The sequence below is a fragment of the Pinus tabuliformis genome, chromosome 5_2 (assembly GCF_031772625.1).
Source record: "Pinus tabuliformis cultivar Carrire ecotype Pingquan chromosome 5_2, CPIR1, whole genome shotgun sequence".
Taxonomy (NCBI): Eukaryota; Viridiplantae; Streptophyta; class Pinopsida; order Pinales; family Pinaceae; genus Pinus; species Pinus tabuliformis.
In genome coordinates, this window is record NC_142306.1 from 507,512,324 (window position 1) to 507,656,502 (window position 144,179).

At 37.9% G+C, this 144,179-nt stretch overlaps 1 long non-coding RNA gene across 1 annotated transcript; it reads right to left on the minus strand.

Moving 5' to 3' along the window:
• Positions 1 to 93,281: 93,281 nt before the first annotated feature.
• On the minus strand, positions 93,282 to 93,604 carry LOC149159914 (uncharacterized). The gene is made up of 2 exons (XR_016261171.1): positions 93,551 to 93,604; positions 93,282 to 93,455 (listed from the first exon to the last, which is right to left on the minus strand). It is a non-coding gene; the product is annotated as an uncharacterized LOC149159914 (long non-coding RNA).
• Positions 93,605 to 144,179: the final 50,575 nt, after the last annotated feature.

Genomic DNA, 144,179 nt, shown 5'->3' on the forward strand with positions numbered 1-144,179 from the left:
GATCACTTCCTTCCTCCTTCGTGTGCACAAGACAGGCCAAAAACACTGAAACCGCATGGCAAATGAGCAAGGGCCTGAAAGTGAGTATTAGCCGTTGGATAGCTCAAACAAACGGCGGAGGTTGGATCAGAGGGGCTATCAGGAGTAAAGGGGAATGGATGAATGATGGCCATTGGATCACGGCGAGAATGATCCAATGGTTGACGGGAGCAGAAGGTACGTGGGAGATAATGCGCGGGAGGAGGGTACGACGGCGGTAAGCGGTTTTATCGCACCACTCTACGGGAATGGGTGGTTTACGTATGTGATGGTGCAATGCAATCAGGATGAGACACGTGGTTGTAGGGTCCGGCAGGAAACCACTTCCCCGCGGGCTATCAAACATGCAGGTTCGCAGAGTGGGGGCTGCGTACGTTGTTAGATCACCAAGCGGAGGATCGAACGGTGGAGAATTAAAACATGTGCTTTGGTTGATATGACAGGTGAGGGCCCCGGCAACTTACGTGATTTGCGAAGGCGTGTAGTTTAAAAGGGTTAAGACCTTAGCACCGGGGTTAAAACGAAAAATAGGTTAATACTGGGGTTTTCAAAAGATTATAGAGAAAAATGGTAATAATGGGGTTAAGGGAAGGTAAGGAAAATGAAGGGGAAGGAGGAAAAGGAGGTAGAAGGAGTTATAAGGGAATAAGGCAAATGAAAGGGAAGGATAAAATAAACTGCTGCAAACCCTTTGCAACCCAAACCAGCACTGCCTGACCTAATATCATCCATCAAATGTTGCAAACTGTAACAGAGCAAACACTGGCTCCTTCTGGGGATGAGATCCTCCCTGTGAGGTCTCAAGAACCTGCAGATCAATGCCTTTCCAGCTGAAAACAAATTAACCAAAATGCGTAGTGTTCCATTGGGCATGGAGTCTACTATGACTATAAAAAACTTATAAAAACCAAATAATTACAAATTTTAAGGCCAAAAGACCTTAAACAACAACATTTTTCAGAAAACGCCCATTAACTGGGCCATCAAAAACTGCTTCTCCTCCCATACTTTCCAGTATGAAGGTGTTGTTCCCTTGAAACTGTGAAATGATAAAAGGCCCTGTCCAGAAAGCATCAAATTTCCCATGATTGCCTTTCTTTTCCTTCAATGCATCCCATTTCAGAACCAAGTCACCAATCTGAAAATTATTTATTTTTTCCTTCTTGTCAAAGCCTTCCTTAATCTTATTCTGATGTGCTGCAGCCTTTTCAACCAGTTGTTCTCGAATCTAATATAACTTTGCTAAATTAGTGTTCCTCTTTTCCATGTCTTCTTCCTCATCCTGCTTTTCTTGAAGGAATTTTGCCATAGGGAGAGTTAGTTGAATTGGAAATACAACCTCAGTGCCATATACCAGCTTGAAAGGAGAATTCCCTGTGGATTTTTTAATGGTCACTCTGTCAGCCCACAGTGCATACTTGAGCTTTGAATCCCAATTCTTTTTATTGTCTTCTAACAGCTTCTTAATTATCCTTATCATGCTTTTATTAGAGGATTCTGCCAGGCCATTTCCTTGAGGATAATATGAGGTGGAATGAAAAAGTTTAATACCCATAGAATCACACATATCCACCAGCTCTTTTGCCCTGAAGGCTGCTACATTGTCTGTGACTAATTTGTGTGGACAACCAAATCTGCTGAAGATGTTCTCTGTCAAAAACTTCATGGCCACTTTATGATTAGCCTTCCTTGTAGGGATTGCTTCAATCCACTTAGTGAAATAGTCAGTGGCTACTAATATCCACCTGCGATGGCCACTAGAATGTGGATTTATTTCTCCAATGATATCCAAACTCCATTGCTGAACAGGTCCTTTTGCATGAATTGGTTTTAGGGGCAGGGACTTCAATTGCTGATTTCCTTCAAATCTTTGGCACCTGTTACAAGATTTAACAAAAGAAAATACATCAGAAGATAAAGTGGGCCAATAGTACCCAACTCTAAGAATCTTATGGGCAGTGGTTTTCCAATAATGGTGCCCTCCACACATGCTGGAATGAAACTGCTACATAACTTCTACTGACTGTTCTTTGTCCAGACACCTCAAAAGCACTCCCGATGGATCCCTCCAGTAGAGCAAATTCTCATTGATGCAATATTTAGCTACCCTAAGCTTTATGGTTCTCGCTTGATTTTGAGTAAATCCTAAAGGGACTTCTAGATTCAGCAAGAAATTAATTATTTCAGCATACCAATCACAAGAAGCTAGATTCTCAGCCACTGACTGCTTTCTGTCTGTTTCAGCTGCTTCCTGAATCCTCTTCTTTATCTATCTGACCATTTTCTGCAATTGTGCATAAGAAATCAATATCTAAAGAGCTACAATTTTCTTCAGCCAATAGCTTGGCAAGACCTTGACCTCTTACCAGTTTAGTGGGCTTCAGCTCTATATTAAATTCTATCAGCTTTGCAATCTATTTTTCCCTTCTTCCATCAGCATCAGGTTGTGTCAAGACATCTTTTATTGCAGTAGAGGGTACATATGCAATTATCTTTGAATGCAATATATAAACTCTGAAAGCTTTCAAGGATTTAATAAGAGCATATGCCTGTTTTTCAATAATATCAACCTCAGTTCAGCATCCCTCAAGTTCTTGTTGAAAAATGGTATTGGATATTCTGAACCTTCTTCATCTGCTTGCAATAGAACTGCTGCAATGGTGTCCTCAGAGGCAAAAGAAAATATACGGAACTCCTTGCTGTAATCTGGACTTATTAATGTTGGAGCCTTCATAATGGCCTTTTTAATAGACTCAAATTATTTTTTTTCTGCATCAGTCCATCTTACTTCATACCTTTCTTCAACATGGAGGTCACATGCTTAACCAATTCTACAAAATTTGGAATAAACCTCCTAACAAAATTAATTTTTCCCAGAAAGGATTGGATATCCTTCTTTGATCTAGGGACAGACAAAGTTTGTATTGCTTTTACTCTTTTTGGGTCAATTTAGACACCTGCAGCAGACACCACATGACCTAACAACTTGCCTTCTTCTAAAGAAAATTGTGATTTTTTGGGATTGATTGAAATTCCAAACCTCCTACACTTCACAAACACTCTTTTCAAATGCTGCAAATGATTTTGATTGCTGTTGGAGTAAACTGTTATGTCATCAAGGTAGATAAGGACAAATTTGTCCTTCTCTCCTATAAATTCTATATCCATAGCTCTCCGAAAGGTTGCTCCAACATTCATCAATCCAAAAGGCATCTTAGCATACATAAAAGTACCCCAAGGAGTGGTAAATGCAGTCTTCTCTTAATCATCTGGGTGGACTGCAATCTGATTAAAGCCTGAAAAACCATCCAAGAAAGACATTACTTTGGCTCCTGAGACTTTTTACAGCAAATGCTCCATCTTTGGCAGAGGATAGTTGTCTTGTTTGGAGCATTTGTTTAAATGTCTGAAATCAACACACAATCTAATTTCTCCACTCTTTTTCCTCACCACCACTAGATTGGCTACCTATTTGGAATATCTAAGAGGCACTATAATCTTGGCAGCCAGTAATTTTTTAATTTCTTTTTCAATCAGTGGAAGAAGCATAGGATTTATTGGTCTTAGCTTCTATTTGAAAGGAACAGTGTCTTTCTCCAGAGGGATTTTATGCTGAATTATATTCTTATCATATGTTTTCAGATCACTATACTCCTAGGCAAACACATCAGCAAATTGCCTCATTAAATTGCAGTATTCAGCACTTTGATCAGCTATCAAATGAGTGGACAAATTTACATATCTAGGTTGACCTGGACTTCCTATATCATGCTTATAGACTGTAGGTTGGTCTTCTTTCTGGGCAGCCTTGTAAGGTACATCATTTTGGTCAAACAGTCTTTCTAAAGGAACTAAACCCTTAGGAATATGATTGCTAGGAAGCTGGACAATGCTATCTTTACCAATTTTATTTCTAAGCTGGGATTTGGGGTTTTCTTCCAAGGCATTATTCTCTTGGTCAATTTGCATTTTAGAAAACTCATCAATGACTTGAAGGAACCTATTTAATTCATCATCATCATTAAAAACTTTCCAATGGTGGACATTATCAGGCAAGGATTGTCTGTACCTCATTTAAACTTCATACACTAGTTTGGGAGGTATGGGAGGAATAAATAGACTAACAGACACAACAAGGGAATCAGCAAGCTGATTTTGGGCTCTAGGAATGTATGATTTACATAAATAATCAAAAGAATCTATGATTCTCCATACCTAATCTCTGTATGCTTTAAGCCTTGGGTGCTTTGCTTGAAATGTTTTATTAACTTGTTGAATGATCAAATCAGCATCTCCAAATACCTTCAGATTCTTGATTCCTCTGTCTTTTGCTACATTAAGGCCCAACAACAGTGCTTCATATTCTGCTATATTGTTTGTCACTTGAAAAACCAGCTTAAAAGACAGTTGAATGCCTTCTTGTTGTGGAGATATCAGCACCACCCCTGCTCTTGCAGTCTCCATGGAACATGCTCCATCAAAGAACATCTCCCAAACCTGACTTCCTTGCTCTTCCTTGGCCTGAACTGCTGGTTTCCTGATCTGCATTGAGGCCTTCTGAGATTCTTATATTTGGAGAATACATGATCCAAAATCAATGTCCACTGCATATATGGGATGATTTGTAGGATTCTTTTCATCACTAATGATGTATGCTAACTGTGCTTCTCTGTACAATCTCCTGCTTTCTCCTCCAAAAACTAGGACAGTGGCATAAGATAGGTCATTCTGTAATGTCCCACCTAGTCTCTTAATCCATCTTCTAGACAACAGCATGCCAAACTTGGGAGGGACATCTTCTACCACAATATCCATCATCATACTCTTCATGGGCAGTTGAGTTAAGGTAACGGCTAGATCTTTAATCAATCCAAGACATTTCACTTTCCTTGAATCAAAAGAGAATAAATCATGATAGGGTCTGGTGATGTCAAGGCCTAACTCTTCCATGACAGCTTTAGGCATCAGATTGTGGCTGGCCCCTGTGTCTAGCAAGGAATTGTGGAGGATTTTATCATGAATGGTCAAGGAGACATAAAAGGATGGAGAATTATTATCAACAGGTTCAATCATAGGACTAAGCACAATGGCAAGCTTGTCATCTTGCAAATTGACAGAGTCAGTGGAGGCTTGCGTGGTTTCTAGATCAAGGGCTTCAAGGATACGCTTTCTAAATACTTCACTCTTTACCAACTCTACCAGAGGCACAAATATTTTCAATTTTTGAACTTCTAACTCAAAGCTGAAAGAAGAAGGTAATTTATCAGAACCTTTTACCTCTTGAACTGGAGCTCTGAGGATGACTGGATTAGATGCTGGTCTTTTCTGCCTGATATTCTGTGACTCTGTTTGGACAGCAGTTCTTTGGGCAGAACTTTCTTTGACATTTTTTGCATTCGACCTCATGTTATATCTCTGATGCTGCTCAGTTTCTAGAACAACTTCTCTATCCCATTCTTGTCTGTCTTGTTCTTGTAGCAATGATTCTTCATAAGCAGCCAAAGTCAAAAATGCAGTGCTACCTTTATCTTCCATGCAATGAATTCCATCCTCATCTTCAAATTGTTCCTCGTCCATGACTACAATTTGGAAAGGAGCTTTAACCTTCTATTCTTCTTTTGATTCTTCACCCCTTTGAATAATTTGTAACTACTCATTTCCTCTTCTGAATGGATTCTGATTTCTTGGAGCAAATGTGTTCTGCTACCTTCTTTTTTCTAAATTCTGCTCAACCTTTAGCTTAGAAATTTCAGTGGCCAATGACACTATCATTTTAGTCATTTTATCTAATTTAGGCTCTGAAGATGATGCATAGGAAGTAGAAGCCTAACCTCTCTGCCTCCTCCTGTCAGCTTGAATTTTTAGCTTTTCTATAGTCATGATATTAGACTCTACTTCTAGGGCTGCATCTTGCATGTCTGCTAGAGTAGCACATCTTCTTTCTCCCAACTAAAGGTAGAAATCAGAGTCAAAAGCATTGGCATAGGTGAGTTTGGTAGAGGTAGGAGTAGGTTTTACCTTAGTTGGTATCTTACTATACATCTGATTAAATCTTTTATTAAAATCAGGCAGTGATTCCCCATTTTCCCTCTTCAGATTACCAAACTCAGTATGATAATACAGTAAGTCTTTCTTATCTCCCTAGTGCTTCAAGAATGCATCATCTAAAGCTTCAATATCTATTATAGATCTCTGGGGAAATTCTCTGAACCACTTCCTGGCCTCTCCATCAAGGCTCTGGACAAAAACTCTCATCCACACATCATTTTCACTTATATCTAAATTATCATCATAACTGTAAAAAGCTTCTAGGTGTTCTTCTGTTGTTACTCCTTCTGTACCAATGAATCTAGGCATATATTTCTGATATTCTCCCATAGGAATAGGATTTAAAGGCACAGGAAAGACTAAAGGTCCATATCTAGCAGCAACAATTCTTTCTATCTTCGTGGGTGCTTGTTGTCCTGCCATGATTGGAATATGTGGAAGAATACTAGTAGATTGAATGGTAGGAAGTAATGTGATGGATGGCAAAGATAAAGGGATGTTTTGGATTGAATGGGAACCTTTCTTTGGACTGAGATTCAAAGGGGAACCAACTGAACAAGGGGCTGAATTAATATTTGAAGGAATTTCTTTATTAAGAGTGTTGATTTCTAAATCCTTAATCTGTATATCTTCAGCTACAACTTTATCTTTCAGAGATGAATGAGATTTTTTAGGCTTACTTGATCTTGATGCCCCCTTTTGTGATGCTTTCTTCGATTTGGCAGTCCTCCCAGGGTCAGGCATTGGTTCAGCTGGTGATTTCTGAGGATTTCTTCGAGTATGTCTCACAAACTGAGCCAGAACTTCAATGTGGAGTCATCAAAGGATGGTCTTCCTCCAAAGGAGTCGCCAGATAGATGATTACAACCAAAATATGTGTTCAAACCTTGTCTATCATCAAATCTTGAAGCTGTGTCATTCTCCCAGGGAAGCTGAGCTTCAATTCTCCTCTCCCTGGCAACGGCGCCAATTAATGTTATCACCCCAAGAAACTCTCCTAGGTTGTATATCAGAGATGCTCGGGAACATTACAAACTCAAAAAGATGTTGAAAAATGGTGGATGAATGAAAGGAAATAATGCATATTCAAGACAGATAACCACTTCTACTATGCTTAACCCCAGACATGGGTGAACACCCCTAAACTACAAGGCTTTAGACTACCAATTACTCACAGTTTGAGAAACAGGTGAGGATGGAGAAGACTGATCACACCAGCAAATGCACAGGACCCTGTGATGGCTTGCTGCAACTAGTAAGGAGGTCTGCAAATATATTTCCTAATGCACAGACAGGTTGACAGCTCTCTGGCATTAAAACAATAGAAACATGCATACACATTCAATAATACATGCTAAATTCTAACATAGAGGTGGGATGCTAGGCACAGCCTGGAACAAAGAAGAAGAAGTGGAAAGTGAGCAATTAACAGCAAGAGAAGCTTGTATTAGCTGAAAATGAAAACCAGAAGCTGCAGGTGTCACAATAGTTACAGTCTCCAGAAGTTGAAGTTTACATCAAAATAACATTCATCAAACCTCAATAGATCTTGTTTTTGGGTTTATATAGAGTTTGTTTTCAAAACATCTCTGCTAACCTATGCGTGGAGGGGTCATAACTGACCACCAACCACATTTACAATAAAATATGGGTCTCTTATACAATTTGATTGTTTTAATGAATCAATTTGACATTTACTGGTACTTTGTTGTCCTTCCTGAACAGGTGAAGTATTATTTGAATGAATTTCAATAACTGCTGCGGTCATTGAACTGGTCGAGGATCGTCCTTCTCATCATTGGTCGTGCTGTCTCTTGAATGAGGTGGGTGAAGTATTAACTACAATGAGTATTTGGTGAGTGATCGCTTCCTTCCTCCTTCGAACGCACAAGACAGGTCGAAAACACCGAAACCGCATGGCAAATGAACAAGGGCCTGAGAGTGAGTATTAGCCATTAGATAGCTTAGACGGATGATAGAGATTGGATCAGAGGGGCTATTGGGAGAAAAGGGGAACAGATGAGCGATGGCTATTGGATCGTGGCGGGAATGATCCAACGGTTGATGGGAGCGGAAGGTACGCGAGAGATAATGTGCGAGAGGAGGGTATGGCAGCAGTAAGCGGTTTTATCGCACCGCTCTACGGGAATGGGCAGTTTACGTACGTGATGGTGCGATGCAATCAGGATGAGACATGTGGCTTTAGGGTCCAATGGAAACCTCTTCCCTACGGGCTATCGTACATGTAGGTTCACAGAGGGGGGGCTGCGTACGTCGTTAGATCACCAAGCGGAGGATCGAATGGTGGAGAATTAAAACATGTGCTTTGGTTGATATGATAGGTGAGGGCCCCGGTAGCTTACGTGATTGCGAAGGCACGTAGTTTAAAAGGGTTAAGACCTTAGTGTCGGGGTTAAAATGAAAAATAGGTTAATACGGGGGTTTTTAAAAGATTATAGAGAAAAATGGTAATAATGGGGTTAAGGGAGGGTAAGGAAAAAGAAAGGGAAGGAGGAAACAGAGGTAGCGAGAGTTATAAGGGAATAAGGCAAATGAAAGGGAAGGATAAAATAAACTACTACAAACCCCTTGCAACCCAAACCAGCACTGCCTGACCTACTTTCATCCATCAAATGTTGCAAACTGTAGCAGAGCAAACAGGTCCTTCTTGCTCCCTTCATTGGTTTTTCCCCTCCTCCAAGTCAAGAAGTTCACCAAAATTTTCAATGGTGAAAGGATTTTCAAGTGGTAATATCAATACATGAAATTGCATGAGAGTTAGTAGATCTCTTACCAAAAATTTGGCAGCATAAAACTTACCAAATTATAATCGATGACTTAATATTTATAGATTTTTTACATCTTCATTAAAGCTAGCTCCAAGTGTGAATGGATTGTAATCCAATTGAGAATTCCCATGCATGAAGGGGCTTTTGGGCTACCAAAGGACCATATATGAATGATCTTGGGCTCTAAACCATCCTAGTTCAATATCTACCTTAAATTTTTAAGGGATGTGGGCTCTTATTTAGCTGAAAATTGGAGAGATTTCTTGTCTTATGGATCTGCGCAACTATTGAAGGAATAATCACATGGATCACATAAAATTCTCAATATGAGTATGTGTGGATAGACCAAAACCCACTTTTGTATAATTTTTCCATTTATTTTTAGCTGTTGTTTAATTTCCATGGGTAGCCTTTATCTTATGATGCTAGTAACATTCTCAATAAACACTCATGTCATGTTGTAATTAATTTGTAGGTGATAATAGAATTACACTTTCAAAACATTGAATCTCTCTTCTTCTTGCATTTTCTTTTCTTCATCCTACAATTTTCATAATAATATCCTACTACTCTTGCTCATAGATTCTAAGTAAAGTTGTTTTTCGTGATTTTTTTGGATGTGGATGTAGAACCTATTGTATATTATTCATTAAATATTTCTTAAGATTTGTGTTTTGAGGTTTCCTTAAATATTTTATTAGCTCTATATTTAGGAATTGTCTATCTTTAGGAATTTTCATGGATAGTTCTTTGGACACACTTTTATTACACATTTCTTTGAAAAAAATTATGGGCATTTTCTTAAGTAAAATTCTAGTAAAAAACCATAAGTTGAACTAGGTTTAATTTTTCTTCACTAGAAAATAATTCCATTCATGTAAGATAAATACAAATTAGTGTCTATCTTAAAACTAAAAATAAACAAAAACATGTCATTCATTATGAAATTAATATTCAATAACCTATCCTCTATAAATAAAAATATAAAAAGATAAAATTAATTATAAATAATAGAAAATATTAATATAATTTTATTGTTGAAGAAAAAACATAATGTGAAAATGATATTTATTTCAAAACAAAATAAAATTGAGGTCTTAGTAAGAGTTTTCCATGAATACGGACAAATTTAAGAATGAAGCAAGATGAACTATATCAACAAAATAATACATTTAAGGTTATATTAATATTTTCCAATTTAAATAAGTTAGTTTTGAAAATTGATGTTATGTTTGTATAATTGAATTAAATTTATAAATTTATAAGTATATTTTTTAATTAAGAATGATAAGTTGTTTAAGTTATCAATTATTATGTCAATGGCATATAGCATTGATGATTTTGGATTAGTTTCATCTGTATGATGAAATTATTTTCTATTTGCAAAGTTAAACATTGGTTTAATCTTTTTTTGACACTAATGTCAGCCCTTGAACACCACCAGGGCTCTAGTTTTCAAGGACTGATGCAAGCTAGTTGTCCTTCTCGTAGAATATAGTAACATATTTTTTTGGTTACCCACATAATCTTACCATCAACCTTTAGCATGGTCTTTCCTAACCAACATTTTACCTTGGGGCTATGTGGCTTCCTTTGTAAATTTTGACCACTGGTAGACCATGTGAAACATAAAGGATGGACAACCAAGGTGAACTAGAATGATGTAATAGTGGAATGAATTTCAGGATTGATTCTATAGGGTAAGCTACCATTTTGACATTTCACTTGTGCAGCCTAAAAGCTACCCTAGTCTCTTCATTTTCATACTGAGTTTTTATGTCAACTGTTGTTGTCTCCCAATACTTCTGAATGTGCCTTTTGTGTAAGTTTTTTCTTACTTTAATTAGTGACTAACTGTTTTATGACACCATGGGTGGGATTTTGGAATTCTCTCAAAAATGTTTGGAAATGTTGCTACTGCAGTGATCTCTCTTGTTCTTTATTTTCTAAACTTTTCTCTTTATTTCTCTAGAATATATATAATTTAATTTATTGTAGTTGCTATGTTGGTGACAAGTATTCTCCCTTCACTCTTTTGGTTTTTACCCACTGGTACTAAGCCCTGAAACTAGGAGATAGGTGGCCTTCATCCATAACCCTTCCTTTGTGACATTTTACCCTCTCTGCTAGACTATATGTCCCCATGACACGATCTAGAAGTTAGTCAAGGAAACCCAGGTAATTTTTCTCTTTATTTTCCTTTGGCTTTATCACTACCATGATCTTCTTTTGAAAGGATATAACCACCATTAGAGAACCCATCCATAACATTCATTTTTTTATTTATTATTTTTTTTTTCCAGTTTTTTGTATTTCTAGTTTTACTCAATTGTTTATATGGCTTAGGAAATTACTTGTCAGAGTTCTTTCCCTTAGGCTCCCACCCAAATATTAACCTTGTAACCTCCTTTCAATTTATTTTTCCCATTTTTATTATTTTTAATTACCATTTTATATGAGTAACCCTCTATGATTTGGATAGGAAGGCGACTTATGCAAGAACTAGAAAATGGATGAGGGGTTGTCCATCCTATTGGTAAATTTAACCTCCCACATGATGACTAGTGGTTCAATTATGTGTTTAATTTGTGTATGGTTTATTTCCCTCAATACCCTAGTAAATTGCTGTTTATATTGCTATGATAATTTTATTAACTTCTTTTAAAGATACCTTTTTTATGGATCTAAGCAGTTAGATTTGTTTGTCTTACAGGTGGAGCGTGGCTCCTACCTCTTTTAGACCATAATAGGTACTTAATCCTAGTTTTTATATATTGGTCTTATTTTTTTTTAATAGGTAATGATCTCTTTACAGTTACCTATCGAGGTTTCATGTTATTTTTCTTGTGCAAGGTTGCTCGAATCCTTTTGGCTCTTTTTCTTTTCTATAGTCCCATATTTGTTGTAAACTCATTAACCTCGTATCGAGTAATATTTTTTCTCATAGATCAGGTCTATGTTTATAGGTGGCTCTCATGTTTTCCCTTTATCTCTTTGATCATGGACTCATTTTCTCACTATATGGGAAGACCAAAGAATACCCAATTGTAGATATAAAATTGTAAACTACTCCTTTATATGGGATATTTGTATTTTGAATGAACAATGTCCTACTAATGTCTCTAGCTCATTGAATTGACATTTTCCATATATATATATATATATATATATATATATATATATATATATATATATATATATATATATATATATATATAGATATAGATATAGATATATATATATATATATATATAGATATATATATAGATATAGATATATATATATATATCTATATCTATATCTATATCTATATCTATATCTATATCTATATCTATATCTATATCTATATATATATATATATCTATATCTATATATATCTATATATATATATATATATATATATATATATATATATATATATATATATATATATATATATATATATATAGAGAGAGAGAGAGAGAGAGAGAGAGAGATTCTATCATTTTCATAATTAGTTCATGGGGAATATTTGTTATGAGTGTTATTAATATGATTGTTTTGAATTTTATTTGACTTATTTGTAGTTATCCTTTCTATAATGAATCTATTTTCTTTTCCTTTTCCTCCATGCATAAAAAAGTCACTAATTGACTGATTCAATTATAGTTCAAGGGAAAATCTGTCATACTTAGTAAATTTAGGGATTATTATCATAGAGACAATATAGGAAGTGTTGTTAGTCATAGCAAGAGTGGACTTCTAGTTTAATTGAAGACCTAGGCGCAAAAACAAATATATTTATCCTTTTCTAAATTTATCGGTTATCATAATCCTGATGGCTAGCTAGGAATGTTTTACCAATTCTCCTAATAATAGCTTGAATACTATTTCATTCCTTCTTATATTTTGAACTAGATTTTCAATTTTACTATAACAAATATTCATATTCCTAGAATTTCTAACAACTCTCTGTAATACTACTCTATTTTACAGAGAATAAGTTACCTCTTTGCATAATTAATAAGTTAAAAATTAATAGGTTAAAAAGGGCACTCAATTCTCTTTGAACTACCATTAACATTATACCCATCATAACTCATTAGAATTATGTATTTCCATAGTTTAATTATACTTGTGTGAGACTTTTGTATTCTTAACTTACACCATAAAATTACACTTTAACTAAGGTTTTTCCACCTCCTACTTCTCATATTTTTACCAGGACTTCGTAACAACTTATGGATAAAGTGTTTAATCCTCTATAAGGCTTGCCATTGGCATAGATACTACAATAAATTAAAGTATCTCTATTCTAGAGAAACATATTGGAATGTTTTGAGAATAAAGAAAAAGAGAGTTCACTTACAATATCTTTCATTTTAACATATTATATTAATTCATTTATTTTTATTAAATTTATTATAACAATATTCACAGGGTGGTAATGTCCCCCAAAAAAGAAAGAAAGAAAGAAGAAGAAGGAACAAGTAGTGAAGTGACTTAAAAGTAAGCCCTTCCCACTCTTGAACCTGAAAAATTATATTCGAAACTTACATTCAAGTATCGAATATGTATGATTTGGGTATTGATGAGCTAAGGATGACATACAATTTCTCATTTTCAAGTATCAAATATGTATGATTTGGGTATTTCCAAGTTAAGGGTGACATGATTTTTAGGTGTTCTTTTGGTTTATTATGTTTATGGTAGTTTTCATTTCAAAATTGGGTGTTAGAGGATAAGGATAAGGCTAATAAATGATGAAGTTGATATATGACGTGTGTGGTTAGGATTGAAGACATTTGAATTCTTTTTTGTCATTCATTTCTATTTTATAAATTTTTTATATATATATATATATATATATAAACCAAGAATATATTTTGTATTAAAAGAGTTGGGCTAAATTCTTAGAGTGATTACATCATATAGAGATATTAAAATACAATGCATGTGCTTGGTATGAATCTACTTATAAAATCTTTTACTTATTCTTTTCAAACAAAATAAAACAATTTCACGATTATTCCACTAGTAGATATGCCAAAACTAGTCTAACAAATAGAAGACTTTACTCAACATATTGATTCAATTTCTTAATTCATTTGAAGGGATCTCCTCTTTGTTGATCCTAGTTTTGGATGAGTCACCAAGATTTAGAAGAAATTCCTATTAAATCAATGAAGCTTGGAGCTTTCTAGGAGTTGGAATTTCATTCTTTGTAGTATTTCCTACCTTTTGTCAATGCGGGGGAGGGACCTGAATTTTTCTTTAACACTTCTAAAATTGATGGAGAGGAGGAAGCATTACCTTCTTCAACCTTCATTGGAAATGTAGAATCATCATCTATTTTTCTCTCACATTTTCCAAACATGCCTTCTTTTTCATCCCTCAATTCCTTGTCTTGGGTTTGTTTAGGGATTGTTTGATAGATATCTTCCAATTACATTTGAGAACTTAATTATTTATCTCTTTTTTTCATGTGCACTTCTATCATTTTTATTTGTGTGGTAGCCTAATTTCTTATATGTTTTCCCATCGATTCCCTTTAAACCCTCTAATTTTTTGTCTTTATATCCAAAAATGGAATATTCCTCACAATTCCTTGTGTTTCTAGTTGAATGAGAAACCTCTTTTCTTGATCCGTCAACATATCTTTCCACCTCATTTTCTAACTTATCCTCTATTGAAACCAAATGTTCTTGTGGAATGATTATTTCTTTCGAAGACTGAAATTCTCATGGTATTTATATCTCTATTCCTCCTTTGTAGCTTGGAGTGCAGGGTCCTCTCCCATATCTGAGGTTCCTTCTAATTGAATTTGATCTACATATTCTTGCCTCCAATGAGAATTTTCATTTGTTTATTCCTAATCTATATCTCCTTCATGAAGTTCACCCTCCAAAGAGGTGAATGGGTTCACTAATCTAAGATTTTTATTAGAGTATGCTTCCATTTCCTACTGGATTAGATTCATTGGATTCTTTCTTGATAAGGCATGAGGTTCTCGAGACTTAAGGACCTGACATTTCTAAGATATTTTTCAATTCACACCATTTCTGTTGGACAGTTGGTAGTGGTTGCAAGTGTGTTGGCATTGATGTTAGTAATGATGTTGGGAGATGTGTTGGCCAGTTAGTATTGTCTAACAATTGGCAAGAGTGTTGGCATGATGTTAACTAGACCAACATGATAGTTTGTGGTAGAAGATGTTGGATTTGATGTCCCCTATCCTAACTGAGATGGTAACTGGGCTAGCATTGATTTTCTTGTGCTTGATATGTCAAACTTAGGGGGAGTCTAATCGTTGTTGCAGTCTGTGGTAGAGAAGCCATAAAAAGAGAACTATGGTGGTTGGGAGCGCCAGAATGTGGAGGTGATTCTACCTAAAAATATCAGCTCATATGCTCTTGGAATTAGAATAGTTGGTTAGTGCTCTGAAATATATTTCCAACAATATGTGGAAGTCCATAAATGGCCTCTTGGATCAAAACTTATTGGTTGTCAAAGTTAGGGTCTTAAAGTCCAAGGCAGGTTGAATTTCGGTCCCTAGATACTTTAGAACCTTAGAGAAGACGACACATGTAGGCATATAGAAACCTTATAGTATAAGGCTCGGAACATCAGAGGTAGCATATCAGAGGTCGGAGCATTCGGACCTCAGCGGTTTACTTAAAAGGAACCCTACATGGCATGGAACTATGGCAGTAGGTGAATTTTCAAAAGGCCGAAATATCGAAGGTAAGAACTTCAGAGCAAGTGGATATTGGAATATCAAAGTGGGCTTAGAATTTTGGAAGGTTGGTCATATTGAAACCTCAGAGGTTTGGAAGCTTAGGATCTTAGAATATCAGGCCCCGATTTTGGTAGATTGGATGTAAATAGGGATTTCATAACCTTTGAGTTTTGTAAGTCCTTATAATTTGAATTATTTAAAAGCATTGAGGTTGCAAGGTGTAGGGAATTAATGAATAAATTCATCTCAAAACCAATGGACCAAGGGACTATTTCTCTCTCCTCTAATAGGACACATGACAATAGGTGATTTTGTTTAAGGAGATGAAGTGGCAAACAATGTCAGCATGACGTGGATGTACTATGGGCACATGGTAGTCGGATTCAACAAAATTGGGTGGCCTAATAGGGAAAATATAGGTGACACATGTCACAACTAAGGAGATTCCATGTGGTGTAGATGAAAATAGTATGACATCATCTCGGAGGTCAGAACTTCATATGTTGGAGCTTTCGTAACCCCCTCGTAATTGCATTTGAATAAAAATTCTGATAGCAGGGGATCTGATGTCATGTTGGTACTTGGTCGTGGAGTTCAAAGAACCAAGAGAAAGGATCACGTCTAGCACTCAAGTAATATGAGAATTTTGAAGGTCAACATCTCAAAACTCCTCTGAAATTGAATTAAGAGGAAGTTCTGATACAGGGAGCTCCGAAGTGGTGGTCATTGGTTAAGGAGACTAAAGAAACCAAGGGTAGACAGTAATCAACAAAGGAATATATGCCCTCGGCATGATATAAAGGCCTTAGCACCTAAGCGTTAAGTCGCTAGTCACAGCTCCGTACACCATGGTGTAAAACATAAAGGGCCAAGCAAAAGGAGCTAAGAACTTCACGACCACGTAACATCATTTCATAAAAGTTATGAGATATGATGGCTATAATATTGAAGCACCCAAGGGCTATACCAATGATCACAGGAAGTCGTCATAGGAAATGACAAGCAATAAGGTCTAAGATCTAAGGGGCTAAAGGAATTGGCATTGTGAGATATTGTAACTTTATTTTAATAAAAGTTACGATGAATGGAGCTTCCATACAATAGTACCAAGATTTAAAGGATGAATGAGTTAGTAGATAAATAAACAAGTGTAGGAGAGTTGGTTGCAGAAGTAATGGTGATTGTAGAGATCATTTGGTCAAGACAACAAGGACCACAATTTTGTAGGGAAGAGTGTTGAGCCTTCCTTAAGCCGAGAAAGCTACCTATGATCTTCATCTAAACATCTCAAAACTTAAATGAAGAACATAGAATCCATACCGAAGTACAGTCAAGCTCTATGAATCCATGAATAAGCATGGAGAGCCTCGAGGACAAGAGATTTTTTCACAGAGAGGACAATTCTTGGTTGAAGTGTGTAGGTGAACTAAGAATTAATTCCCAGTATCGAGAAACGCTCTACTACCCATTCTCAATGGTTATTGTACTTGTGATCGCCATGTCAGACGCAATAAAAAAATGAAGAGGTCATGAAGAGTTACACTCTGGCAGTGTGGATATAAGACAGTAGAGGGAGTATCGATTAGTGTACGCCAAAGGAATAAAAGAAAGGAGCAGAGTTAGGCAAAGATGGGGAAAGAAACATTGTGTAGTGAAGAGTTGTGTGGAAAGCCTTGTGTGAGTGTACATCTTGTTGTGTGACCCCAAGTGAGCTTGTTCTACAGAGAAAGGATGTAGAGTGCCCATGCATAGAAAAGTGACCCTAAGAGTGAGTGTTACTATGAGAAAGGCTGAAGGTTCCTATGCAGAGGAAGAAGGCAGAGAAGAGTGTGATGATGTGTGTAGTGGACAGAGGGTCGAGAGAAGTATGATGTTGTGGTGGTGACCGTAGGCTATTGTGGAGTGAGCAAAGTGAGTAGAGATGGAGTTCTACATGGTCCAAGGGTTGAAGAGAAAATAGTTGATATCAAGCGTAGTGGCTACCAATGATAGTGAACATTGAGTTCCTATTTGAGTGTGGGTTGGAGCCTACATACAAGATGTGGTGCTTCCATCTCTAGTGGCTTCTTGACAAGGCTTAGGGGTTTGTTCCTACTACAATTTTGTGCTTGAATAAATCCGAGCTACAAATTGGTTCTTGCAACAAATCCGTGAAGATGGTGCTTCACATGGTGTTTCCGATAAGTTGGATAGACATTTACAATTGGAGGGAGTTGGTTCTTCCTGCTAGTGGGTGCTAGAAAACAATCAAAGGGATTTGTTTCTTCCTGTGAGTGGTGGCTCACAAAACAGATTGATGTAAGAAGGTAGCTACTCTCATTTTACATCAATAACAACAACAATCTTTGGTTTTTTTTCCCCGAAAGGGTTTCCACGTAAAACCTTGTGTCTCATGTGTATGATATTCATGGTGTGTGCTTGTATGTTGATTTCATATTGCTGCCACATGATATTTTCTATTAGTGATATGGATGGTTTCCAAGTTTAAATAAGAAAATTAAATTGGCATAAAAAGATATAAATTATCCTTGATACTAATTCACCCCACTCTTAGTGTTAACATTGTTTTCAACAATTGATATCAAAGCCTACTTCCTTCAAGAATAGCTTAATCTCTAGAAGGTAGATCAAGGGGAAACAATGGCTAACAAAACTTGTCTAAGAGTAGAGGGAGTTCCATTTTTAAATGGATCAAATTATGAGATCTAGAAGATCAGAGTGGAAGCCTACTTGATGATTGTCAATGAAGACATTTGGTTGTCTGTGATATATGGAGAGGGGAATGAGTTCAATAAAGAAGCCAAGGAAATCATCATGAAAGGGTTGTCTAAACCAGATGTTGATGAAGTGAGCCATTGTGAGTCAACAAAGGGAATTTTGGACAGTCTGTTATGTCTATATGGAAGAGAAATGTATAGATCTCAAGAGGAGGTCGAAGAACCTTTCTACTCAAGAAATGAACCACAACCTATGAAAGATACTGGTAATAAGAAGAAAAGGAAGAAAAAGGAGAAGGCATCTAAAAGGAAATATTCTCAAACAAATGAAGATATTTCTTCTTGTGAGAAAAATGTTGATCTTCACTCCAAGGATGGTGAAGTCAAATACATGGATGAGAGTCCATGTTGCATAGAAGGTAAGCTATTGCTTTGTGATAAATGTATAGACACGATTCACTTAGCCACTAGATGTTCATATTCTTCTTTTGGAGATAAATATAGTCATACATCTAGTTATTGTGAAGAAAGACCCACTTTAGTAGAAATAGAAAATGAGGGATCCTCTAAAGAAGAAGAAAGTATATCCCATGAAGAAAATAGGGGTATCACTAAAAGTGATGAAGATGGATTACCCCTTAGACCTATGGAAGACTCCATGGAAACAAAGATGGCTTTATATCTCTGTGGCGACTCTACTAGCACCTATGATACTGAAGAAAAGGATCTAGATGAAAGGATATATTTAAGAAACAAGTCGATCTCTTCTCTAAAAGAGATCAAGGAGCTACAAAAGAAAATCTAAAGAAAAAGGAGTAGTTGCATGAGTATGAGCTTGAAAATGGGAGGTTGATCAAAACAATAGTTGATCTCAATGCTCAACAAGAAGTGGCTAGCATATTGAATGAAAGGCTAGCCATTTAGCTAGATGAAAGAGAAGCTCACTGTGAGCGACTACAGACTAAACTAGTCTCATTGAGACATGAGTTAGAAAATTCTGATAATGAGTTGTCTCAATATCAGAAACTTGAGGGGATCACAAAGGCCTTGAATGAGATTCTTATTAAGAAGATATCCTCGCTCATCAAGGTTGGTTTGGGTTTCATCAATAAGGAAAAGTTGAAAGGTCAAAAGGTAAAAGTTTGAGTTTCCAACAACAAGAGAGGTTGTTAAAAGTAGCAACAACAGAAGGATAATAAGTAACAACAAGGTGAGTAGCAGAAGAAAGCCAAGCAGTAGAAAGAAATGATACTAGGAAGTGCTGGCTTGTTGGGGCCTGGCCCAAGTTCAGAGTTAATTAGCCAAACAAGTCCCTGTACTGCTGGCTCTTTCGGCAACAGTCTGTGGAGCGCGGACTGAAGTCTCACTCGAAGGACTATGGGGGGGTGCTAGAACGAGGTTTCCGCACCCTTGAGATGTTTGAGGGGTTGATTTAGTCCAACTGTGAGTATCTTCACAGAGGTCATTTTGTGTGCTTTCCTGACCTGCGAGGCCTTCGACCCCTTGTTATACTTGACTTCGTGTAGCTCTAACCAGGGGCTGTGGGGCTTTCGCACTGCTGGAGCAACGATATGCACTATTCCCCAATTCACACCGTTGATCTTACTTATCTTCTTATGACAGTTAGTTATCTTTGCGTAAACAATTACCTTTTATTATATTTACTTACTTAGCACATTTATATTAGTTTGCATAGCAACATAACAATAAACTTGCAATTCATACCCAATATACTTCAATGCATAAATAAGAAAGATACACAGAAATATGGTAAAACTTCTCTTTATTAATGCTTCCAATTGGTAATAGACTTGAGCTGCCCTACACACTCAGCTGCAGGGGTTTGCACACTCAGCTGCGGACTACTAGGCCTCTGCGCACTCAGCTGTAGAGCCTTCTCTTACTCTATGACCCAAAGACACGAATCACACTTCGACTTAATGCTTCATTGACTCCTTAGACTCATTGATCCCTCCTCCTTTCTACACTTAGAGCCTCACTCTATTTATACAATCCCATGGTCTTCGAAGCATGGGTAGATCTTTCAAACCGACATTAATTTACAAAAACGAGGGTGGACAACCCTATGACTCTATTATGACTTCGTGCTCCGCGCCCATAATTTGTGGAGTCTTTACAATGGACTTAGTCAAAACTTGGGTTGTAAGCCCCAAAACATGCCTTTGGGGGGATCCCACACCCACCAAGCCCCCAACACAAACATAGTGACTCGCCCTCGAGTCACTTTGTCGGTGTAGAGATCTTCGCGTGGAGACACCCCAACTCGCTCATATGGCTGCAAGGTTGGCAGCACACTGAGCATCTGCCTGCTGAATCTCTTGTACTCGTTGTTTCGATACCGCGGTATGGAACTGCTTTCCTGGATCTAGTCCTGTGTCCCCTGCATCTGCGCGAGCTTACCTTCAATTGTTGTTGTGACTACGAAGGCCTCATCGATCCAAGGCTGAATGCGCACCTTCAAAATTGCTTCTCTGTGTCGCGCTGCATCTAGCTTCTCTTTAAGAACTTTGGCCTGTTGCATTTGCATGAGCCTTTGAGTGAGGGCCACCATCTACGCAGTCCCTTTGACATTGTCATACTCCAGCTGTAGCTCACACACCTCTATTTCTAAGCGCTAAATGTTTGGGTCCTCCTGCAGATTTGTGAGGATGTCGAATGATTCTTCCAACATTTTGGTGCAGTCCCTTACTGCACTGCTAATCTCCTCCAACCCCGATGTAATGGCATTAACACGATGTTCCCTTACTTATGGAGGATTTGACAGATGCGCCTTCAATCGTAGCTCTGTTGCCTGAAGGTTCAGCTCTAGCTGAACCTTTGCCATTTCTTCTCGCGCCTCGCACACCCTTGTTGCTAATATCTGGATGCATGCCTCTGTTGGTGCTTCTGTTGGGATGGCCAGCTCAGGGACCATCTAGCAGGATTCTTCAAGTACCTATACCATCTGCCGGTTCTGAGACATGATCTTGTCACGCTACAAGCTCAGTTGTTCCATGTTGATCTTCTGTGCACTCAACACCTACAACGCGCGACTCTCCCTAGCCCGCAATTCTATAGTAATCCCATCCTGTAGAACATAGAGCGTCTCCTGTGGGAGCATAGCCATGTTGATCCCTATCCCCTTCAGTGTACTAACCATAGGTCGGGCTGCCTCATTTGTTGTAACCAGTGCCCCTTCTAGCAGCACTATTGTGTTGGTTGTACGAGCGCGCAACATTTCTTTGGCTGTGGCTGTCTCGATTGCGAGGCTACTCAAGAGAGTACCAGCTTGAGGAGCGCGCACCTACAACTCCTCAATCTGTGCTCAGAGGGCCCCCAACACAATCTAATTCTCTATAGCAAAGTTTTGGAGGGCCTCTATGGTGATGTTGCACACTATCTCTCCTATATCATGCAGATCACCCTCAGTAAGGGTGATCGGGTCGATCAACAGCTTTGATGCTTTCACCTTCTTATGCGGCCCCATCTGCTCACTCAGGCATTGGCACTTCAATTGTGTTGACACTCTTTTTGGGTCTGTGCCTCCATCCTCTTCCTTTGTTCCCATCTCTTTCTCCTGCTTAGGCAAAGGTAACTTCTAGCCCTCGTGCGCCTTCTCTGCCACCTCCTATGTTGCTATTGCTGCATCCTTTTTCTATTCTGCTACTATCTGCGCAGTGTCCCACACCTCTTGTGCTTTTGTTGCCATTACTTCTTGCCTTCTCTTTTCTGCCAACTGTGCCATGCGCAGTTTGGCCTCCTCCTTCTTCTTCTGCGCAATAGACTTTTCCACTGCGGTGATATCTAGGGCGCGCCATTCTAGTGGCCATATCTCTAATACATCAAAAATTACATTGTCTGTGGCTATGAAGGGTAGCTCACTCCATTTCTTGGTCAGGTCCTTGCGTGCTCTAAGATAGATGTGATGAAAGTCTACTTTAAACTCTGTGAAACTTTGTAGGCTATTGTAGACAGTGGGTGATAACTGCTACTTGTGGTTAATCCCCATTCTGATGTTCATCTCCATGAACACCCAGAACATCTTATTGTCATGGATCTGGTTTGCGTCCTTAGTGGCCCATAGTGAAGCGTACTTCGTGGCCTCTCTAATATCCTTTGCAATCATGGGGAACTCGCTGTCCTCCGAAAATTCCCTTGCCACCAGTACTATGGACAGCAAAAGCCATGCATAGTGGAACTTTTTTCCTTGTTTCTGTGCCTCGTGGCAATTCTCCAGGAACTCTTTGCCCAAGAATTTGGACCAGTTAAACTAGACCCCTTCTATGCACTGTTCAACAAGTGCCACCACCGACGTGGGTGCCTCATCTGTGTGGCACTTTTGCATGGGCTTACCTGCTAGTATCTGGGTCCCAACTTTGTCTGCTTTTTTGTTGATGATGGATATAGTGTAGCCCCTTTTCTTCTTCTCCAGTTTTTATTTCTTTTTCATGGCCTTGGCGATGGCCAAATCACTGCTCTTACCCTCTTTAAATGTTTATGGGGTCCTCTCCTTTACACAGAAGCCGGGTAATGCGATGGATTAAGTGGTTCGTGATGGGGATGGGCTCCTCTAGCCACAAACACCCACCATGCACTAGGTAGAGTAGCTGCCTGATGACGAAGATCATTACTGGGGCATGGTGGTAATGCGGCACCTAGAGTAGGTTTAATAACCCTGCCTTTTCAACTTTGCATAACCACTTGCGCAGCTCCAATTCTATAACTCCAATCATGATGTTCTGCTTCGGCTTCATGAGCTACGCAGTCTCTAGGTGAGGGAATTTCTCGTGGTCAGCGAGATCCCAATATTCAAACTTCAAGTTTGGCACCCATCCCAGGTGCGTGCCCTCAAAAATGATATCGTCTGGGAGGAATGGAGTTTGCAAAGAGCTCTTGCTCTCGTCAAGGTCCTTGGTCACTTTTTCCTTCCCCTTCCATGGGGGGACATACGCGTGCACCTTTGTTGGAGGGTGTGCAACCTCGTTTTCTTCCTCCATGATCTCGTCCTCATCTTCTTCAATTATGAGATCCTCAAGGTCTTCTTCCTCCTCATCGGTTTCCACATTAACTGCTTTCCCTTTTTCCTCCATCATTAATCTGGTGCAGAGCAAGTTTGGCAGGGACACACAGACCAGAATCATTGGTTGTTTATCCTTCTTTGGTCTTGGCGTGTGCGAAAATTTATGGATTTCCACAAAAATCCTGGTGCCTTCAGGGGCATCTTCTATGGTCAAGGCCTATGCGGCTTCTTTGGCGGTCATCTCTGCAATTTTCCTAGCTTCTTCAGACACTGCCATCTCGCTTGCCCAGAAATCTCTCAACCATTCACTCAAGTGCTCAACCAACGCTCTCCATAGGGAAAACAGGTCTCAGCTCAGAATACGCGGGGCATATGATGGCTCAATTCGCAAATGACCAAGTGTTGTTTACAGGGCAGCCCTTTGTAATTTATAGTGCCTTCTAAATTTGAATTCGACTATTCCCCCCAAATCGGATTCGTTAATGCTCCCTTGGCAGCAGATTTTCCCAAATCTTGCCCATAAAGTGCGTCTTAAATTCCTATCACCCGCTCAATTTGGTCTCAAGTCAAGCATCATATCATGAATAGTGACTACAATGGTAACTTTCCAGCCAACCCATGTGGCAGTGCAACCCCCCTTGCGTGGTCGCAGACCTTGTGACACTTTGCTCCTGCGCACAGCCCCAACATCGCGCAGCTTCAGGGTAGAGTAGTTTATATTCTCATGCCTCCTTTCAACTACCTGGAATGCTAAGACTATACTTCCCATAGCTAGTCAGGTGGTTGTGCCACCTGTATAAGGTTCCAACCGGTCATCCATCACCTTTCCTGGAATAAATTTGCCTGTTGGTTTCACTATCTGTGTCGCGCACTTCACCATCTGCGTCACACCAGCATGGGTGATCCCTTTAGTAATATACAGTCCAATCCAAGGCATCAAGCTGATCAACTCCTGATGGTAGTCCACAAATTTGTCAATGTAGTCGTGTACACCCTGATTTATCACATTGATTCTCTTATCAAGAAAATCCTTCTTTATTTCTTCCCCAAGCTTGTCGATTTCTGCTTCCACCAGAGTGCTTTTCTCCCTTAATCACACCTTTTCCTTCATGATTTCATGGAGCCTAAGATCACCCTATCAGATTTTTTCTTCAGGTCCCAAGTATTCTTCTTTGTTCAGCTGTGCTATCCCTCCCTCCAAATCTTCACTAGCCATCATATGCATCGGTGTTGCTATGTGCGAACTAAGCATATTATCCTCTATTGGGACTACAAAATTTGCTTCATATTTTAGTCCTAGAGGCGTCTACCTTGTCAATTTCTTGTACGTTGTCCTATAAGCCCATAGAACTGTTGGTACGTGAAGGTCCCAATCCCTCGACTATGCCTTATATATCTTGTTCAGTGCTTTGCACACTCCGCTAAAGGCTTCTGCGTGGACATCCTCCTACGTAGTCATTCTTTCCACACTCCATCATCCCAACTGGAGGGACCATTCGTGCAATTTCCTTGCCCACCCATGCGTATTGACCATGTTTCTGAACGCAAAGTCCATGTGCATCCATGAAGCTTTTTTAACATGGGCTTGTAACCATTTGGACAGGTGCGTGCACAGACTGTGATGTCCAGTCTTCTTGTCTATTAATCATGCCTGAGGCTTCCCAAAATGCATGCACATCATTCTCCTGCATTTGCGCCAGTCCTCAAAGCTTCCTTGGTGCGTACCCCACCACCTCATGGGCATAGCATGAAGTACCCATTTCAAAGCCTCGAAACATTGTTGTTCCGACACCTCTCTTTCAAATCTGTTCAGGAAAACATCTACCTCACTTAACCAATCATATGTAGAAAGATCCCTCACCTCTGTTGCTACGCAATGCAACGATCTCGTCATCATGTTACAGTTCAGTGTCGTTACCTCGTGTAACTGGTTCTACCATCGTTCTATTTCCTCATCTGAATTAGATGTACAGGAGCTTTCATGTTACCATGAGATTCGTCCATCTGCAGTGCGATTTACCTAGTCTTTCTCCCACGTGGTTATCTTGTAGATGCAATCCAAGTAATCGTCGCTTTCATAGTTGTGCACCGGCTCTGTGTAGCATGATCCTTCTACAAGGTCCAAAGGGACAACTACGGTAGGGATTTTTTCTCAAAGATCATCTTGCGTTTCTTTAGGTTTATCACCCCATTCATGTCAGTGGCCCAATCTATTCCTAATAGCGTAAGGTAGGGATTGTTGTCATCCACAATCTTTATCACTTCAAAGTCTGCAAGCGCGCTCACTCTTTCAATATCCACTGTGATTCCCTACAATCTCCCCATAGGTATTATCTTTTGCTGGTTTTCCATTTGCAGCTGGATAGGAGACCATTGTAGCGTAGGCCTTCCCATGCACTCCCAGGTCTACATCGACAGAACATTCACGTCTGATCCTAGATCTAGAATCACTTGGTCCATCTCGTATTCCCCAATCTGTGTGGTCAACCTCATTTCTCTTCTTGTCCTCGTCGTGTGCTTTCCAATCTTCTGCACTACGCGCAGTTCTCCTGGCACGATCCTAGCACATCTATTAATGAGTTCCTGCAATCCTTTTACAGCCTTATTGTCGCACATTAGCTTCATGCATGTTTCTAGGAACATTGTGAGAATTGGTCGATCCATTTCTAGCTCCAATCTGTCTTTGCTTCCTGGAGTGGAGGCATCATTGAAGCTCTTCTTGGCTTCCATGAAGGCTTCCTTAGCACGCTCCAAATCAAACTCTGGCTCTTTCGTCAGAGCCTTGCGAACCTAAGTACTATCTTTAGGTTGTGTGCCTTTATCATCCCTTGTTGTAATTCCACTTCGGAGCACAATATTCATGTTAGGGTCTTCCTCGCGCGGCTTAGAAATCATCATCTGTAGGTTTTGAGTCGGGGGAGGTTGGAGCACTCCATTGTTGCACAGCCTAGGTTAGTGTGGGACAATCCTCCATCTCATGGTCAAACAATGTATAATATAGACATGATGACTGCATTCGATTCTTACAATCATGGGCATAATATCCTAACCTTTCGCAATTATAACATATCAGTTGTCTGCGACCTCTTCTAGGTCCTCCTCCACCTCGGCCTCGTCCACGCCCCTAATATCCGGTTCGCGCCACTCCTTCATTCTGGTCAAAGGGCTACATTTTGGCTTGAACTTTGTAAGTGGGAGTCCTATCCATCATCAGCTCATAGCTTCTATAGCTGTGCTCATCATTTCCCACTGATCTATAGAAATTATAGAACAACTGTTGCAAATTTTATGTGTACCTTTGCAACAGATGACATTTGGCCATAATATGCTTTCTTCCTATTTGAAAAATTGCACACCACAAAGTAGGCACCACGCTAGGTCCTTCTTGTGCCTCTGGTCTTAATGTCATCAACCCTCCTCCCACGAGGTAATTTGTGAACACCGGGCAGTGGTCATTGTTATGTCCCTGACCCTTGCACTTTCTGCACCATATCTCCTCACACACCTCCGGGCGAGGTGTCCTGTCTTGTTTCAAACTCTGCATCTCAAGGCACAAGTTTTTCAACTATGCATGGATCTGCTAAACTCCCAAGTTAGGATCCTATATCAGGGTCTCATGCAGTCTCATCGTGATCTCTAAGGCCTCTACCTGAGTTGTTAACCTCTGTTGTGACAATCCATTCCTCAAATGCGGCATTAGCGATGCTACAAACCATTTGCAATGTTGTCCATATGTCAAAGTCATATTGGCTTCATGAGTTGTGCACTTAAGTCTCTGATCCAACTCCCAAGGAGTCTCTCCTGGTAGCATTGTGATCTCCTTGAACCCAATGATTGACTGTGCCTCTGACTTCGGCCTGCTAAATTCTTTGTTCAAAACAATTTGGATATCCGCAACCCCTGCATTCGGATTGTCATTAGAATACTTAATATAATAGGTCAGCACGCAATCCTACAGAGTGCTAAACAACATCACTTTCTTTATATTATCATCTGTAACACCCTGTGCTTCCCATACAGCGCTTATCATGAACCAAAACTAGTCTGGATCTTCATTTCCTATTCCCTTGAATACTAGAAACTTTATTGCGCATGCCATATCGACTTGCGGTGGTGGTGGATGTGGTATGGGTGAAGATGGGGGTGAAGGCAGTGACACTAGTGGTGGTGTGGGTGGGGGTGGTATGTGCGGAATCCTTTGCCTTATCAAATTGATCACACTTCTTAGTGAGACCTTCGCGAGCTCTTCCTCACCCCCTTGAGGAGGTGAAATCAAGCGGCTAGTTTCTACTTCTGTACTTCCTTTGTTTCTGTAAATTCTTCCACTTTGCGTAGCAACGAACATCAATGTATTCACATAATCTAATTTTCACACAGTAGCATTTTAATCCAAGTGTTCAAAGACTTAACGTACTTACCTCACAGTCCTTTGAGAAAAAATCATTCTGCCTCGCTATAGCTAGCTAAAGTATCTACCACGAACTCAGTAATGAATCCTCCTATAATCCGATCGAGCCAGTGAACAACAACATGTGTAATCTTATCCTCCAATGATTCCAATCTACACACCAATTCTAGAGTCCACACAATAAGATTATCAAGTTTCCACCTTCCTTGGCTATCTGCTAGCTTCGTGATCCACTCGTATAGCTTAGTAGGAAAAGATGTGAAGAAAATTTCATGGATTTCCGTGTATAGGTAGGATTCTAACAAATTTTCCTTTGATAGTCATGAATTCCTATTCTCCTTTGTTGCAAACTCGTGAATCTTCCTATCCAACTAGTCTTCAATTTCTTTCTTAGTCAGATTCCAGTGATATGACCTCAGACATCTTTATGCAGATTCTGGTCTTGAAAACAGAACCATTTGTTGGCTTGTTGGGGCCTGATCTAGGTTCATAGTTAATTAGCCAAACAAATCCCTGTACTGCTAGCCCTTTTGGCAGCAGTCCATGAAGCATAGACTAAAGTCTCACTCGAAGCAGTATGGGGGGGTGCTAGAACCAGGTTTCCGCACCCTTGAGATGACTGAGGGGTCTATTTAGTCCAACAATGAGTACCTTCACGTAGGTCACTTTGCATGCTTTCCTGATCTGCGAGGCCTTCATGCCCTTGTTATACTTGATGATCTGAATTGGATCCATAGAAGACTGTCAAAGAACCATGACTGTATCAGGTCAAACAAATCTCTAAAGAATTCCAAAACAGCGATCAAAAACACCCTGAACTAGTGGCAATGGCATCTAACGTGGAACGATGAAGACCTCGGTCAAAAAACACTAACTGAGGCCCATGGAGACAGCGCGGGAGGCCGAATTAGCCCCTGGGAGCCCCGGATTGGGAAACAGAGGTGATTTTTGATGCGCAATTAGCGCTTTTTTATACGCGATTAGCGTAATTGCGCATCGCTAGGTGAACAGGGCCAAAATGGAAAAGCTCGACCACTCGGTCACGTGGGGGAACTGGAGGACCGCATGCGGAAAAGGGAAAAATCACTAATCGTACAAGGTAGGACTCGCGCTCTGGAAACCGATGGTTTTGATCGGGGCACCCTTAAATGGTAATAGGTTTTGGACAAAAGCAAAGTGATTCCATACAGTGATCGACGTGTGGGAAGCGGAAGTGAGAGAAGACCACCGCTGATCGCGCGCTATTGGTCGAGCAAGTCAACTGCGTGAAACGTGTGTATGGCATTGGATCTGGAGGGCCCAGATTGGATGGCTGAGATCTCACCTCATGGAAAAAGCGGAATTGACAGGGAATTAAGCCGCGTTTTAGAGGGGATTTGAAATCCATTTTACTACCACGGTGGAGGAAGAATGCATCCACAACGTAACTGAATAAACAAACTAATGAAGCATGCTGGCACCGTTTAGAAGAAGACGAGTGGCAACTCCTTGAGTGCTGATGATGACACCGAACAGGGAACTCCAAGCGCAACTGCAGAAGGTAAATCGACAGAGGTAGAAGAGGAACTGAACAAGCATAGGGATTGAATGGCTAAAGCCATGAATAAAGGTAGTCAAATCAGTGGAGTCGAGATAGACACAAAGAGACAGAAGTCGAAAGACGAAGAAGTGGAATAGTGAACACTGAGAGGAGGACTGAACACAGAGAACAGTAAAGTAGAGTAGGGGAGATAGAGGGCCAAGCTAATCAGCAGCAACATCAAGCACCAGAGAGCTTGAAGATTCAAGCCATCCCATAGAGGATCTGTCCAGGCTAAGCACCACATTGGGCTCTTGCCATTGTAGACCAGAAGGTCACAAAGCTGGTAGGAGGAAGAAGAGTCTATGTACTCCAGTGGCTTGGGAAATCCAAGGACCACCCTACCAAGCAAAACCTGCTTCAGATGAACTCACATTGAGTCCTTGTATTGTAAATTCTCTGCCCAAAGGCACAATAAAACAAGGCCACCACTGAAGTTGGACCGGAGACATAGCCCTGGAGCATAGGGTGAACTCCTTATTAAAATTGCTTGTGTCTTTGTGTTTTCTTACTGTATTTCTCTTTTGTCTTTCCATTTTATTGTCTATGTATTGGAAATATGATTGATCGGTTGCTTCAATAACACAAAACACACACCAGCACATGAGTTTGTAATACCTTAGTTTAATAAATCTTCAAATAATGTCATTCATAGGGTGAATATTAGATCAAGTGGTATCAGAGCACGAGGTTGTAAGGTTAGACAAGCTTGTGTTGGTTTAGTTTTGAATGCTCACAAGATCAAAGCTCAAATTAGGGGAAGGAGAGTTGGTGGAAACTAATCCTGAAATTGGGAGAGTCTATTCTCGAAGGACAATGTCAGAAGAAGATTCTGTAGGGCTAGAACCTCAATTTATAGAGAGTTTCCTAGCTATAAAGTCTATGGTTGAAGAAATGTACAGAGACATTAGAGAGGAAAAGCTGGAAGATGTAATAGGCTCTAAACAAGATAAAGAAGAAGATGAGTCTCATTTCCATGACAACTCCAAAGGAAAAGGGAAAGAGGAAAACTTTCTCACACCTCATAATAGCCCTATGCATAATAAGAAAGCATCTTTGATTAAGTTAGATGTTAAATTTGATTTGCCTATAGATGATGGAGAGCTAAATGTTGAAAAGTTGGACAATTGGATTAGACAAATTGATGTGTATTGTAGGGTACAGAACATAAACTCAAACAAGAGTAAGATTCAACTGGCAAGACTATGCCTAGGAGGCACTGCCTTGGTTTGGTGGGAAGGTAGAACCCAAGCTAATATGAAAAGACATGGTAAGACCATCTCTGTTTGGAGTGACTTTGTTTCTACAATCAAAAAGTAGTTCTATCCATTGGCCTACATGCAACAAGCCATGATGAGTTGGCAAACTCTTTGGTAGTTGAAAGGGCAAAGTGTGCAAGGGTATACTCAAGAATTCCGAAAGAGAGCATTGATATTGGGTATCTCATTAGACTCACTAGAGACTCTTTTGAAGTACATTGGTGGTATACACAGCTACATGAGGTATGCCATCCTCATGTTTAATCCCACTAATATAGATGAGGTATTTGTACAAGCTACTCATCTAGAAGCTAGAGGAAAGAATGGAAATCCAGAAGTTGGGGGACCATCCCAACCCACTGTAAGAAAGAGCAAGGAGAAAAGAAAACAGAAGTGGAAGGCAAGGAAGGCTAACACTGCACAGAAAGCTAAAGCTTCATGCACTCACTGTAAAAAGTAGGGGCATGATGATGAGCATTGTTGGATTCTGCATCTAGAGCTAAGACCTAAGAAGTCTGAGCGCAAGAAGAAGAAGATAGTTGTAGCTATTCAGAAAGATTTGGGGTCAGACTCAGGAGATGAAACAACTATAGCAGCCACAAGTATAAAAGGTAAGAATTCTGAAGCATCTACTAGTAATTCTGCTCAATCTGTTATTGATTAAGAAAATGAGAGAAAAATACATGAGCTTTTCCATATTCGAGTTATTTCCAAAAATCAAAAGATTGATCTTTGTTTGACAGTGGCTCACAAGTAAATTTAATTTCTGAAGCAATTGTAAAGAAATTGGGATTAGCAACTAGACCTCACAAGAAACCATACCCATTAGGATGGTTGAATGATAAAGCACAGCTGCAAGTGACTAGACAGTGCAAACTCAAGTTTTCTTTTGGGTCAGCATTTGTAGATGAGGTTGAGTTAGACATAATTCCTTTGGATATATGTGGAATTGTTTTAGGAAGTCCTTACTTGTATGATAGAAAGGCTATTTTCTATAGAGCTAAGAACAAGTATCTACTTGTCAAAGATGGAATCGAATACTTTGTAAGAGCCCATAAGCTCAAGAATAATTACACTCTCATAAACTTAACACAAATGAAAAGAATGATTAATTCATGCAAAAAAATCTTACTGATAGTTTTAAAGGAAAAGAAACCTGATAAAACCAATGTATTTGAGGGATGTAACGCTGAACAACAAGCTGATATAGAAAAGGTTGTTTCAGAGTATAATGTCTTGTTTCTAGAACCTAAAGGTCTGCCACCCAAAAAGGGAATAGTACATGATATTATTTTGCAGCAAGATGTTCCATTGCCTAACATTGGGATGTACAGGTTGTCTACTTTAGAGAATGTTGAAATCAAGAAGTAGGTGCAGGAGTTACTTGAGAAGGGCTTCATCAGGCCTATCACATCACCATGTGGGTCACCAATCATTTTGGTGAGAAAGAAAGATGGCTCTTGGAGAATGTGCATAGATTACCAAGCACTGAATAAGATAACAATCAAGAATCGTTATCCCCTTCCTTGCATAGATGATCTTTTAGATCAATTAAAGGAAGCTATTTATTTCACCAAGCTGGATTTGCATAGTGGATACCATCAGGTCAGAGTTGTAGAGCAAGATGCATGGAAGACTGTTTTCAGAACAAAGTAGAGATTCTATGAATGGTTGGTTATGCCTTTTGGATTGACCAATGCTCCTGCTACTTTCATGAGATTAATGAATGATGTACTCTGACCTTTTCTTGATGATTTTGTTCTTGTGTATCTGGATGAAATTCTGATTTTTAGTAAAACATGGGAAGAACATTTAAAGCATGTTAAGTAGACATTGGATATTTTGAAAAGATAAAAACTTTATGTTAAACTCTCAAAATGTGAATTTGGAAAAACATCTCTTAACAACTTGGGTCATATAGTAGGGGGAGGTGAATTGAAAATAGATCCCTCTAAAGTGGCAGTCATTGTGAACTGGCCTAAACCCAGGTCTGCTACAGAAGTGAGAAGCTTCTTAGGAGCATCACAATATTGGAGGAAGTTTATTTCTAACTTCTCCTTGATTGCAGCTCCCTTACATGCTTTAACAAGATTGAATAAGGTGCTTCAATGGGGAGGCAAACATCAGAAAGCCTTCAACACCTTGAAAGAAAAAATTAGTACAACACCTGTACTAGCACTGCCTGATTTACAAAGACCATTTGAGATCCAAACTAATGCCAGTGACTATGCCATGGGAGCAGTGTTGACACAGCATGGTAACCCATATGTTATCATTCTGAGACTTTTAATCCTGTAGTAGTTAACTATCCTACATATGATAAAGAATTTTATGCATTAGTTCAGTGTGTGAAAAAGTGGAAACATTACTTAATGGGAAAAGAGACAGTAATACATACTGATCATCAACCACTTCAATATCTACACTCCCAAACTAAGCTGCAGCAATGAAGACATTACAGATGGATGGGTTTTCTACAACAGTTTCATTTAGTCCTCAGATATAAAAAAGGCATACATAACAAGGTTGCAGACATGTTATCTAGACCCATTATAAATGCATCTACCATACTTAAGCATAATTCAGTGCTACATGAAAGCTACATAGAACAATATGCTCAGGATATGGACTTTAAAGATGTATTTGAAACTTTGAGTCAAGGCAAAAGAGTAGAAGAATTGGACTATCATATAAGGGACTAACTCTTATACCATTGTGGGAAACTCTGCATTCCACAAACTGAAAGAGTAAAAATAATTAAGGAAGCACACACTTCTCTGATATCAGGTCACTTTGGGGTAAGTAAAACAGTTTCACAGCTGCAAAGATTCTGCTATTGGCCGAAAATGAATGAGACAATTTCTAGGTATGGAAGAGGGTGTGCCATGTGTGCTAAAAGCAAGCCCAACAATAGAAAACTAGGCTTGTACACTCCCTTGCTAGTTCCTTCTCACCCTTGGGAAAGTGTTTCCATGGATTTTGTTGGAGGACTGCCTAAATCTAGGAAAGGTCATGATTATCTATATGTTGTTGTGGATAGGTTCAGCAAAATGTGTATTTTGATACCTTGTAGTAAACAGATTACAGCTGAATAGAATGCAAAATTATTCTTTGAACATGTATGGGTTCATTTTGGATTACCCACTTCCATTGTATCTGATCGAGACACCCGATTTGTGGGAAGTTTTGGTCAAGTCTGTGGGAACTAATGGACACCAAACTGAAGAAAAACATGGCGTTTCAACCACAAATAGATGGCCAGACAGAAGTAGTAAATAGGACAGTGATCCAGTTACTGAGAGGATATTGTAGTAAACATCCTAAGCTTTGGGATGAACACTTGTGTTATGTGCAACATGCTTACAACAGAGCCAAACACTCTTTTACACAGAGATGTCCTTTTGAGACCTATTTTGGCTTCATACCAAGGTCTCCTTTGGATTTTGTCTTTGGTAAAGACACCATGGTTGAAGGACATAATGATGTGGACTAGGCAATTAGGTTCATTGAATAGATCCAGGAGATCCACCAGGTAGTATAGGAACAACTGGAAAGGAGATAGGCCAAGTATAATGCTAGACATGATAATTATCGGATGGAGCACAGTTTTCAAGTTGGAGACCAAGTCTGGCTGTATATCAGCAAGGATAGGATGCAAGGTGAAGGTAAAAAGCTAAAGCCTATCAGGTATGGACCTTTTAGGATACTTGAGAAGATTGGTGAAAATACTTTTCGCCTTGATTTACCAGCTTACATGCACATCTACTCAGTCGTAAATGCAGATTGTTTGAGATTATTTGAACCTTCAATGATTGAGGACCCTGAAGAGCAAAGTCAATTGCCTTCTATTGATGACCTGCTACTTCAGTATCTTAATGAGTTGCAGGAAGACACAGTTTTGGACAGGAAGGTGAGGACAACATGTAGGGGAGATGTTGAGTACCTCAGGATTGGGCTCAAAGGTTCAAAGCCGAGAAGCGTAAAGTGGATTGAGATTGGACAAGTGAAGAAACAGTATCCTCACTTAGTAGATGCTTAAAAACCAACTTTTAGTGGTCCAAAAGCTTTTTCAGTGGGAAGGCCATGATCCGAATTGGATCCATAGAAGACTGTCAAAGAACCATGACTGTATCAAGTCGAACAAATCTCTAAAGAATTCCATAACAGTGATAAAAAACACCCTGAACCAGTGGCAATGGCATCTAACGTGGAAGGACGAGGACCTCGGTCAAAGCTCACTGATCGAGGCCCATGGAGACTGTACGGGAGACTGAATTAGCCCTTGGGAGCCCCAGATCAGGAAATAGAGGTGATTTCTTATGCGCAATTAGCGCTTTTTGATGCGCGATTAGCGCCTAATCGTGCATCGCTGGGTGAACAGGGCCAAAATGGAAAATCCCAAGCACTTGGTCACGTGGGGGAAGTGGAGGACTGTGGGTGGAAAAGGGAAAGAGCGCTAATCGTACAAGGCAGGACCCACACTTTGGAAACTGGTGGTTTTGATCGGGGCACCCTTAAATGGTAAGAGGTTTTGGACGAAAGCGGAGTGATTCCATACAACGATCAATGCATGGCAGGTGGAGGTGAGAGAAAACTACCGTTGATCGCATGCTATTGATCGAGCAAGTCAACCGCATGAAACGTGTGTATGGCGTCAGATCTGGAGGGCCCAGATTGAATGGCTAAGATCCCGCCCAATGGAAGAAGCGGAATCGACAAGGAATTAAGTTGCATTTTAGAGGGGATTTGAAATCCATTTGACTGCCATGGTGGAGGAAGAACGCATCCACGACGTAACTGAAGAAACGAACTGGCGAAGCATGCTGGCCCCATTTAGAGGAAGACAAGTGGCAACTCCCTAAGCGTTGATGATGATGTCGAACAGGGAACTCCAAGCACAGCTGCAGAAGGTGAATCGACAGAGGCAAAAGAGGAGCCAAACAAGCATAGGGATTGAATGGCTAAAGCCATGAATAGAGGCAGTCGAATCAGTGGGGTCGAGTTAGACACAGAGAGACAGAAGTTGAAAGATGAAGAAGTGGAACAGTGAACCCTGAGAGGAGGACTGAACATAGAGAACAGTAAAGCAGAGCAGAGGAGACAGAGGGCTGAGATGATCAGTAGTAGCATCGAGCACCAGAAAGCTTGAAGATTCAAGCCATCCCATAGAGGATCTGTTCGGGCTGAGCACCACATTGGGCTCTTGTGATTGTATACCAGAAGGTCACAGAGCTGGTAGGAGGAAGAGGAGTCTATGTACTCTAGTGGCTTGGGAAATCCAAGGACCACCCTACCAAGCAAAACCTGCTTCAGGTGAACTGACATTAAGTCCCTGTATTGTAAATTCTTTTCCCAAAGGCACAATAAAACAAGGCCACTACTGAAAGTTGGACCGGAGACATAGCCATGGAGCATAGGGTGAACTCCTTATTAAAATTTCTTGTGTCTTTGTGTTTTCTTACTGCATTTCTCTATTGTATTTCCATTTTACTGTCTGTGTATTAGAAATCTGATCGATACGTTGCTTCAATAACACAGAACACACACCAGCAGATGAGTCTGTAATACCTTAGTTTAATAAATCTTCAACTGATTTCATTCATAGGGTGAATATCAGGTCACTTGACTTCGCGCAACCCTAACCAAGGGCTGTGGGGCTTTTGCACTGCTAGAGCAACGATTTGGATTGTTTCCCCAAGTCACATCGTGGATCATACTTAACTTCTTATGACAGTTAGTTATCTTCACTTAAACAGTTACCTTTTATTATATTTAATTACTCGGTACATTTATATAAGCTCGTGCAACAACATAACAGTAAACTTGCAATTCGTACCCAATATAATTCAATGCATAAACAGGAAAAGATACACAAAAATATGGTAAAACTTCTCTTTATTAATGCTTCCAATCAGTTACAAACTCAACCTGCCCTGTGCACTCAGTTGCAGGGGTTCGTGCACTCAACTACGAACTACTAGGCCTCTTCACACTCATCTGTGGAGCCTTCTCCTACTCTACGACCCAAAGACATGACTCACACTTGGACTCAATGCTTCATTGACTCCTTAGATTCATTGATCACTCCTCCTTTCTACAATTAGAGCTTCGCTCTAGTTATACAATCCCATGGTCCGTGAACCATGGTAGATATTTTTCAAGCCGACATTACTTTACAAAAATAACAGCGGACAACCCTATGACTCTATTATGAATTCGCGCTCCGCACCCACAATTCGCGGAGTCTTTACAATGGACATAGTCAAAACTTGGGCTGTAAGCCCCAAAACATGCCTTTGGGGGGATCCCATGCCCAATAGGAAGTAATGGAAACTTCCATGGAAGGCACATGAAGAACCAACATAGGTCCCTTACTCCTCAAGGAAAAAATTCTCAAAGAAAAGGTACCTTCTGTTCTCAAAATCCTTTCCATGGCTATTGTTTTTCTTACAATAATTTTGGAAACAAAGCCATGAACTATAGATGGCATGCAACAAAACCAAAGGTGTTGAGTAGAAATAAACCAAGAATGTGTAAAAAGGCTGGGAGAAGGCATGTTGGCAATGATAGGAGTTTTGACAAGAGTGTTTTCAAGAATAGTAACTCTGTTGTCCCATTTTTAAGCCAAATTGAATTCTTTAGCTGTGTCGATATTGAGCACAAGAGAGTAAGTTGTAGATATGATATGAAATGTCATGCTTCTCAGGGTATGAATGCAAATGTAGCAACTCGGGATCTGTGTTAAAATTATGAAAATGCGGTCAAATTCCACTTTGGATAGCTCATTTGATGAAGATAATAATTTAAATAGATTCCTCCTTTTGAGAGGACCAAAATCGACCTGAATATCACCTCATTTGGCCAAGAAGAAGTTGGTTCTTGAATTTATTTTATCCACTCATGTATATTGGAATATGTTGGCCCTAAGCACATGTACAAATGGATAGTTAAGCCTCAACATCAAGTGGACCCTCATGGAATACTTTAAATAGAGTATACCTCAATCTCATTTGGACACATTGATCAAACAATATTCTCTTGTCTTATATTGTCTTGGTTCGCACATGTCTGATGGAGGAAATTCACACAAGGGTTGAAGCTCACACGAATATAGGGTTTTTGTTTCTCAGACGTAGGCATGTAAATGGGTATTTTTTACCTGAGACGCATGCATAGAGTGGTCAAGGGTGAGACTAAGAAGTCATAGAGGCTGACACATAAGCTTGAAGGGAGTGTCTGGGGTTTCTGAAGTAGATAGGGTGGTTTGGTCCCTAGACACATGCATAAAGTGGTCAACAGTGCATCTGGGAAGTATCGAACATTCACACATTAGCTTGAAAGTTTCGTTTGGGGGTTTTAGGCATAATTTAGTGTATTTATCCCCATTCGCACACATAAAGTTTACCAGGGAGAATTCAAGACTACCATATATGCTCACACAACTCCTCCTCTCTGCATCTAGGACTAAAGATGAAATTTTAGTATTCCAAAGACTCTTCTTAGTGACAACCATGTTCAATAGTTGACTACAGATAGTGACAGTACATTAGAGTCCTCAGAATCAAGGTTTTGAGTATAAGCATGATTAGATTCATTTCATGGATGCCATAGTTGTTTTACTAGTTGGTTGCATAGATGAAGATATGGATCATTGTACTATATTTTGCTTAATCATTTGATGACAATCTAAGAATAAGAAGAATTTTGAAGGGCTTTCCCCATAGTGGGTTTTCTCTGGTCTTAGACCATTCCTATTGTCTCTATGTGTGCATACTTTTCTTCTATTGTTCCTTTATGTTCCGCTACATTGATTATAATGATGTTATTTCTATATAGTTGCATATGTTGTTGAATAACGATGGAAATATGAATAATGTAATGATGATATGGGGTGAACTTAATGGGTTAATGAAGAAATTCATTTATCTAAGCAAAAAACAATATAGCCCTGAGAAAAATTAGCATGGTTTCAAATCTCAATTGAACAAAAGTCATGGAGATCACCCTGATGATGACACCATTTATGGAAAAATAAGAGGATGATGGATACCTAAACTAATTCTAAGGTTTAAAGAAAACCTTGGACAATCTACGTATTAGGTTTTGATGGATATTATGAGGATAGGGTTTGAGAGAAAACCTATTTTATGGAAATGATATGAGATCTGAAACCTAGTATGGTCAATGTGAAGATGCTCAAGCACTTGTGAAAGATTTAATGAATCCTTAGATGGGATAATATCTAGTAGGCTGGGTTGGTTGATTAAAGGTAACATTATGGACTATGGATAATGATGGCTAGCTCAAGAGGGATAGGATCAGCTCTCATTGAAGATAAGTATTTCTTGATTTATGATGCCTCTTACTTTTCTTTAGACCTATGGATCTAATTGTTATGTTTATTTTTTTTACTTTCTGCATATGTATTTGTGTATATGGATGTGTCTAACCTCCTTGATGAGATGTAATGAGTGGATCCTTCTTGAGGATCATTTGGAATGCAAGAAGGATGGATGGAATTGTGAAAAGTAAAGAGGCACTATATGAAAAGGTGGAAAAGTACTACTAGCTGCCTACGTCTAATGAAAAGGTGCACAGGTATTTTAATACCACAAGGAATGCATGGTCCAACTGTAACATTGGATGGCTAGGTAAGCCCTAAGGTATGATGGGAATGTCTCTTTCTTTAATGGTCCATTCATATGAAAGTGACATAGATTTATGTTTCCTATGATGAAATGGTGCACTTGGTGTTGAAAATTTTGATCTTCTTGAATTCTATGAGGCTACCTAATGTTAATACGTTGATATACTTGATGTTTGGCTAACATCTATCTGTTCGATATCTTGATCCCATAAATAAGGCTAGCACCTTGACTCTAGTAGATGAGAATCTTGATACTTGACATGCATAATTCATGATGAATTTCACATAGAAGGTTAGCTCATTAATTCTTATACATGATACTATTGATAATGCTTGTGATAAGCATGATGAAATCATACGAAATAGAGATTGACACTCTTGTTGTTTTTCTAAATTTTTTATTAAATGACCTAAATTGATCCTATTGATAATGATAAGTGTGGTAACCATGATGATAGAGATATAACTATGAGATTGATATTATAGATCTCTTACTACATGTGTTCATGTCTTCATGGCATATGGTAAAATTGAATGTCCTAACTTAATGGAGTGACTTGATAGAAAGTGTTATTATGTTCATGATATTCGAAATATGATGTTACATATGTCTGCTAACCTAATCACTTGACTCTAACCCTTGATGAAAGATTGATGTCATGATGTTGATGACCATGATGGATATATGTTTGATTTTATGATCTAACAGATCTGTTTTTACATGGCATTAGTATAGACAGGTTGATGACATGAATGAAGAATAATGAAGTGGATTCCCATTCAGAAGGAGAATATCTCCTCAATATTCTTACTCATATTAAAATTTGCATTATATATTATGTACTGTTGAAATATGGCTTATGGGCGTGAATGAAAAAATATCTAACATTGATGATCTGCAACAAAGTTCTGATCTGTGGAAAGAGAGTTTTCCTTTGCTCTAAGCCTTAGTCATATGGCCACAGGATTACAAGTGTGACTATAGCCTCCCATTCACATGGATACAATATCAAGGGTGCGTCCAAGGCCCTGAGATAATTTCCTGGATGATTCAACCACATTTTCTCACGTAACATCTTGAAGAGTGCGATTGTGGGTCCCCGTCACACAGAGGAAGGCCTATGGGTGTGTCTATACCCACAGAACATAGAAAAATGAATTCTTGTGCATGAAATCAGATGTACTATAGATGTGTTGCAGATAACATAATTATCTGAAAGAAGGAAAAGCTTGAATGTTTTCCATAATATGAAAATGAAGATTGAACTTGTGTTTGCATGTGACTGGGACATACATATAGATATGTCATTATGTTTGAAGTTTGTGCTACAATATTTTGGTAGGATTTGGATGATTTATATATATGAAGATTGTTTGGAGTTTTGGCACGATTCTTGACAATGACTTAGAACTTTGACTTGATGATGAGATATATTTTGGACTATAGATCTCTATACAATAAAAAAGTTGGACTTGAACTGATGACTAATGATTTGATTTGATGATTGTTTATTTTCCATGATATAAATGATATATGAGCATAATGACTTCCAACCACTTATATGGGTATTCAAGAATGGTTTGGTATTGGCCTCCTTGTTCCTTGCAAAATTGGCAGTTGTGATTTAGTATGAAGATGGAACTTGCATATGCCTCTATATCTAGTGACATAAATGACTTGTATTATGATAATGAGAATGACTTGATGAAGTTTGGATTGGTCTTTCATGATAGATGAAAAACTTATTGGCATGATAATAAATGAAGTCAAGACTTGGTATGAGATCTACCTGTCACCTGGTTGAAAGAATTGATACTATGATATTGATGACTTTGATAATAGTTTTGATCTGGCTTCTAAAATTTGATGAGATGACTTTGTTGATGTGATGGTAAAACATTGATTTATGTAACGTTGGTTATGTTGGCTTAGTAAGGCATTATGTTTACAAAGAGAATTGCATGAAGAAAGCTCCCCAATCCAGATATGTCTATATTGACTATTATCCGGTGAAGTCAGGTTGATGAGTTCCAAGGCATGCCTTTGATTTTGATTATAGTTTTGGTTTTATAAATTGACGGTCTACTCTTGATAGGTGATAAGCCTCTGATGATATAAGTAAGAGGGGGATGGATTTGAAGCTACAAATGATATATCATGGCATGATGAATAGATTTTTGGAATTTGGGAAAGAAATTCTATATTGAAAAGTTATTGAAAAGGGCTTTAAATATCGGAAATGCAAATCCTTGGACACTTCTATTTGAATTTCAATATGCTGCTGAACTTGACATGGTATCTGACAATTGATTGAAGCATTTGTGTTCCGTTTTTGAACATACGTCCATATATGTGATGTGCATAGAACCTGAATGAGTTCATGATTGAGCTACATCATTTATATTGAGTTGCCACTGAGAATACTTTGAGATATCTATATAAGATGATCAATTATTGATCTAAGATATTCCTTTTATGATATGTGATTTTCATGGATGTACTATTAATATTTGAGATTATTGTTCATGAGAACATTTTCATGTTGATTTCGTATGAGGTCTAACATGATATCTTGGATGAGAGCTCCATAGAATGACTGAGGTTGAGTATGATGTCACTAGAATGGATAGTTGTGAAGCAAGATGAAGGAGATCCTTCAAGAGTTTTCTGATAATCATCTATATATGACATGGATACATTGTGATGACAAAGAGTGGGATATGATTAGCAAAAAATCCCATATATATAGTTGGGACCGAGATAATTTCATATATTAAGTCAGTGCAGTTGTTCGAGGCAAGCTTAGGCTTGTGATTGACACCTCCCTGACAGGGAGGATGATTATGGTATCTTTTTGTGATTTATATGATTATTTATGATCTAACATGATATTTGATTTGATGTCTTGTATGAATAGGAAAAAACTATTATTGAGACAAGAAGATACCATATTTGAGTATGATGAGAGCAACACTAATCGAGGACATTGAGCTAACGTTTCCTCCATGTCTGAGCTCCTAGGGTGAGGAATTGAGATACAGGGCTCCTGGGGTTGAGGGAAATCTAGACAATAGGGTATGAACCCTATGTGTTACCCATAGGGTTGGCGATGTTGCTCCCCTATCTTCATAGGATTAGAGAATGTTGCTCCCATGTCTAGTGATTCAGAGTATACCCCAGTTGGAATCATACCCACAAGTAGGGCTTGTCGGGAATACCGCTCCACGTTTGGCCAACCTGGGGTATACAACCCAAGTCTATTATGATGTAGGTGTTCTACCACATGACTATTTAGGGTCATCGATGGGAAGATCAATAGGAAATAGGATGGGTTGAGATAACCCTATGCGGTTTCAGGCTAGGATTAAGCTCCCCGATGTGATCCTAGGCTCGAGATGTGCTCCCTTGCATGTTTGGATATCCTATTTCTTGACATGGGGTTGTAGATTTATATCTACCCCATGAGATTCTGGGTTGAAATTAAGCTCCTTGATGTGGTTCGAGGTTTAGATATATTCTCATTTGATGGTATTCTCTTCGATGATAATACAGATCATAGATTCAGTTCCCATCGATATCCCCTGGAAGTAGCCCACTGGTAAAGTTTCGGGGGTAATATCATGATGCATAGAGGGTGGTAGATTGAGCTCACCTCTGATGACAAATTATTCTTCTTTTAGATTTGAGAATGTTTAACATGTGAAAAGAAACAATAAAAAGATAAGAAGGAAGAAGCAAGGGATAGATCGAGATGTACATTGATGATTTTTTACAATGATATACTTGCGATGGTCATGGCATGATGACTACATGACATAGATGATCAATGATGATACAAGATGAAACTTGAATGACATATTGATCGATGGATAGATATCAATAGGTGGAATTCTCCCTAGTTGAGAGGGAGTGTTAAAATTAAACAACCATAGTCAAATTCCACTTTGGTGTTGGAAATAATACTGAGAGGGGGGGGTGAATCAGTATTATCACATTAATAAAACTTTTTCATTTCCATAATCAGATTCATATATGCTACTTCCACAACTTCTTATGATTAAGTTAATTGATCTTCAATGAGTGCATTAGAACATTATCAACCATATTATCAGTTAACAGATGCAGTAACATAGAATAGATCATCACACATAAGGCACACACATGAACACCATGATATAAGGTGGAAACCCAATGCGGGAGAAAACCACCTGCTGCAAGTCATCTCAATCTTCTTCGTAATAAGAAAATCCTTTTACAATATTTTGTACTGGTGCAGTCTTATACCAGTACGGGAGCTACAACCCCCTTTGCTCCTGTACTAGCCGATCCATTTACTAGTACGCAGGCTACTACCTGCTACAATGCTCCAAATATTTCCTTTAGCTCTTTTACTAGCTTAGATACTAGTACATAGGTGCTGACCTACAATCTTCTCTCCTCCAGGTACCACGTTTCATCAATTTTCAGACTGGATACACTGAAGCACAACACATAATCTGAAAGGCCACATTTCATCCAATTTTCATACTGGACCCAACAACAACATTGAAGCTCATAATCAAACAACCTTCTGAATCACCCAATCACCAGATCAATACATATACAATGAGAGTTATCAACCAGATCTAGTCCACTAGATCATATAAGGATAAGTCATTATGAACCTGATCCATTCACCTATCAATACTGAAGCTAATCATAATCATTCAATCAATCACTGCTGTTATCAGAAACCAGACATCACTTCAAAACCCAGAACACAACAGTAAACAACAGAAGCAGCTAAAACATATTCTAAGAAATGTACGCAGCTTCTCCAACGAAAACCTGCGGGTGTCTGCCCTGCACCAACTACCGACCTGCGGGTATACGCAGCTAACAATCTGATTTTTTGCGGGCATACGTACTGTATCTTCTGTCTTTCTGCATACCTGCGCACTTGTCTATTCTATCGCGCCACGTACTCCTAGGGCGCCTCCGCACCTGCGGCTTCTATCGCGCCGCGTGCCTCCGCACCTGCGGCTTCTGTCGCGCCGCGTGCCTCCAAGATTCCTCCGCACTTCAGCTTCTGTAGCGCTACGTACCTACGCACCTGCGCCTTCCGGTGCGCTGCGTGCATACGCACTGCTCCTGTGGATCGCCTGCGTGCCTCTCGCACCCTGAACGTGTTGCACCTGCGTCCCTGAGGTTATAGGTGTTTTTCAGACTTCAAGCATACCGCAGTCTATCAGATCTACAGATCTGATCTTGCGCCAAGTTGATCTTGACCCATCAACAGATTCACCTTATAGATCTAGATATTATTCACCAAGAGATCATAGTATTTCAGCTCTATCTCTCATAAGATATTCAACCCAAAAGCATGCCTAGCCAAATGATTTCTTCCCTCTTTTATCGCCTTAGGCCTTTCACAATACCACGGGCCAAAACCACAATAACACAATACTGACGGGCTAAATACCAAGGGTTAAACATAAGAAACCCCACGTGTGCTTTTCTCTGCATGAAAGTGTGTGCACTTTGGGTACGCACCTTTTACATGGTGCACGTGTGGGTATGTACACACTTTATCTGAGACATGCCTGCGTGTCCACACCTTTTGTACGGTGTACCTGCGTACCCCTTATTTTCTTCAATATTTGAGATCTGATCATCAATCTCTGCTACTAACCTGTTGTACAGTGATCCATCACTTGTATGAGTTTCCATCAAGGAAAACACTTTAGCCATAATGCCAACAATCTCCCCCTTTGGACTTGATGGCAAAGCTTACTTGTGAACTGTCATCTGATCCCTTTGAACTGTCCTTCATCCATCTCTTCTGTGGATTCATCTGAATGTATACAAATGAGATGATCTTCTATGAGAGGGTTGCCATCAAGTACAACACATGCATCATAATGCCAACATTTGGATAGTTCATATGATGAAGATAAAAATTGCAATAGATTCCTCTTTTCAAGCAAAAAAAATTAGACCTAAATATCACCTCATTTGGAGAAGCAGAAGTTTGTTTTTCAATTTATTTTATCCACTCATGTATATTAGAACAAGTCGGCCCTAAGAACATGTACAATTGGGTAATCATCCTCAGCATCAAGTGAAACTTCATGGAATATTATAAATAGAAGATACCTCAAGCTCATTTGGACACATTAATCAAACCATCTTCTCTTCTCTTCTATTTTCTTGGTTCGCAGAGGTCTGATGAAGGAAGTTCGCAAAAGGGTCTAAAAATACAGGGTTGAACCTCGCACGGATCTAGGGTTTATGTTTCTCGGTCACATGCATGTAACTGAGTATTTTTTACCCCAAAAACACGCACAAAGTGGTCAACTGTGCATCTAGGAAGTCTCAGACACTCGCACATAAGCTTGAAGGGAGTGTTTGGGGTTTCTAAAGTAGATCAGGTCGTTTGGTCCCCAAACACATGCATATATTGGTCAAAGGTGCATTTGGGAAGTATTAGAAGCTCACACATTAGCCTAAAAGGTGCGTCTGGGGGTTTGAGGTAGATCTAAGTGTATTTTTCCCTAGTCGCACACATACAGTTCACCATGTAGCATCCAAGACTGCCATAGATGCTTTCACAACTCCTCCTTCATGCATCTAGGACTAAAATATGAAATTTCAATATTTTGAAGACTCTGCTCAGTGACAAAAATGTTCAATAGTTGACTATAGATAGTGATAGTACATTACAGTCCTCAAAATCAGGGTTTTGAGTATAAGCATGATTAGGTTCATTTCATGGCTGTCATAGTTATTTTACTGGTTAGTTGCATAGATGAAGATATGGATCATTATACTCTCTTTTGCTAAATCATTTTATGACAATCTAAGAAGAAGAATAGTTTGTAATGGTTTTCCCTATGGTGGGTTTTTCCCTGGTCTCTTACCAATCCTGGTGTCGCTACGTGTGCATACTTTTCTTCTATTGTTCCTTTATGTTTCGTTGCATTGATGATAATGATGTTGTTCTTTCTATATAGTTTCATATGATGATGAATAATTATGTAAATATGAATAATGTAATGATGATATGGGGTGAAATTCATGTGTTAATGAATAAATGCATTTATCTAAGAAAAGAATAATATAGCCCTTAGAAAATTAACAATTTGAATATAGGAAGAAACAATGGAGTTGAGAAATATAGGTTTTTCTTCAGTGCTTTGTATCAAAAGAGAAAGTTGAAAAGAGGAGGAAGAAATCAGAAGAATGATCCTCCTACTCTTGTAATATACCAAATTTTAAGGTGAAAAGGCAGCAAGAATACTTGGGTGAGGAAAGAGGAGTTGAAGAAAAAAATTCCTCTAGCCTTGCACAGTTAAGAGCAGGCCCAAACATGGGCAAAGAAGAAGCTAGATGGTAATTCTTCTATCAAGACTCTGCCATTGAAGGTATGGAAGAAGGAGGATGATATGCTTAGGGGGAATATATCCTTTGTTTTTCTTTAGTAAAGGAAGAGAATGGCCTTAAGGGAGGTCGAATAATTTAGATGTAGGAAGCTAGAAGGCAAAGAAAGAAAAGTGCATCTGATTGTTAAATGTGTGGTTAAGTCCTCTTGATGATTATGGTAATGTATGTGTTTATGTCAAATGTATCATCATTGAAAGAAAGAGGAAGATCACAACCAACATGAAGAGTAAACAAAAATATCCTATGTTGTGGGAAGAAGAAGATGGGATGCAATAGAAGTGTGGAATGACAAGAAGCCCATAGTCAAGTTAGCTCCACAAGATTAATCCCCATGCAGAAGCGAGGAAGCATATGGAGGAGATCAGAGAGAATAGGCTCAGGGGGAGCTTCTTTGATAGAAATAGCAGGCAACAATAGTCAGCCTCAGGAGTGAAGATTGCGATGTAAATGAAAGGTTTGTACCTTGGGTGGAATACCCAACTAATTTTTCTTTGTATTCTTGTGTTTATAAAGCGCTGGGTATAAGATTTTATGTCCCTTAGTATTCAATTGGTATCGCTATGAAAATTGATGTTCTAGGTTCTTATGGAGTAGCCTTTTTGTGTAAGTGGAAATTTAATTTTTAGAAAGAGCTATAAGAGGCTGTCAGGTACAACATCCAATTTGTATCTATTTCTTACAGAAATTGGTATTGTTTAAGCAATGGTCAATGTTTTGAGGTATGATCTCAGTGGGAGAAGTGATTGAATATTCTTTAGAGAAGTAAATGCAGTGTTGGAAGCAACAACAATGGTGAAGAGAAATCTAAAATGCATTATCATTAACTAGTATTTGCAGCAACAACAATACAGTGAGCAGTTCAATTGGTATCAATTTTCTTTTTCACTGATACAAAAGATGCATTAGCAAGAGAAGTATTCGACCAATAGCTGAAGGGATTAAGGACTAGACAAAGTCAAAGAAGAGGAAATATGTGTTGATGGGGAGCATAACACATATGTTCAAACTAGAGAGAAGTAGCAATGATTAGTCCTTGAAGAGGAGTTTGTAGAGTAGAATGCACATCAACAACTAGACCTCGATCTTCACAGCCAGTGATTGGATGGGGGAGAAAAAGGAATCTTGTAGCCATTTTCCATTGATCTCAAAGGGGGAGAGAATTATTGGAGAAGTTGTGATGGCCGATAAAAAGGATAGAAATCCATTGGTGGCTCATGCAAGAGAAGTGTGGAAGCAGCATGAGGATTGGACATCAAAGTAAAGAAGTAAAGAGTTAGAAGTTTTTTCCATCAATACCAAAGGGGAAGATTGTTGGAAATTTGGTAGTGGTTGCAAGTGTGTTGGCACTGATGTCAATAATCATGTTGGGAGATGTGTTGTGCAGTTTGTATTGTCTCACAATTGGCAAGAGTGTTGGCATTGATGTCAACTAGACTAGTATGAGAGTTTGTGGCAATAGATGTTGGCTTTGATGTCCCCGATCCTAACTAAGATGGTAATTGGGCTAGCATTAATGTGCTTATGCTTAATTTTTCAAGCTCGGGGTGATTCTTATGGTTGCTACGGTCTATGGTAGAGAAGACATAAAAAGAAGACTATGGTGGTTAGGAGTCCCAAACTTTGGAGGATATTCTTTTATGAAGAGATCAGATCATATACTCTTAGAATTAGGTTGGTTAGTGCTCTGAAAGAGATTTCCAATGGTATGTGGAAGTCCAGAAATGGCCTCCTAGATCAAAATTTATTGACTACCGAAGTTAGGGCCTTAACGTCCAATGCAGGTTAAATTTAAGCCCCTAGAGACTTCAGAACCTCAGAGAAGATGGGGCAAGTAGGCATATCAGAACCTCAGAGCATAACGCTCAAAACATTGAAGGCAACATATCGGACATTTGATGATGACTTCGATTTTTTACTTAAAATGGACCTGAGATGGCATGGAACTAGCGCAACAGGTGAAATTTTCGAAGTCTGAAATATCAGAGGTAGGAACCTTGGAGCAGGCAGATATAGGAATATCAAAGTAGGCTTAGACTTTCGGAAGGCTTTTCATATCAGAAACTCGAAGGTTTGGAACCTCAGGATCGCAGAACATCGAGACCCAATTTTGGTAGATCAGATGTATATCACGATTTTGGAACCTTAGAGTTTCATAAGTCCATATAATTTGAATTCTTTAGAAGTGTTGAGGTTGTGAGGTGTAGGGCATTAACGAAGGAATTCATCGCAAAACCAATGTACCAAGGGACCCTTTCTCTATCCTCTAGTAGGACACATGGTGACAAGTGATTGGCGCTAAGGAGCTGAAGTGGAAAATGACATCAGCATGATGTGGCTGTATTATGGACATCTGGTAGTCAGATTTGGAAAATTTGGGTGGTCGAATAGGGAAAATCCAGGTAACATGTGTCACCACTAAGGAGATGCCACATGGAGTTGATGGCATCAGCATGATGTCATCTCAAAGGTTGAAACTTCGGAAGTTGGAGATTGGATAACTCCCTTCTTATTACATTTGAATAAAAGATACGAGATATGATGGATCTGATATTGCAGCACAGAAGGGCTATACCAGTGGTCACATGTAGAGGTCATATGAGAGAATAAGCGATAAGGGCTAAGCTCTAAGGGGGTAATGGAATCAACGTTGTGAGATATCATAAATTTGTTTTAATAAAAGTTACAAAGAATGGAGCTCCAATATGACAATATAAATATTTAAATGATGAATGAATTTCCAGTTGAAGAAATAAGTCGAGGAGAGTTGGTTGCAGAAGTAATGGCAAATGCAGAGATCATTTCTTGAAGCCAGAAAGGACCACAATTTTGTAGGGAAGAGTGTTGTGCCTGCCTTAAGATGAGAAAAATACCTATGATCTTCCTGTGTACGTCTCAGAAATTAAATGAACATAGAAGCCATGACGGAGTACGGTTAAGCCATGTGAGCCCATGAATATGCATGGAGAACCTCGGGGACAAGAGATTTGTTCACGTAGAGGAAAGTGCCTGGTTGAAGTGTGTAGGTGGACTGAGAATTAATTCTTAGTATGGAGAAACACTCAGGTCCCTATTCTCAGTGGTTATTCCAGTAGAAGTGGCCAAGTCAGATGTAACAATAGAATGAAGAGGCCATGCAAAGGTACACTCGGGTGTGTGGATACAGTACAGTAGAGGCAACATCGACTAGTGTGCAGCAGAGGAACAAAATAGTGTAGCACAATTGAGTAAAGAGGGGGAAAGAAGCATTGTGTAGTGAGGGGCTATGTGTAGATCTATGTGTGAGTGTACACATTTTTGTGTGAGCCCAAGTCAGCTTGTTCTACTAAGAAAGGATGGAGAGCACCTATGCAGAGAAAAGTGACCTTGAGAGAGACTGCTGCTATGAGGAAGGCCGAAGGTTCCTCTCTAGAGGAAGAAGGCAAAGAAGAGTGTGATGTTGTGTGTAGTGGACAAAGGGTCGATAGAAGTATGATCTTGTGGTGGTGACAGTAGGAGGTTGTAGAGTGAGAAGAGTGAGGAGAGAGAGAGGGTTGCATGGGCCAAGGGTTGAAGAGAACAAAGATGATATAAGGTAGAGTGGCTACCAATGAAAATGAATATTGAGTTCCTATTTGAGTGTGGGTTTGAGCTAGCATACAGGAAGTTGATGCTTCCCTTTCTAGTGGTTTATTGAGAAGGCTTAGGGGTTGGTGCCTCCTGCATGTTGGTGCTTGCAACAAATCCATGACGTTGGTGCTTCACATGGTGCTTCTAGTAAGTTGGATAGGTGTCTACAATTGGAGGGAATTGGTGCTTCCCACTAGTGGGCGTTAGAAAACAATCCAAGGGATTTGGTGCTTCCTGTGAGTGGTGGCTCAAAAAATAGCTTGATGTAATAGAGTAGGTGCTATCATTTTACATCAATAACAACAACAAGCTTTGATGGTTTTTTCCTAAAAGCATTTCCATGTAAAACCTTGTGTCTCATGTGTATGATTCCCATGGCATCTACTTGTATTTTGATTTGATATTGCTGCCACATGATATGTTGTTGTTTCTTATATGGATGGTTGCCAAGTTTAAATAGGAAAAGTAAATTGGCATAAAAACTAAAAAATTAGCCTTAATACTGATTCACCCCACTCTCACTATTAATATTGTTTCCAACACTTTCTCTTCCTTTGAGTATTCCATTATTATTCATCTTCTTGGATGCCTATAGTTTCAACTTTTTTGGGGAAATTCCTTACATAGTGCCCATAATCATGAAAATCACTACACTTGAACGACATTTGATCATAACCTACTAGTTGGATAGATGACTAGTTATCTAGAGAGAGTTGGCTTGCTTCAAGAATAATTTTCTCTAAATTAACTTCAATACAAATCCTAGCATAGGCATACATTTAATATTTAACTTTTTCCCTATCTATATATTTTTCCAATGCATTTCCAACATTTCTCAGGGTATCTTTTTTGCAACAATGAAGAGGGAGGTGGCATAATTTGAATTAAACAACAATGTAAACTTTGAAACGGGAACTATAAACTCAAAATGGGAACTCTGGCCAAAAAACCCCAAAAAAACATCAAAAACAGTGCTAAAAACGAAAAGTGTGTATACTGGAACGATGTTTTTATTTTTTAGGCATCAATTTTGAACATGTTTTAAAAATGGCAGTGAATACGAAATTTACTATGAAATTTTTGTGCAAAATATAGCTTCAAAATGAAAGTAATGATACTGGAACAATGATTTTTTTTTTAGGGTCAATTTTCAAAATTTTTAAAAAATGCTAATAAAACCAAATTTTTATGTCTCAAACAAATTTATTTATGAGGAAAAAACGCATTAATGTTTTTGGTAGAATATCATTTTTCTTTCCTAAGTATAAATTTAACATGTTTTCAACCATAACATGCTAGATACAAAAGAAATTGAAATTTTTCCAACTATAAAATTAAGAAACCATGACATTATGAAAAAATTACATCACTAAATGAATTCAAAAGTCTTTATTTGTATACTGAATAAAACATACATTATATCTCTAATTTGATATTGCATTGTAGATATTTAAACATTAAAATTTATCATACTTAAGACATATAATCCAACAACATAAAAATGATTCATAACTTCTCATTTAACACCATATGGAAAACATTAATTTTATTTGAAGATACGATGCATACATCAGTTATATAAACTGTCTTAAACAATTATTCAAAATCACTCATATTTTCTTGCACACCATCAGAATTCACATCTTTAGATGAGTGACTGGATGCTGACGAAGATGTTCCATATTCTTCTCTTTCATCAACTAGTGCCTCATCTGAGTCCACATGCATGCCGAACATTCCAGGTTTCAAAATTCTTCTAGATCTACGATTGGTTTCAGCAGACTCCCATGTCAACACTGTTCCTTCTGGTAACAACCCTTTTAGAATCTCTATCGTCTTGAAGCGAAGAGTTCCTCTCTTTGTTAAATTGAAGTCATAAACAAGTATGTCAACATCCTCCAATTGTAATATGTCTGTGCAGCGGCGATTTATATTTGTACCCTTTCTTTTTCTTTTTTCGCCATTTTTTTTGTCAACTACCATCTCTGGCTTATACACACCATTGAATGGGTGTGTATTTGTGGCATACCAATGTACTTCAACACCTGTAACATCCTCATTTTCTGTAAAGACCTTTATAACTTTAGCAACCCAAAATGGATAGCCATTGGGATCTCCATCTGCTAGCACTGCAATCATGCAACCCTCCTTAATATCCTATACTGAACCCCTATAAAGGTCTTCCATGGCTTCACGTTGTGCACGAGATCTTCTGGAACCAATATAAATCTCTCTTTCCGTTGCCTGTGAAGAATTAATAATACCTTGACTTTGTTGTTGTTCAACAATGTTACTTCCTCATGTTCATTCGACACATTTTCTGGCCAACTAAATGGATTTTTCAAAGGTATATCTTCATTTGTTGTTGTTGAAATGATATCACTTTGATTATTGAAAAATGACTCCCACCAAACTGAATCAGCAATGTCAAAGTACTCATATGTATATCTAATACATTTTTTAATTTCTTCCAGGCAATCAGAATAATTTATATGTCTATTCTGTCTGCGTGCATTCTGAACTTCACCAACTGATTGTAATAACAATATTTTTGATGCAAATATTGGACGATCTGGAATGAACTTCAAAAATTGCAAACCTGATGACGGTGCCCATTCTGTAGTAGTTGAAAACTTATTGCCCCATATTAGTGTTTTCCCATCAATTTTTTTGATACGAAATTGATGTTGGAAGCTAATGTCATTAATTTGTTCAATGCATTTCCCCTCACCATATGATCCCAGAATAAACCTTCGCATGTCAACAGTTTCTTCCAACACATCAAAAGTAGGCTCTGGCATGTATGATTTCTTAATACATTCAATTAGTGATGGCAAGCTCCCAACTTCCTTCCTCCTCAATGTGACTGAAAAACGACTAAACATCTGATCAATATGGTCATGAGTGTGCCCAACAAGAAGGAAACCAACCTTTACCTTTTGAAAAATTCTCAATTCAATAAGCATGTTTAGATATCCAAAAACAACCTGATTTTTGTTTTCACGACAAGTGTTGTCCAATTGTAGATACAAAACTTCAGGAAGATTACCAGACCAATGAGAAATCACATCATGAATTATGGTTATGGTCAGATTTGCATCATTATGAATATTTGGAGCTGTGAAGTACACCCTTGGCAACATTTTCCCATTAAAGACCATACAACCGACCAAGTGAAACTGAATAAAATTTTCCTCTTGTAAATTTTTGGGTGTGCGAACAAAATGTGGTAAAAGTGTTTTCTTCTGGTCCATACCATCAATTATCAAACCCAAATATTTATTCGGATTATCATAACACTTCTTTCAATGCTTGTACAACTTCTTCCTTTCACTTGTTTGTTGTTCGCGATGCTCCTGAAGTTCTTTGGCAATTAAATCTACACAACATAAAAGAAATTCATTAAGAAATATGTTTTCATAGTTGATGACTATACAATTTTAAAAATTAAAGTTATGAACGCTTACCTCTTTCTGAGCCTTCACATTTGTCGCTTTTTGATTTAAGAGAAGCACATGTACTGCAAATCCCCATCCTTGTCTTCTTAGGAATACGAACATTATTGAATTCTTTCTTCCATATCTTCACAAAATATTGATATGTAATAAATTGGCCATGTCCCTCAGCACCTTCTGCATATTCTTTGTATAAGTTGTAGATTTCTCGTCTTGAAAAATTATCTGGAATATGTATTGTCTCTCAATTTGGCATACACTCTCCATGCTTTGAAAAGAAATATTTCATCCATGACATTGCAGTGTTTGATAATGGCCCAAACTGTCTTTTATGACGTACTTCTGAATAAAATGTGGGATCCTTTTCCAAATTTTCTTGAATTCTCGAGAGACAAAAATTCCCAATCGAATGAAACATTTTGAAAGCTTTTCTACACAATAATAAATTCCTAATATGATAATCATAACCTGACAATGTAGATTGCATGCATCCAACTAAATATGAATTTTGCATGCTTTTATTCATTGACAAATATCTCTTCCTGCTTTCTAATGCAAATGTGAAATCCTTATGTTTCAAGCAATTTTTTTGGCAACATTCACTTGAAATGAGAGCACTGATAGAACTTCTTCTCGTCAGATATTCTGCTCTACCCCTTGTATAACTGGAACAACTTGCATTTATACGAAAAGGTATGCTCCTACTCCTCGATACAATATTTCTTGGCAACATCTCCATCATTGGATCATCATTTTTATAAGGATTTTCATCATCATTAAGAGGAATGTTATCCACACTATGATCAGCTCTGCTTTTCAAATATTGACTTAGAGGATACTCTTCATCTTCCCCTTCTTCAGTGCTACTGTCATAGTCTTTAGAATTCGGACTGAATGGAAAATTTGACTCGATGTTTAATGGATATTCTTCCTCATGTGCATTGTCAGTGCTACTCTCATAGCCCATAGAATTAGGACTGCATTGAAAATGAGACTGTTTACTTATTGAAGATGCTACATCCTGTCCTTTGTCACTGCTACCTTTATAATCATTAGAATTAGGACTAACTGCATCATCCTGTCCTTCATCACTGCTGTTCTCATAGTCCTTAGAATTAGGACTAAGAGGACATTGTGACACTCCAATCTTTTGAAATTCATCATCCCGCGCTTCATCACAACTGTTTTCATAGTCCTTAGAATTAGGACTAGGTGGACACTTTGACACTCCATACTTTTGAAATTCATCACCATGCTCTTCATCACTGCTGCTCTCATAGTCCTTAGAATTAGGACTAAGTGGACACTTTGACACTCCATTCTTTTGAAATTCATTACCACGCTCTTCATCACTGCCGCTCTCATAGTCCTTAGAATTAGGACTAAGTGGGCACTTTGACACTCCATTCTTTTGAAATTCATTACCACGCTCTTCATCACTGTTTCTCTCATAGTCCTTAGAATTAGGACTAAGTGGACACTTTGACACTCCATTCTTTTGAAATTCAATACCACGCTCTTCATCACTGCTGCTCTCATAGTCCTTAGAATTAGGACTAAGTGGACACTTTGACACTCCATTCTTTTGAAATTCATTACCACGCTCTTCATCACTGCTGCTCTCATAGTCCTTAGAATTAGGACTAAGTGGAGACTTTGACACTCCATTCTTTTGAAATTCATTACCACACTCTTCATCACTGCCGCTCTCATAGTCCTTAGAATTAGGACTAAGTGGACACCGTGACACTCCATTATTTTGAAATTCGCCATCATGCACTTCAAAACTGCTGCTCTCATAATCCTCAGAATTAGGACTAAGTGGACACCTTGACACTCCATTCTTTTGAACTTCACCATCATGCTCTTCAAAACTGCTACTCTCATAGTCCTCAGAATTAGGACTAAGTGGACATCGTGACACTCCATTCATTTGAACTTCACCATCATGCTCTTCATCACTGCTGCTTTCATAGTCCTTAGAATTAGGACTAAGTGGAATCTGTGACTCTTTATTAATTTGAAATTCTCCATCCCCTCTTTCATCAGTGCTGCTCTCATAGTCTTTAGAATGGGGACTAAGTGGAAGAATTGACTTTCTATTCATAGTGGAAGAATTCCCGCTATATTCATCCATATGAATAGAGTTGTTACGCGATGAAGATGTTGATGGTGTATAAATCGAAACTTCACTATCAGAACAATCCATCCCTTTCAAATAGGAGATGTTGAATGATACAAATGGAGTCTCCTAAGGATATTATATAGCTTAAAGAATGAAATATTCCCTCCAAAAAGTTTCGTGAAAATATTTCCCTTCAAAAATTTTCGCGAAATAATTTCCCTCCAAAAGTTTGTTAGATTTATTTACCTTCATTAATTTATTCTACAATTTATTGAAAAACGCAAACTAAATTTTTTTATGAAATAAATCACTAAAATTAAAATTGTAAACTACAACTTGTACATTAATTATTCTAATAGTTAAAGTATATAATATTTACTAAACAACTGATTTTTTTTTTAAATTTTTATAATATATTCTAAAACAAATTAATCCCACATTCAATCCATTGTAAAACAATTCTACAATATTCACTCTATAATATTTTAAAACAAATTATCCCACATTAATCGCACGAAAAAACATCTTCGTAATTTCAGTTATATATTAAATTTCATTATCACTATTACTCACGTCACATCCAGGTTTTCTGAGGTTCGTTGAAAGACTCATGAATTTGTGGAGCAGTTGTATTGTTATCAACAACATATTCAACAAAAAATTCTCGCAATTGAAAGGTAAGTTCAATTTTTTTCCTTCAAAATTTTCATATTAAATTAATTTAATGAAGAAGATTTTTTTTTTTTTAAATTAATAATTTTTTTAGGCCAAAATAACAATTACGTCAATCGTGAGCATGGTGGGCCCGATCAAACTCAATCGCCCAATAACCGTGGGTAGGCCGTCGTCGTGCCCCCCATGTCCCATGCCACCCTCCCTCAACCCATGCGCCCTCCCCCCCCTCACCTCTCAGCCTCCCCCCAACCCATTACCGACCTCTCCCCCTCACCCATGCCCTCTTCACCCTCCTACCCAACCCATGCGCCCCTTCACCCGCCCCCCTCACTACACCCCACACCCATGTGGTCCCACCTACCCTCCCCATGCGCCCCCCCTCCCCAACTCGCCTCCATCCCCTCCCCCAACTCCCCTCCCCATGGGCCCCACCCCCTAACTCCCAAGCCCCCCGCCGAACCCAACCCCCGTACCCCACTCCTCTACACCCTCCACTACCCCACCTACACCCACGCCCCGCCCCCAACACCCCTACCCCAACCCCCTCACCTCTCGGCCCACCCCACCTGCCCCCTCACCTCTCGGCCCTCCACTCCAACCCGGCCCCTCACCCCCCTCCCCCCCCTACCCACAACCACCACCCACCCATGTGCCCCCTCACCTCTCGACCCTCCACTCCAACCTGCCCCCACCGCCCCCGCCGCTCCCCCCTCCTCCCCTCCCAATCTCCCCCGCTGCACTCCCCCGGCCTCCTCCGACCGCGCTTGGCCACCCCTGCGGCCCTCCCACTCCAACCCGCCCCCTCACCTCTCAGCCCCCTGCCCATCGCCCCCCCCCCCCTCCCGCCGCTCTCCTCTCCCCCTCTCCCCTGGTCCTCTCCCCTGGCCTCCTGCAACCACGCCTGGCCACCTGCGCGGCCCTCCGCCCCGCCCGACCTGCGGGGGGTCGATTCCCAGAATCGACCCCCCGCAGGTCGGGCGGGGCAGAGGGCCGCGCAGGTGGCACGGCCGAGGCCAGCACCACCCCCGTGGCCCTCTGCCTCGCCCGACCGGCAAGGGGTCGATTCCCAGAATCGACCCCCCGCTGCTCGAGGCCAGCACCACCCGTGCGACCCTCCGCCCCGCCCGACTGGTTGGGGGTCGATTCCCAGAATCGACCCCCCCTGCCCGAGGCTAGCGCCACCCGAGGCCAGCGCCACCCGCGTGACCCTCCGCCCTGCCCGACTGGCGGGGGGTCAATTCCGAGAATCGACCCCCCGCCGGTCTGGCAGGACGGAGGGCCATGCGGGTGCCGCTACCTCAGCCAACGCCACCCCCGTGGCCCTCCGCCCCACCCGACCGGCGGGGTGTCGATTCTGGGAATCGACCCACCGCCAGTCGGGCAGAGCTGAGGGCCACGCGGGCACGCAACCGAGGCCAGCGCCACCCCCACGACCCTCTGCCCCGCCCGACTGGTGGGGGGTCGATTCCCGGAATCGACCCCCAGCCAGTCGGGCGGGGCGGATGGCCGCGGGGGTGGCGCAGCCGAGGCCAGTGCCACCCGCGCGGCCCTCTGCCCTACCTGACTGGCGGGGGGGTCGATTCCGGGAATCGACCCCCCACCGGTCGGGCGAGGTGGAGGGTTGCGTGGGTGGCGCTGGCCTCGGCCGCACCACCGCCACGGCCCTCCACCCCGCCCGATCGGTGGGGGGTTGATTAGCCGGTCAGGTGGGGCGGAGGGCCGCGAGGGTGGCGCTGGCCTCGGCCATGCCACCCGCGCGGCCCTCCGCCCTGCCTGACTGGTGGGGGGTCAGTTCCCGGAATCGACCCCCTTCCGGTCAGACGGGGCGGAGGGTCGCGGGGGTGGCGTTGGCTGAGGCAGCGCCACCCGCGCGGCCCTCCGCCCTCCCGACCGATCGGGGGTCGATTCCCGGAATCGACCCCCCGCCAGTCGGGCGGGGCGGAGGGTCGCGCGGGTGGCACTGGCCTCGGGCAGCGGGGTGGAGGGTCGCGCGGGTGGCGCTGGCCTCGAGCAGCAGGGGGTCGATTCTGGGAATCGACCCCCTGCCGGTCGGGCAGGGCGGAGGGCCACGCAGGTGGCACTGCCTCGGCCAACGCCACCCTCGCGGCCTTCCACCCCGCCCGACCGACGGGGGGTCAGTTTCGGGAATCGACCCCCCGCCGGTCAAGTGGGGCGGAGGGCCGCGCAGGTGGCATGGCCGAGGCCAGCGCCACCCCCGCGGCCCTCCGCCCCGCCCGACCGGCGGGGGGTTGATTCCCGGAATCAACCCCCCGTCGGTCGGGTGGGGTGGAGGGCCGTGGCGGTGGCCCGAGGCCAGTACCACCCGCTCGGCCCTCCGCCCCGCCGGACCGGCGGGGGGTCGATTCCCAGAATCGACCCCCCACTGCCCGAGGCCAGCGCCACTCGCGTGACCCTTCGCCCCGCCCGACTGGCGGGGGGTCAATTCCGGAAATCGACCCACTGCCGGTCGGGCAGGGCGGGGGGCCACGCGGGTGGCGCTGCCTCGGCCAACGCCACCCGTGCGGCTCTCTGCCCCACCCGACCGGTGGGGGGTCGATTTCGGGAATCGATCCCCCGCTAGTCGGGCTGGACGGAGGGCCGCACGGGTGGCGCTAGCCTCGGCCGCACCACCGTCACGTCCCTCAGCCCCGCCCAACCGGCGGGGCGTCGATTCCGGGAATCGACCCCCCGCCGGTCGAGTGGGGTGGAGGGCCGCAGTGTGGCCAGGCATGGGCGGAGGAGGCCGATGGAGAGGGGGAGGGGAGGAGAGGGGATCGGCGGGAGGGGGGCGGGGTGGTGGGCGGGGCAGCTGAGAGGTGAGGCTGCGGGGCGGAGTGGGAGGGCCGCGAGGGTGGCCAGGCGCGGGCGGAGGAGGCAGGGGGAGAGGAGTGGGGGAGAGGGGGAGGAGAGGAGAGGGGAGCAGCAGGGGGGGTGGGGGCGGTGGGTGGGGGGCCGAGAGGTGAGGGGGCGGGTGGGTGGGAGGGGAGGGGGTTAGGGGGGGGGGGGCGGTGGGCGTGGAGGGGCTGCGGGGCCGAGTGGTGAGGGGGCGGGTTGGGGGGCACATGGGTGGGAGGGGAGGGGGTTGGGGGGGGGCGGTGGGCAGGGGGGTGGGGGGCCGAGAGGTGAGGGGGCGGGTTGGGGGGGGATGGGGGGGCATGGGTCGGCGGGCATGGGTTGCAGGGGTAGGTGGGGGTGCATTGGTAAGGGGGTTGGAGGGGCGGCATGGGTAAGGGGGTTAAGGGGAGGGGGCACGGGTAAGGGGCTTGGGGGGTCGGTTGGGTAGAGTGGGGGGCATGTGTATGGGGGTTATGGGGGGTAGAGAGGGGTGGCATGGGTAGGGGGATAGGTCGGTTGGGTAGGGGGTTGTGGGGGGCGCATGGGTAGGGGGGTAGGGGGCTCGCCCTCACTTGCCCATCGGTCCACTTAGCTTCGTCGTCCCTCACCCGAGCTCCCGCCCGCCCATCGACCCACCCGCCCGCCCTTTAGAGGTGGCTGGGCCATTTTGATTATACAAATAACAAATTTATGGTATATTTTCGTTGTTAATTTAAGTTAATATGTTTTTTTTATTTACTAATTTATGTGTTTTTATTTTTTAGGAAAATGGCATCAAGGAAAATTTCTGTGAATCTTTCTGGACCAAAGACTCTTAAAGGTGCATCTTCAAAAAACATTGGTGAACGAACTCCACCTAAGCTCATGGCTACAAATCTTTCAAGTGCCTTAAGTGATAAGAAGATAATTTCAGACTAGAAAACTTCAAAATAGGTGAAATTTCCATCAAGAGCCTAGTATGTGAAAGAAAGAGAGAGCACAAATGTGAATATATATCTATATATTGATATACCCCATAATAATGAAAATTTGGAGGTGATGGGAAGAGTCATAGATATGTGTTCGGTATCGAACACTAAAGTTGTTTACGTACTTACAAAAGTTCCCAAGTCACATGAAAGGATTAAATACCGACAATCATATTCATTATATGACACGAGAGAAGTATCTACAAAGTTGTGTAAACAAATCGTAAATGAGATGACACAAAACATCGTAAGTATTGTTATTTTTATTTTTATTTTGCGTTCTTGAAATTGTCTCGCTATATTTTTTTAATTTTGTTTTTATTGACATATGATATTTTGTTTGGCAGAATTTTGTTGAAAGTTGTTCAATTAGGTTGGGAGGCATTCATTTCATAGAGCATGATATCATGAAAGTTGTCAGCCATTTTTACTCAGTGTCAGAAGAAGATATGGAAAACATGGAAAATGTAGTAATTGATGATGCTACAAAACTGCATCCAAAGAATAAAAAAAAAAGGTCTCTAGTGGATAAATCTAGCAAGGGTAAACAAGTTACTTTTGAGGATGATGAAGTTGAAATTGACAGTGAAGCATATGTTGCCATTACTGAAGATGACACTGGAACTGAGAAAAGTCGTAAAAGACCAAAAGTAACAATTCCCAAGAATAAATCTGTTGAGAATGTTATGACAAAGAAAAGTAGAGTTGAAGATCTTGAAGTAGTCATTACCAGCAGTCAAGAACCTAGTGAAACTTCAAAAGAAAGTTGAGAAATCATTACACCAGGAGCTGATTTAGATGATGGCATTATCAAAACAAAACAAAATGCCATTTGCCAGAATTTGACAAAAAGAAACTTAATTGATGGTGGTCGTACATTTCAGCTAAATGTCAGACAAACCTATAAGGCAAGTGAAGGACAATGCCAATATCAAGTCAGAAAGCCACATCATCTACATGTTCACAACTTGAAGACATTGATGAGGTACAATCCATACTTTCATGTGGTTAGTTATGTGCTTCTTGTTGATCCACTTCAAGTTCCCAACAAAGAAGCATTTGATAAATCAAAATGTTTTGAATACAATTATTATGTGCTTGGGAGGAACCATTCTGTAAAAGCTCAAAGACAATTGATGGAGGAATATCCTAATAACCCACGTTTTGAAACAATGAAATGTATCATTTATGCTGGTTTAAATGAAACAGAAGCAAAGTTAGTGGCATGGGATCATAATTCAGATAATGAATATAGGATGTCTATGACTTTCATCCAAAGGGTTAGATTTATTCATAGTGAATTTCAAGAAAAATGTGGTGGGGATAGGATACATGTTACTGCAGATTTCCGAAAGGAATGTTGTATGGAAATAGGCTATCAAATTGAAGAGAAAACCAATTCAAAAGGTGGAAAAGACAACAGACATAGTGATTTATTCAGAGGTGTTGATAACATTTTCCAATTGGCATTTAGAACTGGAGATGTTTGGAAGTTGATTGATGAGATTTTTAGCATGTGGGAAGACATTGGCATTAAAAACCAGAGGGTCAAAAAGTCTAAGCCATTGATATGTAGCAACAGTAAATCAGCTCCTAAACTGAAGCAACTTCCAGACGATATGACCATCACGCCTTGGAGGGCGATGCAAGGAGTGAAAGATGAAAAAATTGTCAAAACAATATTATCTTGTGTGAGGTCAGGGGAATTATCATTGGAAGAAATGTCTGAAGAATTTCAAAAGTTTGTTGAATTATTTTTATTTATTTCTAGGATTATAGTTATCTTTTAAATAAAACATGTTGTTCTTGGTAGTATTTGTTATACATATCATTATATTAACTTTTTGTTACTTTATCTATGCAGTCACAAAGTTTACATGAAAATTTAGGAACAAATGGTTAGATTGTTGAATGAAGATAGTTGGGATGATGTTGGACGCAACTATCCAGATTCAAGTTCTACATCAACATTAAAAGCTTTTTATCTTGCATTTAAAAAGATATCTTGATTTATACATTTAGTTTTATTCATCTGTGTACTATTTTTAATTTAAAACTTACACATATATTTGTTTATTTGATAAAAGATGAGGAAGGAAGATAATGGAGCACCAGACAGTTTAAAGACTTTTACTGAAAAAATAAAGATTGAAAGACTGAGGAAGCAACGTATTAAGAATGTTGAACTTGATCCAACTCTTAATCATTTCATTTGGAATGGGCTAGACACTATTCAATATCAAGTAATACAAGGCGACTGTGAAGACATTGCTAAACTCATACCAAAAAGGGATTATGCCCTAGTTATTGCAGATATTCCCCATGGTTTCAATATTCCAAACATTTACTATGATAGTGACCCTTATACTTATCAAGCTTTTAATAAAGTGGTTGCGGGATTTGTAGAAGTGACGTCATCACCATTATGGAGATTTGTGACATTTCATTCAGACACATAATTGGCAATGATATTGTCAAGCTTCAAGGGGAAAACAAATTCAAGGATGAAACTTACATGGTAAGACGTTTAAAAGGAATATTTGATTAATATTGAAAAATTCATTTATGTACAAGTTAACTGAAATTTTACTATTTCATGTTACAGGCAAAAGTCAAATCTTCTTAACAATGAAGATCAACAATTTATAAATGACTGTGAGTTCATTCATATTGATAGTTGGGCAAAAGATGATAGCCATATGTCTATGATTTTTAATCGGGTGGACGGAAAGAGTCATAGCCAAATACTAACTTATGATGCTGTTGTGAGAAAACTAACATATGAAGACAAAGAAACGAAAGGAGAGATAGTTAACATTTATCAAAAACCACAATTATTGATTAACTATCTTATAGACATATGTTCAAATGAAGGAGATTGGGTTCTGGATTTATTTTCTGGCTCAGGTAGGTTTTGCTATATGGAATTGAATTTCAATATGTTCTGTTTTTAATTAATATGTCACTGTACTAATTTACTTCATTATTTTTTTTGTGCTTGATAATTAGGTACAACACTAGCATGCTGCCTTCAAAAAGGAAGAAATTGCATTGCAATTGAGAAAGATCCATTACAATGAAATTTCATTCAACAAAGAATTAATGCTCTTCAATTTCTTCCAAATGCAATGCAAGAAATTGGGTTGAAGAAAGGGGACTTTAGTGAATCATGTGTGGAAAAAAAGGCAAAGGAACCCCAACCACCATTACATGGTATGTTTGGAAAGACATACATTGGGAGATTCGCAGACATCAAAGACACATTAGAAGAGGAAAATGCGCAAAATGAAGCAGAAAATATTGTGGAAGAAGACAATGATGAAACTCTAGATGACGAAGAGTTTGAAATACGTGACATTGTTGATTAAATTTAAGTTATTCTTGGAAATCAAGCTTTGCAATGTTTTGATTCTAACATTTTATGAAAAGAATAATCAATCAATTAAAGTTGTTATGTGTTCAATATTTGAAATCTGTGGTTTTCGCATTGATTTTTAAGTTAATTATTATTTTTTGAAAAAAAAGTGATTATTATTATTTTTTTGACATGAAATTCATAAAAAAAAAACTATTATTTGACCATTTTTAGTTAAAATTTTTGTATAAAAATTGTAATTTTGACATGTTAATTCTAGCAAAAAATTATCAAAACGTATAGTTTTTTTGTTATATTTATGTTAAAAATGGTTATTTTTATGTCCATTGTTAAAAAATATTGTTTTTTAGAAACAATTATTTCATGTGGATTGAAAAATTAATTAAGAATGTATAAATATGTAGATTATCTAAAATTCAAACTATCGACTTTCTAATTTAAAAATGCAAAACAATAAAAACCCTACTACAAAAAAAATTAAAATTAAAATAGAAAACAAGAAAATATGAAGAAAACGACCACTTCAAAAACTATCAAATTTAGAAAATAATTATTTACATTTCATACACTAGAAAATTTAAAGTCAAAAAATAGGTCTTTTAAAAAAAGGGGTGTGATGAAGAATACTCACTTTTTAAAATCAGCATGAAAATCACTACCATTCTAAAATGTAATGCACATGAAAAAAATTAAAGTTCCAAAAACTATTCTCTAAAAAAAACATGTGTGTTCTGCATCACCCCTTCTCAAAATCAGGTCATTTTTTTGCTATCTCTACGAAATGGGTAACAGTATCAGTTCCCGTTTCGAAGTTTACATTGTTAAACTAAAACAATAGATGGGGCATCATTGTTTGGGTTAAAATCTAATGTCCATTTGTCCAAATATAGCCCTGAAGTTCCCATAAATTATGGTATATTTTGTAATATCAAATCCCTATCTTCCTTGTGCTTAGAAAGGAAAGTGAAAAAGCCGTTTCCATAAAATTTACATTCAATTTGTCCCTTAATCAAGGGCTTCCAATTCCTATCCACCCATTGCCTGAGGGAATTAGGGGATGGCTAGACTCCCATAAATTGTGCTACCAAGACCCTTTTAGCAAGATAGAGAGTTGTAGCTCTAGATGTACTGAGATTTACCTGAACCTTTTGAATACTTTCTAAACTCTTCACAAATTTCTCATTCCTAATTTTAACCTATTTCAATCCAATCTGATCTAGTGCATTGAAGACAACTATTGTAGGAGAATATGTGGTGCATGCCTAAACAGATGTTGAATATGAGGAAACTATGGATTCCCCTCAGTGGAAGCTACTGTGTAGAAAACTTGTTATCATTCCACCTTGTCTTTAGATCCAATCATGGAAAATTTTAAGGATGGAAAATTATTTTGAAGTTTAAAAACATTGGCGAGTCTCATTAGTCCCTAATATGTAAACTATAAAATGTTTATTGATGTATTTATAAAATTATTCAAATTTATAATGTTTTTATATATACACTCTCTATAATTTTGGTGATTCTTAAGGTAAAATAATTTTATGTTGTAAAATTTGGGCGAATCATTTTTCTAAAAAATGGAAATTGGTGAATCTTTTTTTCGGAAAAATAATGGAAAATTAGGCCACCTACGAATATTAGCCCCTAAAATTTTCCATGGTGCCAATGCAACATTTTGGCTATAAATATTTTAATTAGTAAATTTTTATGTAACAACACCTCCTCTCACATCTACCCACTTTCACTGACTTACCCGAGGTAAACATGAGAGGAGGGGATACTATGAAATGACTCAATCTCCTAGATGACTTTAAGGAAATGGAGTTGACACAACAAGACATTACTGGCTTTCCTCAGGTGCCATAGGACATCCATGAGTAACCCAACACCTCCAAGTGTCCAACCCCTGAGACAACTCGCTTTTCCCCTAACCTAGAGTTCTAGTAGCTCCCTTTCCAAGGTCTCCATGTGACTATGGGTGTCCAATAGCTCCCATAGGCTGGTATTAGTGTGACTATGGACTTTTTCTGTCAATGTCGTGCTAGGGACTACGCGAATTAAGGATATTTTCCAGGGTTGGGGCTTAGCCACTACCCAGAAAGCTATGAAACTTCTAGAACTCATAAAATACATGAACACAATGCTTTTAAACAAAAAAATGGAACCATGACTTGACCTAACCATCCCCAAATGGGATTGACATTTTGTCAAAAACTTAGTAGATATGCAACCTAAAGCTCATGAATGCAAGTCTAAACATAAGGGACTGAAAATTTATCTGAGGTTTAACAAGAATGGTTGCTACCTTCTTTGAATAGTTGTATTAACACAAATTATATGTCTTGTTTTCATTATTTATTCAATTATGAGTGAAAACATGAAAAGATCCATAACTGAGATCTGTAATAAAACTATTCTTATAACCACAATATAACTAGATAAATAAACATAAGAGAAAATCCATTAAAGCCACATAACAACCAATACATTTCCTTACCAAAATAAAGAGAAACTTAGCTTTAACTAACCATAGGAAAATACTAAACCGGTTTGGGACTTCCACGTTCCATGTTGCGCATGGAATCCCCCCACAGGAGGATTTTGGGGCTCAAAGCCCAAGTTTTGGTCAAATATGGTGTAGAACTCCACGAATTGCGAGCGTGGAGAGCGAAGTATACAATTGAGTCATAGGGTTGTCCGCCCTAAGCATTGTATTGTAAATTAGTTTAAATTTGGCCTACCCATGGTCTGTGGACCATAGGATTGTATAAATAGAGCAAGGCTCTAAGTTGTAAAGTTAGTGGATGATAGGAAAAGTAGCGAAGAAATGGTTCGAGCTTAGAGTAGAAGTCTAAGTGCCTTGGGTTGTAGTAGTAGGAAGAGGCTCTCCAGCTGAGTGCACAGAGGCCTAGTAGAGTCTGCAGTTGAGTGCATGGACCCCTAGAACTGAGTGCATAGGGTGGAGTTGAGTCTGTAATTGGAATAGAAATCTAATAAAGAGAAGTTGATTCCTAATTCTGTGTAATTGTTGTGCTTATATTCTTTATGTTTATGTTCATTTATGTATCGTGCACACTGATATAAATGCTGGATATGCTGTAATAACCATAAATCTTACACACATAAGCTAAGTAATCGGTTAATAAGTAAGGAGCTTGGGTATTATACAGGTCGCGCCCTGAGCAGGGCTGCATGGAAGCCGCACTAGAGGCCGCGAAGCGATCGCAAGTGCGTGCAGCGATAGGTCAAACCACGAACTTCTAGAAGCCCATAAGACATCCCAAGGGTGTGAAAACCTGGTTCTGGCACCCTCCCATACTACTTCGGGTGAGACCTTAGTCTATACTCCATGGACTATTTCTGAAAGGGCAAGTAGTACCAAGATTTGCTTGGCTAAATCACCTCTAAACTTGGGTCAGGCTCCACTAAGCCAACAAATGGTTCCGTTGCTGGGACCGTGATCTGCATAAAGGATGTCTGATGTCGTCCCACTAGAACCCTACAAAGAAAGAAGTTGAAGAGTGGTTGGACAAGAAGATTCATGAGTTCGTAGCGCAAGAAAACAAAAATCCATGACTATATAAGGAGCAGTGGTTGGATCGCTACTTGTACACTGAAATCCATGAAATTTTCTTTGCATCTTTTCCATCTGAGATGTATGAGTGGATCGCAAAGTTAGCAGATAGCTAGGGACGGTGTAGGCTTCACAAACCAATAGTGTGGACTTCGGAACTAGTGTGTTGACTAGAAACCTCAGAAGATAAGATAGTGTGAGCTGTGGACCACTGGGTCGACCAGATAATAGGAGGATTTGTCACTCAGTTCACAGTAGACATGACCATCAGCTACAATGAGGCAGAGTGACGTTTTCTCTAGGGACCGCGAGGTAAGCACGTTAAATCTTTGAACACTTGGATTAAGATGCTATTGTGTGAAAAGTAGGTTATGCGAATAAATTAATGTTTTGGACTATGCGAAGAGGAAAGATCTACAAAGGTGGAAGCAGTGAAGAATTAGAAAAAAGTCCCTTAATTTCACCCTCGTGGGAGAGTGAGCATGAGATCACGAAGGTTTCTCCAAGAAGTGTGGTCAGTTTGATAAGGCAGCAAATTCCACATTTATTGCCTCCACCCACACCACCACCTGCTTCACCCCCCTCACCTCCATCTCCACCCACTCCACCTCTGCCCCCTCCGCAGTTTAGTATGGAAAGTGCGATCAAACTGTCAGTGTTCAGAGGAGTAGGAAATGAAGACCCGAACCAATTCTGGTTTGTGGTAAGAGTAGTATGGGAAGCACAGGGTGTCGTAGATGATAATATTAAAAAGGCTACGCTGGTGACCGCACTACAAAAACGCACATTAACATGGTATATCAAGAATTCCAATGACCACCTGAATGCAGGAATTGCAGAGATCCAGACCACATTGAATAGGGAGTTTAACATGCCAAAGCCAGAGATGCAATCAATCATCTGGTTTAAAGAGATCATGATGCTCTTGGGCGAGACCCCATGGGATTTGGACCAAAGGCTGAAGAGTACGATCTACGAAGCCAATATAATGTTAACGGATGCACAACATTGCACATGGTTTATGGCCTCACTTACGCCACACTTAAGGACGGTGCTGTCACAGCAAAATCTTTCTACCGAGGCCGAAGCGTTGGAGATGGCAATGAGGTTGCATGAGACCCCTATATAAGACCCTGGATTGGGAGTCCAACAGATCCATGCACAGCTATAGAATCTGTGTTTAGAAATGCAAATTTTGAAACAGGATAGGGCATCTCAACTAGAGGCGCGTGAGGAAGTATGGTGCATAAAATGCAAAGGCCAAGGCCACGAAAAAGATCACTATCCAGTGTTCGTGAACTACTTGGTAGGAGGAGGGCCAATGCCATTAAGAAAGGAGGCATAGGTAGGGCCAAGTGCGGCGTCTGCATTATGGTGTGCGATCTACAAGATAGGAGGAAAACATACCACAGATAATTGTCATCTGTTGCAGAAGTATACGCAAACGTCCTAACAGTTGTTTTTTAATTTCTACAGGTCGGTGGGCCATGACGAATGCACCTGCCAAAGCTATGAACTAATGATGGATCAGACTCCTACCTACAGGGTGCAGGTCGAAACATGGGCTCTCAATCCAATTGTAGGGATGGCTCACACTAGGTTCCGGGGGGGCAGTTAGGGTCGAGGTGGAATGGGACCAGGAAGGGTCATGAACAAATAATCCGTTACAATTGCGGAGGGCTCGGGAATTATGCCCGTGATTGTACAAACCCGACTAGGATATCATGTTGGTACTGTAATCAATTTGATCATGAGGCAAAAGATTGTCCTTCGCTGATAGCAAAGATGCAGGAAAAGGGGGTACTCTAGCCTCCTCTGACCCAGAATTTACAGATGATGAGGTCTAAATCACGCGATGAAGACCCAAATGTAAACATGATGCTCAGGAGCAGTGTGACAATGGGAGATGATAAAGGGAAGCAGCCAAAAGAAAGTGCGTGGGTTCGCAAGGCTCCTACAAAGGAACTCAAGTTTGATTTAGAACGTGTGAAGGAGACATTCATGGAAGCTAAGAAGAGCTTCATGGATACCTCCACTTCAAGTAGTAAGGATCAACTAGAACCAGGGATGGATCCGTCAATACTCACTACCTTTCTGGAGACATGCATGAAACTGTTGCGCGACAACAAGGTAGTCAAAGGGCTGCAGGAACTTATCACTAGGGGCATGGGGTTAGGAGAACCACGTGTGGTCGGAAAACTGGGAAGGAATGCACTACGCATAGGAAGGGAGATGAGGTTGACTGCGCAAATAGGTAAGTACGAAATGGATCACGTGATCCTAGACATGGGTTCAGACATGAATGTACTACCAAAGCAAACGTTGGAACACATGGGTAGACCAACGTTATAGTGGTCCCCTATTCAGTTACAAATGGTGAATCAATAGAAGATTTTTCCCATGGGAAGATTGCAAGGGGTGACAGTCAATATTGAAGGTGCGAGCGCACGGGTGGATTTAGAAGTGATAGCAATTGTCAATGATAGAAATCCCCATATGATGCTACTAGGAATAGATTGGGCCATCAATATGAATGGAGTCATAAATTTGAAGAAGTGCAAAATGATCTTTGAGAAAAAATCACTATGTGTAGTAGTACCTCTAGATCCAGCCGAAGGAGCGCGATACACTGAACTGGTGCACGACGATGATAGTGATGACGATCTTGACTGTATCTACAAGATAACTGCACGAGGAGAGGATTGGGTGAATCTGACGGCAAATGGAAGGATTTCATGGGAGTGCGAAAGCTCCTGCATTTCGGATTCCGACGAAGAGATAGAGCGCTGGCAGAATCGACTGCATGAAGCAACAACACTGAACTGCAACATGATGATAAGGTCATTACATTTTGTAACAACAGAGGCAAGGGAGCTTCCGACATATGATGGATTGTCAGAGGTGGATGAATTTCTGAGCAAGTTCGAAAGTACAGTACCAGAGCAGTAGCGGTTCGATGCGCTGAAGTGGGCACTGCGCACAACACCTGCACAATGGTGGGGTACACATCAAGGAACTTTTGAAGACTGGCACAGATGCAAAAGGATGATGTGCCTACATTTTGGAAAAGCCCATCTTCGAATGAAAGCTAATCACATGGGGCGAAATGACCTGTGCACCCACCTTTCCCGATGGGTACAGACATATGTTGTACAGTTCGTACAAGTGCACACCAACCTTAGCCTAGAGAATCGAAACAAACCACAGCAGCAAGAAATGCAACGCGCATTACCAATTCTCCACAACAAAGTATTCCATACAGGGTGTGAAATATTGAACAAGGTTTACCAAATCAAAACAAACTGATTGGGACCTGTGTGTACCAGTAGTTCGATGGGCTTATAGGACCATGTGCAAAAACCTGAGCACGGAGGTGATTCCAATGTTGTGAACCAGAGTAGAACTCAAGATTTTTAAAGGGAATACCAAGAAGAATCCACACATACTAGCTCCCACAGTTACAGTAGCGTGCGAAGACTAGGATGAAAGAATCACACAGTTGCATGAGGAAAACCATATAAGGATTCGAGAAGCCATTCAATGAGGGAACCTTAGACTTCACGAACTAGAAGAAGATCGGGTATGATTAAGGAATAAAAGCATGTTGATGGATGTTGAGATCAAAAGATTGGAAAACGGTGTCATGCAAGCATGTCTCGTCAATAAATCAAGGATGAAAAAGTAAGATATGGATGGTCATACCATTGCATTGGAAGAGTGTCACCGAGAATTTATGATTTTGTTACCATGGCTGAGACCGCACCTTACCAAATGCAATAACAAGGGAAGCACACCACATAAGATAAAGTGCGTTGCGCTGGTTGTCGCGAGGGAAATTGAGGAGTGTCCACAGACTAGACTGGAAGACGAATTAGAGTCTCACACAAATGGTGTGACCACCTGACTGGCCATAGGGAGCACAGTCTCAGCACTCCAGACAGTTGGAAGAGAGCACAAGACTTTAAATGAGTTTGTTTGGGAACTACGCAGTGAGGAAGGTGCAAGCAAAATCAGCATGGTACAAGGTCCGTGCCTGCGCATGGGGGCTGCATTGTCATGCGGGTTAACTGGGTAGTAACCATTGACGTCACTTTTCATGATGAGATGTCCAATTTAAGACAAAAGGGAGCAAGCGACGAGTAATTAAGACATGAATTAAGGGCTAGATTTGCGACGATATGCCGCCAAAAATGCCTTAATGACTCAGAAGTGGGGGGAACGGTCTAATTCAAATTCAAAAGACGCTATAAAACTCCAAGCACTAACTATGAGACAACACTTGGTTGTTTGGGAGTTGATCAGTTGCAGAGTATTGAGTGATGAGCAATCTTACCATCTTTGAGTACGTGATAGAACCTATCCCGTGCAAACACGATGAGTGCCACCAAGCCAGGTGTGAGATTTGCCGAAGATACTGCTGAGCAGTGTAGACATCAAAAACAACAACAGGGCCAACAGAAGAGGCCGAGGAGGGCCTTGACATATCCACAGGGTGGAGGGTTGAGGACATAGACCTGGCCGAAGAGTGCACAGACCCAACAACCACCTCGCAATAGTTGAAACAGTCATACGTCCCTAAGAAACCAGTCCCTAGAAAAAAGGTTAAGGCATCAAAAATGTCCATCGACCCAATCACGCTTATAGAAGGTGATATTTTTGACATCGGCAAAACAATTCACGATATCACTAAGGACGTGCTCCAAGAGGTGCTGATGGAGTGGAAAACTATGTTGGGGGCGCTAAGTGCGCAGCTACAAGAACTACAGGTGCAAACACCACAAATAGGAATGATGGCCCCATATGTCGCAGTAGGTACATTAGAGGCGAAACAGATGCTGTGCACTGGAATGACCAACACTTTTTTGTTCCCTGAGGGCACGTTAGCAGTAGCAAATGAAGTTGACCGAGCTATGGTGGGTAGGATTAAGGGATTGGCCTTAAACTTGGCTGCCCTTCTAAGAGAAACCCTGTACCAGTTATAAGATGCAATCACAGTCGTGCTCCATGCCAGAGAAGGCTGCGCACTACAGGTATTGAGCGAACAAAAGATCAATATGGAACAGCTCAGCCAACAACATGATGAAATGGTTGCATAGACTCAATGACTAGAGCAAGTAGTAGACAATGCATGTAGAAATGTTCTAGAATTGGATGTCCCGACAGATCTACCAGTAGAAGAGTGTATCCACCGATTGATGACTGGATTCTACGAGGCAACGGAGGAAGCAATGAGGATACAACTGGACCTCAATCTTAAGATTTTTGAACTACGATTAAAGGCACAGTCCTCTACACCCTCAAAAGTTAGGGAACAGTGCACCGGTGCTATTCAGAAAGGGCTGGAGGAAATAGGATAGGCAGTACAGAACTGCACCAATATGTTGGAAGAATCCTTCACGGTCCTCACTTCATTATAGGAGGACCCCAACATATAGCACCTAGAAACGGAGGCATGGGAGCTTCAAGTTCAATATGACAGTGTGCGCGGAATGGCACAGATAGTTGTCCTGACCCAACGGCTTGTGAAGCTACAGCAAACAAAGGTGTTGAAGGAACAGGTGGATGTCACACGACAGAAAGAGGCAGCTCTTAAAGCATGCATCCAGCCTTGGATTGATGAGGCCTTCCTCATCACTGCAGACATCAAAGGAAAGCTCGCACAAATGAAGGTGATGCATGCCTTAAGACAGGGAGTTTCCCCAGACAACGAGACTTTGGCCAAGAGAGTGGAGCAGATCCAGTAGACTACAGATCAGTGTGCCATGGACCTCAGGGAAGCGAAGGAACGGTTGGAGGGGCTCTGTGCCAAGATCACCGCACCAACAGAGTGACTCGAGATGAGTCATGATGATTGTGTTGGGGGCCTGTTGGGCATGGAATCTCCGCACAGTAGGGTTTTGGGGCTCAAAGCCAAGTTTTTGTCAAAGATGGTGTAGAACTCCGCGAATTGCGGGCACAGAGTGCAAAGTGTACAATTGAGTCATAGGGTTGTACGTGCTAAGCATTGTATTGTAAATTAGTGTAAATTCAGCCTACCCATGGTCCGCAGACCATGGGATTGTATAAATAGAGCAAGGCTCTAAGTTGTAAAGTCAGTGGATGATAGGAAAAGTAGCGAATGAATTATTTGAGCTTAGAGTAGTAGTCTAAGTGTCTTGGGTTGTAGTAGTAGGAAGAGGCTTTGCAGCTGAGTGCGTAGAGGCCTAGTAGAGTCGACAACTGAGTGCGCGGAACCATGCAGCTGAGTGTGCAGGGTGGAATCGAGTCTACAATCAGGACAGAAAGCTAATAAAGAGAAGTTGATTCCTAATTCTGTGTAACTGTTGTTCTTATCTTCTTTATATTTATGTTCATTTATGTATCGTGCACACTGATATAAATGTTGGATATGCTGTAATAAGCATAAATCTTGCACACATAAGATAACTAATTGGTTAATAAGCAAGGAGCTTGGGTATTATATGGGTCATGCCCTAAGCAGGGCTGCACGGAAGCCGCACTGTAGGTCACAAAGGGATCGCAAGTGCACACAACGATAGGTCAGATCGTGGACCTCCAAAAGCCCATCAGACATCCCAAGGGTGCAAAAACCTAGTTCTAGCACCCTCCCATACTACTTCGGGTGAGACCTCAGTCCACTCTCCGCGGACTGTTGCCGAAAGGGCCAGTAGTACCAGGATTTTCTTGGCTAAATCACCTCTGAACCAAGGTCAGGCCACACTAAGCCAACATTCCACCCAACCATAGATTGGTTGAGCCAAATCTCTCTTCATGCAATCACCCATGTGCCCTATTCCAAGAATGAAGGTGGTATCTCATGGGATAAACCAATCCATAAATAACCAAGGGAATCCACAGGTTAAACCACCTCCACCCTCTTCATACCATGATCACACCTAATCCAGTGTCGACATCACAAAACCAAACTGAGCTTGGATGCCTTATAATTTCTTCATGGTCCTTGAGGAAGGTTCCTATCTCCATGCTCAAGGTTTACCATGTATCCCTCCATTACTGGTCAAGGGATTCGTAAGCCTTTCAGAATTTTCCTGAGACCACCTCACCCTGAATTTTGAAACCATATGACAAACTAAATCTCGTATCGAGAGCAATCCCATCACAACATGGCTATTTGGAAATGGAAAGGCAAGCTAAAATCCAATTTTGAAACCTGACAAAATCCATGACAATGACAACAAGAGAACCATATACCAACATGCACATACCATGCATGTCAAAACTAGCCAGGAAATCACACATGCAATGTGTTACCTACAATCATTCCTATTGAAGTTGATTGATCCTTGCCTTCCTTTGATTTCATTGTCCTTCTTTGCTTTCCCTTTCCTTTCCTTTCCTTTCCTTTCCTTTCCTTGTTTGCTTACCTTCTTTCTCCTCTTTGAGACAAATTCTAACACTAAACTAACAAAATGATACCAACTGATGCTCTGAGGTCTTGTTGTTGATGAGGCCTCTAATTTCTTCAATTTTCAATTATTTTCCTTCATTTTCCTCCTCACATACAACATGTGACCTTTCACCTTTCTTTTCTCCTAATTTCCATTATTTTCATAAATAATGTGCCAAAAATACCCTTTTTCCTTTCCAAAACCTTATCCATTTCCTTTTCCAATTTAATTTAGCCATAAAACACAACAAGCGATGCCCACTAGGATGTTTTTCCCAACATTTAGCCTGGAATAAGTGTCCCTTGCCGGTGGTCTTATTTGGTGGCATTATTAATTAGGTGTTGTCCTTGATGGAAACCTACGTGATGAGTTGTCCTTGATGATAACCTACCTGATGAGTGGAAACCTACTTCATAAGCTATCTCTTGATGAAATCCCACTTGATGAAAATGTGAACAGGATGTGTTTATAGATGTGGAAGAGTGTTTTGATAAAGGCATGGCAGTTCAGAGGCAGAGGAATGATAAAGTTGGAAGTTCAAGAAGTATATGCGGGTTATGTGAAGAAAATCTGTGTACACATACGAGTATGATGAAGCAAAGGCGCATACAGTTTCCGCACCATGGTATTCTAAATATCAAGGGTACTTACCATGGTATTTCCCTGTGGTATTGAGCCCAGTAATAGATGCTTTGATCCGGTCTAAGAAAAAGATCGACTGAAGTATGGTTTTGACCTGTGGTATTGAAAATGGCTAAGCTATATAATGTGATGAAGATCAAAGTGTTCATTATTTGCAAATGATGGAAATATTATGAATAGTTAGATTTGAAGCAAATATGCATGTTATGCAATATTCATGCTTTGCTTGATCTAAACTAAGTGTGCACCCGTAAGTTTGATGATGGATCATATCCAATAGATCTGAGATGGCAAACTTGAATATGGGATGATTTGATTTTTTTTTATGGCATCATAATGGATGAACTGTCTGTGTATATCAAGCTTTGGGTATGTACAAAGTTCTATGTTGTAGGGAAGATTTGACTCTGAATTTGTAGATTTGTACGCAAGTTTTATAGCCTACAAGGCATGTACACACATGGATTTATTTTTATTAAGTTGCGTACACATGGGTTTTGTTTCTGAAAAACATGTACACACGTGGATATGCTTTGAAGAAAGCACGTACAGAAAGTAGGGTTTTGATGAAAAGGATATCTGATTAGTTTAATCAGTCTTGATGTGTTTCTATTGTCTGTCAATGAATTCTTCTTGATGATCTATGCTTAAACAATGATGCTTTGATTATGGATTGATTAATTAAAGAATGTTGAAGTTACTTGCTAATTGTGATTAGAGATCAGGGAAAGTTCTGTGATTGGTTTAGAATGATGCAGTAGATCTGAGTATGATTCAGTGTTTGTTTTAGAATGGAAGTAGTTCAGTTTTTAGAGGTTTAAGATCTATACACGGGTATGATTCATGAAAGGTGCGCACACACATGGGATTTCTAGTGAAAAGTAGCATACATATTTTGATAGAGGGTTGACCGGGGTTTACAATAACCAAATCTGGCTTCTGTGATGGACAATATGTTGTTTGTATTTTGGTTACAATGATCTAATTTTCCTGATTGGTTGAGTTTCAGTTTATTGGGTTTCAATGATTGGTTTATTCAATTACAGTTATTGTTGGCTTGAGGGGGCCTGACCTAGGTTCAGAGTTAATTAGCCAAACAAATCCCTTTACTACTGGCCCTTTCAGCAACAGCCCACGGAGAGTGAACTAAGGTCTCACCCGGAGTAGTATGGGGGGATGATGCAACCAACATTCCACACCCTTGAGATGTCTGAGGGGTCGGTTTAGTCCAACTGTAAATACCATCCCGCAGGTTACTTCACACACTATCCTGACCTGCGAGGCCTTTGCAATATGTTATAATCACCTTCGTATAGCCCTAACCAGGGGCTAAGGTCATTTCGCATTGCCCTAGCAGCGATATGCACTACTTCCCCAAGTATACCACGGATCTTACTTATCTTCTTATAATAGTTAGTTATCTTTGGGTAAATAGATACTTAATCCTATATTCATTTTATCAACACATTCATATAAGTTCACACATCATATAAACAATAGAAATTCAATTTATATCACATTCAATGCACAAAACAAGAAAAAGATACACATAAATGATGTAAAACTTCTCTTTATTATTTCTCCAAAGGTTATAGAATCAACCTGCCCTGCGCACTGAGCTGCAGGGGTCCGCAAACTTGTCTACAAACTACTAGGCCTCTGTGCACTCAGCTGTAAAGCCTTCTCCTACTCTACGACCCAAAGACTCAAATCAACACTTAGATAAGACTCAATCCTTCATCATTAGATCTTACTGACTTCTGCTAACTGATTTACAACTCAGAGCCTCGCTCTACTTATGAAATCCCATGGTCCGCGAACCATGGGTAGATCTCTAAAGTTGAAATTTCATTACAAAAATGAGGGTGGACAACCTATGACTCATTTACAATCTTTGTGCTCTACGCCCACAAAACGAGGAGTCTTTAATTCAGATTTAGTAAAAATCTAGGCTTTAAGCCCCAAAACTTGCCTTGGGGGGGTCCTATGCCCAACAGGCCCCCAACACAAACATCATGACTCGCCCTCGATTCACTCAGTCGGTGTGGAGATATTCGTGCAGAGACCTCCCAACTCTGTCAGAGCTGTTGCGAGATTGGCAGTGCACTGAGGAGCTACCTACTATATCTCTTGGACACAATATTCAGAGACTATTATATCTAAAGTGATTCCTTGGATCTTCTTCTGCATTCCCTGCATCTATTTATAATCCCCCGCCTCCTTTCAGCTACCTGGAGCACTAAGACTATCCTTTGGTGGGCTATTCAGATAGCCAGGCCACCCGTGTATGGCTTCAACTAACTCTCATTCACTCTTCCTAGGAAAGGTTCTCCATTTAACTTTACCAACTGCACCACACACTTTACCATCTACATCACGCCACCACCGGTGATCCATTTAGTAATATACGACCTGATCCAAGGCATCACAATGATCAACTCTCGGCAGCAATCCCCAAATTTATCAACGTAATTGTGCGCATCCTTTTTTATCACCAGGGTTTTCTTCTCAAGAAAGTCCTTATGTATTCCTTCCTCAAGCTTGTTAACTTCTGCTTCCTTCATGATGCTTTTCTCTCTTAACCAAACTCTTTCATTCATGAGTTCTTGGAGCCTAAGATTACCCTGTTGGATCTCTTCATCAGGTCCCAAGCATTCTTCTTCGTTCAACTGTGTGATCCCTTCTTCCAAGGCTCAGTGATTTGTCATATCCGTGGGCGTTGTTATGTGTGAACTAGGCATGATAGACTCCATCTGTATTACAGCATTCGCTCCATAGGTCATACTAGAAGGTGTTTGTTCCATTAGTTTCTTGCACACCACTTTATAAGCCCATAAAACTTCTAGTATGCACAGGTCCCAATCACTTCGCTGCACATTATATAACTTGTTCAGCGTTCTGTGCACCTCGTTAAATGCTTCTGCATGGATAACCTTTTGCGCACTGATTCTTTCTACACCCTGTCATTCCAACTTGAGAAACCATTCACACAATTTCCCCCCCAACACATGCTTATTTCCCATATTTCCCAACGCGAAGCTCATGTGCATCTATGTAAGCTGTTTACCATATGCCTATACCCACCTGTAGAGATGCACATGTGAACCATCCTGTCCATTGTATTTATCTGCTAATCGCACTATAGGTTTCCCAAACCGTGTGCACATCATTATCCTACATGTGTGCCAGTCTTTAAAGCTTCCTTTATGGGTACCCCACCACCTTGTGGGTGTAGTGCGTAGTACCCAATTCAAGGCCTAGAAACGTTGCTTTTCTAGCACCTCCCTTTCAAACTTATCTAGGAAAGTATCTACCTCACTTAACCCATCATAAGTAGGCAGATCCCTCACTTCTATCGATACGCAGTGCATCGATCTTGTCATCATATTACAGTTCAGCATGGTTTCCTCGTGTAACTAGTTCTTCCATCACTCTATCTCCACATTACAATCCGAAGTACAAGAGATTTCATGCTCCCATGATATTCATCCATTTGCGGTGGGATTTTCCTAGTCTTGTTCTCGCGTAGTTATCTTGTAGATGCAGTCCAAGTCATCGTCACTTTCATATTCATGCACTGGCTCTATATAGCGTGATCCTTATACAAGGTCTAAGGGTATAACTACGCGGAGATACTTCTTCTCAGAAATCATCTTGCACTTCTTCAGATGGATCACCTTGTTCATGTCAGTGGCCCAATCAATTCCTAAGACCACAGGGTAGGGATTGTTGTAATCAAAAATCTCTATTACTTCAAATTCTGCTAGCATGCTCACTCCCTCAATATCCACGGTGATTCCCTGCAATCGCCCCATGGGTATTATCTTCTATTGGTTCGCCATTTGCAGCTGAATAGGAGACCTTGTAGCATAGGCCTCCCCATGCACTCCCATGTCTACTTCGGCAGAACGTTCACATCCAAGCCTAAGTCTAGAATTACTTGGTCCATCTCATATTCTCCAATCTACACGGTTAGCCTCATTTCTCTTCCCAACCTAATCACATGTTTTCCAATTTTCCTGAATATGCGCGGTCCCATTGCATCTGTTAATGAGTTCCTGTAGTCCCTTTACAACTTTACTATAGTGCATTAGCTTCATGCATGTTTCCAGGAACGTTGTAAGCATAGATGGGTCCATTTTCAGCTCCAATCTATCTTTGCTTCCTGAAGTGGAGGCATCAATGAAGCTCCTTTTAGCTTCCATGAAGGTTTCCTTAGCACGCTCCAAATCAAGTTATGCTTCTTTCGTCGGAGCCTTGCAAACCCAAGCACTATCTTTGGGGTGTTTTCCTTTATCATCTCCTGTCGCGATTCCACTTTGGAGCACAATGTTTACATTTGGATCTTCCTGGTGCGGCTCAAACCTCATCATCTGCAGGTTCTGAGTTGGGGGAGGTGGTACTGCTCCCTCGTCGCATATCCTAGCTATCAGTGTAGGACAATCCTCTGTCTCATAATCAAACAAGGTACAATATAGACATGATGGACACGTTGGATTCATACAATCATGGGCATTATGTCCCAGCCCTCTGCAATTGTAGCATATCAGCTATCTGCAACCTCTTCTAGGTCCTCCTCCACCTTGGCCTCGTCTGCACCCCTGAAATCCAGTTCGCGCCATTCCTGCATTCTAGTCTAGGGGCTGCTTTTCAGCCTGAACTTTATAGGTGGGAGTTCTATCCATCATTAGCTCACAGCTTCTACAAGTGTGCTTATCGTGTCCAACCGATCAACAAAAATTATAGAACAACTTTGTGAATTCTGCGTGTACTTCTGATATAACAAATGGCAGCTCTTTGTAGCATTCTTTCCTCCTATTTGACAAATCGTGCACCACAAAGCAGGTGTCGCGCTAGGTCATGCTTGTGCTTTTGGCCTTAATGGCATCGGTCCTCCTCCCGCAAGGTAATTTGGGAACATAGGGCAGTGGTCCTTATCATGACCCTGACCCTTGCATTTTACGCACCACACCTCTTCACGCATTTCTAGTTGGGCTATCCTATCTTGTTTCAAACTCTGCATCTCAAGGCATAAGTTTTTCAACTACATGTGGATCTGCTGAACTCCCAAGTTAGGATCCTACATCGAGGTCTCATGTAGCCTCATCATGATCTCCAAGGCCTCTGCCTGAGTTGTTAACCTCTGTTGCGATAGTGTGTTCCTCAAATGCGGCGTTAGTGATGCTACAAACCATTCGTGGTGCTATCCATCTGTCAAAGTCTTATTAGCTTCGCGAATCGTACACTTTAGTCTCTGATCTAGCTCCCAAGGAGTCCCACCTGGTAGCATTGTAATTTCTTTGAATCCAATGATTGACTGCGCTTCTGACTTTGGCCTGCTAAATTCTCTGTTTAGCACAATTTGGATATCTGTGATTCTCGCATTCGTATTGTCATTAGAATGCTTAATATACCAGGTTAGAGCATGATCCTGCAGGGCGTTGACCAGCGTCGCTTTCTTTATATTATCATCAGTAACTCCCTGCGCTTCCCATACAACTCTTATCACGAACCAAAACTTGTCTGGATCTTTATTTCATACTCCCGTAAACATAGGAATCTTTATCACACTTGCCATATTGACTCGTGGTGGTAGCAGAGGTGGTACGGGTGAAAATGGAGGTGAAGGGGGTGAAACTAGTGGTGGTGTGGATGGGGGTGGTATGCGTAGAATCCTCTACCTTATCAAATTGATCGAACTTAACGACGAGACCTTCACGAGCTCTTCCTCATCCCCTCGCAGAGGTGAAATCAAAGGGCTATTCTCTAGTCCCTTACTTCCTTCGTTTCTATAGGTTTTTCCACTTTGCGTAGCTCTGGACGTCAATGTAATTGCATAACCCTCTTTTCACACAATAGCATTTTAATCAAAGTATTCAGAAACTTTACGTACTTACCTCATAGTTCTTTGAGAAACCATTTCTCTACCTCGCTATAGTTGACTGAAGTATCTACTGCGAACTCAATAATGAATACTCCTATAATTCGATTGAGCCAGTGATCAATAGCGTGTGCGATCTTATGCTGCGATGCTTCCAATTTGCACACCAAATCTAGAGTCCACATGATAGGATTGTCAAGTTTCCACCTTCCTTAGCTATCTGCCAGCTTCACGATCCACTCGTATAACTCAGTAGGGAAATATGTGAAAAATATTTCATGGATCTCTGTGTACAGGTAGCAATCTAACCACTCTTCTTTTTCAGTTGTGGATTCCTGTTCTCCTGCGCCGCAAACTCGTGAATTCTTCTATCCAACCAACCTTCAATTTCCTTCTTAGTTGGATTCCAATGATATGAAATCTAACATCTCTATGCAAATTTTGGTCCCAGTAACGGATCCATTTGTTGGCTTGAGGGGGCCTGACCAAGATTCAGAGTTAATTAGCCAAACAAATCCCTATACTACTGGCCCTTTCGGTAATAGCCTGCGGAGCACGGACTGAGGTCTCACCCTAAGCAGTACGGGGGGATGGTGGAACCAAGTTTCTACACCCTTGAGATGTCTGAGAGGTTGGTTTAGTCCAACTGTAAATACCTTTGCTTAGGTTACTTCGCACACTATCCTGACTTGCGAGGCCTTCACAATCTGTTATAATCACCTTCGCGTAACCCTAACCAGGGGCTGAGATGATTTCACACTACCCTAGCAATGATCTGCACTACTTCCCCAAGTATACTATGGATCTTACTTATCTTCTTATAACAGTTAGCTATCTTCGCGTAAACAGATACGTAATCTTATATTCACTTTATCAACACATTCATATAAGTTTGTGCATAATATAAATAATAGAAATTAAATTTATATCTGATACATTCAATCCACAAAATAGGAAAAAGATACACATAAATGATGTAAAACTTCTCTTTATTGCTTCTCCAAAGGTTACAAACTCAACCTGCCCTATGCACTCAGCTGCAGGGGTCTGTGCACTCAGCTGCAAACTACTAGGCCTCTGCTCACTCAGCTGCAAAGCCTTCTCCTACTCTATGACCCAAAGACTTGACTCGACACTTAGATAAGACTCAATCCTTCATCATTAGATCTTACTAACTTCCGTTAACTGATTTAGAACTTAGAGCCTCACTATATTTATACAATCCCATGGTTCGCAAACAATGGGTAGATCTCTAAAGCCGACATTACATTACAAAAATGAGGGCGGACAACCTGTTGAAGCCCCGAAAATCAGGTCTACAACAAGGGGGATACCCACCCAGTCCGGACCTTGGTTAGCAGCTCCTTTTCCGTTTGGTGTAGTGGGTCCAACTGGGGATATGGGACCAGTTTCCCAATTTATGTGTGTGTGTGTTGATAATTGATATTTCCTTTCTAATAACTTCTAAATAAAATTCTTTTATTCTAAATCTAATTTAAAAACAACACAATTGTATTCTAATAAACATAAATATCTATTTCTAAAACTACCCCAGGATTTAATCTTTTGATTATGCGATCTAAAATAGTTTCTACAACAATTGGTAATAAATATCATTCAATTTCTAGAAGAAAAGAATTCAATAAAGATGAACTATTTTGTATAAAAAGTTAGCCGAACAGTGGTGAGAAACATATACATAATAAGTCACTCATATATTAAGCATAAATAAATGGCTATCACCATACAGAAGTGCCAAATGATAACTCAAGCATTCAAGCATTCATACATAAATAAATAAACATGAATATCACCATAACACATAAACAGAATTTGTTAAGAGATAAAAGTACCATTTATAATGAGTTCTACTCATGAGCTCCAACAATAATGATTTATCTCTTCTCAATTCAACATCTAGTAAGAGTACAAAAATGCAATTTCAATAGCAGATATTAAAGACAGATATCAATAAATCTTGTTCCATTCATTCATAAAAGCCTCCTCGGAGGGTGCAGAAGTGCATGTTCTGAGGACAAGTTTTTGATAAATTTCAAGACCCTTCTCTAAATGCATGAAAAGGTTTTAAATACTGCTAGCTAAATCTAAAAATAGTTTATTATAAAAATATAGGAGGCGGTTTAAATGACCATCCTCACTTTAGGCAAAAATAAAGCAAAACTAAAACTAAAACTGAATCTAAAAGTAAAATTGGCAATTAATTATCTATGTATCTGATCTCTATAGTCGCAAGCATCTAGCATCAGCTTGAGGAGAGTTGGCTAGCTGACCTCCAACTTTAACTATCCAGCAAAAACGAAATCGACAAGTGCTGGCACCATCTTCTCGGTAGAATTAGTGAGACATTTGAGAGTCATGCACTCACTGTGTGGTTTAACCAGGTATTGCCAGTAAGGATCCCATTTTAACTTGGTTAACCTTTTGATGGACTCTACTCTTTCTTGAGCCTTTTGTCTCTAGCTTGTCTGTAGATGCTGCACATTTGGTAGAAATTTACATACCACTTGAAGATATCCCTGATAAATACCACTGGTTTTTAGAGTTCAGGTTTTGCTTTTCGCCTTCAACACTTTTTTCTACAAATTCCTGGGTTTATAGGCGACTGAGTGAATTGAGGCTTTCCTTCTCAAGGGGTTTTGCCTGGTGATGCGCGATTAGTGCTAGGCGGTAATCGTGCATCGGAAACTGCCTTCGTTCCTTGATCCAGGCTTCCCTGGTGCTATTTTTTGCCTCTTGCGCGTTTTTTGTTAGAAGATATAAACCTTAAACTTTGTGGAAATAACGACTTCATGAGTTCTTGGTCTTTGAGTCTTAAATTGTCTATTTGTGATATCAACATTATCCAGTACCCATTTGACCATGTCCGTGTATGGAAGAATCTTGGGCCTCGCCGCTATCCGGTGCAAGAACGAATGTGCTAGTTCTGTAATTGACACCTCAGATGACCCGTGTGAGTCTACTATAGCTGTAACGTCCATTACACTGGGATTTTCTTCCTCGAGTAGACTGTGGATGCCTTCCCAAGTAGTAATGCTGACATCTCTGTTACAAGTGGTGTCGGTGTATAAGGGTGTCATTTCTTTCTCTTCAAAACTCGGAGCCTTTCCTTTCTTTCCCATAATATTCTGAACACTGCTATGTATACCTCTCTGTTTTGTGCTCTTGCAATTTGCAAATGAGGCAAGAGTAATGATAAGAAAAAGGTGACAGGAAAGCTTTAAATGCCAAAACAATATAAAATATATCACCTTACGTGAAATGGCTCTTCGATCAGGTCAAAACCATATTTCATTAATGATTGCCAACTAACTCATTAAATTAACATTAATGCACATAATTGGGCATTGGTTTGTGGAAAAGCTTTTTCGAACAACGAGCCCCACAGATCTGTGATAAGGCGATTTTGCGATTTTCTTCGCAATATTGCTGATCCGTTACGATTGGCAATCATTTACTATATGTTTTCTGCGAAATGCGATTTGCGAGACACGCCATCACATATCAGCGGTTTGAGGTATTTTGCTTTAAGTGATACTTGAAGCACGTTGAAACTGCGATGTGATGAATGTCTTCAACATGTGATTTCACATCGCGATTTCACAATCTTAGGATTCGGTTTGTATGAAAGCATCTATTACCTTTTTGCGATGCGATGCGATGCTTATCATAAAACTTAAGTCTTTTTGGGATTTTTGGGTATTCTCCTAGGTTTTATGATAGTAAGATTTATTCAAAAAGGAAATACAAGTCCTAATTTATTTTTTTGAATTTTAAGGATAAGGGTCCCCACTTATTTAGTATTAGTGATAATACTAAATAAGAAGGGGGGTTGTTGCTAGCCACAACACAACCCTATGACTCATTTACAATCTTCATGCTCCTCGCCCACAAAATGTGGAGTCTTTACATCAGATTTGGTCAAAATATGGGCTTTAAGCCCCAAAACTTGCCTTGGGGGGTCCCGCACCAAATAGTTATGATTTATAGTTTGATGATTGATATTGAGCTTAAATATTGGTAGTGGGTCTAGTATGAAAATTTATGAAATGTGGTCCATAGAGTTGAGGGAGTTGGAGCTTCCTTCTAGTGGTAGATGGTAAATCAAATCAGGGGGTTGGAGTTCCCTTCTAGTAGTAGCTGGAGAATGAGTGAACGTTGTAGTGTTCTACAGGTTGGTGCTTGTGTAGTGGTATAATTTTACGCTAGTACAAGATCCAAGGGGTTGGAGCTCCCTTCCAGTAGGAGTTGGAAAACAAGTGAAGGTTGTAGCCTTCTGCAGGTGGGTAGCTACGTACTGGTATGATTCTGCTCTAGCACAAGAATGTAAAAGCTTTTATTTATATTAAAAATAAGACAAGGATGATAACAACAAGTGGTTTTTTTCCTCATTGGGTTTCCACCTTAAATCTTGGTGTTCCTGTGTGATGGTTTATTTCATTCTTACTGCACATGATTACTGTCAATCTAATGTTTAATAAAGTACTAATGCACTGGCTAAAGATTAACAAAGGATCCATTAACTGAAACATAAGTTTACTAGATATACACTAGTTTTCTTAAGAACAATCACGTACACATGTTGGTTCAATTCAGTAAAGTCGCGCATAAAAATCAGAATATGGAATTGAAAATTTTGTTGTTTGAAAAGATTGATTCACTCCCCACCCACCCTCTCAGTATCTTTTCCCAAAAATTGGTATCAGAGCAAGTCCTTTCACAGAAGCTTGATCACTTGAAGGAGATTCATCAAGACAACAGGAAAGAAGAAAAAGAAGAAAGAAATGCAAAATAAGAAGACATCTCAAAGAGAGAGTGACAGTGACAAAGATGATTGTTTATTAGATGGAAACAAATATTCAGATTCAGAATCACCTCAAAATGAGGATGATCAAGAAAAAGAATTATCAGGTACTGATTTTTGGTCCTCTGGTGATCCCTTTCCCTATTCATGCAATAAATAGTAAATATGAAAATGGAACAATTAAATTTTCTCTTATGGGTAAAAGTGAAAGAAATCTAATGACCCTAGAAGTAGAAGTTAAAAAAATCACAAATAAAATTAGAGATCAACAATATCTATTTGATAAAAAGGAATGTACCTACAAAGAAGAGGTAATCAGTTTAAAAACTCGGTTGAAGGAAGGAAAAAAAAATAACGAAGCAGTACAAGGAAAAGGAATATCAATGTCAAAGGTTTCATGATGAAGTAACATCATTAAGAAATCAGGGGAATGTAAAGGATACAATAACGAAGGAACTTAAAGAAAGAATGAGTTACTGTAAAGGTCTTGAATATGAGGTCATCTATCTAAAATCATATCTTGAAAAATCAAATAAGTGGAATGAAGAATTATTTCAAGCATTTGAAGAACAAGAAAATGGGTTGAAGGAAGCGATTCTCAAATTAAAATAGAAAGTGGAGGAAGGAAGTTATATTGAAGATATTATGAAGATGCAAGAGAAGAAATATCAGGTTGAGGTAAATATCCTAAAAGGTAAATTAGAAGAAAAGGATAAACATTTGCGATTTCAAGATAGTACTAAGATTTTAGATAATATCTTGGTAGTCAAAGGCCTCCTGCCATCAGATCTGGTCTTAGTTTTCATGAAATTGTTAAAGGTGAATCTAGCTCACAAGATGAGGCAAGGAATTCTATTGCAAAATTTGAAATGCTCAACAAGGAGATAAGAAGTCATCCTCATCAACAACCAATGAAAGAAAGTCTTCAAAGTAAATCATTTATTGCTAACTATAGAAGTGTTAATCGATTTTATCCTCTGATCAATAATGTTTAATGTTCTATATGTATTAATTTTGGACATATTGTAGCCCGTTACAAAAGTAGAATGTTTCAAGCTAATAATTGTTTCACAAAAATATCATCATCTTCTAGGTACTTTAAGGGATATTGTTTTACTTGCAATATGTTTGGGCACAAAGCCATTATTGCAATAGAATGAATATGAAACATACAAGATGTTATTCTTGTAACAGGTTTGGGAATGTAGAAAAAGAATGCAGGAACAAGTCTATGGATTGCCGCAGACAATATGGTAAGCAACCATATAAGAAAATTGATATCATAAAATATGAAAAAGATGGATCCACCAATAAGCAAGAAAAAGAAGAACAGACAAGGTGTGGTCTTTCTCTTTGCTCATTTGAAGATGAAGATGAAGGGTGCATAGATAGTGGATGTTCTCATTACATGACTAGAGATAAGAGTAAAATGGAGTCTCTCAGGAAGAACCATAATGGTAATTTTATGCTTGGAACGGATGTTTCAGCAAAAGTTATAGGACAAGGTAAAGCCAAAATTAATAAAACTAGAGTAGTGGGTGATACAAGTATATTCTAAGTGTAGGGAAAACGACAGATAAGTTAAATATAATTGTGTTTACATCAACCAAGTGTAAGGTTATGAATGGAGTAACTAGAAAAGTCATAATAAGAGGATATAGAAATCAAGAAAAATTATATGTGTTTGAAGATCTAAATTCTCATAGATATAAGAAAGGTTTAGACTTAGAGTAGAAGAACATAGTTCCTATGGTAGTCTCTTATTCTTAAATGAATATTTCTAACATTGACTGCAAAAGTTCTGAGAGGTAGTTGACCTCATAAGAAGATAATTATCAGGGCCTTGGATCACTGATATGTAATCTCAGGGGGAGTAATACATGTGTTTTCTTAATGATGACTCCTATGGTTGTTTTTTATTTTCATGTTTCTTATACTATTGATAGTGGCTCTAGTGTAGTAAGAGTGCATAGGTATAGACATAATAGACTCAGGGGAAGCTGAAAGTGTGAAATTTCAGTATTTCACTTTGTGTATGCAGATCTTATGAAGACAAGTCACGTGTATAAGTGAGTTCTGAAATGAATAGTCGCGTATGTTTTGCTTTGATGAAGAAATAGTGGGACAAACTTAGTAAAAGGGGTCTGATATGGTTCAGTCAATTATAAATTGGATTTTTAGTTTTGATGGTTGAATATTATAGTCTGTTGATGCTATCTGAAAGTGCTTTTGGATTGTAAATGTTTCTGATGAATTTATGGATCACTGGTTGATAATGATGCCTTCATGATTCTTGCTCATATATGAAATGATATGATCAGATCTAATAGTGAATAGTTGGCACAGGCTTAGGGGGATCATTTGCTATGCTTCTAATAATGCATTTTTGGCATTATGTTTGTTTTAGAATTCTTCGATATGTAATGGTGCTTATCAATGGTGATTATGCCTATATTGTTGATGTGTTTAAATGATGCATCTTGCTATGGTGCGATCATGGGTTTCCTACGATGAAATCATAGATGACACCTATATATTGCTTAAACCACATAGTTGTTATGATACTATTGATCAGATTTATGGATGATCCTTTTGATGATGCATATGATACATATGTGGTGTTGATTACATAACGATCTTCATTATTTCAAGGAGATAAATGAAGCTTGAGTACACAACCTCATTATTTTATGATGATAAGTATCACTCATTACTTTTATGCTACTGCATCATGCCTTCAAAGATGCATAAATTGCATATTGGTGCAGTTATGGATAAGGATTCATATAGTTCTTAGCTCTCACATAGTATAATTTTTTAGGATTGTTGCTTTTGATTGTATCAAGGAGATGAGTTACTAACAAGTTTGACAAATGATTGTGATCTCATGGTTTGCTTTTCTCAATGATGAGAAGCTAGATACATACTGCTATATCTATGATGGATGCATGAAAATATATGTTTTGATGAACATGGATTAAGGTTTTTTCTACTAGAGAAAAAAAAAGTAAGTTGGTCGTGATGAGGTCAAGAGGATGAGTTGATAACAAATATCTATGGAAAATCTTATAATGCATATCAGGTCATAGGTTGATGATATTGAAGCTACATTGATAATGGACATATACAGGTTGTTGTTCTTAGTGATGATGTTAGATGCTCATGGTGCATGGTGTATGATAGTTGTTGATGACTATCATGGTCTTGTTGGGATCCTTTGTCTTGGTTATGAATATCATGTCTATCTTTGATGTAAAGATTATGTAAAGACCTATGATGTACTCGTAAAATTCAGTCATATATGGACTATTGTGGTCAATTCCTTTTGGACATGTGATGTAATTTGTAACCCATTGTGTCTGGTAAGTTGTGGTAATAATGATGTAAAATATGTAAACCCACTATGATTAGATGATTGATGTAAGTTTGAGTCCTTGGTCATAGCACAATTCCTATGGGTCATAGAGTCATGCACTTCATTGTACATTCATTAGAGATTTCAACATGTACTTGTTGAGCCACTACTTTGTCATTATTATTATCACTTTTTAACGTCTATCTCATCCATTTCTACCATTCTTTATCACATCATTTATCATAATTTATCATATAATTCCATTTTATAATTATTTATGCTCTTATGGATAAATACTATTTTTTTCCTTTATTGGAAAATTTTAAGAAGCCCCCCCAAATTTATAAATATAATAATTGGGCGAATCTCCATGGTATATAGGAAAAATGGAAGGCGATTTTATCAATAATATAATATGTATATATAATTTTCTGGCGAATCTCTCACCAGGCATGGCGAATATTTTACTCAATTATAAAATCTTGTAAGAACTTGGCAAGTCTTTCACTAAATAATAAAACTTTGTAAAGTCCTAGTGAATTTTAGCATTGTGAACTCTTAGAGAATTTTTTGAAGAAGTATAAAACCATATATGATAAGAGCCACATGGTGGCAATATCATTATCTTTTTTCACATTTCCACGACATGGAACTTGTCTATAAAATTATAGAAAAACCAACCAGGAACAGGAACAACTCAAATGCTTTGTGAGAGCTAGTCTAGAAAAAAGCAACAAATAACATGTCGGCAGAATTGTTCATCGGTGAGCCGCTATTTCGTGGGCAATCTGTAAAGGAGCAGTTGGATATCATATTTCCAAATCCGGGAAAGCCTTTCCCATCCCTCACAAGATTTGTTAAAAATGTTGGGTGTCTAGAAGGTGTGGATTTGCTGAAACAAATGTTACAAGTGGATGGAAACAAAAGAATAACAGCTAATGAAGCTTTGCAACATCCATACTTTCAGTCCTACAGGACTATAAACAGCTGCCATAAAGATTAAAAATGGAAATCAGCTACAAATCTCTTGATGACAACACTATCAAGATAGAGGCCGATGCTCTCTTAAAGACAGAGCTGCTGGAAATGGAAGCAGGTGCTATGACGCTGACACTAGTAAAAGATGGGACAGCACAGCTTCCCATAGTGCATCCCACTCTGGGACAATCAGTTTTTTGATGTTTTGCAGATTGGGTTACAGTCTTGCAACTTGTTTTGGATTTTTCACCAACCTGATGTTTTGCTTCTAATTTATTTTCATCTGGTGATAAACAAAGTGTCAATCTTTTCTCAGGATAAAATAGTATTCTTTACAGATATATTAACTTGGTTGAAAAGTCCAGGACAATATGAACAGGACAGCTTCCAGGTTTTTTTGAAGATTTCTCCTATCAATTTACTGTCGGAGGGTTTTCTGTGATTTCTTGCACTTCTGAAATTTAATCAAATTTCTACTTGAAATAAAAGTTCAGAAGAGACTATATCACTAATGCTAAACACATAATTGAGAAGCCGATATGAAGCATTGTTTTTTTGGGTGTGTTACAACTTTGGTGACCATGCAGCTCAGTCATTGCATGTTCAGTTTGTAACTCCACCTTGAAAGAGTGAAATGTGTGGTGTAGGATAAGAAGCTCTCTGTTAAGGCGCAATTGTTTTTCCCCAAAATTCTAATATCTATATTCTATCCTGTTCATGTCTATGTCAGGTGATGTTTCTTTTCATGTGCATGTGTTTAGTCAGATATAAAATACTCAAGTTCTCACCAGCCTGGGCTGTAGTGGCCATTCTGATGATCTATTTCATACTCATTGCATTTTTCTAATAAAATGACATTATATTCATTTAAATTATGTGATTGAAATAGGGATACAAGAGCTTATTTGTATTTGAAGGTCTATAAGGTAGCTTGTTATTCTCTGCAAGAGAAAATCAGTTTCTATTTCACTCCTCAATAACACTGACTAAATCTCAGTTTGAAAATCAGTTAAATTAAGAAGACTAAATCCCAGTTTGAAAATCAGTTAAATTTAGATGAAATTACTCATTCAAAATCATTTGGATGAGGAAATTGTCAAATAATTGTAAGTTGTCGTCTTAGAGAACATGAAGGGAGCACATTCGTCATATTCTACCAACTGCAACATACCTACCTCCAATGCACTCTCTGTAAGGACCATAACGGGAGCAAATGTGGACCCATGTACAAATTTTTACTGCCTCAGGGTTTGTTTCGTCCTGTGACTACTAGGTTCGTTAGTCCTTCACATAACTCTTGAACAAAATGAATCCAAGAGTGGAATATAGACTCTTTACACGCAATTTATTTTCTAGAAAGTCTATACAGAGAAATTAAAGTTGCAAGTATAAGAATTATGCTTCAAAAATGAATTTTCTTGTGTAGTGAGCTATACCAAGGGTATGCTTTTGCAAAGTTTTATAACAGAAAAATTTGTCAAGAGGAATTTATTAAGGAAATCTCTTGTTAGAAATGAAATCCAGTTGAGTTGAGATAAAGTCCATAGTTACAAAGAAGTATTGTTGTGGAAAGCAATTCCACTATGACATTCCTGTACATTTTAATACAATATAAAAGGAAATTGATGTGATTTCCAAGCTACTTGAATCCATTGAACACAGAGAGAATCAGTTGAGAACTGATGAATGAACATGGAAATCGATGTAATTCCTAAGCTACTTGAATCCATTTTGAACACAGAGAGAATCAATTGACAACTGATGAATGAACATGAGCTGAAGCAAAAGGACACTATCATTAAGCTAGTCGACCCTGAAATTGAAGAAAATGATCATGTCAAACAAATCTACTAGCAGTGTACTAATAACGGTAAAATCGACTTGCAAGAAGAAAGTAACTTAAATACCACATTTGTTGGAAAATGAAATCAATCAAAAAATGTTCTAACCAGAGATGAAGTTGATTCAAATGAAAGAAGTTCAAATCAGGGTGAGGTGAACCCAATAAATGAGATGTCGATAATCCCAGGAAAAATCAACTAGCAACAATGAAGGAAATCGATTGAAAATAATTAGTTAATTCCATTGTTAAGATTTCAACTTGGATATCATTTGTTGCCCAGGTACATTCTCTTGGAGAAATCGACTTGCATGTTAGGATGTAAATAAGTTCCAATTAAACATAACATTTTTATTTGAGGGGAATTGAGGTCCAAAAGAGCAGAGTTCTTGGCAGAGGAACAATATAACTGCAAACACCCATTCAATATCTATGACTGTAGATTGAAGTTCTGCAACCTTGGAAGCACTATTGAGTACTTAACCAGAACTGTAGAATCATTGGTACTTTATTAGATTTGATATGCAATACAATGCTTGATTCGCCTTGATTCCCATTTATTCTGTTTAATTTCTGCATACTGATTCCTACTGATACCGTTCCAACTGCTTGAAACAATAACATTTTCAAAACGTCTCTTTCACTCTCACTTCAATTAGAACAGTACCCCTTTCTCTACTACATTCATGCACATATGCTTACATTTCCAATTTTGCAGATTGGTTTTCATGAAATTAACCAATACTTGTTTTGCATCTAACGAATTCACATAACTAAACAAAGCACTGAAAATATCACCAAAACTGAGTGGCCTCTCTAGTATTACAAGAAGATTTATTCAAAAGAAACAAGAAGTTATTTTAAACTACCCTAGACATCTCATTGTCAGTACAGCATGCAGGACATTTTCTGCCTGCCAGTTTTTGACTTACGTGAAGTCTTACATTGAAGATCTAATCAAAAGATCGCTACAAAACTTTAAAGGGGTGTAAAACCCCCAGCATTCAAATGCTTTGATGGCCAGAGCATGAGCCCAACTCAAAGTTTAATCTGAGATGTAATCTCTACAAATATAGAATGCAAACAAATGCACTAAAAACCAAAGAAACCTAGTTCACTGGCCCTTTCAATTGTTGTTCTTTCACCTCAACAGGAAGCAGGTCATCCACGTCCTTGTCAACATTAAAAATTGATTCATCAACTGGGCATCCATATTCCCAGTACTTGCGGCCAACTGAATTGTGGTCTCTTTCAATTCCTTAAGTGCCTGCATAAATGGTTGGGACATGACAAGACAAATAAATAAAGGGAGAGGAAAATTAGATAAAATGAAACACCCAAACTCAAAAATAAGACCATTACCAAGGCAGGTGGAGGCTGATAAACCATTGGGGTCTGCATTTGCTCATAGGCTTCTTCCATGTTTCTGTATAATTGCCCTAAGGTTGAATTTTTCTGCATACTTTTCCAGATTGTTGTCACTAACTTGCTAAGCACCAACTGTAACAAAAGTACTTGTAAGTTACTCGTCTATAAAATGTCTGAATTGTGTCTTTTCCCTGAGAAGCTGCAATTGATAATTCCAATATATTAGTACCTGATGTTTGAGGGTAGCTAAGCCTTTCATGTGCATTGGAGATTCAGGAATAACACCATTTGAAGGAGGTATGCCAACAATACCACATAAAATAGTCTGTCACAATAAAAGGAAAATTTATGAATCCACTAGAGATTTTTTATGGAGGTGAAAACAAAGAATGAAGAGTTAGATCAAGATGTCTTCAGGAGAGCAAAAGCTCTTCCAGAATAGGGTAGCCAGTGATAGTTGAACCTAAACATGAACCCTGACAAAAATTACAACATAGTTCTAAATAATATATATTTACTGTGGTAATGGGCCTTGACACAATCTCTGCAATAATGGCCCTGCTTGATACAACATCATTTTTCAAGGGTTTTTTGTGAAGTTTCCTTTAAACTTTTCTATGCAGACTTCTTCCCTTTCTTCTTAGTGATTTCAGTGTAAGTGCTCGGTATACACTCTTTTAAGTGAATCTGTTCCAGCAATGTTCTTTCTGCAGTAACATTCCACCAAGAAAGTTAGCCACTGTATCAGTGGCATTCACACTGGTCACAAATGGCTGAAACATTTTTTTCAACCATTGGAACAGTGGCACTACGAACTTTAGGATCAATTCTATCATCAACTGCTCCAAATTGATCTTGCACATCCTAAATACGTATCGTATAAACAGTGATATACACAACCAATCATTTAAAATGCATACAGTCATTTCCTAGAATAGAGAATCCTTGTTCTGTTAGAGAATCCTAGTCCAAATCTTACAAGAACTAATCAAACTTCTAATTTGAGGACCAATATGATCTACAATAGTAAAACTTATAATGTACTGCACATCTTCATTGTGCGCCAAAAGCTTTACTAATTCTTTAGCAACAGTGCAATTTGTCTTCTTACCCTCCACAAGTCTTAACAATCAATTCTTCAATTATATGTTTAGCACCCTTCACTTGAAGATAGGATAATTCTTCCCATCAAGCTTAACGTTGGGTAGAGGGATGCTTTAAGATGAAGCTATCCTCCCCCTTGCTCAACAATTCTCTACAGATCTCAGAACAGAACCAAAGGTAATCTCAAGAACAACGTACTATACTACTATGACAAAGAACCACAATTCTAAAAGAAACATCAGTTTGGTTAGGATCTTCAAACAGCTACCAAGGAATCAAGCAAATGCTGCTCTGCAATTCCAAGACTTCAAGTATCCAGATGCATTGCATTGCTCTATGGCACATCAATGCAATTAATTAAGCATAGAAATAACATCTCTATGTAGCGGCACTTAAAATATTACAAAAGGTGATCATTCACTGAGGTACATTCCAAAAAATATATAATTATTGTTGCCACATCATCCAGATTTAGAATAATAATCTATTGGAATGGACACATTGATAAAAATTCCATTGTTGAGTTTGGGTTTGAGTTATTTCTTCCTCTAACTGCTCTCCAAAGCTAACTATTCAAACCAAGTCACCCTTCAATGACATACAACTCACAAGGTTCTCAAAGGCAGAAAAATCAAAAGCGTATAACAGTTAATATGTCCTTTACTGCTCCATTTTCAGGTGAAAGATTCTCAGTAATATAAACAGATCTTCCAATAGTCAACATGTAACAACAACCAAGAAAATATAGGAATCCACCAATAAACTATAATGCAAAGTCTTTTTTCTCTTTTCGAAAGGTTTCCATGAAAAACTTGTTCAAATTCATTTGTAGAGTAAGCACATAAAACGTTAATGTAATTAACCTTGAGCATAGAACATAATTCTTCTTAATCTCCATGATATTCAAGAATCAAACTCCAATGGCAGCATTGGCTTCAACACGTCTTCCTTTTATCCCTTCAAAGCTGCCATGGGTCATGATGGCTTGATCAATGATCGCATGCTCTTAAGACCATACACACCCTAATACCAATTGAAAGAAATAAATAATGATCTAGAAACGAGAAGAAGAAAGAAAGTGGTGTAAAAGGCCCAAAATCAAATCGAGCAAGTGCCCTTGATTATATAGGATATTAATCATAACCACCTTATAATAGTCAACCCTAACATGTGACCAAGTTCATAATACATAGGATAAAAACTGTATTACAAGATACACATGAAGATGTTCAAGGACTTAAGATTAGGAGTCATGACTAAGCCAAAAGGTTGACATTTATAGGCTTCCATCCTCCCAAACTAAGGCGTGGTCCCTTTTAGGGTTTAGAGAGGGTAAGTTATAGTTTATTTGATTCACCTCCCAATTTGGGGAATCTCCCTAAGGTTTTCCTAGACACTTTAGGACCTCTTTGACCCTAGCACTCTCTCTAGAGAGCTCTCCAAACCCTAGTTGCTCCTATTCTAGAGTGATAATGATGTTCTAATATGATCTTTCTTTGGCTCACAAGTACAAATTTGCCTTGGGACCTCTTTCTCCAATGCATAGATCCACTTGCCACTTCCCGTCTCCTCATTTCCTTATAGTATGCATTTGTTGTTAGGGGCTTGGACCATGTCAACCACACCACATGGTATCTCCTCATGCAAAGGGCTTTCCTTCAAATATGTAGCCTCAAACAAAGTGTCCTTGCCCCAAATATATCAAAGGTGAAACACACCTCCAAATATGCATAATATGCCTTGAATAATACATAAAAACCTCATAAAGGAGCTTTAACATCCTTTAATGTAGAATGTGTCTCGAGCAAAGTGCCCTTGCCCCAGATATCTAAAAATTGAAAGACACCTCCAAATATGTGGAATATGCCACAAATAATATGTAACGCCCTGTAAAGGTGATTTAGAATACTTTAATAGCATTCATGCAGAAGACATCCCTATTCAAAGGGGTGGTTACCAAAATGTTCCTCTTTTCACCCTTGAAGTAGAACATTTCTCATCAAGTGTCATCCTTTTAACCATACAAGAGCTTCTACCACGACATGGCATCATTCAAGTAAGGGTTTTCATCCTCTAGCCTCTTTCCTTTCCACCTATCATGCTCTAGGCATCGTCCTAGATAGGGTGTGTTACTCTCCCTACCATTTTTCATACTTTGGACCTCCAATGTGCAAGGGGATTCCTCCTTTTGGTTGTTTATGACCCCCCTTACCATAAATCATGTTCTAGGCTCCTAATGTGATAGGAGGCTCCTATTCTAGGGCTCCCTTCCTCATATTATTCACCAATGGGATCCAGAGCCTTAGCTTCAACATAGGAACAAGGCTCTCCCTCAGTGATGCAACAAAAGGTAATGTAATCATAACCCTAGTTCAAATATGTGTCAAGTGTGCCCAAGTGAAACTTCATGGTGAGATGTAATTTCAAAAAAACCCAAGAGTCTCTTGCATCCTACAACTACCCCTGAACTCCATGAGTGTTCTCCTATGCTCAGTGTGAAAGAAAAACCCATGAAAAATCTACATGACCCATACATTTTCAAAGGCAACAAACTATATAAGAGTGTAGAGAGATGCTATTATAAAACAATATCACCCCTAAATGGCAATACAATGTCACAAACTAGTGAAGGTGGAATCCAACAAGATTTTGGTGAAAATATCTACAAGTTGATCAATTGAAGGAACAAAATATCTACAAACTTCCTCCTGTATCTTTCCAAAACAGATCTCTGTCAAATATAAAATATCTCAAAGATTTCAGCTAAACAAACCTTGCTTTGGATTTTGTTAGATCAGCGAGAGCTTTGTGATGTTGTAAAACAAATACCACATCTTTGTGATGTTGTGATTTTGTTACATTCATGCATGCCCTCCCCTCGATGGGTAACTGTGCCTTCCTAATTGAAGACAATACATTCATACATGTGCTTCGTCCAGTGATCCTACTAAAGTATTGCGCCTCCATTAGAGGATATCTTATGTGCCCTCTACTAAAGATCGACTTTCCTCTGTACAAGCTAGAATGTATCTGTTGAAGGATGATGTTGTTGTCGAAGGAGAACAACTACTGAGAAATAGGTAAAATCTAAGACTACCTCCACTCTTGTATCAAATAAAAGTAAAATTGTTGTCAAATTAAGCAATATTGTTAAGCAATTTTCTCTTTGTATATTCAGCAAGCCAAAAATAAAAAATATTATATCATATGTGGGTACATGGAGCAGTTAGAAATCAGTCTACTGTCGTAGACTGAAATGGAGTACAACCCTTTTACAAGGCCTATGGTACCAAGTGCAACATCTAATCTTCTTCTGGAAAAAAACTAAAAGAGCTTTATTTCACTTTGAATTTCAAATGCTTGTTAAATGATCAAGTGGTAGTTGCAAAGAACAACTCAAACTGGGTGATATCAAAACAAAATAATTTAGTATTTCCAAGACAAAATAACATTACTGATGTATCTCTGGATTCCATGAAAACAAAGCAATTTGATGTATTGAAATGATATTAGGAGATTAGTAAAGAGGATCAAATTAAGTGATGTTATGGCCATACCATTGTATCCATTTACGCTTCGAGCGAAGAGACTCAGCAACACCAAGAACATCGAGTGCCCTCCAAGAAAATGTAGTCCTTGTGGTTTGTAGAGAGTCTTCACACTCTAACATCGGGCTCTTCAAACCATCTCTGCACAAGGTCATTACAAATGTAAAAAATCAGCAAGACACAAATTTGGTAGTAAATATGACCAAAAGAAGAACTAGTGCAAACAATTTTCACAATCATGTTTTTGAAACCATCATTATAATCTCCTTAGCATTATGATCAGCTGTCAGTGTTCTTCCCAAGTCAGCAAACTCAGCTCCGCCTTGAAAAAGTGTAATTGCATAAAAGGAATGTCGGTCTCATGCCAATAGGTCTCCTACGATGAATGCGCAGGAACCTAGTACATAGACCATTTTTCTCTTCGCTTAGCTACCTAGGGCTTATTTCCCTTTCCAAATATCAATAATTCTTTTCCAAGAAAACATAAAATAAGAATAATATTTTACTATATTCTAAAAGGTGAAGATGTTGAAATCATGCCACAAAGTGAAAGGAAATCAAATATCTTTCCTCAAACCACCAAATATATAAAGAAAACAACAATAATTACAAAAATAAAACTAGATCTGTCGATCTATGCATGAAATGAGTCAAGCGACTAAAAAAATATGACCAAAATAAACCAAAAATTTCAAACTTGACAAAATCCTCTAAACAAGCAGCAAACAAACTGCTAAAATTTTCTAAGATATTAGAGCTAGACATCAACGCAATTTCATGTACTTGAATAAGCCCATTGTTGCTTAGCGTTAGACTTCTTAAATTAGTTATTTATCATTTAATACTAGGACACTGTCTATGTGAAAAGAAATAGGTCCCAGCTTCATCAAATCTGACTTCATTTCAAATCAAAGATCAAATCCAAAGGACACTAACTCGTTACTCTTGGATGGTACTAATGTTAAATACACAAAATAACAAAAAATAAAGATATGATAAAAAAGTAGACCTGCAAGATTATATTGGTCGAGTGTGACAGGGACACAAATAACTGAGACTAGAGAGATTTATAGAAGGCAGTAGTTACTATTGTGTGATTAGTGGTATGGTGGAGAGACCTACCAAGAAGGGACGTTGGTCTCGGAAAAGTATAGTAGGGAGATCCATAGAGCATTTATGTAAAAGGAAGATGAGAAGTGTCGTCTTCAAGTTGGTTTATGTTATGGTAGAATTTTTTTGGTGATAAGTGGTAACAAAACACTTACATCAATAGGTAAAAAGTAAATTCGGGGCATGAGTTGGACTGACTCATGTTATCTCATCCCTTAATGGTCCTAAGGACATGTGGGGACCCGAACAACTTAGTACCTAAAAGACTTCAAAACATGGCTGACAAATCACTGACAAGAAATGGCTAGCAAATGACTTGAAAGTCTTGTTAAATTTGTTATTTATCATTTAATAATAGTCAGACACTATCTATGTGAAAAGAAATAGGTCCCAACCTCACCAAATCCAGCTTTATTTCCTGTCACAGATAAGAAACAAACAATGTAATGATTAAATATGAAACATCAATCTTAAAATAACACACATCAAAATAATGTTGCTGCAATGTTACAATGAAAAATACAAATATAGAACCTATTTTTACCTGAAGTTGACATATAGTAATTTTGCATGATCAATGGAACATGTATACCAAAATAAGAGTCCTATGGTATTTCAATTTCCCAGTTCTCATCTTGGTCCTCATTTTCTAAATTGTGAACATGATCTTCTCTAAATGAACTGTCATTATGAGCCTCCAAAACATTATGTTCTATATCAAGTTCATTAGATAGATTTATTATATTGTTTTCTCCCCTTCTATCACAATCTGATCGCCAAAGAGTTAGCGCTCTTTCATATGGAAAATTGTCAATGTCATACTTTGTTACATATAATCTTAAACATGTATCCACATGTTTATCAAGCTTGTTCCTCAACTTTGACTTCAAGAATGATAATGCACTAAACATTCTCTCATCCTCCACTGATCCCAAAATCATGGTTTGACACAAATCTGCTAATTTGAAATATTCTGATATGTTTTCTTGCAGGTATTGTCTAGCACTTAAAGTAGTCCATAATCTTGTTATAGCATCATTTTCATTAGGATTCTCCAAAAAAGGATATTGCTTCCACATTGTTTCAGCAAAGCGTCCACCTTGTTGATACAATTTTGATGAATCTAAAATACCTTCAATTTGTTCTCCATGTATCCAGACTTTCTTGCAAAAATGGTCTACTAAACATTTTAGTCTTTTTTGAAAATCAGCTTTTAAAGTTCTTCGACATTGACAATTGTTCCAATATTGAGGGTATACCACACACATGGCCTCCAACAATTCATCTCAAGGAAATCGTTCTCTTATCTCTAATGATAGTGATCTTGCAATTTCTATCAAATTTTGTCTCACTGAAATCACAATATTATCAAATTGGTCTCTTGACACGGGGCAATCTTTGGTGATTCGTCCTGTCTTACTAATATAATGAAAGGGAACCATATACCCATGCACTGCGATACATAGTATCCCTTTTTCATCAAAGGTCAAAAATTTTTCAGTATTTTCTATATTGATGATCTCAGTCCAACTTTTAAACTCTGGACCAGTAAAAGAGTCTGGCATCATATACAAATTATCCAATGCAAGACATGCTGACTTTCTTGCATTTGTGTATTCCGCAATATACATTGTGCGATTCTGAGACATTTTCACGAGGACATTCATTTCATGTAGCATAGGAAGAATTCCAGCCAATGTCAATAATGTCTCTATATTAGTTAGTTGAGAAAGAAGATCTTGAGCTTTGTCTACATTATAGCGATTTTCATACATCAACCCTACCAAAGATTTGAACTCACTAAATAGTCTTTGAGCTGGTCCATTTAATGAGATCCATCTTGTATCAACATCTTTCAGTAGTTTTTTTCCATCCGTAATACCATCTGCAAATTGTTGAAACTCTAAATATCGTTTGGGACTACGAGAAAAGTATGCATGAGTCTCACGTACAAGATCTTCAACTTTTGAAACTGATGGAAACTTGCTTACTATTTTAAATGCAAGATTCATCCTATGAGCCATACAATGAATATTAAGCATATATGGTGAAGCTGATAGTTGTAGCCTAACACAAAGGCCATTCCTTTGTCCTTGCATTACCGGTGCTCCATCTGCTCCAACACATACCAACTTTTTTGCAATCATTAATTCATCCATACCACTTTCCTTCAATCCATTAAGAACAAGTTCATAAATATTTTTAGCTGTAGAAGTCTCTCTCATCTTATTAATCCCAAGTAGATAGGAATGTCTAATATGGTCATTAACCATATAAATGCTCATGCAAATCCATGAAGTATTATCTATAGCTGTAACCTCATCTAAAGACAATGCCAAAAACCTAGCATTTGCAATCTTCTCTTTCAAATCATCCTTTTCTACTTGAGCTAGATATCCTGCCCATCCCCAACCACTAGTTACAGACCAATGAGAAGATGGAAAGTTTGGCACTTGAAGAAAAGATATTAATTTCATGTGATCTGGATAATCTGTCATACGACGACCTTTAGATAAGATGTGAAATACAGTGCTCAATTGTATCGTCTTGGATAACAAATTTCTTTCCATCGTCTTTTCAAATAGAGATATGATGGTTCCTCCGTCCGCCTCAAGTTTCCTCTTACATAATAAATATTTTTTATATTCTTCTGCATATTCAACATGTCGACATTCCTCGGAAGATTTCCATCTAACAATAGATTTCTCTTTACCATTTACAATTTTCTTTTCATACACCTTTCCTGCATGCTTTTGTACCGTATCTAGCTTCATCTGAAATTTCACTTCCTTTTGAGTTTTCCAACTACACGCAATACATCTAACTTGTCGGAAAAGCTCTTTCTCATTTGTAGGAGGTATTTCTTCAATAAATGGAAAACTTGAGACCCAATTTTCTTGGAATCGTCTTCCTATGGCCCACTGGCCTCTTTTCCTTTTCCGCGAATGGATTGTGTCACTTTCCAAGGAAAAATCTTTAACATTTTCATCACCAATTTCTGTTGAAACTGCATTTATCTCACCCTGACCACTTGAGGAACCTATTTCTTCATCCATCGTATGGATATCAAATGCATTTCCACAAGAGTTAACCTCTCTCTCAGTAACAGATTGTTCAAAGGAGCTTGAATCATGAAGAGAATGTGTATTTTTGGATGGATCCTTTTGAAAGTATGATAATACATCTGTTTGCCTTAATGGTTTCTTCCCATGATTATCTTTTGACATCTCACTAAATATTCCACAAGTAAAATTTCCAATCGATCTGCAAACCTGCATCAACAGTTTTCAAGCGTTGAGATATGCTTCATATAAATTCACTTGTTCATAGAAAATAGAATTATACTTTGCAAAATAATTGTTGAGTCAACATTGAAAGAACATATATCAGAAATTGAATTTTGAGGCAAAATGGAATTTCACAAAAATTATTTAACAATGATAATGGGAAACTATTAAATTTTAAGACATAAAATATAATAATTCATTTGTATAACATTGAAACAACATCACTTTCTTTGAATTATTCCTAATTTCCTACAGAAGTTGGTTGACAGGATTCAGGACCTGGTCCCCTCCTCCCAAGCCAGCTTACAGTATGTCTACCATGCCCAAAACTCAAAAGCTAATGCTAAGCCAAATGAAAGGGTATTGCTACCTAAGGAAGAAATTTGAACAACCAGAAATCTAAGTATGGAAAGGGTAGAGCCTCCATCCCTTAGCATGTGAAAAATAAATGGTTAGAATATAATAAGATGGAAAGCTTAATTTGGAAGTCTTGACAGGGTCAAGGAAAGCCACTATTACTTCCACATCCAGAGGTTTGTTTAGAGAAAAGCTCATCTACTGAAAGTCAGGGCTTCTTTCTGACCAATCACTAGCCTTAGGAAGATGAGACTTCAAGAGAAACAATCAAGTCTGAAGATATAGGAGTTGATGAATGCCATTGCTCAGTTGGCTTGGCATTCTCTGTTTTATAAATCAAACAGTGTAAGCGGAACTATTTTGAGGAGTGCAGAAGGTTTAAGCATGTCTAGTTCCAGTTTTTCCATTTTGCAGCATTCTCAGAAATTTTATAGTCTGGAGTATCAAAGAAAGTTATCTCAAGAATGTTCTCAACTATGATCAAAAGTCTAAAGACCTACCTGTTTTTACTGACATCTAAGTGACAGCAATTTTCTCATGTAATTCTTCTTAAAGCCGAATTTTTCAAGGGGTTGTGCTCCAAGTGGGCTATTAGAGCCTGCCAACCCACAACTTCAATGACCAAAATATTCTAGGCAATACAGTTAGTACAGAAGAAATATATTTTATAGATATAGTATCATCGTTCAATACCTGCCAACAAAAAAAATTAAGCCTGACCAACTTGTAGGATGCTGCAAGTCAAGACTCAGATTGAAAGGTTGTCCTGCCTTTATTACAAAGTTCTATCTAATTTTGTAGCATAAGATATAAGGCTGAGAAACAATGTAGATAAGGCAAGATAATTTTATTTAAGTCTAAATAAAGCCTGACAGATAGGTAAATGGGACTACAAAGTACAACTAGTGATGCTAATATGTAGGGGAACCCTTATATGGTCTGGTTAAGAATTTAGAAAAATATTCAAATTCTACCCGGACTGTGGTAGGTATCCTAGGTTTATATCCTCAGTTAAATTTCAATATCATTTTTCTAAACACAAATTAGTTTTGACTTAGTCTTTGATTTTCCATATGCTTCTCTACCACCATACTGGCTCCCCTTGTGTTTTCTCTGTGAGCACTGCTTTGTAACCAAGCTTTGCTGTGTAGCCAGCTGAATCAAGGTTGTTAGACCAATTTAATTCATCCTCCTTATCTCTAATTTTGATTGTACTTAGTTGCAATATGTTAAGTTGTTAACATAGCCAACTCGATTGTCAAACGAATATCCTTCCAAACCTGTTGACCTTGCTGATATCTAGTGCTGTTTCTGCATGGTGGTCAAATTTGGATCCACAATATCAGCTTGATTGTGTGCCATTGTTATGCAGGGTCTCAATAGTTTCTTCATTAATCTCCTGGAGCCTTTTAAACCTCACCTAGGGATCTTCACCTATTCTCACTTTCTCTCCATTTCCTATTCTCCACATTGTACTTAGTTGTAATATATAGACTGTTGTATAGACACTCTATATAACAGTGCAATTTGTCTTATAGCTTTACTAATTCTTTAGCAACAGTGCAATTTGTATTCTTACCCTCCACAAGTCTTAACAATCAATTCTTCAATTATATGTTTAGCACCCTTCACTTGAAGATAGGATAATTCTTCCCATCAAGCTTAACGTTGGGTAGAGGGATGCTTTAAGATGAAGCTATCCTCCCCCTTGCTCAACAATTCTCTACAGATCTTAGAATAGAACCAAAGGTAATCTCAGGAACAGCGTACTATACTACTATGACAAAGAACCACAATTCTGAAAGAAACATCAGTTTGGTTAGGATCTTCAAACAGCTACCAAGGAATCAAGCAAATGCTGCTCTGCAATTCCAAGACTTCAAGTATCCAGATGCATTGCATTGCTCTATGGCACATCAATGCAATTAATTAAGCATAGAAATAACATCTCTATGTAGCGGCACTTAAAATATTACAAAAGGTGATCATTCACTGAGGTACATTCCAAAAAATATATAATTATTGTTGCCACATCATCCAGATTTAGAATAATAATCTATTGGAATGGACACATTGATAAAAATTCCATTGTTGAGTTTGGGTTTGAGTTATTTCTTCCTCTAACTGCTCTCCAAAGCTAACTATTCAAACCAAGTCACCCTTCAATGACATACAACTCACAAGGTTCTCAAAGGCAGAAAAATCAAAAGCGTATAACAGTTAATATGTCCTTTACTGCTCCATTTTCAGGTGAAAGATTCTCAGTAATATAAACAGATCTTCCAATAGTCAACATGTAACAACAACCAAGAAAATATAGGAATCCACCAATAAACTATAATGCAAGGTCTTTTTTCTCTTTTTGAAAGGTTTCCATGAAAAACTTGTTCAAATTCATTTGTAGAGTAAGCACATAAAACGTTAATGTAATTAACCTTGAGCATGGAACATAATTCTTCTTAATCTCCATGATATTCAAGAATCAAACTCCAATGGCAGCATTGGCTTCAACACGTCTTCCTTTTATCCCTTCAAAGCTGCCATGGGTCATGATGGCTTGATCAATGATCGCATGCTCTTAAGACCAACAATCTATACATAACTAGACTACAGTCTATACAACAGTCTATACAGACACTGTGTTCAATCCAGATTTTGATTACAAACACCATTGAGGCCATACGGTATCTCCAATTTTTCACATCATTGAGGTCATCAGTATCTCCAGTTTCAAACAACATTCAGGCCACATTTGCTTCAAAGTGCTTACAAGTATTGTCAAACGGAAGTACATTCTAAATTTACTCATATTACACTTGAGAACTAGAACACATACCGCTTGAGAAGAGAGCTGTTGCCGCTTCAAGTACCTCAAGTGTAATATGAGTAAAGTTAGGCCTAAGCACCTTTATTATTGAGATTGAGTGCTTTCAAATACCAGGAGACAGGTGTGTGTGTTGACTTCAAGTTTGGCCTGGGAGAATTATTACACACTTTAAGCAGATTCTGTGAGGTTTCAAGGCACAGTGGGAACAAATCTTCAACTAAGGAGGTTGAGAACTGTCTAGTGACCTAGAACAACTAAGTGGGTTATGCGAAGATATTTATTAAGGGTGGTTGTGTTGAAGGTAGTAGGGAGGTTTAGAACGCAAGACAGGGGCGAGTATAGTCACTGTGAGAAAGAACTTGTGGAAAATCTGGGAAAATCAAGATTGTTTGCTATGTCAAAGGTCAAAGGAATAGAGCAATTGACTAGTGGGTCATAACGTAAGGTTCCACAGTTAAGGCTGCTAGAAAAAGGGACCGGAAGAGCCAAAAATGGGAAGGTGAATGAATGAGATGGACTACGTTGAATGATGGAAATATGAGAGTAGCCAAAAGGTATGCATTAAGTGGTACTAGAGCAATATTGATGCTCTTGGGGATTGACAAGTGATTGAGGAGGTTTCTGCAGTGAACCAAAAAGATTTATAAGATTGCTCGTGAAGAAGAGACATCAAAGTTGAGACAAAGAAACCAAGAAAATTTTGGGCAAGAGGAACCTAAGAAAAAAAGTGAGGAAAGAAAGAGATTGAGAACGGAATACAGGATTGGAGCATATTAAAGAAGTACCAACCAAGTGTAGAGCTAGGAAGAACTGAGATATTGAGACCTCAGAGGTTAAGGAACTAGTAGGTAATTGGTTTGTATTTTTTTTTAAATGTATACAAGGAGTTAATCCTTACAGTGGTAATAGTAGAAGGAGTGGTAACAGAGGACCAATAAAGTTCTTAAAGTGTATGGCAAGAAACTTACGACAAATAGGCTACAAAACAAAACATAGAAGGTTTCTAGCTGAGGTCCTCAAAGAGAAGAGAACAAGTGGAGTTCTCAAAAGGTGAGAAAAGTGTAGAAGCCATAGAAGACCAGAGCATGCTCAAGTGGGTTCCAGAGGAGGGAACCAGAGGAATACCAAAAGCCTAGGTTGAGGTGAAGTGGGTGAGATATTGGGTAACAAGTGATGGAGAAGAATTGTTAAAGGGGCTTGAGTGTAGCTCACAATGAGCAAGAGAAAGCTCACAAGAAAGGAGGAAAGAAGATGGCTACTGATGGACATAATTCAAAGAGAGGCCATAACAAAAGGGAGAAGCATGCCAAGGAAAATGACATGAGTAAAGAAGAAATTGAAAAGGAGATTTATGAGTTGAAGGAGAGATTCAACATAGTCAAAATGAGGCTTGAAAGAGAATACCAAAGGTAGAGATGGGACCTAAGGAAGAAGGCCAAATTACTTGTCAGAAAAAAGATTTTAAGAGGAAGCCCCCTAAAGCTAGAAAGCTAGGGAGGAAGATGAAGCACCTGTTGAGCCTAAAGTTGAATTAGTTCACTATTTTGAACCAGAGCAGGGAATAGTCCTTGATGATGAGGAAGATGTTGAAGAGAGACTATCAGAGAGTCTCATGGACTGCATAAAGAGTTCAAATCAACATATGGATTTGTTGATAGAAGATATGGTGGAAAAAGCATCATAACAGTAGAGGGAGCTACACAAAGAGGATGTCGATGAGACAATAAATGAAAGTCTCATGGGAGGTTAGCTAGAAGTGCTCGTAACATATATACCATATGGGGCTAAAGAGCTTGGTGATTATGATACTGATGCTATGTGTATAGATGCAGATGATAAGGATTTTCAAGAGGGACAATCATTCATAGTTGTCATAAGAATAGAAGAAAGAGAAGGAGTACCTTCCTAAAGCATGGAAGGAAGACAAAATTTGATGTTGGAGGCATCAGAAGAGGCCAGGTAACCTTTTATTTTTAAAATTGGTGAATTTTATGTGAATGCATGCTTTGCATGTGAGGAGAATGGACAACTGGTCCAAAAGGAGAACGAGAGCACTAAATTGATCCAAGAAATCCAAATTGAGGTAGTAGATGCTAGACAATCCTCAAGGAAGGATGAGTTTCCAAAAGGAAAAAACAATGCATAATGAAGCCAAGATAACCTTGCAAGCAATTTTCAGAAGTGACCATCGATCCTAGCAGCCATGTGAAAGATGGATAACAAAACCAAGTTTATGTTAAGACAAGGAAGGAGGCAAAATTATCCCTCAAATGTCATTAAGGAGGAGGCCTTGAACAATCAAAGAATGCATCTATAAGAGAGAAATTGTAGAAGAGGGGATGAACAACATCATGATGCAATGTTCTTTAGAGATCGGTTGATCAATCCAAGGTTTAAGGATTGGCTTGAGTAACATTGTTCAAAGAATGCAATCAATAAGACAAAGGTGTCGAGCTTATTGCTGCAACTAGAGAGCTTGGTTCAACAACAAGAATTATGAATGTTGGCACCCAAGGTATAGTACAATTAACCACAAAGAGAGACTCATTTGTCATGTGAAGTCCTTGAGATGAAGACTACAATTGTGGAGGAGATTGTATTCTAGTATGATGGCAAAGGATAACCAAATGAAGAGGAGAAGGGAGAAGGATTATCTCTCATCGGGCAACGATGGTGGAGGTAGGCAAGTTTTTTGAACACATTAGAGTTGTTGTTGGATGATGAAATGACAACTAAGGTAGTACATTCTAAATTTACTCATATTACACTTGAGAACTAGAACACATACCGCTTGAGAAGAGAGCTGCTGCCGCTTCAAGTACCTCTTATGAAAACTTTTCAAAAGGTCTATACAAAACTTGAACTACAGTCTATACAGACACTGTGTTCAATCCAGATTTTGATTACAAACACCATTGAGGCCATACGGTATCTCCAATTTTTCACATCATTGAGGTCGTCGGTATCTCCAGTTTCAAACAGCATTCAGGCCACATTTGCTTCAAAGTGCTTACAAGTATTGTCAAACGGCAGTACATTCTAAATTTACTCATATTACACTTGAGAACTAGAACACATACCGCTTGAGAAGAGAGCTGCTGCCGCTTCAAGTACCTCAAGCTCAAACTAGTCTGTTGTTCTTTCTTGCATCAAAAGAATTGAGTACAATAAGAAACAAGTTCCATGAGTATAAAATCAACAAATACAAATGAATATTACATTTTTTATCATCACCCAACGAACAAGAACCAAACAAAACTCAAGTCTAAGGGAAGGTTTATCAACTTGATGTCGAAAGAAGTACCATGAACAGGTATACCCCATCTTCTGGAAAGCAATTGCAATCCCTGAGAAAAGAAATCATCTTATTGTCTACCACAGTACAGACTATCGACATTTGAGACAAAAATTCATTCCCAAGTAGTCCAAAGCACCTCATAGCAGTTTCTCTATTACAAATCAGACAATATTAATACAACAGATTTCTTGCCTCGAAAACTTTTCAAAAGGTCTATACAAAACTTGAACTACAGTCTATACAGACACTGTGTTCAATCCAGATTTTGATTACAAACACCATTGAGGCCATACGGTATCTCCAATTTTTCACATCATTGAGGTCATCAGTATCTCCAGTTTCAAACAGCATTCAAGCCACATTTGATATAAATAGTGCTAACTGACCCATGACTCAGGCAAGAAAACACCCAATTCCCCCACTCAACCCTATGAACCAGCCCATACTTGGCAACATGACTATAACGCTCCCTCTCACCATAAAAGACATTTGAGACAATTGTACCGAGATCAAGCTGAATGAAAAATATGAACAATACAACAATCATTGCCTAGATCTTTCCAACACGAACAATACATGGGAATCAGAAGCAGGAAGTTGCCTTCTCCATCACAATATTCATCTTGGGATATTGGCAGACTGCAAACATCCAAATGCTGTAATATTTAGGGTAAGTACTGATAACTTTCCAGCTCAACAACACAACAAAAGGGAGGACACAGACAATCATAAAAAGAGTAAGCAGATCACGGCTACTTATCCCATGCTTGAATATCAGCAGAGTTAATATACCTTTTACACGAACATGAGAATAAAGGGGCCTAATTTCTCGCGCTCAGCCAACAATTCGGTCAAGTACCGACTGTTGTTGTTGCTGCTACAGTGGCATGAGCCGTTCAAATCCAAGAAACAATGGATACCGAAACCAGAGAAGAATAAGTGGATTGAAATCTGAAAATGCAAGAATATCCCACCGAAACTGTTGCTGCTAGATTTGTGAACTAGGATGAAAAAACCTATTTCAAAACCATTTTTATAAAGGGACCCAGGGAGCCATATACACCAAAACAGCGGGCTGAATCCGTCAAAATAGGGAGCCGCCCTCCATTTGAAAACAAATTAAGCTCCGCCCTCCATTTCAAAACAAATCTAACATCCCATGACCAAATCGACCCTCACAAACCACTCCCAGGACCAAATCGACCCTCACAAACCACTCCCAAACCAGAAAACCCAAATTGTAAATCAAAAATGGCCATTTTTCTCTCCCAAACTAGGAGCAAATATCAAAATGGGGGCGATTTTGATCAAATACGATTCCGCAAATATCAAAATGGGGCGATTTTGATCAAATACGATTCGGTTAGTTTATCCGCCCTGGGCTAAAATAAAAAAATAAATTAATTTTTAAATAAAATATGGGCTAATTATATAAAAAAAAAATTATTATTTTAATTAAAAATTCGCCCCATTAAAATATAAAAAGCCTTAAATTTCGCCTTTGGGCGATTATTCGCCCCTAAAATTAACCTTGTTTTAATATATTGAATATTATTATGCATTATTTTTCCAATGATGGTTTATTAATAAATTTTTTATAACATCACTCACTCTTTTAGCTTTCAATATCTTTTCCAGATTGTAAATTTGATTTCCAGCTCATAATCAAATATTCCAACTCAAAAATTTGCTCAGATAAGAGGTGATAGTTTTGCGTTGGACATTTCAGGAAAGTGAAGATGAATCTTGAAAATCTGATAGATGGGTTTTGTGCAGAATGGACCAAGTTAGTTTTTTATTAGAAATTTTTCAAAATTCACCTTGGATTGAGAGAAATGCAGGGTTCTCTGAAGGTGATTTTCTCAGATTTGCTGTTGCGGCCATTTTTCCAAATTCTTCCAATTGCAATACCAGATTCGACTTGTTCCTCCTTAATGGTGATGGAAATATCTTTTAGATATGATACTGTTTATTGATATTGTGTAATCAATCTAAATTTGTAATGGAAATCAGTTTGTAATCAACTTTATTGTAACTTCCCTTTGCTCTCTGTGTATTTAAATGAAAACAGAGATCAAAGAAAGAGGGGATAATTAGGAGGTAGGAGATGGACAATTATTAGATAGGATGTAGGAGAAGAGATGAGATATAAGATATGGGAGATGAACAATTTTTGAATTTGAGGTAAAGCTAAGAGCTTCATTATGTTGTAATTATTTCTCTCATATATTTTAATGAAGGAAGTTATCCACTGAGTTCTACATTTGTTACTTGTATTCTGATCTGAACTATTTCTCAAGGCATAATTGAGTCTTGGGCAGTTGGGCCCACTACCTTGGACAAGATGTTGCCTTGAACATGTAAGTTAGTGTAGTTATGTGTCTGTTTATTTGAATTTGAATTTTCATTCCTTAAAGTAGATTTCTTTTCTTTTAACTAATTTGTTCTTTGCTGCATTTTCGAGATTTGTTATTTCATCCAATTTCTAGATGTCATTTAATTTATTGCTCTAGATTAGCATTTGAATTATGTTGGATGCAATAGATAAATTTCCAATTCAGAAATGTGTGGTTTAATTTAGCAATGATTCAAGTTGTGTGATTAGCATAATTGTTTTACTTGTCATTTACATTCTTATTTTTAATTTTAGTTTTAATATTGATGCAGGAGCATTTGAACTTAGCCAATAATGTGATTTTTTGTTCACATGTTGTGGCTAAATGAGTTGAATTTCATTGACCTGAGTGGTCAAAAGACAACTTTAGTAGAGAGAGTTGGATCTCTCGTAAATGATCTTTACTTCATTATTGTAATAATTAGAAAATTGTATTATTTTAGACTAAGGGATAAGTTCTTATCATAGGTGTGTAACAGAGCTTAAGAATAGATATTTAATTGTTAGATTGATTAAAATAGAGATTGAGTTCTTAATGCAGTTAGAATAGGATTTGACTCATAAAAGAGAAAAGAATGTAATGGAGAAGGATTAGTTGAGATGATAGGGATTTGAGTGAGCAAGCAAGAGTTTAAGTGATAGATAGGGTTTGAGGTTGTGACAAAGGTCAAAAAAACTGTTATAATTGAGCCAAGAGGGCCAAGACCCTCTAATTCCTATTTTATTGAATAAATTGATTAAGTGTGTTGCTGTGTGTTAATTCTGGTGCATAAGTTCATTTGTGTCTACGTATCGGTGTTCTGGACCCTAAATAGGTATTTCCTTTGTTTTAACATTTTAATCATAAATCTTGGCATTTATGTGTTTTATCATTAATCACGGTCATTTAGCATTAAAGGTTAATATTGGGATTAAGTGTTAAACCTTCCTTAAGAGCTTTATTAAAGTTTTGATTTAAAGAATGTGGGTTGTATTTGATGAGAAAGAAGCAATATATCGAGTGCTCAAAAGGTGGTAAGTGGTAATATTCCAAGTCCTTGCGATTAGCCTTAGCGCTCGACACATAGGAGACAGAGGAGAGAGAAAAATTATTTTCTCGCATGCCTCTGAAGTGATAACGACTGTGCTAGAGTTCGCGCAAGATCGCGCGATGATCGTTGGATCAGACTGAGTCGATCAATGGTGGAAAATCGACACGCTAGTTGGCGATCTGGGAAAGTGATAGCCATTAGATTTGCAAAGAGAAGATCAACGACGCAAAGTGAAGCGCTTGTTAAAAGGTAAAGTTAAGGTGAGATCCTCAAGGGAAAAAGGTCACGTAAAGAATCTGATCAAACGTAGCTGATTGGTTATAAACTTAACCATTAGTCTATTTTTAGACTACCACCTTATTTCATCAACCTCCTACATCATTTTTGGTATCAAAGCATAGAGATTGAGTTTGGCTGCAATAAACATGCCACCGAGGAGAGGAGTTGGCATAGGTAGAGGAAGACCTGAAGCAAATGCAGTTTTGCTAGAGGATATCCAGAGTCTGCATAAAAGGATGGACACAATGGAGACTGCTCAGAGGAGAGCACCTGATGAAGGAGTTGTGAGTGCTACAGAAGAATCTTCTGAGGAAGAAGAAGAGGAGGAAAACGAAACTACCAAAGTTATCAAGATGTTGGCTAAAGTAGGTGGAAAACCAAATGTGGAAATTATTGTGTATGAAAGGAGTCTCAATGCAGAAGAGTTGATGGATTGGATTAGTTCATTGGAAAAATATTTTGACTATGAGGAGGTTGATGATAAAAAGAAGGTGAAATTTGCAGTTACCAGATTGAAGGGTCATGTAGCTATTTGGTGGGATGAACTACAAACATCCAGAACAAGAAGAAGGAAGTCCAAGATCAAGCAATGGGAAAAAATGGTGAGTAAAATGAAAGCTAAATTTATGCCAAAATATTATCAGTTAAATATTTTCAAATAGTTATAGAATTTAAGGCAAAAAGGAATGTCTGTCAAAGAATATACAGAAGAGTTTTATAGGCCAAGTATTAGAGGAGGACATGCAGAGGATGACATGGAGAAGGTATTTAAATACATTAATGGCTTGAGATATGCCATACAAGATGAGATCAACTTGCTGAGTCTGAAGACAATTGAAGATGCCTATCAAGCAAGTTTGAAGGTAGAAGAGAAGATGTTGAGGAAAAAAAATCAGAGGAATAGAGGGAAAAGTTTAGTAAGAGGTAGAGGAACTACCAAACCAAGGTTTCAGCAACATCAGAGTGAAGCATGAAGTTCAAGTAGTAGACCACCACAGAGAGGAGACTTTAATAGAGGGAGATTTTCACCCAAAGGAAGAGGCCAAGGAAGAGATATTCAATGTTATACATGTGGAGAATGGGGACATGGATTATGGGACTGTCCTCATAATAAAATAACAAGTTAGACGAATGTTAATATGGCTGAGGCAAAGGAAGAAAAACCTCAAATCAGAGACAAGGAAGAATCCCCTGAAGTAGGAGAATCCCTGCTGTTGAAAAGGTTATTGCTTAAGGCAGAGAAAGAGATTGGCAAACCAGCTCAGAGAAAGAGTTTATTCAGAACTACATGCATATCCAAAGGCAAATGTTGTAAAGTGATAATTGACAGTGGAAGCACTAATAACCTTGTTTCTACAGAAATGGTGGACAAGCTAGGATTAGTGAAGACAGTACAACCTACTTCTTATAAAGTGTCATGGTTGCAAAATGGACATCAGATTATTGTGATAGAACAATGCAAGGTAGAGATATAGATTGGTACTTATGAAGATGCGTAATGCCAATGGATGTATGCCATGTATTGTTGGGAAGGCCTTGCTAGTTTGATAGGAAAGTTATTCATGATGGGAGGAGAAATACTTATACTCTAGAGAAGGATGGAAATAAACATACACTGCTACCATTGAAGGATGAAGCTAACAAAGGAATAGTTGGAAACAATGTTATGCTAATGAGTGGAAAGGAGCTATTGCAAGAGGTTGGAAAAGGTGAAGAAATGCATTTTGCTGTCATAGGGAGACCTAAGGTAATTTTGACTTCCACAAACTTAGATGATTTACCTAAAGAAATCAAAACTCTGTTGAATGATTTTGCTGATATTATTGTGGATGAGTTTCCAAATGCATTGCCACCAATTAGGAGTATTAGTCATCATATTGACCTAATACCAGGAGAAATTTTGCCAAACAAAGTAGCATACAGATTAACTCCTCAAGAGAACATAGAAGTTGGAAGACAAGTGCAAGAACTGATGGATAAGGGACTAATTAGAGAAAGTCTTAGTCCATGTGATGTACCAATAGTACTCAGTCCAAAGAAAGGAGGTGAATGGCGTATGTGTACTGATTCCAAAGCCATAAACAAGATCACTATCAGGTATAGATTTCCTTTACCACACATGGATGATTTGATGGATTGTTTGAGTGGGTCAAAGTATTTTACTAAAATAGATCTGAAGAGTGGATATAATCAAATAAGAATTAGAGAAGGAGATGAATGGAAGATTGCATTTAAAGCAAACAGTGGTTTCTATGAGTGGTTAGTGATGCCTTTTGGACTCACTAATGCACCTAGCACATTCATGAGATTGATGAATGAAGTCTTGAAGGAATATGCAGGCAAGTTTGTTATTGTTTATCTTGATGATATTCTAGTTTTTAGTAGAAGCAAAGAAGAACATCTGGAGCATCTTAAGTTGGTTTTAAGAACCCTGCAGAAAGAGAAACTACTGATAAATCTGAAGAAATGTAGTTTAATGAAAGAAGAATTAATTTACTTTGGATTTGTAGTTTCTAAAGAAGGTTTGAAAATGGATCTAGAGAAAGTCCAAGCGAATTGGAACTGGCCTATTCCAAGGAACATATTTTAGGTAAGAAGCTTTCATGGTCTTGCAAGTTTTTAGAGGAAATTTATCAGAGGTTTTAGTCATATTTGTGCACCAATTCTTGAAACAATCAAGGAAACTAATCAACCATTCATGTGGACAAAAGCAACTGACAGAAATTTTAATTTACTGAAGAAGAAAATCACAGATAAACCAGTTTTAGCTTTACCTGATTTTGAAAAAGTATTTCAAGTTGAAATAGATGCTAGTGGAGTTGCAATTGGAGAAGTTTTGAGTCAGGAATACAGACCAATAGCATACTTTAGTGAGAAACCAAATGAAGATAAGAAGAAGTATTCTTCTTATGATAAAGAATTTTATGCTATTGTGCAAGCTTTAAAAAAATGGAGACTTTATTTGCTACGAAAGGAGTTTATATTCTATTTCGACAATCATGCATTATAGTTCATAAACAACCAGCCAAAATTGAACCAAAAACATGCCAAGTGGGTAGAGTTTCTACAGAACTTTACTTTTGTGATCAACCATACCAATGGTAAGTTGAACAAGGTTGTTGATGCTTTGAGCAAGGTAAATTTCATTGTGCAAGAATTAAGAGTTGGTATTGTAGGATTTGAAGAAATGGTTGATATGTATAAAGATGATGCAAATTTCAAAGATATTTATGCAGTTGTACAAAACTCAATAATTCGTAATAGGAGTTAGTTGTTAGATTGTCTTATCCAAGGAGGTTTACTGTTTAAAGGTAATAAATTGTGTATTCCCAAATGTTATTTGAGGGAAAACATAATTAAGGAGAAACACAGTGGATGACTATCTAGTCACTTTGGACAAGAAAAAATCTTTGCTCAGGGAAATGTTTTTTACTATTGGCCAAAGATGCAAACTGATGTTAAGAGATTTATTGAGAGGTGCAGGACATGTCAACATGCTAAAGGGAGAAGCCAAAATACAGGATTGTACCAGCCATTGCCAATGCCAGACCAACCACAGGATGCAGTTAGTATGGATTTTGTTTTGGGGTTACCTAGAACTCAAAGAGGGAATGATTCCATTTATTTTGTGGTAGATATATTTTCCAAAATGGCACATTTCATTGCATGTAATATGACTAGTGATGCAACACATATTTCTAATCTGTTTTTTTTCAGAAGTTGTAAGGTTACATGGATTGCCTGTAAGTATTGTGTCTAATAGGGATACAAAGTTTGTTGGGCATTTTTGGAGAACTCTTTGGAAGAAACTAGGTGCTAACCTTAGTTTCAGTTCAGCATACCATCCTCAAATTGATGGATAGACCGAAGTGGTAAACAAAATCTTGTGGAACATATTGAGAAGTTTAGTGTATTAAAATCCTAAGCAGTGGGATTTAGCACTTGCCCAGGTAGACTTTTCTTATAATGACACTCCAAATTGAAGTACTAGAATGGGTCGATTTCAGATTGTTTTTGGAATGAATCCAAGAGGTGCGTATGAGCTCATAAATTTTGGTAAATAGGAGACAAGAAGTGCAAAAGCTGAAGAGTTTACAGAGCGTATGCAGAAACTACAAGAAGATGTCAAAGGAAAATTGCAGGAAAGCAGTGGAAAATACAAACAGAGAGCTGACATGAAGCAAAGAGAAAAAAAATTCCAAGTGGGGGATTTAGTGATGATATACTTGAGAAAAGAAAGATTTCCTGCTAAGACTTACAATATACTAAAGATGAAAAAGATAGGACCATGTAGAATTGTAAGAAAGTTTTCAACTAATGCTTATGAAATTGAATTTCCAGAAGGAATTGGAATATAACGTATCTTCAATGTTTCATATTTGTATCCATACCGAGAGACAGAGACAGAGATACAGAATGAAGCTACAAAAGATGAAGTTCAAACTTTGAATTGGGAAGAGCAAATGCCAAAGACGGTTAAGAAAGAGGTGGAAGTTGTTTTTGAGAAATGAGTATCCAAAAGAACCAAAGGACAAGTTTATTTTCAATATCTAGTCAAATGGAAAGGACAACCAGTGGAGGATGCTAGCTGGTTGAAAACAACAGAGTTGCAGAAGTATGGAGTAAACCCTGAAAGTCTGAGGGATGATTATTATCTTCCCTGGGAGTCTAATGCAGGATAACCTAAACTTAGCTAGCAATGTGATTGTTTGTTCACATGTTGTGGCTAAATGAGTTGAATTTCATTGACCCGAGTGGTCAAAAGACAGTTTTAGTAGAGAGGGTTGGATCTCTCGAAAATGATCTTTACTTCATTATTGTAATAATTAGAAAATTGTATTATTTTAGACTAACGGATAAGTTCTTAGCATGGGTGTGTAATAGAGCTTAAGAATAGAGATTTAATTGTTAGATTGATTAAAATAGAGATCAAGTTGTTAATGTAGATAAAATAAGATTTGACTCATAAAAGAGAAAAGAATGTAATGGAGAAGGATTAGCTAAGATGATAGGGATTTGAGTAAGCGAGAGTTTGAGTGATAGATAGGGTTTGAGGTTGTGACAAAGGTAACAAAAACTGTTGTAATTGAGCTGAGAGGGCCAAGACCCTATACTTCCTATTTTATTGAATAAATTGATTAAGTGTGCAGTTGTGTGTTAATTCTAGTGCAAAAGTTCATTTATGTCTGCGTATTGGTGTTCTGGATCCTAAATAGGTATTTCCTCTGTTTTAACATTTTAATTATAAATCTCAGCGTTTATGTGTTTTATCATTAATCGCGGGCATTTAGCGTTAAAGGTTAATATTGGGATTAAGTGCTAAACCTTCTTTAAGCACTTTATTAAAGTTTTGATTTAAAGCACGTGGGCTGTATTTGATGAGTGGGAAGCGGTATATCGCGTGCTCAAAAGGTGGTAAGTGGTAATATTCCAAGTCTGCATGATTAGCCTCAGCGCTCGATACGTAGCAGATGGAGGAGAGAGAAAACTGCTTTTCTCGCGTGCCTCCGAAGTGATAATTACTGTGCTAGAACCTACACGAGATCACGCGACGATCGTTGGATCGGACGAAGTAGATCGATGGTGGAAAATGGATTGGCCAGTTGGCGATCGGGGAAAGTGATAGCCGTTAGATTTTTAGAGAGAAGATCAGCGATGCAGAGTGAAGCACTTGTTAAAAGGTAAAATTAAGGCAGGACCCTCTAGGGAAAAAGGTCATGTAACGAATCCGATCAAACATAGTTGATTGGTTATAAACTTAACCATTAGTCTATTTTTAGACTACCACCTTATTTCATCAACCTCGTCAATTATTCAAGTCTTACATTTTATTTCTTGTTGGATGAGCTTGATAGTATAGAACACAATCATATAGAACTAGTGTTAGTTTTTGGTACTTTTTATGCATATATTTTACTGATTGCCTTGAAATAAAAAGATGCTCCTCAGGTTGACAATTAATGTTGAGATAATTAGTTGTTTTTATTAAGCAATTAATTTTCCCCAGCAGTGCTAAGGGGGAGCATGATCACATATTTCAGCGTGTGTTCACAGGGAGCATGGTCAGTGTTCATATTCAACAGTTCACACATGGAAGTCGTCATTCAGCATTGGTGAGTCCTTTGCCCTCGATGTCAAAGGGGAAGAGTAACTTGGTGTTTGGAGAATAGCTTGGTTTAGTGCTTGGCTTATGTGTTTATATGTATTACAGGTTGTGGTGACCAAACACCAAAGTTACCTTTATTAACTTTTATCACATGAATTTTTAACTCGAGGGTGTTACAGACCCCTCCCCCTTAGGGGAACACTATCCTCAGTGTTAAACCACACCTAGACCCATCAAAACCACTGAAGAGAAAAAAGTACTACCTATGGAGATTTATACCCAGCTCATTGCAGTATTTACAATAACATCTTTCTCAAATGAAAAACCATCATGTAAAACATGACAACATGGCAACCATACCGTTTATTGGAGCTTTATAACTTAGCTCGTTGTGGTATTTACAATAGCAATGATACATAATATGCACTAATACCAAGACTCGTTTGCCTTCACCGGAAAACAATAAAGGATACATAGCCCACATCTGATCATCCATCTCCCATGTAGCTTCGTCTGGCCCAAAGTGCTTCCACTACACTTTAACCTGCTTAAGTGTTATGTTCCAGAGCATAAGATGTTTCTGTTGTAATATGCATTAGGGTTCTAGATGGAATTCGCGTTCTTGCTCTACCTACAACACACACCAATCAATAACATGATCAACATCATTTACATATATTTTTAGAAATGAAACATCAAAAATATCATGGACTTTCACTGTCAGAGGTAGTGCAAGCCTCTAGGCCACTGGCCAAATCCCCTCAAGGATCTCAAAAGGTACACAATACCACGGTGCCAACTTGGCACATGATCTGATCCTCAAAGAGCTCTTCTTAGGCTTAATGTGCAAATACCCATGCTCCCCAACTTGAATCTCCTTAAATTCCCCGTGGTGGTCTACATAATTTTTTTGTTTGTCTTGTGATATCTTTAGATTCTTCTTTATAACCTATATTTCATGTTCCATGTCTTCCAACATGTCTAATATAATAAGTAACTTGTTCATTGGATAACTCCAACTGATGGGAGTGTTACAACTCCGCCCATATAGTTTCTAAATAGGATGCATCCTCAATGACTCCTGATAATTGTTGTTATATGCAAACTCAACCAATCGAAGGTACTCCTCCCATATCCTATGATGATGCGTAACATACATCCTCGATATATCCTCCAGTATCTTGTTAACCCTCTCTATTTTTCCATCTATAGATGATAAATTGTGCTGAAGGCCAACTCTGTCCCCAATCCTGCAAATAACTCCTTCCAAAACTTGGAAGTGAACTTAGCATCCCCGTCTGACATAATCTTCTTCAGAACACCATGCAATCTAACGATATCCTTGATTAAGAACTCTCCTACCTCACTAGATGAATAGGTATTCTTCACTCGAATGAAGTGAGATAACTTCCTCAACCTTTCTACCACAACAATGATAGAATCATGCTTCCTCAATGTCCTCAGAAGACCTGTAATGAAATCCATGGAAATAACCTCCCATTTCCACTCTAGAATTAGAATAGGCTGAAGCAACCCACCTGTATTCTTACACTCTGCTTTTACCTATTCATAGTCTAGACATCTCGCCACAAACTTTGCCACTTCCTTCTTTATATTTGTCTAGTAGTAGAACTTCTTTACTGATGTCGACGTTTTCCGATATCCTGGGTGACCTGAATATGGATTTACATGAAACTCTCTCAAGATAAGCTGCTTGAGTTCATTGTCATGTGACACATATATCTTGTCCCTAAATCTCACCAAGCCATATGTTGTAAGATGATAATCCACAACCTAATTGCCTATACCCTGTTGTAAGCTGAGCATAAGCTCCCTGTACCTGTCATCCTATTGTCTTGCCTGTCAGATCTGATCCTATAGATATGTCTCATGTGAGCTCACTGGTGCAACATGGTTCAACTGCACTTTCCTGCTGAGAGAATCCACAACCGTTTTCCCCTTTCCCTTAATGTACCTAATCTAAAAGTAATACTCACTAAGGGTAGCCAGCCATCTAGCTTGCTTGGCATTCAAATTTGGTTGGTCAAATAGATATCTTAGTCCACTGTGATCTCTCATCAACAAAAACCTCCTACTAAGAAGATAATGTCTCCACATCTTCAAGGCATGAATGATAGTTTCCAACTCAAGATAATGAGTCACATAGGTTTGTGTGTGCTCATCCATTTTCCTATACTCATAGCATATCAATTGTCCCTCATGCATAAGGACTCCACCAAGCCCTCTCTTGCAATAATTTATATATACTACGAACTCTTTATCTAAATATGCAATTTTTAACGCTAAAGCATTTGTTAACAATTGCTTCAACTACTCAAAACTGGCTACACACTCCTCTGTCCATTCAAACTACTTGCCTTTCCTCTACAATGATGTAATGAGATATGCATTGCATGAGAAGTTCTTGATGAAACTCTCGTAGTAACATGTTAAGCCCATGAATGATTTGATTTCCTCTACATTTCTAGGAGTTTCCCACTCCATAATAGCCTTTATCTTCTCTGAATCTTCTGTTATGCCATTCTTGGAAACAACATGTTCCAAGTAGTGTAGTTATGTCTGAAATAAACTACACTTTCTAACTAGTATACAATTGATGCTCTCTTAATAATCTCAAAATTGTTGCTAAATGCTCGACATGCTCTTCCTCATTCTTAGAAGATATGAAGATGTCATCAATGAATACAATAAGAAACTTGTCTAGATAAGGACACAACACACTATTCATCAAACAAATAAAAGTAGCTAGAGAATTAGTCAAACCCAATGGAACTACAACGAACTAATAATTCCCATACATGGTCCTGAAGGCAGTCTTTTAGATATATTCTTCTTTGATGCATACCTGATGATATCCTGATCATAGATCTATCTTTGAGAACACCGCTCCTCCCTTCAACTAATCAAACAAGTCATCAATCCTCGGCAATGGGTACCTTTTCTTGATCATCACCTTGTTCAACTTCCTATATTAAATGCACAACTTGAGAGTACAATATTTCTTCTTTACGAAAAACGCTGGTGCACCCCAAGGTGATACACTTAGCCTAATGTACCCCTTGTCAAGAATTTCCTTTAGCTGCGACATTAACTCTACTAATTCTAGACTTTTCATCCTATAAGCTGCCTTTGATGCTAGTGCTAACCCTGGAACCAAATCAATAGAAAATTCTACTTCTCTGTATGGAGGTAACTTTGGAATCTCTACTGGAAGCACATCTTGAAACTGCTGCAATATAGGGTACCTCTTGAATAATTCTACATCCTGAACATCCTTACCCTTGTCACTGGAAATATGAACTGCAAACATCACACACCCTTTTCTGTAACTATGCTTAGCATGGATAGTTGTAACCATCCTCACTAATGTAGGATTCTTTTTCCCCTACAAGATTCTCTTCTCTCCATTGTCATCTAGGAACTCAATAGCCTTTTCATAGAAATCTACTTTGGTCCTGTGAAGATACCTCCAATCCATACCCAAAATCATACTATAAGATCCCAATGGAAGTACATTGAAATGTGTTTTAGTAGGCATACCATTTAACTCAAATGCATAAGCTCTTACCCAATGATGAACTCTCTTCTTCATACTTGTAGCCAACTGCAACAACCAAGATTTTTCATGCACTTCTTTTGTCAAGCCACACTTATTGACCAAGTCAGGATTGACATAACTATAGTTAGATGCAAGATCAATCAAAATAGAAATAACTTGATCACAAAGCTTACCTTCCATCTTAATGATAGATGTCTGGTGATCTGCCTACCTATTGTCCATAACCACATAAATCCAAGGAATACTATGACCAACATCCTCAATTGTCTACGCCTCCTCAGCACTATATATCTAAGGCCTGCATTCCTCATATAATGGACAATCCTTCTTACGATGATCTTTGCCACATATCCAGCATTGTTGTGGTGCACTACTATCACCTCTAGTCTGTTACGACACATGCTTCTTCTCAATTGCACTCAACTTCTTGTAAGGAGAAAAATTTTCTTTGTCACCTGCATCTTGAGGTCTTCCCCGCTTCGTTGGCCATTTTCCTTTTACTTTCTCATTTCCCTTCAAGTCCCATTTAGGCTCAACTTTTTTCTTTGACTACTCACAACAATGCTTCAATTTATGGATGGATTCCTCTAATGACCTAGGCTCATCAAACTCAATTCAGTTTTTATATGCTATTGGCAATCCGCTGATGAATATCTAGACCTTAGCCTTCTCCTCCTTGAGATATGGCACATACCTCAACAACTTCAATAATTTTCTAGGATACTCATCATCTGTCATAGAACCCATCTATATCTCATAAAAATCCTTAGCTATATCATCATAGTACCTCTCTGATAGGTACTTCTTCTTAAAGAGCCTCTCGAACTCATCGCAAATCAAGTCATCCTCCTGAATATCTTTTACATTCTTTACATCCTCCCACTATATATTTTATTTCCCTTTAAGACTAAAGGTGGTTATATTGGCTTTCCTGTTCTCTGAGTATCTATGAAATCTGAATAATTCCTTCATCCCAAGCAACCATGTCTCTGCATCTTCTGTCTTCTTCATCTCTCCATCAAATGTAGGAGACTTCACCTTCTTGAACTCCTCAAGTAAATACTCCCTCCTCCTATAAATATGATGACAGTGATGACTATAATGATGTCTCCTGGATGAGGAACTAGAATGATGCCCATATCTACCAGTCCTCCCGTCAGGTGTATCTAGTGATATATCACCTCTAACTGTGTCCCCTCTATCCAACCTGTATTCAGATCGAGATCTGCTACCATATGCTTCATTAGTTTTCTCTTTCTTCTCTTCATTGATTCTCATAGCTCCTTATTTCTGCAACTCTGACAAGCATTGAAAGATTGTTGTATTAACATCTACATGCTTCTCCTGAGCCATTGCAATTATTTCCCGAGCCTCGAAAAACCTATAATTGTCTTCTTTGCAACATATAATCTCTGCCCTCAAGCTCCTTAATGTATCTCCTATACCATAAGAATACTCTTCTCCTTGCTGCCCCATTGATCTGTAGGAAGTGTCACGGGAAATGTAGTCTACCATTTTTCTTTTCATCTTGAATTCTATTCTTCCTGCAAGTATACCATGTCATTTAAACCAAATAGATATCAAAACCAAATCCATACCTTAGTGATGTTCATGGGTGGCTTATCTCATCTGCAAGATCAGTGCACATTAGCATGTATATGTATAATCATAATCATATCCATGTAATAACATAACATCACAATGAATTCATGCATCATCATACCAATTGTATAACCTGATCCCATGCATGACAACCATAACCTTGACAAAATCAAACTTACCCAAAGAGATTGAAACCACACTTTGAAACCACCTTGTGGTATCATATATGACCCAAAGAGAGTGCAACCCGCTCTTATACCACCCTGTCACAACGCCTCCTCTCAAAAAACCCAATTTCACTAGCTTACCCAAGGTAAACATGAGAAGAGGTGCTACTATGATATGACTCAACCTCCTAGTTGACTTTAAGGAAATGAAGTCAACACAACAAGAACTTACTAACTTCAATCAAGTGCCACAAGATCTTCAGGACTAACCCAACCCATCTAGGTGTCCAACCCCTAAGACAATTCACTTTTTCCCTAACCTAGAGTCCTAATTGCTCCCTTGCTAAGGCCTCCATGCGACTATGGGTTCCGAGTTGCTACCATAGGCCTACATCAGTGTGACTATGGCCTTTTTTTACCAGTGTTGTGTCAAACACTGTGAGAATTAAGGATATTTTCCAAGGTTGGGGCTTAGCCTCTACCTAGAAAGTTATGAAACTTCATAAAAGACATGAGTAGAATTCTTTTAAACCAAAAATTGGAACCAGTACTTGACCTGGCTATGCCCAACTGGACTGACATTTTGTCAAACACTTCGTAGATATGCAACCTACAAGTCATGAATGCAAGCTTAAAAATAAGGGACTGAAAAATTATCTGAAGTTTAACAAGAAGGGTCACTACCTTCTCTCATTAGTTGTATTAACACAAACTAGGTGTTGCTAAAAGAGCCATAACTGAGACCTGTCATAAAACCATGCTTATAACTGACATACATTAGCGAAATTTTGAGGTCTAAAATGGGCCTCCTAAGGAAACTATAAAATAATAGTGGAAATAATAAAATAATATTAGATTACATCATCAAATTTTAGAGAGAGAGAAAAAAAAAAAAAACTACTTTTTCAACTCATATTTTCAGCTTATCCCCTTATGGGTTTACTCAAATTTCAAGTGGGAACACTAACTAGATGCAAAATTTGATTCCTTATTCAAGGAGTACTCATGTTTCATACTTTCGATGGACCCTACTACAAGAAAAATGAGAAATACATGAAAAACATGATTGCAATCACGTTTTTTCATGCATTTCTCATCCTTCATGTAGGAGGGTCCATTGAAAGTATGCAACATGGGCACTCCTTAGATGAGTAATTAAATTTTTCATCCAACGATTACTCGTGCTCAAAATTTGAGTAAAAACTTAGGGAGATATGTTTGAAATACAAGTTGAAAAAATAGTTTTATTATTTTATTCTTTTTTAATATTTTTACTTTTTTACCCCAAAAATAGTGAATCATCCCTGATGGTGACATCATCACCTTGAATGTTATTGGTTCTTATAAAGTTTATTTTGGTTATACATTTTTCTTTGGAGGCCCATTTTAGACCTCAAAAGTTCTCCAATGTAACGAGATAAATAACCTAAGAGAACAACGATTAAAGCCACATAACAACCAATATATTTCCTGACCAAAAGTAAGAGAAACTTAGATTTTATTAACCATAGGCAAATACTGACCCAGTTTGGGACTTCCATGTTCCACCTGACCATATATTGGCTAAACAAAATCTCTCTTTAGCCAATCATCCCCGTGCCATATTCCAAGCATGAATGTGAGATTTCATGGGATAAAATAATCCATAAAAACTAAGGGAATCAAAAGGTTAAACCACCTCCACCCTCTTCATATCGTGATCACACCTATACTGATGCCAAGGTCACAAAATTGAATCGAGCTTGGATGCCTCATAATTTCTTCACCATCCTTTCCTGTCTCCACCCTCACACTTAACCATGTATCCCGCCATTACTGGTAAATGGATTCTTGTGAGTTTGCAAATTTTCCTGAGGCCACTTCACCCCGGATTTGGAAACCATCTAGCATTCCAAAGCTCAAACTGAGAAAAATACGATGACACCATGGCTATCTGAAAATGGAAAGGCTAGGCTAAAATCCACTGTCGAAACCTGGAAAATCCATGCCAATGACAACAAAAGAACCATATACCAACATGCACATACCATGCATGTGAAAATGAGCTAGGAAATCACACATGCAATTTGTACCCTGTAAGTATTCTCGATGAAGCGGCTTGATCATTTCCTTCCTTTGCTTTCATTGTCCTTCTTTGCTTCTCCTTTCCTTTCCTTACTTTCTTACTTTCTTTCTCCTCTTGGCATTTTCTCCTCTCCGAGACAAATTCTAACATTAAACTAATAGAAACCTACCAAGTAATGCTTTGAGGTAGTTTCAGTTGGAAGATTGGCATGACCTTGTTCTTGACATTCTAGAGGGAGCACCACTCAGTATAAGAAAAATGTTCACCTCTATTGGTTGATGAAAAAGCATTGTGGCAAAGGCTATAATGAACCCTCCAACTAGCTCTATTAAATGTGATACTCGCTTCTAGGAAATTCAAAAATAATTTCAACTCATTAAGTTCCAAATTCAACAACGAAATTTTCATCTCAGTCGCATTGAAAAACACATTTTGTGCCTTCCTCCATCTGAATTACTGGGTTCAAATGCGAAGGACCCAGCTCAAGTGGAGTCCTTTGATGAATAATAGTATGCTTGCCTATAGCTACAATCATTTTTGTTTAATTTTTTATGATGTATATGATGACTATGCTACTATGTAATAGTTATTTTATGTGTAGATGGTTTCAAGGCATTCAGTCCTACAAGGCACTGTTAGACAATCTCAAGACATTGTTTTGGTATGGCATATAATATTATTCGATGACCAACAAACTTGGTTTCACAATGAGAAAATATAGATTACTATACTCCTTAATTATGGTTGTAACTTACTTTTGTTAAAAATGAATGAATAAAAAAAATCATCCCAAACTTATAAAAAAAAAAAATTCTAAATATCTTCATTTGAATCTTATGTCTCCTTGTCCCTCTTAAATATGTTCTATAAAAAAATCTATTTTAAATATATTGTAATTAATAAATTATTTAAAATTTGATATTGTATTTAATTAAAAAAGTTTAAAATTTACTAAATAAGAGGTCGGGTGGCAACGTCAAACATGTCACGGTAGTACATAGAAATATTCCAATCTCCCTCTGTAATTTCCTATCGAACATTTCGTTAACAACAAATTCAATGGCTGCGGTAGGTAATAAAACAATAAATTAGACTAAGCATTACCATTATTAACATTCATGAATATATGCATGTGTAGGGCTGGCGCAGTAGATCATCACAGCTAGAGTCGGCGTGGTGTCTAGACTCTGCGAAAGCAATATATTATATTTTAAAGTCAAATGAAGATTTGAATATTGAAGAGTCGGTGACAATCACAAATACTTTTTGTTCATAACTAAAACATATTTGAGTTTACCATTATGTACCTGTCATCATTGTGTACATATATAAGAGTTTAGTAGATGAATGCTCTGTTGGAGAAAATAATTCCAATCATCACTTGTTTTGTGCTAGTTTTTATTGTGAATTTTAGTTCAGCTTACTTTAGTCATTCTTAGAGGAAATTTGCTCTATTTTTATATCTAGTTTATTCTTGTTTTTGTTTTCAGCTCCTGCCTGCCTTCTTTATCATGTTAAGTATCTTATGTTTTGTATTTTTCAGTTTTTACATTGTAAGTTGAACATTACATTATTTTTATTCACTATATAATATAAAGTAGAATTAGCAAAGATTTATTTCAAATGTGAATTTAACATAAGTAGAGAAAGATCTAATTTCTTCACTGTAATTTTTTTTTATGAAGTTATATTATTTAAATATTTTGTATAGTTAATATTTTTTTTTTTAATTATTATTGTGGTTGGCATGAGTAAAATTTCAATTTTGATGAGAAAAACACAATGTTACACATCATACTGGACTGTAAAATAAATCCCTACACCCAATAATAAATCAATCATCAATTTATTGCTAAATACTAGGTAAAACTTTAAAAATAGATAAAAACAACAATACCCATTAGTTTCAAAATATAACAATAAAAGTAAGAAACACAAAAGTGAACAGAATAAATAAATGTATATTGCTCTTATAGTATAATCACAAAAATGAATAGGATTTTTTTTTTTTTTTTTCCTTTCTGGTTTTCTTTCGAATTAATATCGGCAACTAAAAATTCTAATATTTTACTTCATGTACTTCGGACATGGACAAATCACTTAAGGAACAGCAGAGATCACTCGAAGGTCCAAAATTTCAATCCATGTCCTTCAGACAAATCACTTTCGTTTATTATCATTATCATCACCACTACCTTCAAAATCCAACGGTCGACTTAAGCCAGCGGACAACAAGAGATGTTCACGACGTTCACAAGATTAGTCAAAGCCACCATCCCTTTAGATTAAAAAGTTGTGTTAGAAAATGCTCATTACATAGGTCGTGCCCTGGCATATTTTGATGGAGGCTCCCAAGGTTGGGGTGGTTGAGTGTGGGGAGGATTAATATTATTCTTAAATGAAAATCATTTATACAAGTTTCAAAGTGGTTTAGGTGAGAACACAAATAATTATAATTATATAAAATTGTTAAGTTTTTTATTTTTTATTTTTTTTTTCCACAAAAAATAATGGATGAAATTATAGATTTGGGGTGATTTTCTTATTGTTTTTAATTGGCTTAATGAAATTTTTATTGGTCATATGCACATACTCAATCTCATGAAGAGGTTTTATTATTAACAAATTTTTTTTATCATATCTCATGTTGTCATATTTATAGGGAGAGAAATGTCATTGTTGATGAGCACAATAAGCATTTGACACATGAAAAATATCATCCTAGAGTGACAATGAATACTATGGGTTCTATTATAGACCATGCATAAATGGGTAGTAGGTGGGAAATGCACATACTAAATATAACATCCTTTTTGCACAACTTCTTTTACACATGCTTGATGGTTTCTTTTTTTTTGGTTGTGAGGCCTGTTTTGTTTTTGGTCAATGGTGATGTTTAAGTGATATTTTTGTAAATATTTGATATAATCTTAAATGGCTTAATAAGTTGGTCATTGTTTTGTAACTATTTTTGACGGAAAGTTGTAATATATAAATAGTGTACCTTCTCAAGCTATTTTATTTAGATTTTGATTTGTAATAGGTTTCTAAATGCTTGTTGTTAGAAATATAGAAGATAGTAGAGAGAGAAATTAAACACAACACAAAACACACACTGATATCTTTATTGATCACAACAGTTATAGATATATATGGCACAAATCTATGACTTCCACTCATCTAAATCATAACTACAACTCATACATAAGAAACAACAACTTCTGAATTGACGCTTGGGAACTCTCAATGATAACTCATGACAACACATAGAAGCATCACTTCCAATACCCTCCTTTAATGCTTACATGGAAAACATTGAAAACACATATTATAACAACAAGGATAATCCTTCTTTCACTAGCCTTCATCAGCACTCACATCCACTCTGGAATCTCGCAAAGACCGCTCTTTCACCACCACGACTTTGAGCTATCACTTACCTCCATTTTAAACATAACCGCCTCTCACCATCATTGATGAATTTTACAAGATAAACAATATTGACACCTCGGATCATCAGGGCTTCAGTGATAAGAGTTTTCAATTAATGAACCAAGATATGGACCAACCACGATCTGCCAAATATTTCATTTTTAGTTATCCCTTAGTTTCTAGGATGGAGCTTTTGATATTGAATGTGTTCAAAAGTTGATCAAATAACTTGACCATACTAACACACAAGAATTGATGTTTTGACGACTGGGGCTTCCAATTTAATAATCACCAACCGTTTTTATAACCAATAAAACACACAAGAAGTGATCTTTCTAACACTGAAACTTCCAATTGAAGAACCACCAACCCTTTTTATAACCAATAAAAACACAAACACCAACCACCAAAATGTACAGAGACAAAATCAATGACTTCTCTTTATTGATATGTGCAAATCATATCAAATATAATAAATAATAACTTTGCATATTGGTATTTTCCATCAAATCTGAAGCATTTGGATCTTGATCTCTCAATAAAAATACCAAAATATTTTATTAGCTCAGATCTAAAATGAGAACCATCTCATAATCTCGGGAACCACCATTTAAAACATGGAGACATTGCTCTCAATTATAGATCCACGCTAGATCAAACCAAATCTATGCTCACCCAACTTCTTCACAAGCAGATCTCCTCTTCTTTTACAAATATTTGTCCAAAATAGAGCTTTACACAAGTGAAACAACACTAGATCTTCACAATTCTCATTTGCGTGCAACTATCCACACTCCACAAACAAATCAAATATTCACACAATATATCAAACGCTATTAAACTAATATATGTACAAAGGAGTATCATGGCTAAAAGTGCATGATCTCAACCCTCTCGATTGTGAGACAGTTAGGGTTGAACTTTTGATACCATGTTAAAAATATAGAAGAGAGAAAAGAGAGCAATTAAACATAACACAAAGCACACACCGTGATATCTTTATTGATCACGACAATTACACGACATAAATATAATATATGACTTCTAGACATCGAGATCATAACTATATCTCATAGATAAGAAACAACAACTTCTAGATTGACAACTCCTTACAACACATGGAAGCATTACTTCCAATGCCTGTTATTTTTATTTATATTTGAGAAATATGGTTGTCTATCATGGATGTCTATTACTTATGTGTATTGCAAATTGTAATTTTCACCCCTTTTAGTGAAAAATAAGATTTTTTTTTTTAGATTTAAAAAAAAAAAATCTAAAATTAATTAAAAATATATATATTAATATAATTTTATGTAAATAATTGTTGAAGAAAAACATAATCTGAAAATAATATTTATTTGAAAAACAAAAAAATTATGACTCAGTAAGAATTTTCCATCGAGAGAAATGCCTTTAAGAAAGAAGCCAGATGAAATAGATTAACCAAATAGAATCAATATAAAATTAATACATTTACAGTTATATCAATATTTTCCAATTCAAATAAATTATGATTGTTAAAATTGACATTGCGTTTGTATAATGTACCTAAATTTATACCAGTATGACTTTTTTGTTAAGAATGATAAATTATATTATATTATTGTTATTATAATACAATAATTTGAGATTTTATAGGTTTAAATACTATAGAGTAGAATATATGCATTTTTAAGTAGTGAAATGGTTATTTGGAGAGGCATTAGGTGTAGCACAAACAAAAGGTTTGTATGCATTAAATAATATAAATAAAAAATTATATAAAAGAAATTATATACATTATATCTAGAAGTGATTTATTTGGCTATTAAATTATATTATTTTAGTTTAACATTAAAATTATGTATGAGTCTATGAGTCTGGTTGTATGTTCTAAATGTTCACACAAAAATAGTTTTTACACTAAAAACTATTGTGATAAAGATTATATATATTATTATCATTACACTAAAATATATATTCTCATTGTTATATAAAAGGGGGTTTAAGACAATATTTGAGACAATTTTTGGGTAAATTGTCTTAACTTGAGACGAAAAAAAAAACTTGTGTATTGTCTTAAAGATTGTTTTTAAGGAGATGTCTTAAAAGGTTATTATCTTAAAGATTATTGTCTTAAGAAATTGTCTCTATAAAGACAATATATAACACAAGCATTATTGTCTCTTAGGAGACAATTTCATTTATGTCTCTCTTGAGACAATTTCATTTTTGTCTCTCTAGAGACAACACTCGGATTAGAGACAATATGTCTTTAATACTAGCTATTGTCTCTCTAGAGACAATGTTTTTTCTTTAAAGATCACTTTTGTCTCTCTAGAGACAGTATAAAACAATAAATCCATAAATATCTCACCATTGAAATAAATAGATATAAAAAACATTTAATTAAAAATAAACTACAAAAGCGTTGATTAATTCATGTTAGCACACAGTGGGATCGAACCACCAACCTCACGCTTGTAAGGCAGGTGCTCTTCCATTAAGATAACACACTTTAAAGAATTATGTGAAGAGTTATGGCAATCCTAAAAACTGCATTTATAGCCTTTGATTTAAAAGAAAAAAAAAAAAAAAAAATCACACACATGATCTATAATCTTTATAAAAACTATAATCATGCAGACCATATTTTTAACTTACTAAAACTAGCAATTGACAAAAAAGGTGAAAATAGAGACGGATTATATCTCTAGCAAAAAATTTCAAAATATTATATTAGTATACCCACGAGACAACCCCAATCCTGAGGGAGAAAGAGACAATGTAAACCTGTACAAATAAAACACAAATGCAATTATACAAAACTTGAACATAAAAAAGACATCAATGTAATAATATAAATTTCAATAAGTTATTTACTAACTGAACGTGGAGCTTACCAATGAACTTGTGACCGCCAAAGTACTCGTGAATGTTACAAGATGTGACGGCCCCACTAGCTGGCTCTGGATGATGTTAGGATACACCAATAACTCATCTTTAGCATTTCAATCTTCCAAATATTATTATAGACTCTAACATATGTCAAAGCCCATTTTTTAATAAGTTGATGAGAGTCTATTATGATTCTATTCATCATACTACTAACAGAGAGATAACATCGTAAGAGTTTGATTACTTTTAACTAAAAGGAAAGGCCAGCTAGGAAAAGGCAAACAACCATTCCTGTAGAGGAGATCTATTGAAATCATTAACAATTTATGTCAGATATTTAAACTGAACAACACTCATCATGTCATATCTAAAAAAATTGATTTGGTTGAGTTAAAAGATCCTCTTCTAAATGGGTTGTTCACTCACCATAAGAAGGAGACATTTACTAGCTTTGTCAATCAACACAACACTGACAGCAGTCATAACAACCTATACATAAACAGTCCAACAACTTTCACATGATTAAGATGAGAAACAATAAACCTTTTATTACAGTAAAACATTCCTAGCATGTATTGCAATTAGTAGGGCCCCAGGATCATAAAGTAACCTGAGCAACACCAAGTCCAAGGGTTACAACATTACCAAATGAAATTCTTGTTTTAAATGATAAAACATTGAAATCAATACAGATTTTCTTAGGCAAGCGTGTGATAGACAATTATAATTAAAATCAATAGAAGGGCCATAAATATCACATGAATGATCCAAGTCCTCATTTAAAAATTAAAACCCTCTAAAAATGAAAGGCTATAAAGCTACAAAAGGATTTGTTGTGCTCAACTCCCATCCAAATTAGAAGTCAATGATGCCAACATATATTTTGCAATTACTTCATGTTTTTACCAATAGAACAATATGAATCTAGATTGCAAGTACCATACTTTCTAATAGGAAGTTGATGGTAAACTCATCAGTAGACTTAAAAATGGAACTGTTGTAAAACATAATACCATTGATTCCACTCAAATTTTGTAAAAGAAGCACCCCAATGCCAATCTGCATATAATAAATACAACGCAAGGATACTTTACTTTTGTAATCATATTCTTGCCAAGTAAAAAATAATATAGCAACTAGTTTATGAAAATTCACCAACACACACAAAATCATCTTAGTCCTGATGGTGAACCACATTGTTTGATTCAAAATGCGTCGACCAGAAAATTATATATTATGAATCGTAGAAGCTTGCACTCAGAAAAATAATATAAATCTATCATATTCCTAACTATGCAAACATATGACTCACAGTCAGAGGCATTGTAGATTTTTATTCAAAGATCTCGGAAAACATTATTCTGGGTTCTTGATTTCCTGTCTCCACTACACTCTGAAAGGTAAAAATATTCATATTAGTGACAAATATGATAAGCTAAAACTCCATTGGAACAGTATCGGATATCCATGACTCAGCAACTACATGTGACTGATAAGAAATCAGTCAAGAAGGGTACAATAGAAACATATATGAATTTGACATGGAAAATGATAAAAATGCAGTTGTTCTGAAATGTTACCCTGATTTCAACAGCTTCTAGGGTAACATCAACCTGACTACCTCTAAGAGCTTGCAATGAGGCTTCAAAATCTTCATTACCAATTTTAGCCTGCACTCATAAGAACATTAAATTTGATATTAATATTTCACACAGCATGACATATGGTGACAGGTTTAACATGGTTAACACCAACTCAGTCAATTGACAAACATAAAGTTCATTATCAAAAACTTACCAGCCATCTTGGAGATTCCAGGATAAAAAATAACCCCAGAACCAAAAGAGCACAAGGAACTACACCTGCACAAACACAAAACAATGGGCAAATAAACATTTCTCCAAAGCCTCAAATCTAATCAACATGGAAAGAGTAGACTCTGGGATAAAATCAAGGTTCCCACTTGGAAAGAAGATCAGATAGAGAGAAAAAAACATAGAGGAAATATGATTTTAAATAGTTATCAATTAGAATGCAAAGATTGTTGAGAAACTTGGGCAAATGAGAGGCATAATAACATCTGGGAAGCACAACTGAGTGAGGACAGCCAATCACTACTTAAAGCAGTTTATAATGTTCATCTAAATTGGCCCTTCAACTCCAAATTCATATCTATTAACATGAAACCTTCCCTTCATTCAAGTAAAAGTAATCTCCAACATCTAACACAGCTAAAAATGGAACTTACCTACAATGGCTAGAGCCCTCCAACCAAGGAACAACCCAAACAGATATGCAAGCATGATACCAATTGCCATAGAATTCTGTTCCAAAATAGCCACTTAGCCATTTTTTCTTAATATCTTTAATTCTCTAGAAACTTGTGTGATTTTAGTGAAGTTATGACAACTGTGTTTTTGTCACCTGGATTATGAAGATATCAGATCTATTTCATCTTATGGCATCATTTGACCCTGATGAAAGAAAAGTGACATAGGTAATACATATTGTCATAATTATTGGATCTCTGGGCATAAATATCTACAAGAGAAATAATTTCACAGTGGAAATTATAGGCTCATTGTACCAAGGTTTTTGTTTGAGCACATTCATTTCTCATCAATCCTATTCCTTCCTCCCCATCAAGCAAAGTAAAGGAGCCATGAAGGACACTGTGTTTTCTTCTGTCATGTTGTACGTTCAAGAAGTTAAAGTGTGAAAGCTTTTGATCAGATTATTTTATTAGTAGAATTGAGATTCTACTGAAATCACCTCAATAAACTTAGATCTCGGATCTCTCAAGAAAAAAAATGGTTCTCCTAAAAGACCTGAAGCTATCTTGCAGTAATTTTTTTTTTTGGATATCTTACATGTGGCACTACTCTAGGTATAACAACTCATCATATACAACTCAACATCATTCATTACCTTTTTACAGGGTGTAGAAGCTTCTGCAAAATTATGACAGTATTATAGTCTTGTTCACAATCGAAGTTGTGAACAAGACAGTCAAATAACTTATCCTTTGAAGAATTATCTATTATCAATAATCTACAGGGATTTTCAGTTATAATTTTATTCTTTGCAACAATTTGGATAAGAGATGTAGGAAACATAAAGATTCGACGTTGAAGAATAATTAAGATGAAGAAAGTTCATGGCACTGTGGAACAGTCTCTTTTGAAGCAACTCTCACCTTGAAACCAGAGATGCCTTGAAGAAGTATCTACAGGGGACCTTGATTTTGATATCCGGATCTTATGTAGAATAGTGTTATAAACACCTGAATGCAAAAGATCTTTCCTCACTATGAATCAGTTGCCTCGTGACTTAATGCCAGATGATCACCTTAAGATGAACCTATAAAATCTTTGGATTAATAGCAAGTTGCAGATGATTGCATTCTCGATATTCAAAGGGAACTATGAAGTTTGGATACAACTATTGATGTTTTCTATCCAACAAGATGATGATCCTCTCCTTAACCAATCATATGCCTTGATTCGAAGAAAATTTATGGATAGCTACTCATTAAGATAGTATTATCTACACAAATTATCCCCCTCAGTGTCTGGCGTAATAAATTCCTTTAATTCTACTCGTAGTGGTACTCATGATATATCATAAATGATTAGGGATATGTGTTAATCTGTCTTCAGGGCCTTTAGTGTGCCCTCTTCTTTTGTAAATCTAGGGTGCACCTAGCCCTTGCCATCAAAGGCATATTCCCATTCATTGTCTAGGTGGACGCTAGAATATAGAACTGGGCAATGGTTTTAACACCACCTTCATTGATCATTTGATAACTGAACTTCTTGTGCATCAAACGGGTGGAGCGTACCTCTGCTAACACTTGCTATCTGCATAATATTTGTTAATCTATGTCTCCCTAGTGTATAGTATCGATAATATAATTTCTACGTTGTTGTATACATTAATCTCAACTTCATTCATACACAGTAATCTAAGTTGATCTCTGCACTTTATGTAAGTATACTCTCAGCGTTATTGTATATATGGAATGATCTCAGCACAACAAACTTGGTGTATAATCTTCTTTATAGCTCACATTACCCTTGGTTCGATACTCAACTTTATGACACTTTATCCTCGCTCTCTGATATGGCACAATCATAGTATATTATACCATTGTTGCAGTAGTTTAATGGATGAATTAGTTACATTTCTGCTACAAGGATCTTCACACATCAACTATGTTTCATTTTTCTCTCTTCCATACTCCTAGGAGAGTATCTCTTGATGAGCTTATTGTTGAGGACAGAAACAATATCAACATAAGAATATTAATATGGCCGTACTGAGTATTGAATGATGTAACTAAGTAAAGGAGAGGAGTATGACATTCTCTGATGATGCTCAAAATTCAACCTTGGCACAGTTGTGAGACCCTCTGCATCTGTAATCAAATCAGATAAGGGAATCCTCTTGTGCAACAGTAGTTGTCTTCATATAGGGAATATCGATAAAGGAATTATCTCTGACATGATAACCTAGGGGACAGCCCTAAGCCTGAGGGAGAAAGAGACAATGTAAACCTGTACACAGAAAACACAAATGCAATTATACAAAACTTCCACATAACAAAGACATCAATGTAATAATGTAAATTTGAATAAGCTATTTACCAATTAAATGTGGAGAATAACAACAACCTTGTGACCGCCAAAATATTGGTGAATGTTACAAGATGTGACTCTCCCACTAGGTGACTCTGGATGATGCCAGGATACCCCAAGAAATCATCTTTAGCATTTCAATCTTCCAAAGCTTATCATAGAATCTAACGTATGTAAAAGTCCATTTTCTAATAAGTTGATGATCATCTATTATGATTCTATTCATCATACTAATAACAAAGAGATAACATCATGAGAGTTTGATTACTTTTAAATAAAAGGAAAGGCCAACCAGGAAAAGATAAACAACCATCCCTGTAGAGGAGATCTGTTGAAATCATTAAAAATTTATGTGAGATCTTTAAACTGAACAACACTCATCATGTCATATCTAAAAAATTTGAATTGACTGAGTTAAAAGATCCTCTTCTAAATAGGTTGTTTACTCAGCATAAGAAGGAGACGTCTACCAACTTTTTCAATCAACACATCACTGACAGCAGTCATAACAACCTATACATAAACAGTCCAACAACTTTCACATGATTAAGATGAGGAGCAATAAACCTTTTATTATAGTGAAACATTCCTAGCATGCATTGCAATTAGTAGGGCCCTAGGATCAGAAAGTAACATGAACAACACCAAGTCCAAGGGTTACAACATTATCATATGAAATTCCTGTTTTAAATGATAAAACATTGAAATCAATACAAATTTTCTTAGGGAAGCGTGTGATAGACAATAAGAATTAAAATCAATAGAAGGGCCATAAAGATCACATCAATGATTAGAGTCCCCAGTTAAAAATTAAAAGCCTCTAATTATGAAAGGCTATAAAGCTACAAAAAGGATTTGTTGTGTTCAAATCCCATCCAAATTGGAAGTCCATGATGCTAGTATATATTTTACAATTACTTCATGTTTTTACCAATAGAACAGTATGAATCCATATCACAAGTACCATACTTTCTAACACGATGTTGACGGTAAACTCACCAGCAGACTTAAAAATGGAATTGTTGTAACACATAATACCATTGATTCCACTCAATTGTTGTAAAAGAAGCTACCCATTGCCAATCTACATATAATAAATACAATGCAAGGATACTTTACTTTTGTAATCATATTCTTGCCAAGTAAGCAATAAAATAGCAACCAATTTATGCAAATTCACCAGGACACCAAAATCATCTTAGTGCTGATGATGAACCACATTGTGTGATTCAAAATGCATCGACTAGAAAATTATCTATGTGATTAATCCAAAAAAAAATTATAAACATTATAAATCACAAAAGCTTTCACTCAGAAAAATCATATAAGTCTATCATATTCCTAACTATGCAAACATATGACTTACAGTTAGAGGCATTGCATATTTTCATTCAAAGATCTTGGAAAAATTTATTCTAGGTTGTTTATTTCCTGTCTCCACTACACTTTGAAAGGAAAAAATATTCATATTAGTGACAAATATGACCTTGATGGGAAATGCATATACACTGTTGGAACTTTGTATGCAAAACATTCAGACTGTAGACTAAAAAAAAACTCAAAACCAAGCAAGCTAAAACTCCATTGGAACAATATCGGATATCCATGAGTCATGACTCAGCAACTACACATGACTGATAAGAAATCAATTAAGGGTACAATAGAAAAATATATGAATTTGACATGGAAAATTTTAAAAATGCAATTGTTCCGAAATGTTACCCTAATTTCAACAGCTTCTAGGGTAACATCAACCTAACTACCTCTAAGAGCTTGCAATAGGTTTCAAAATATTCATTACCAATTTTACCCTGCACTCATAAGAACATTAAATTTGATATTAAGATTTCAAAAAACATGACATATGGTGACATGTTTAGCATGGTTAACACCAAATCAGTCAATTGACAAACATAAAGTTCATTATCAAAAACTTACCAACCATCTTGGAGATTTCGGGATAAAAAATAACCCCAAAACCAAAAGAGCAAAAGGAACTACACCTACACAAACACAAAACAATGGGAAAATAAACATTTCTCCAAAGCCTGAAATATAATTAACATAGAAAGAGTAGACTCTGGGATAAAAGCAAGGTACCCACTTGGAAAGAAGATCATACAGAGAGAAAAATACATATAGGAAATATGATTTTAAATAGTTATCAATTAGAATGCAAAGATTGTTGAGAAACTTGGGCAAATGAGAGGCATAATAAAATCCGGGAAGCACATCTAAGTGAGGATGGCCAACCATTGCTTAAAGAAGTTTATAACGTTCATCTAAACTAGCCCTTCAACTACAAATTCATATCTATTAACAAAAAACCTTTCCTTCATTCAAGTAAAAGTAATCTCCAACATCCAACACAACTAAAAGTAGAACTTACCTGCAATGGCTAGAGCCCTCCAATGAAAGAAAAACCCAAATAGATATGCCAACATGATACCAATCGTCACAAAAAGTTCTAGCAAAATAGCCAATTAGTCATTTTTGCTTAAGATATTTAATTCTCTAGGAACTTGTGTGATTTTAGTGAAGTTATGATAACTGTGTTTTTGTCACTTGAATTATGAAGATGTCAGATCTATTTCATCTTATGGCATCGTTTGACCTTGACAAAAGAAAATCGACACAAGTAATACATATTGTCATAATTATTTGATCTCTAGGAATAAATATTCAGAAGAGAAATAGGTTCATTGTACCAAGGTTTTTGTTTGATCACGTTCATTGCTCATCAATCCTATTCCTTCCTCCCCATCAAGCAAAGCAAAGGAGCCATGAAGGACATTGTGTTTTCCTCTGTCATGTTGTACCTTCAAGAAGTGAAAGTGTGAAAGCTTTTGATCAGAGTATTTTATTAGCAGAACTGAGATTCTGCTAAAATCACCTCAGTAAACTCAGATCTTGGATCTCTCAAGAAAAAAAATTGGTTCTCCTAAAAGACCTGAAGCTATCTTGTGCAGTAAAGTTTTTTTTGGATACCTTACATGTGGCACTACTCTAGGTATAACAACTCATCATATACAACTCAACATCATTCATGACCTTTTTACAAGGTGTAGAAGCTTCTGCAAAATTATGATAGTATTGCAGTCTTGTTCACAAACGAAGTTGTGAACAAGACAGTCAAATAACTTATCCTTTGAAGAATTATCTATTATCAAGAATCTACAGGGATAAGAGATGTAGCACACCAGAAGATTCCATGTCGAATAACAGTTAAGATGAAGAAAGTTCATGGCACTACGGAATAGTCTCTTTTGAGGCAACTCTCACCTTGAATTCAGAGGTGCCTTGAAGAAGTATCTGCATAGGACCCTGATTTTGATGTCCAGATCTTATGTAGAATAGGGTAATAAACACCTGAAATGCAAAAGATCTTTCCTCACTATGGATCAGTTGCCTCATGACTTAAGGCCAGATGATAACCTTAAGACGAACCTATAAAATCCTTGGATTAATAGTAGGTTGCAAATGATTGCATTCTCGATATTCAAAGGGATCTATGAAGTTTGGATATAGATATTGATGTTGTCTATCCAACAAGATCATGATCCTATCCTTCACCAGTCATATGCCTTGATTCGAGGATAATTCATGGATAGCTACTCACTACGATAGTATTATCTACACAGATTATCCTCCTCACTATCTGGCATAATAAATTCCTTTAATTCTACACACAGTGGTACTCGTGATATATCATAAATGCTGAGGGATAGGTCTTACATTGTCTTCAAGGCCTCAAGTTTGCCCTTCTCTTTTGTAAATCTAAGGATAATCTAGCCCTTGCCATCAAAGGCATATTCCCATTCATTGTCTAGGTGGACGCTAGAATATAGAACTGGGAAGTGGCTTTAACACCACCTTCATTGATCATTTGATAACTGAACTTCTTGTGCATCAAAGGGGTGTAGTGTACCTCTCCTAACACTTTCTATCTGCATAATCTTTGTTCATCTATGTCTCCTCAGTGTACAGTCTCGATAATATAATTTCTACACTGTTGTATACATTGATCTCAGCTTCATTCATATACAGTAATCTCAGTTGATCTCTACACTTTATGTAAGTATACTCTTAGCATTCTTGTATATATGGAATGATCTTGGAACAAAAAACTTGGTGTATAATCTTCTTTATAGCTCACATTACCCTTGGTTTGATACTCAACTTTATGACACTTTCTCCTCGCTCTCTGATATGGCACAATCATAGAATATTATATCGTTGTTGCAGCAACTTAATGGATGATTCAGTTACATTTTTTCTGACTCAGTTACCGAAGAATCCATTTTTTATGACTCAGTTACAAGGATCTTCACACATCAACTATATCTCATTTTCTCTCGTCTATACACCTAGGAGAGTATCTCTTGATGATCTTCTTGCTGAGGACAAAAACAATATTGACATAAGAATATTAATATGGTAGTAGTGAGTATTGAATGATGTAACTAAGTAAAGGAGAGGAGTAGGACATATTCTGATGATGCTCAAAATTCAACCTTGACATAGTTGTGAAACCCTCTGCATCCGTAACCAAATCAGAGAAGGGAATCCTATCCTACAACAGTAGTTGTATTCATAGAAACTTGTGTGATTTTAGTGACTTTATGACAACTATGTTTTTTCCACCTAAATTATCAAGATATCAGATCTATTTCATCTTATGGCATCGTTTGACCTCGATGAAAGAAAAGCGACACAGGTAATACATATTGTCATAGTTATCAGATCTCTGAGCGTAAATATCTACAAGATCAATAATTTCATAGTGGCATAGGCTCATTATACCAAGGTTTTTGTTTGAGCACCTTCACTGCTCATCAATCCTATTCCTTCCTCCCCATCAAGCAAATCAAATGAGCCATGAAGGACATTGTTTGGAATGTTGGGAAAAACTACCCCCATTCTTTTCCTTGAGGGCCCAAATACCCTTTTTGTGATAAATTTTCAATCTAGAAAAATGACCTACTCCCCTTATCAGTTCTTTGTTTCTTGAAACCCTCTGCTTCCCATGGTAATATCTCCTTCTGCTACTACAACAATCTCTTCCTCTCATATCAGCTATAGAAGACTTAGAGGCTCACTATGAAATGCTACAATTTTACTACCAGTGTTTGGGATTTGAAAAAGGTTTGCTACACCTATTTTGGTAATAAATACATGTGTAGAAAGTAGTTCTTTTTCTTTATATGCTAATTTTGGTCCCTTGGATCCTAATATAACATGCGTTGAGTTTTCAGGAGAAAATGACCTTGCCTCCAAAGAAAAAAGAGGACCAAAGAGTCCTAGATGTTGAAGCCCTAAAGGCCTTATAATTTGTTCCTGAGATGAATTAGTATTTGGCTACGAGGTTTAGTTTGAGATTTGGAATGAAACCACATGGTGTAAGTTTCCTAGGCAGTGTGAATACAATATACCCCACTACTAAATTTTCAACATATAGATAGATAAATATACAAATAATGCAAATATAAATTATGTCATAGCTTTCCTTCCTGTTGTGAGTCAATTGCATTAAAATATGCCTTGGTTTCAACAAATAAATGACACCCTTTCAAGTGCATGTAGCACAAACAACTGGCTATAGAATTTCCAAGCCTTTCTAGTGTAAAAGTGATGGTTATGTTCTGAACTTAGAATACCCATGTAAACAAAGATAGAAACCCAAATCTAAAGCCCTAAGGCCAACATACAATTATAGACATGAATACTGTTATGTATATGCAAACCAATTCTTTTAAGCATTCTGTGAAATAGTTTTCATTCAAACACATAGCAACTTCAGAGTTATAAATTTTGAGTCATAATTAAGAGAGGATTGTGATTTCCAGGCATTAAGAAAAATTCACAAATGTTTACTTTTCAGATTTAAGACTTCTGTGGTTAATATCTTCTAACTTTGTAACCAGAGAACCCACAGTAAAAACCATTTTTCTGTCAACGTTTCAAATCCCAATAGGGATCCATCATTAGGACTCTTATTGAATGTTGATAGTAGAAGAGCTCAATTGCGAGATATAAATAGTTATGAGGTACGTTGTTTTGATTAAAGGAAAAAAGAAGGTCGGCTGTTTTGATTAAAGGAAAAATGAAAGTCGGTTGCTTAATAAATAATATTGTCCAAATATTCAATTTTATTAAATTAGGTTTATTTTAATTCTAATCATATAACATTTATTTATGACAATAGATTAATACTAATAATAAATAGTAAAGGTGAGATTTCTTAGTAATATATTTTCTCTTCATAATTAATAATTTTCTCATAATAAATAATAATTTTTATGTATAATAATTTATAATAACAATTTGTTATAAATAAATTTATTAATAAAATAAAATAATAATAATTATTATATTATTATTATTATTATTATTATTATTATTATTATTATTATTATTATGGTTATTTATAAATAATCAATATTAATAATAATTAATAAATGTTATGTTATGTTATAATAAATATTAATATTATAATAGAGATTAGTGTCTATTAAATTGAATATTAATGAGATAATTTATTAATATTGATGAGATTATTTATTAATCTGAATATAAATGAGATTATTTTAGGGGTTAATTGGATTTAATCGTAATTTTTATGAATTAATGGTAATCCTAATAGTTTATAATAATCTATAATAATAATTGGTAATAATTTTTAATATTTTTAATAATAATAAGTAATAATTTTATAATGATAACAATTAATACTCAGTATAAGTATTATAATATAAAATTTTTAAACTAATTTTATTAATAGTTATTTATAAATAATAATAAAAGTTAATTTTAATATGAATACTCACACTTAGTAGTCATAATTAATAATTAATAATAATAGTACATATTATAACTTTTACTTACTACTTAATTTTTATTAATAATTTAATAGATTAA